The 125,064-nt window shown below is 42.0% G+C and overlaps 3 protein-coding genes across 3 annotated transcripts; all 3 read right to left on the bottom strand.

Annotated features, from left to right (window-relative positions):
* Nucleotides 1-3,466: 3,466 nt before the first annotated feature.
* On the bottom strand, nucleotides 3,467-62,997 carry prkd1 (protein kinase D1). Its single transcript, XM_085767706.1, has 21 exons — nucleotides 62,298-62,997; nucleotides 46,369-46,507; nucleotides 38,906-39,037; nucleotides 37,423-37,601; nucleotides 36,928-36,951; nucleotides 36,303-36,513; nucleotides 34,374-34,451; nucleotides 33,291-33,492; nucleotides 31,955-32,078; nucleotides 30,789-30,866; nucleotides 30,363-30,533; nucleotides 29,178-29,289; nucleotides 26,068-26,120; nucleotides 23,456-23,528; nucleotides 22,139-22,245; nucleotides 20,977-21,138; nucleotides 17,600-17,698; nucleotides 9,563-9,723; nucleotides 8,602-8,708; nucleotides 4,499-4,584; nucleotides 3,467-3,777 (listed from the first exon to the last, which is right to left on the bottom strand). The coding sequence occupies exons 1-21, from the start codon at nucleotides 62,553-62,555 to the stop codon at nucleotides 3,523-3,525; spliced, it is 2,811 nt and encodes a 936-aa protein (XP_085623832.1). The 5' UTR covers nucleotides 62,556-62,997; the 3' UTR covers nucleotides 3,467-3,522.
* Nucleotides 62,998-111,664: 48,667 nt separating this feature from the next.
* On the bottom strand, nucleotides 111,665-113,618 carry LOC146963219 (E3 ubiquitin/ISG15 ligase TRIM25-like). The gene has a single exon (XM_085767674.1). It carries the CDS (start codon nucleotides 113,457-113,459, stop codon nucleotides 111,789-111,791), a length of 1,671 nt encoding a protein of 556 aa, XP_085623800.1. The 5' UTR covers nucleotides 113,460-113,618; the 3' UTR covers nucleotides 111,665-111,788.
* A 2,232-nt stretch (nucleotides 113,619-115,850) lies between these two features.
* Nucleotides 115,851-117,878, bottom strand: LOC146963218 (tripartite motif-containing protein 16-like). The gene has a single exon (XM_085767676.1). The coding sequence runs from the start codon at nucleotides 117,679-117,681 to the stop codon at nucleotides 116,029-116,031; it is 1,653 nt and encodes a 550-aa protein (XP_085623802.1). The 5' UTR covers nucleotides 117,682-117,878; the 3' UTR covers nucleotides 115,851-116,028.
* Nucleotides 117,879-125,064: the final 7,186 nt, after the last annotated feature.

Below are 125,064 nucleotides of genomic sequence, written 5' to 3'. Positions count from 1 at the left end.
TTCGTTAACACCTGTGTAACTGCTGTACACACACACACACACACATTTGCACAAATACACAGTTCTAAACCAAGCAAACAAACGTTTGATAAAGAATAAATAAAATAAAATAAAACAGAACAGAGGACGTTTGATTTTCAGTCAGAGCTAAAATGAGACGAGAGAAGCAACGAGAGAGAGAGAGAGAGAGAGAGAGAAGTCAAGGCCACACTGCAAAAACTCAAAATCCCACCAAGAATATTTGTCTTATTTCTAGTCAAAATGTCATTTCTAGTCAAAATAAATCTAATTCTACTTAAAATAAGACTCATCACATTAAAAAAGTAGCTTGTTTTTAGACACTTTTTACTTTTTTCAAGCTAATTTTCCACTTTAAATAAGTAGAAAAATCTGATAGTGGAGCAAGTTTTTCTTCCTTATTACAAGCACAAAAAAAGTTGCTTTCACTGGCAGATTTTTCTACTTATTTCAAGTGAAACTTTGTTTGAAACAAATGAGAATTATCTAAAAACAAGTTCATTTTTAGGTGATGAGTCTTATTTTATGTGGATATATATTAGTCTTGACTAAAATTGAGACATATTGACAAGAAATAAGACAAATATTCTTGGAAAGATTTTGAGTTTTTGCAGTGCATGAAGGCGTCACAGAATCAGCCCTTAGTGTCCAGATGTGCGGCGCTGCCCTGAGACCGGCTGCACATCTGGATGGGAGGAGACACAACCTGAGACATGATGACATCACAACCTTTGGCTCCGCCCCTTTTATCACATTATCTGATGTTACTGATGAATAATTATGAAACCAAACTGTGATTTAGGATAAGAGTCAAAGGCTTCAGGCCTCAGATGAAGGTTTTTACTGTTTCAGGTCTGATGATGCGTTCGAGATACAACTCGGAACTCGGGATTTTCCGAACTCCTGCTTGAAAAAGTGCAACCGAACGCCACCACTCGGGAAAGTTAGACCCGACTTCTCCAGGAATCAGTTGTGTGACGTGACGTCGCATAACAAGAACCGCACCGTCGAAGGTAAAATGTCAATTAAAATGCATTTCAAATGCCAAAATGCATTAAAGCGTTATGAAATATACAATATTTACTTACGGTAAATTCATATTGTTATTTATTTTTGATTTTAAAGGGATAGTTCACCCAAAATTCAAATTTCACTCATTATCTCCTCCACCTCATGTGGACTAAGGGCTGGGAGAAGTTTCAGAGTCCTCCGTGGCTTCTCTGAGTTACAGAGTTGCAAATGGATACCAACTGTCTTCGTAACAAAAAGACACACCAAAAAACATCCAAATACCTCCATGCTGCTCGTATGTAATGTCCGTCTTGTATTGAAGCTATATTTCAAACTTGTTTTGTAGTGGAAGCTCCTCTTCCTGGTTTGTCCAAATTTGACGGACCAGGAAGAGGAACTTCGAGAAGCTTCCGCTACAAAACAAGCTTGAAATATAGACTTATTTAATTTTTTTCGGAACAATTTCTCATGTCGGGGCTTCAATACAAGAGGGACATTACGTACGAGCAGCATGGAGGTATTTGGATGTTTTTTGGTGTGTCTTTTTGTTACGAAGACAGTTGGTATCCATTTGCAACCGTTATATGGACATGCACTGCTACGCCGAGACCCCCTGTAACTCAGAGAAGCCACGGAGGACTCTGAAACTTCTCCCAGCCCTTAGTCCACATGAGGGGGATAGATAATGAGGGAAATTTGAATTTTGTGTGAACTATCCTTTTAAATAATCTTCTTTTTTTTTTATTGGATGACCATTGTAATGTTTTAGCTACGTGAAGCACTTTGAATGCAACGTTTGTCCCGGTCCAACATGTTTTTTCTCGAAATCTGAGTTTTCAACTGAGATTCCGAGTTCCCAGTCGTCTCGAACGCAGCACGAGCCTCGTTCGGTTGAACTCTGTGTCTCCTCCCACACGGAGCGGCGTCGGCGTGTATTCAGGAAAACAACAAAAGACGAAACTACGAAGCGTTTAGAGATGAACTTTCTGTCAAAGTGACGACAGACACACGACACTGTACGATTTTCATTTCAACACAAACATCCCCCCCCCTCATTTTTATTTTTTATTTTTTACATTTTTTAAATCTGTCTCAGTAACTATTTTCCCAAGAGAAAAGAAAGAAAAAATACAAATACACTTCGGAGGCCATAGTTCTTGTACAGTTAGCCACAGATGCAGCCTGAAACAACCTTTTCAAAATAAAAGCTCAAAGTTTAAAGAGTGTTTTAGAAAAATGAAAAAAATGAAATAGAAATAAATAAATAAATAAATAAAACTCGACACATTTAAATACTGACAAACAAACTCAAATATTCAGCTCGGGTAGTTTTTGGTTGTTGGTTTTTTTTTTGAGCCGTTTTTGAGGTTTTTCATTCATAAATGTTTCCACATCCAGACGCCTGTCGCCATGGTAACTTTTTTTGGATTTGAATATCAAAGTTTACATTCATTTAACCAAATATAGAGATTAAAATAATGAGACATTACAGCTCTTGTGGTCGGAGCTGAGGATGTTCTTCTCCTCTCTGTGGTTTTAACTATTGATCAACTTTATTGGTTAAGAACTGAGGCACAAACTGTCTGGGAGGTTTTGTGTTTTCCTGCTTTTCTTCATCTGATTGTCTGAATGAGGAACTTTCTCATTAACGAGGAAGGAAACGCAGCGCGAAGACTCAACATCACAGAAATAATATGAATCATAAAGGATCCAGATGTGCAAGTTATAAATCACAAGTCAATTTTTTAAGTTTTTGTAATTACAAGGTGCACAGATTATGTAAGAATGTTTCTTTAGAGTACTGACATTAAACTGTGGTATAGAATTAAATAAACTAGATGTTGTATTTATGTTATTGGCAATGTCATCATCATAAATCACAACATCAGTGCCTCACCATCACAATTTATCACAAAAAAAAACGTTTTTGTAACAACGAAGAAATGTGGACAAAACTGTTGTGAGATTCTTGAAACTAAAATCTTGTAAGAATGAGAAAAAATCCTTTAAAAAAAATATTAAAGAAGTTCTTACAAAATGAGAATCATATCACAAATGTATTATTTAAATTAAATTAAATAATTTATGTGATGATTTTAAAGCCAATTTTTCACAATTACTCAATAAAATTCTTAATTTTTAAAATACATATTTCATATTCATGAGAAATAATGAAACAATTCTTGTGACCTCAAAATTACACAATAAAATAACAAATGTAATGTGATTTAAAATAAAATAAAATAATGTATGTAATGATTTTGACGCCAATTTGAAGGTTAATTAATGTTTTTTGCATTTGAAGGTTAATTTATGTTTTATCAATCTGCTGTTGTCATTTGCAGTGCGTTTCCTTCCATAGCGGTCGTTGCGTTTACAGCGTTAGCTCCTCCCAGTGGGCGGGGCTTGTAGTTGGCGAGGGAAACTTTTTTTTTTTCAACTACCTGTTTTTCATTTTGTGCTTTTGTTCATTTTCCCGTCGTTTCCCCGCGGTCAGAGCTCGCTGACCCTCTCGCTGAGCGTCTCCAGCTCCTCGTCTCGCTCCGGGTATCGCTCCACGCCCGGGACGCCCACGGCGACGCCGATGCCGATGCCGTCGCCGCGGGGACCGTTGGCGAGGTGCGGCGGGTAGTCGAGGCCGCTGAGCTGCGCGTGGTGGTGCCAGCGCAGGTCGTCGCTCTCGTGCGTGATGTAGCGCTCGTTCATCCGCGACTCCAAGTTCCTCAGGTCCAACCACATCTGGTAGTCCTGGTGGAGAAAACAAACACACATTCAGCTTCTTCTTCTTGATTTTACAGGTTTTAAAGGGATAGTTCAACCTTTTGGCAAATTGGCCCATTGCCATAATAATCCCTATAGTCATAGCAGTAGGTTCGTTACCTTTAATTGTCGGTGCAAGCTGTTTTTAGAACGGCGGAGCAGAGCCGTGAGCTGCTCAGAGCTACGCTACGGAGGCTCATGGATTTCTTCACTGCAAAAACTCAAAATCTTTCCAAGAATATTTGTCTTATTTCTTGTCAAAATGTCTCATTTCTAGTCAAAACTAAACTCTTTCCACTTAAAATAAGACTCATCACCTAAAAATTAACTTGTTTTTAGATCATTTTCACTTGTTACAAACTAATTTTCACTTGAAATAAGTAGAAAAATCTGCCAGTGAAAGCTAGTTTTTTGTGCTTGTAATAAGAAAGAAAAACTTGCTCCACAATCAGATTTTTCTCCTTATTTCAAATGAAAATAGACTTGAAATAGGTCAAAAGTGTCTAAAAACAAGCTACTTTTTTATGTATAACTATGTATGTATATGTATAAATATACATATTTTAGGTATAATGAGATTTGTTTTGACTAGAAATAAGACAAATATTCTTGGTAAGATTTTGAGTTTTTGCAGTGTTGGTTTAAGGATTATGGCAATGGGCCAATTTGCCAAAATGTTGAACTATCATCAGTGATGAGTGAGTCTCACCTGTAACCAGGGGTGACTGAGCGTCTTGTCCACGCTGTATCTCTTCCTCATCTTCACCTGCAGCAGGTTGTTGATCAGGTCGATGGCTGCAGGAAGAAAAAGATGAAGAAAAAGAAAAAAGTAGAATTTGTAGACGATGAGGAATAAGAAAGAAATAGTAACAATGAAAAAGTCCAAGACTGTCCAAATGATGTCGTACACTTGGGAACAATGCAGTCACCATTGTAGGAGGCTCGTGTGTTTACTCGGCTTGAGCTACAGCGTCTTTTTATCAGTGCAGAAAACAGGGCTGATACACAGATATGAAGACATTTAATTTAAAAACCAGTCTGATGTTACAGTAAATTATAAAGTTTTCAAATGCAAGAAGAAGGTTGTGTTTTCTGTGGTGCCGTCTCATTGGTTTTTGATCCATAAGTTTTATTGCTTGCTTATATACTATATTGCTATTATCCACCTTTTTCCGAACGTCAAAAACGTAGCCTGTTTTGCCGGTTTTGCTCTTCCGGTGGAATTTTATGTTTATGTTTCCATGGTTTCGGTAGCCGCGGTAAATGCATGGATTTCTTTTTTTCTTTTTTTCAATGAAAATCTGTAAAACACATGGATCATCACACCAGCTTTTAACAATGGATATCACACAAACTGACATCCAGGTTAAAAGCCAGCGTTAATAGATCCATGCGTTTACCGCAACTATGACAACGACTGAAAACCATGGAAATGTAAACGTACAATTCCACCAAACCGGCCGGTTTTGACCATATAGATGACGTTCGGAAACTTGTGGAAAGGTTTCAAAGTGATTTGAGAAGCTTGTGACCATGACGACGTGATGCAATATGACAAGTGAGGAGGGAAGGAGGAAAAGAAGTAGAAGACGAAGAGGAAGGGGAAGCAGTGAAGGCCGGAGCGATGAGGGGGGAGCATGTGGAGCCTGGAGGAGGATGTGGAGGTGGTGGAGTGGTGTGTGGGGGTCTGTGGGGGGGTGTGGGGGGGGTCTGGGCCCCCGTGGTTCGGGGCCGGTCGGGGCTAATGAGCAAAGCTAACATGATGTTAACATTTCTTCAGGGGTCAGCGGTCTGAGCTGGAGGGGCCTCCACCGCTCCACCGCCATTATGCACATGAATGGACCAGAGCATGAATGGACAGAGACCCCCCCTCACCTAACCCCCCCACTTAAAATCTGTCTGTCTAACTCCCTTCTCCCTCCCCCTCTCTCCCCCCCTCCCTCACTCATTCCTCTCTCTGTGGGGAGGAGTCGTCACATGACACAACTTTACTCTGAAATATCCTGTTGTTTTGGGGTTTTTTTTGTTAAGTTTTGCTCTGACATCACTCCAACACGCCGGTTCCCATGACGACCACTCCTGTCTCTTCACCACTTCCTGTCCAGCTTCAGTTCTCTGTGTTTTCATCACTTGTTGTGTTTTGAAGTTTTACGTAAATAGAAGTTGATTTTGATGATGGTGAACTATTTTTTGTTTTATCCTAAATTGACAGTTTATAATAAAAAAACACATGATCTGTAACGGTGTCAGTGTCCGTTACTGATCCGGCCCGTCCTCTACTTCTACTTTTAAAGAGGAAGTCTTCAGGATTTTCCACCTTTATGGGATAGTAGCATTTTTTTTAAAGTGGGGTTGTATGATCTACAAATAGCCCCTAAGTACTTTAATTGCAGTAGAAGACTCTCTGCTCCTAACCAACTGCTGATCGTCGGGCGCTAACCCTGGGCGGAGGGATACGTGAGTTGGTTAGGTCCAAATAAAAACTGTGTTTTTCCTGCACTTTGAGGGGCTGGAAAAAATTATATTATACCGAAAAATGGAACTGTGTATTTTTTTTTCAGGTAAAACCTCTTTTAGGCCGTGAAAATAGGCCGTTTCTTTGGGTCTGTTCACAACACTGTATGTTGTAAATCTCTGGGCAGGGCTATTATGGGCTGGCGTTGCTAACGGGAGGAGTGCAGAGAGTCTTCTACTGCAATTAAAGTACTTAGGGGATATTTGTAGATCATACAACCCCAACTTTAAAAAAATGATACTGTCCGTTTAAAGTCTCAGAACTTTTAGCTTGATATTTGATTATTATTTTATTGTGGGTTTTCCTTTTTTTCCTGTTTCTTTTTTGTTTTCACCAAGTCCAACTCCGTCAGTGACCGTCTGTGATTTGAGAATGAGCTGTGATTGGCCGGTCAGGACCTGAGGAGGAGCAGCACTGTCTGATGTTCAGGAAAACTTGATGTTTGTCATCACATCCAGGGATTAAAAATATCTTTTCAAAACTTTATTCGTGTTTGTGCGTGGGCTGCAGACGGAGAGATAGAGAGACAGAGAGATAGAGAGATAGAGAGATAGAGAGAGAGAAAGAGAGAGGTCTTTTAAAGAGTTGGTCCTGAAGCTGTGTCTCTCTCTCTCTCTCTGGTTGGCGAGCTGAGAGTCGATCCTCCTGCGGCCGACACGAAGCGCTCGTCCGTCCGCGGCCGGATGAAGAGACGGAGAGAAGAGGAGGTGGAGGGAGGTGAAGAGCTCTTCAGGGATACGGCCGAGGAGCGAAGAAGCGAGTGAGTCAGACGGACGATGCATTTAGAGACGGTGACGGCAGCGTGAGTCAGACAGACAGCAGAGGACGGATCAGAGCTGCAGCACCTGGGCTGATGTTACAGACAGGAAGTCACCACGGAGCGCCGACCGCCTCACAGCTCACGACTCAACGCAACGACCTCCAGAAAAACCACAGAAACCAGATCAACCACATGTGTAAACTCACTGATCACCATGTGGACGATCGTTACCGCCACTAGGTTTCGCATCGGAGTAGCAGTGTGATAGCCTAGAAATCTAGCTGCACCCTAGCGGCAGCAAATCTATTTGCTCCGTAGGTGGGTCTAGAAACGAGCCATAGGAACTTTTTGAGTCTGGAACACCGTTTGTGTTGACCAATCACAGCGCTCTATCTGTTTAGAGAGTCGTTGGGCGGGCTTAACGCCATGACGACTGTTACGGCCGAAAGGGGTTCGGCCTTGTGCGTGTGTGTGTCTCTCCCTCCCATTGCTGGGCTTGCCTGCCTCCCAACTTGGCTTTTGGTTGTTTTAGTTTATGTCTACTTGTTTGTATCACTCGTATGTTTTAGTATTAAATCTCTTTAAGTTAATTTAGTGCCGTTGTGTTGGGTTTGGGTCATTGTTTGGGTCCATTGTTATGCTCCTCCGAGCCAACAAAGTTCTGGGGCGTAACAATTGGGGGCTCGTCCGGGATCTGAACAACCATGAGGTGAAGTAAAGGTTTGTAGCTGTTGAGTGATGTAGTAGTCTTCTTTTCAAGATGGTTTGTGATTTTATTGCCTGCCTGTGTTTGCTTGAGAGTTCCCTGTAAGGTAGTTGTCGGGCAGAGAGAGACTCTTGCCACTTTGTTATTTTGCCTTTCTTATTTTTGGTGGTGAAACCTGGGTGTGGGTACGTTTTCTGTGTGGCAGTGGACCTTGATTTGGTCCATTGTTCACTCGCAGAGTTCAACGTTTAAAGAAGCCTCCCGGGAAGCCACTGAAGACTAGATAGTTAACCAATATCACAGGGTGCCTCTCCACAACGTCACTCTTCTACAGAGTTGCACAGCAGCGTAATCACAATCTCTTGTGGGTTGACTCTACTTCTAGTTTTGTCTGGATTCTGTGTTAAATAGTAACAGTAGCTTTTGGTATGTGACTTATTTTTGTGGTACCTGCACAGTAATGTCTAGAAATAGCCTAGAAATAACCGTCAATTTCATAATAATGTAGAGAAATAACGATTGATTGCGTAGAAATAGTCCAGAAATATCGGTCAATTGCAAGGGCTTGGTGGAGAAAAATTCTGGCCCTTCCCAAAAAATTCAAAGCATGTGGAATATTTTGTCTTCATGAGTAACGTGACATTACTATGAAGTTGACCGTTATTTCTTGGCTATTTCTTGACATTGTAATGTAATTTGCGGCCTGTATATTAAAGGGTTATCGAATAATGTACTAATATATTTTTAATTCAACTAAATTAGGTTGAATGTGAGATTTAAAATGGCGTCCATGTTTCTCCTGGCTGCTTTCTCTGTGGTGTTGATACTCACCTTCCTGTGAGACCTTCTTCCAGGGGTGAGGAGGGTACATGAAGGCGGCGTTCTGGATCTGGTCGTTGATGTCCTCGTCCTCGTTGAAGGGAAACGTCCCGCTGAGGCTGAAGACACAGACACAGAAACATTATGGAAACAACAACAACGGGCTTTGGTGTACACTGCAAAAACTCAAAATCTTACCAAGAATATTTGTCTTATTTCTAGTCAAAACAAATCTCATTCTACTTAAAATAAGACTCATCACATTAAAAAGCAGCTTGTTTTTAGACACTTTTTACTTCTTTCAAGCTGATTTTCACTTGAAATAAGTAGAAAAATCTGAGAGTGGAGCAAGTTTTTCTTTCTTATTACAAACACAAAAAACTTGCTTTCACTGGCAGATTTTTCTACTTATTTCAAGTGAAAATTAGTTTGAAACAAGTGAAAATGATCTAAAAACAAGTTAAATTTTAGGTGATGAGTCTTATTTTAAGTGGAAAGAGATTAGTTTTGACTGGAAATGAGACATTTTGACAAGAAATAAGACAAATATTCTTGGAAAGATTTTGAGTTGGTTTATGAGCATGTTTGTGTTTTTTATTGAAATAAATAGTAAATTTTTTCAACTCGGATTTAACAATTTTTGTGTATTTTGGGCTCAATGTGTTAGGAAAATAAGGTTCAAGTGAAAAATGTATAATCAGATCAAATAGACGAAGTTGTGCTGAAAAAATGGTACCAAGCATTGACATGTTAAACATTTTTTTATGTGGTATATAAAGGCAAAATCAAAAGTATTCAAAAACGGCCAAAATAGGCTTAGACCCCTAAGGGTTAAGTGGAACGAGATTAGTTTTGACTAGAAATGAGACATTTTGACATTAAATAAGACAAATGTTCTTGGAAAGATTTTGGGTTTTTGCAGTGTGTCTCCTATAAAACATCATCCAGGTTGTAGTTGTAGTCGTGGTCCTACCTGACGTAGATGATGACGCCGACCGACCACATGTCCAGCGAGCGGTTGTAGCCTTTGTTCCTGAGGACTTCCGGGGCGAGGTAGGCCGGCGTGCCGACCACCGAGCGCCGGAACGACTTCTCACCGATGATCCGGGCGAAGCCGAAGTCACAGAGCTTCACCTGAGACAGAGAGGAGAGGAGGAGAAGAGGAGAAGATCCACCGTCATCTCTGCTTCTCTCTGGAGGTCTATTGTCAACAGGTCGGTGACAGCCAATCAGAAGAGAGGAGGAGGCTGATTGGCTGACTGACTTTCTTAAAGTGATCCAATAAAAACTGAGCAGATTTCAGAATAAAACACCCAACGAAACCAAATCCTGTAAAGTGACTGCTTTGTTGTGACATCACAAAGTCACAGGAAGTCCTGACGGCTGGTTTAAGGTTTTAATGGAGCTTCAAGGCAAGGCAAGGCAAGGCATCTTTATTTATATAGCGCATTTCATACCAAGGCAACTCAATGTGCTTTACATGAACACAAAACATTAAAAAAAAAAAAAAAGAAGCATAAGACAGAATAAAAACAAACAAAACACTGAAAACAGAGTTAAAAGCAAGAGCAAATAAAAGTAAAATAAAAGAAAATAGATAAAGTTTTAAGTTCTCAGCTATAAGCTCATGAAAAGAGAAATGTTTTTAACCTGGATTTAAAAGTGTTTACAGTTGGGGCTGATCTCAGTTCTGCTGGTAGTTTGTTCCAGTTGTGAGCAGCATAACAGCTAAATGCTGCTTCACCATGTCTGGTCTGAACTCTGAGCTCCACTATCTGACCTGAGTCAGTAGATCTCAGAGCTCTACTGGGTTTATACTCTGATAACATGTCATTCATGTATTCTGGACCTAAACCATTCAGTGATTTGTAAACCAGTAGCAGAACTTTAAAATCTATTCTGTAGCTGACTGGGAGCCAGTGTAAGGTCTTAAGAACTGGGGTGATGTGATCTGATCTCTTTGTTCTGGTTAAAACTGGAGCTGCAGCGTTCTGAATGAGCTGCAGCTGTTTGATCCAGTCAGAAGACCGTTACAGTAGTCTAGTCTACTGGAGATAAAAGCATGAACCAGCTTCTCCTGATCAGTTTGGGACATAAAACCCTTAATTCTGGATATGTTCTTAAGTTGATAAAAGGCTGATTTGGTGACTGATTTGATATGGCTGTTGAAGGTCAGATCTGAGTCTATCAGCACGCCGAGGTTTCGGACTTGGTCTTTAGTTTCTAAAGACAGTGACTCAAGGTGTTTACTGACAGCAACCCTCTTCTCTTTATTTCCAAAAACAATGGGCCTCATTCACCAATATCTTCTTAAGAACCTTCTTAGATTCTTTCTTAAGTTGTTCTTAAGAAGTTCCTTAAGAAAACCCTACGTCAGATTCATCAACGCATTCGTAAGCCTCAGAATTGTTGGCAGCTGTGTTCCTACTTGATGAATGCCATTTCCTCGTAAGTTGAGGGCGTGTGCCAGGTGAGTCTAATTAACATAGGATTAGCATAGGTAACAGCCCCATCAATGCCCGTAAAAGGGCATGAGACTGCAGGGCCGTGTGCACACAGCACCCACAGGCACTGAGCAGAGGAGGTGAAGTGAGAAAGAAAGTTGAAATGCTCAAATGAAAATCTGGGAGGGAGCACCAGACTCCAAACATAAAAAGAACTTAAGTAGTGAAGTGGCGCTACTGCGGCAGGAATGAAACTAAGAAACAAACAAAAGGCTTATATTTAGTTTATATTTTTATATTTATATTTAGGCTATATTTAGTAGCCAGCAGTGGATGCAGCTCTTCGGTTGTTATCAGAGAGACCACACTCTCACGTGTGCCATCATAAATATCATCATATTATCACATATTTAAAAAAAAACACAGTTGTGTGTAGTGTGAACACTTAAGTAAGTGCACTGTTGCAGCCCGCAATTAGGAAAAAAAATCATATCGGCAGCTGTATGTTGCGCACAACAACAACAAACAACACATTTAAAAAAGAGGAAAAAAAATTGATATGAATTAAGTGTCTATAATGTTTTTTTAAGAAACTGCAATGATTTGTCAATTATTATTATTAATATATGATTATTAAAAACATCATAAAAGATAAGAAAATAATTCTTATTCAAATCATATAATATCATACAACTGCAGAACAAAAGAAAACGCTATAATCGGTTATTTTTGCAGAAGTCTCAGCACCTAAAAGTGCGTAAGTATACTCCTGACTGTTCGTAGATTTTGTTCTTAGTTAAGAACAAATTCTGGATAAGAAAACATTCATGAATGCCACAATCTTCGTAAAAACTTCGTAAGTAGGACTTAAGAACAAATTTGTTCTTAAGAACAGTTCGTGAATGAGGCCCATTGACCTCAGTTTTTTCTTGATTTAACTGAAGGAAATTTTGGCTCATCCAATTTTTGACTTGCTCTAAACAGTGACATAATGACTCTATTGGACTGGTGTGAGATATATCTGTGTGTCATCTGCATAACTATGATAGTTGACATTAGAGTTCTGTAGAATTTGACCCAAAGGCAGCATATACAGGTTAAACAGAAGGGGTCCAAGGACTGACCCCTGAGGATAGAATATAGAAACATAGAAAAATCTACCTTTATTCTGAAGGAGCTTTGATAGAAACATCTACCTTTATTCTGAAGGAGCTCTAATAGAAACATCTACCTTTATTCTGAAGGAGCTCTAATAGAAACATCTACCTTTATTCTGAAGGAGCTCTAATAGAAACATCTACCTTTATTCTGAAGGAGCTCTAATAGAAACATCTACCTTTATTCCGAAGGAGCTCTAATAGAAACATCTACCTTTATTCTGAAGGAGCTTTGATAGAAACATCTACCTTTATTCTGAAGGAGCTCTAATAGAAACATCTACCTTTATTCTGAAGGAGCTCTAATAGAAACATCTACCTTTATTCTGAAGGAGCTCTAACAGAAACATCTACCTTTATTCCGAAGGAGCTCTAACAGAAACATCTACCTTTATTCCGAAGGAGCTCTAACAGAAACATCTACCTTTATTCCGAAGGAGCTCTAATAGAAACATCTACCTTTATTCTGAAGGAGCTTTAATAGAAACATCTACCTTTATTCTGAAGGAGCTCTAATACAAACATCTACCTTTATTCTGAAGGAGCTCTAATAGAAACATCTACCTTTATTCTGAAGGAGCTCTAATAGAAACATCTACCTTTATTCTGAAGGAGCTCTAATAGAAACATCTACCTTTATTCTGAAGGAGCTCTAATAGAAACATCTACCTTTATTCTGAAGGAGCTCTAATAGAAACATCTACCTTTATTCTGAAGGAGCTCTAATAGAAACATCTACCTTTATTCTGAAGGAGCTCTAATAGAAACATCTACCTTTATTCTGAAGGAGCTCTAATAGAAACATCTCCTTTCAGTCCACAGTGAGTGTTTTAATTCTTCCACTCGTCCTGTTTCCCTGTGTTCGGTGTTTGAGGAGAGGATGAGTGTAATGAAGCTGTCGACAGTGAAGAGCTGTTGGTTGCAGGATGACTCACACACACACACACACACACACAGACACACACACACACACACACACACACAGACACACACACACACACACACACACACACACAGACACACACACAGGGATACCTTGGCTCTAGTCACCGTCCTGTTGTGATGAATCACTTTGCTGCTGCACCACATCAGACTCGGTCTCCGTCCTGACTCTACATGTCGGACCGTGGGAGGAACGACTCTATTTATAAAACCGCTGGTGTCGAACCACCGGGAAAAAACCACCACTCACCCCCCCCGACCCCCGACCCCCCCCTCATCTCTCTGTGCTTCAGGTTTCTGATTGACAGCCGACGGTTGCAGCTCAGTGAGCAGCAAACAAACAAACAACCAGATTAAAAAAAACATCTCCTGCTCTGTGCTAACTTTAAAGGGATAGTTCATTACATTACATTTTGGCAAATTGGCCGATTGCCATAATCCCTATAGAATAGTCATAGTCATTAGTACGAAAAAAAAACCTTATTAAAATAAACTAAAACATTTGGTCTAGACCAGTGGTTCTCAACCTTTTGTGGCTCGTGACCCCATTTTGAGATCACAAATTTCTGGCGACCCCATGTGATCGTGGCCATCAATCAAGATGCTCACTTTATATTTGAGAGATTAAAAGTATAGAAAACAGTTGTTTAAGATTGTGTGTGGTTTAATCATCATTAAAAAAATAATAATAATAAGTTAAAACAATATTTTTTACCAGTCTTTTTTTTTTTTTATCAATTAGCTACTGGACATTTCAGGGGACCCCATTTGAATTCCAGGTGACCCCACATGAGGTCCCGACCCCAAGGTTGAGAAACACTGGTCTAGATGACAATTAATGACGTGAATATTTCAAACACTTCCCCTGGGGGATTAATAACTGGTCCTATAATAATAGATACTAAAATATTTTGTGTATAAAATAAGTAATGCAATTATATTTTGACTATATTTGATTTTATACATTCATACTGTTGTAAAATTGATTAATTCTCAACAATAATCATACTAAGAAAATCTATAATCGTCACACCCCTGAAAACAAGAGATGTGATTTCATCTTAAAGGGATAGTTCAACATTTTGGCAAATTGGCCCATTGCCATAATCCCTATAGTCATAGCAGTAGGTTCGTTACCTTTAATTGTCGGTGCAAGCTGTTTTTAGAACGGCGGAGCAGAGCCATGAGCTGCTCAGAGCTACGCTACGGAGGCTCATTATGGGATTTCTTGGTTTCCCTCATCAAACTCATCAAATACACAATCCAACAACTCCACAACGCTCTGGTGGACAAGTTGTGAGCTGCACATTCACCACGCTATGAGATAATAACACAACGTTACCACACAGAGTTGTTTTAGAGGGAAATACAGAGACTGATGATGAAAAACTGTCCCTGAAGGCAACGTGCATCAGAGGTTTTGCATGAATTTCCCTCTAAAACAACTCTGTGTGGTAACGTTGTGTTATTATCTCATAGCGTGGTGAATGTGCAGCTCACAACTTGTCCACCAGAGCGTTGTGGAGTTGTTGGATTGTGTATTTGATGAGTTTGATGAGGGAAACCAAGAAAGAAATCCCATAATGAGCCTCCGTAGCGTAGCTCTGAGCAGCTCACAGCTCTGCTCCACCGTTCTAAAAACAGCTTGCACCAACAATTAAAGGTAACGAACCTACTGCTATGACTATAGGGATTATGGCAATGGGCCAGTTTGCCAAAATGTTGAACTATCCCTTTAACTCCAGTCTCTAAAACTAAACTCAGACGTGCACTGACAGGTGATGCAAACAGAGACCAAAACAAAACACAGGAAAGAGACAGTCCATTAGCCGCCGCTGCAACTATTAGCAGCTTTCTACAGTTTTCAGTCTCCGCTCCAGAAATAGCTGCTTGTGTCAGACGAACTGTTTCTCTAATGATGCATCAGTCCTCACACACACACACAGACAGACACACACACACAGACACACACAGACACACACACAGCCTGCTGCTGCTGCTGCTGCCCAAATGTCAGGACACAAACAAACACAACGTCAGTGTGGTTGAGTTCGGTTCACAGATGAAATGTGAGCAGATGAGTGTGTTTCTGTCACAACAAGAGGAACTAGAGGTGTGTGTTTCCTCTGCACAAACACACACACAGTTGTCTCACTCACTAATAAGAGGCCGTGTCCAACAAACAAAGGTGTTTTTGATGCGTCAACTCTCTATACACATCCTATGAAGTTCAGCGTTCACAGCGCTCCGAGGAAAAAACGCTCTTGGCGGTGAGTCAAGTAGAAATCTGTTCAACTTTTAGAACAATGCAGCGCTCGTCAATAGACATGTTTACATGGACACAAATAATCAGAATGAAAAAAGAATAAATGCAGATCCAAATAAAACTGTGTCATGTAAACACGTCGATTGGAATTTTTAAAATCCAAACGGGCTCATTCAGAAAAGAAAACAATTTCAGATCAAATTGTATCGGGTGGTTTATGTATCAGAGTCGTCTCTGCTTCTGACCTTCATCCACTGGACAGTCCTTCCAGAAAAAAGCAAAAGGTTTTTTGTGATTGTTGCGGGCAAAAATCCTTGATTATGCAGCACGTTTTCTTAAAAAATGCGATGGAATATGCAGGACATTTATGCATTTCTATGCAAAAATTGCGGGAACTTGCAAAAATTGCTGTTTGATGAATAAAAAGGAAAATTAGTTATTCCCCCAACACTCTGTTTTGACGCTTTTCACTAGGCTCCTACCTTAATGTAAAGAGTCATTTCTAGTGACTTCCTGCATAAATGTGCAGACTTTGGCTGATTATTGAATTATGCGATCGCATAATCACGTTTTTCTGGAGGGACTGACTGGCTCCTGGTGTTTGGTGGTGGAAGGGAAACAAAATTTGTTGCAGAGCGCTACGAGTAGAAATCTGTTAAAATTTTAGAACAACGCAGTGCTCATCAATGTCCCTTTTCCCACTTTGACCAATCAAAACCCAACAATAACAACACAACCGGAGACATAGCTCGGTTTATATCCTGCACCTTGACTCCTTCTCAATAGAAAATAACTTTATTAATTTTTAACAGGAAATGATGTTGTCACAGCAGCTCCAATAGAATAGAATAAAAGATAAAAGACTATGAAAAGCATTTCCAAAAGGAAAATGCGTGTGAATGCAGAAAGCCATTGCTGAAGCCAAGCTGAATTAGTAAGGATGTGACATGCAACAGACATGACTCAGGCGGGAGTCGAACCTATGACCTCATGATCAGTAAACCGGTGCTCTAACCTCTCAGCCACAAAGAGCCTTAAACCAGGTGAGTTTCATACTGTGATGAGTCAAAGACAGGTGAATGATAACTGAGAGTCTTGAGAACATTTTACAAGTTGAATCAAGTCTGTAGCTTAAAGTATGTAAAAGTAGTTCAAGTTGAAAGAGGCTGAAGTTTTGAAGACGATTGCTAACAGGGTTGTTCAGGCATCACTAATCCCATGCTCTAACTACTCAGCCAAAGAACGATAAGATAACTAAGAAATAAAATAACTTAGGCTAGCAACAGTATTAAACTAAAAAATTGTTATAAAATCTATGTAAAATGATAAAGGAGACGTAAAACATATTTATAGTAACTCAGTTGGTGCAGGATGAACAATTGTGCAATAAACGTCGGCCGATCTCGGGGTCCATGTCGAACGCTGTTGTGCATTTCTTACGCTTCGTTGTCGTGCTTACGTAAGATGAATTTTATTTTATTATAAGGGACTAGTTCCTAGTACATTTACGTTAACACGACAGGAACATGGACGTGTCAGAGGACTCGTTTTGTAACATACGACCCCTAACGAAACAAAGGTCGAAAAGTCGCTCGAAAGTCGCACACACAACTTCCTGACTCTCACACCTCGTCCTGACATACAGCGAGCAAGCGAAACGGCAACGAAAACTCGCGCGAGGGTGTTCTGATCTGCAGCGTGAGGATTTTGTCGCGAGTATATTCTATTGGTTCAGAATCCAAACCAATCAAATTATCGAGGGACGTAGCTACACAAACTTGCAGCGCTATTCTGAGATTCCTGGCATTTCCTGGTTGCCGTTTTTCACATCTTGGAGTGTTTTTTCCTCTCATATTCTCCTCTCTCTGATAACTTTCTTGTCAACAGAAAGCAACGTGTAATTTTCAACCAATAAAAAGTGTTTAGGTGCGGGACACCGCCGCGAAATGTCGTCCAGATAGAGACAACGCAAGCGAGTTTTTCAGGGTTGAGCGACATCGCTGGACGGAGCGATATCGCTCGCGGTGTCAGGACAGGCTGATTGAAAAGTAACGCATTCTATTCACTTTTCCTCACTCGCTCGCGTCGCTGTCGCATCGCTGTATGTCAGGACGGGGTGTCACACTCAAAGCTGCAGCTGTTTGAAAAGTTCAGTCAATCAGCTACAAGACCAACTGACACACACACAGACACACACACACCTGGGGGAAGGCGTCTGCAGAAGCCAGCAGGACGTTCTCAGGCTTCAGGTCACAGTGGACGATGTTCTTGAAGTGGAGGTGACGTAGCGCCACCAGGATCTGAAACACAACCAACCAGCCGTCATCATGAGCACGAGGTTTGGTTTCCACTCAGAGTCAGAATGAACAGAGATACAGAGCTGAAACGTCTCTAGAGCAGCTGGAGGAGACTGAAGCTGAAGGTAAATCTGGAACTAGACAGGACCGAACAAACTAGTGAGCTCTACTAAGTTCCTCGGGGTCCACATTGAGGAGTCCTTAAATTTTAAACATCATATAGAGCATATAATATCCAATCTAGCTAAATATGTCAGGCTCTTCTTTAAAATAAGACATTATTTTCCTTTAACTACATTACTTACTTTATACACACATTAACTACTGTAATGTCATTTGGTGCAACACCTACCCTAGCTATTTGAAAAGATTAGAAAGCCTTCAAAAAAAGATCATTCGAGCTGTGTCGTGGTCCGAGTTCAATGCCCCCACAAGACCTCTATTTCATCGCTTCGGTCTCCTCCGGTTAACTGAAATTAATGTATTTCACAATGTCTGTGTGATGCATCAAATTATCCATAAAACCAACCACAGATTGTGTGAGCTTGTTCCGGTCTGCGGTCCTCGGCATGCGTATGATACCAGGAAATGTGTGTGTGTGTGTGTTTTCATACTGTTTCATGTGTATTATAGTCTTGTATATGCTGTATTGTTTTGTGTTATACAGTATGTATCCAGGCTCCCGCAATAAGCTTTTGGTAGCTTCAATGGGAGACCTGATTCACACTAAATATGTCTTGTATGTGTGAATAAACCTTTCAAACCTGAAAACTAGACCCTCCTCCTCCTCCTCGTGGGTGTATCCCTCCGCCACTCAAACTAGCTCCAGTTACTTCCTGTTTATCCGGAGGTGGCGAGTTTGAAGTTTTGTCACAACTGCTGAATAAACTCATGTGTTTTGTGTTTTGTGAGGTCACCAAAAGTCCAACTGATCATCTGTGTGTCACATTTAAAGAAGCTCATCGAAACATCGTGTCAATGACAACAAGATGGACGAGCTGGAAACAAGAAGCTCAAGCTGCACCTCAGTTCTTCTTGGTCTGAACTGTTTTTGATTTTTTTGAACCCCTTTGATTTTCTACTTGTTTCACTGTAAAAAAAAAAAAAAAAAAAAGAAGCTACTTCTGTAGAAATGTTAGTTACATAGGCCTATTGTTTGTTTACAGTTGATGTTGTCACCAGTGCTTCATTTGTGCCGGATCCTGCTGGAACAATATCCCGCACCTCGCTGGTCGGGAACCAGTACCTATTTGATTGGATCCTGGACCTCGATCATCAAAATATGTAAATTAGGGGTGTAACGGTATTTGTAACTGGCATCGAGTCTAAATTAACTTTGTAAACCAACATTGATGTTAGTTTCTTGTTTTTTTCCTCTAGAATTAATGAATGGTATTATAACACTCCTAATGCATTTGTTTAATTTTTCTATCTATTTTTTTTTTTACTTTTATAACAGAAGATGGTTTTTGGTTTTACATTCAACTAGGGTCTGCTGTACCGAACCCGTACTGAACCGTGACTAAACTACGTGTAAACTGCAGGTCTATCTCATTGTATCTGTGCTCTTTCTGTGTTTCATTTCTCTTTGAAGGTACTCTTAAATCGCCAGTTTGCCTACTTCGGATGCATTTTAATCTAAAAAAAAAGAAAAGAGGGGGGAAAAGGAAAAAAAAAAGATTGACAGACGTCAATCGCCAGGTTACGCAATGACACAACCGGAGAAATTTGGGCACAAACAAAGAGGAAAGCAGAAACAAAAGAAAAGAAAAAGACACAACTAAAGGACATAGAAAAGCACGAGCATAATCACTTCAATGAAAGTGTTTGGTTTTTTCTACTGCAGTAACTTCAGTATAATCACTTTATCTAAAGCATTTGACAATAATAATTTTGAAAGAATCTGTAAAATGACAAATTTTCACTGCACAAACAGGAGTAAATTCCCTATATTCAAAGAGTTTGCTCAAAACTAAATCTGAAAACATCTGTTAAATAACGGTTTCAATGTTTTTCCCTGTAGGAACTTGAGTAGATGCATTGTTTTGAAGGTGTTTAATTCTAATAATTTGGGTAAAAATGATAAAATAACAGGTTTTCTCTGTAGAAGTATAAATGAAAATTCCTGTAAATTTATTGTATTAACACATCATTTGAATTAGGATATTTTTACCTTAATTTGAAGGTTTTCGTTTGGCTGCCGCTGCTACCAGTACACTTTGACCGATTCTGGTTCATATGAGGGTTAGGGGGAAGTGGCTATCTGGCCCTTGAAAAGGAGATTTTTCAGGGGCACACTACAAAACGTGGGCTATGGCAAGTTTCCCAGAATGCATCTTGTGGCACCCGGCAGCTGTTTTATTTCTCACTGTAGCGCTGTTATTACGTAATTTTGTTAAGTTTTAATATTTTTTCATGCGAGAAAGTAGCTGTTTAGATCCCCAATGTGCGGTCGGTTTATCCACATGAGGCTGTTTAGATGTTTGCTCCGATGTTTTTGGGAGAAGTGAAGCTCCACCTGTGGAGCAGATCAACGGCTCGTCACGGAGACACCACCCGGCTGGAGAGCTTGTCAGCCGGCCAACCACCCGACCTCGTCCTGGTAGAAAAGACGACCGCTAATTAACTTACCCGCAGGGTTTTAAAGGTTTACCGCCGCGTAGTTACATTCTTTTTAGGAGATAAATGTTGGTCTCACTGATGAAATGTAACAATTGTGGCATTAATTTGTTTGAATTAAAAGTGAAGCTTCATGTGTTTTGGACACAGGAGCAGCGCTGCCTCGGGGCTCTGGAGCCAACGTACAGAAATCACCACATTTACATCAATAAATAAATGTTTTACAATGAACCGATCATTCTTCATTAAATTTTATTTTATTAAGTTAACGTGGTTCTGAATAGAGGATTTGTGGCAAAAGCTCGTCACGTCTGCTTATGTGAAAGCCAGCAGAGACGACTGATGACGTATGTGATTGTTGAAGTGGTGTCCCAGTTCGTAGGGGTTGACTTTCAACCCTACTCCTTGTAGCTCCGTTTCAACGGCAAGGGTTAAGGGCTAGGGGTAGGGGTAGGGATGAAAAATAGAATTGGAATTGGGCATAAGTCTCTGTAGATGGTTTGTGGGGAGTTTTCAACAAATAAACTGAAAGGAAAGCACATGTCTTGTATTGCTTTAGTCTCGCGTCGCCTGTTATTGATTAGGAGTGAAAGTGGCATTGTTATGTGGGCATGATATGACATGTGCATCAGTGCTTGTGTTGATGAGCGGGGCGTCCTCACCTGTGTGACGAGGAACTTGGTGATCCTCTCCGGCAGCCGGCCCTTCTCACTGGACAGGATCATCTCCAGCATGTCGCCATGGAGCTTCTCCATGACGACGAACACGCGCTCCGGCGTCTCGAACATACAGTCCAGGTTGACGACGCCCGGGTGGTGGAGACTCTGTGGGGAAAGGGGGCGGAGCCAGAGACGTAGATCACCTGCATCTCCTAGCGTTCGTTAAAGGGATAGTACAACATTTTGTCAAATTGGCCCATTGCCATAATCCCTATAGTCATAGCAGTAGGTTCGTTACCTTTAATTGTCGGTGCAAGCTGTTTTTAGAACGGCGGAGCAGAGCCGTGAGCTGCTCAGAGCTACGCTACGGAGGCTCATTATGGGATTTCTTGGTTTCCCTCATCAAACTCATCAAATACACAATCCAACAACTCCACAACGCTCTGGTGGACAAGTTGTGAGCTGCACATTCACCACGCTATGAGATAATAACACAACGTTACCACACAGAGTTGTTTTAGAGGGAAATTCATGCAAAACCACTGATGCGCGTTGCCTTCAGGGACAGTTTTTCATCAACAGTCTCTGTATTTCCCTCTAAAACAACTCTGTGTGGTAACGTTGTGTTATTATCTCATAGCGTGGTGAATGTGCAGCTCACAACTTGTCCACCAGAGCGTTGTGGAGTTGTTGGATTGTGTATTTGATGAGTTTGATGAGGGAAACCAAGAAATCCCATAATGAGCCTCCGTAGCGTAGCTCTGAGCAGCTCACGGCTCTGCTCCGCCGTTCTAAAAACAGTTTGCACCGACAATTAAAGGTAACGAACCTACTGCTATGACTATAGGGATTATGGCAATGGGCCAATTTGACAAAATGTTGTACTATCCCTTTAAAGGAATCAATGGATTATTGATTCTGAGGTGAATTCCTCCGACGTGCAGGTGTGTGTGTGTGTGTGTGTGTGTGTGTGTGTGTGTGCAGCAGCAGCTTCAGCTTCAGGTTGAGCAGCGCTGAAATATTACAGGATGTCACACCCCCACGGTGTTGCCACGGTAATGAAGTCGTTCACGACAGGAAGTCTCACTCACTGCCAACAGGCTCCTGAGCTGCACCGCTGTGTGTGTGTGTGTGTGTGTGTGTTAATGTGTGAGTGTGTGTGTACCTGCAGGATGGCCACCTCGTTGCGGAGCTGACTCTCCTGTTTCGTGGGGAAACGGAGTTTGTCGATGATCTTGATGGCGACGTCGCGGCCGGACTTCCTGTGTTTACCTGCGTGAAAACACACAAACACACAAACACACAAAACACACAGCAGCATGAACACGAACAACAGAAACTCAAAGGATTAAGTTAAAAAAAAAAATGCAATAAATAAGTCATAATAAATAATTACATCAAAATATTAAGACTTTTATTTTGACATTTTGAATTTTATTAAACACTTTGCCTTTTTTTCCTTCATACAAACTACTACTAATATAATTAACAACTAATATAAACACATTTTTCTTCATAATCAGGATCATGAGAAGACAATTTTCCGATCACATCTGTCTGCTCCAAATGCAAACATGCATTCATTTGTAATTCCTTTTACATTTTCTATTTTTCTTGATGATTCTTATTGTCCCAGTGTGTACAGAAGATGAACACAGAGGTTCAGAGTTTGTTTGTACAGACAATTCATTAAAGTTACGACTTTTGATTTCGACACAGACTTGATCGGATCATTTTCTCGTCCAAACGAGTCTCACCTGAAACATGCTGAAACAAAAAAAGGCTCTTTAAAGGCCCTGAGTGTGCAGACCTGGTTTTAAAGGGATAGTTCACCCAAAATTGAAATTGAAAAACTCATTATCTACTCCCCCTCATGTGGACTAAGGGCTGGGAGAAGTTTCAGAGTCCTCCGTGGCTTCTCTGAGTTACAGGGGGTCTCGGCGTAGCAGTGCATGTCCATATGACGGTTGCAAATGGATACCAACTGTCTTCGTAACAAAAAGACACACCAAAAAACATCCAGATACCTCCATGCTGCTCGTATGTAATGTCCGTCTTGTATTGAAGCCCCGAAATGCAAAATTGTCCTGAAAAAAAGCTGGAGCTTTGGAACAGGAGCTTCAAGAAGCTTCTGCTACAAACAAGCTTGAAATATAGACTTATTTAATTTTTTTCGGGACAATTTCGCATTTCGGGGCTTCAATACAAGACGGACATTACATACGAGCAGCATGGAGGTATTTGGATGTCTTTTGGTGTGTCTTTTTGTTACGAAGACAGTTGGTATCCATTTGCAACCGTCATATGGACATGCACTGCTACGCCGAGACCCCCTGTAACTCAGAGAAGCCACGGAGGACTCTGAAACTTCTCCCAGCCCTTAGTCCACATGAGGGGGAGGAGATGATGAGTGAAATTTCAATTTTGGGTGAACTATCCCTTTAAGTGTTTTAGTGTTAGAGACAGCAGCACCTGTCCTCACCTCCGTAGACGATACCAAACTGTCCTGAGCCCAGAACCTCGTCGGGGAAGATCTGGTAGACGGAGTTGATGTCCTGAGAAACACAAGGACAGAGCAGAACACTCAGAGATGGGATGGTGAGGGGGCGGGGCTTAGTTTGTGACATCACAAAGTGACAGGAAGTCCTGACGGCTGGTTTTAAGGCTCAGTTTCTGAATACAGGCTGTGTGCATTTCTCTGTGGACTGAGGCTTTGATACTTTCACAGTATTAATATAGAACCTAGAGCTGCTTTATAATCACACTACACATGGACATCTACCTTTATACTGTATGGAGCTTTAACACAAACATCTACCTTTATACTGTATGGAGCTTTAATACAAACATCTACCTTTATACTGTATGGAGCTTTAACACAAACATCTACCTTTATACTGTATGGAGCTTTAATACAAACATCTACCTTTATACTGTATGGAGCTTTAACACAAACATCTACCTTTATACTGTATGGAGCTTTAACACAAACATCTACCTTTATACTGTATGGAGCTTTAATACAAACATCTACCTTTATACTGTATGGAGCTTTAACACAAACATCTACCTTTATACTGTATGGAGCTTTAACACAAACATCTACCTTTATACTGTATGGAGCTTTAACACAAACATCTACCTTTATACTGTATGGAGCTTTAACACAAACATCTACCTTTATACCGTATGGAGCTTTAATTAATACAAACATCTACCTTTATACTGTATGGAGCTTTAATACAAACATCTACCTTTATTTTGAAGGAGCTTTAACACAAACATCTACCTTTATTGTGAAGGAGCTTTAACACAAACATCTACCTTTATACTGTATGGAGCTTTAATACAAACATCTACCTTTATTTTGAAGGAGCTTTAACACAAACATCTACCTTTATTGTGAAGGAGCGTTAACACAAACACATGGGTCTGTTCTAATAGCCCCTGTGTGAACCAGCTGCCTGTAGCTGCCTGTAGCTGCTGAGCTGTGATGATGATGGAGAGAGACTCTGCTCCAGCTGCAGCAGCAGAAAAGAGGCTGTGAATTGCGTGGATCCATCACCTGTTGTAAGGAGCTTAGAGGAGGAGGGTTTTGTGGAGCGGAGCGGCACTGTGCTGCCTCCCCTCAGTGTAACTACACGGCGTCAGTGTTCTGCCACAGCTTTGACACCAAAACTGCAAAATATTTTCTCCTTCATTTGTCTGCGATCACGTCTCCCTCCTCTCCCCCGTTAGCTGACAGCCTAATATCACACCTCAGGCAGAGAGGACAGAAATACAATATTATAAACCTCCTCCCCCCTTCCCCCGGAGCTCGCTGCCTAATTACCATCTGTCGCCATGGAAACCGTTTGGCTGAGTGAGTAATCACAGTAATCTCCATTTGAGGTGCTCGAGGACGTGCTCACCTTGGAGACGACGAGGTGAACGCGTCTGCATTGGAAATGGGACTCGATGTTCTCGCCACTTTCCCATTTGCATGAGGGGAGTTTGCAGACATTTGAGCTTTATGTAAATCTTTATCATGCAAATGCACAAGTGTTTGAAACACTGTCGGGGGGGGGTGATGATGAAGAGGAGGAGGATGAAGAGGAGGAGGAGGAGGTGGCGTCAGGTGGTAGAGGTTGAGGCGGGCGGAGTGAGCTGCAGAGTTATGATGCTAAATCGTGTTCGTGTTCATTTAAGAACATTTTTAAACGTCCGTGTTTAAAATTATTAGTTTTTATCTTAACGTCCTTTTTGCTTTTCACTGTTATGTTAATGACTTGGCCCCGCCCACCACAGGGGCCAGGGCAGCTCTGTAACTACTACCTGAGGGTGTGTGTGTGTGCGTGTGTGTGTGTGCAGGGCCGGCCCCTGGCATAAACCCTCTATGTGGTTGTTCAGGGCCACAGCCGTTAGGTGGGGGGCCACATGATCAGAAAGGTACCGGGGTTCATCAAGTCATTTAAACATCCTGAGGTCTGCACGTGCAGCTATGAGCTTTATATGTAATGTGAAGTCAATATTCAGCTTCTTTTATCTCACATTTGAGACATTTGGTGAAAACAGAACGGCAGAATGACAACGTTTGTGCTCAAAAAGCAATCTTATAAAATGTCATTTTAGACTTGTTTTCTACACTGATCTATTACTGTATTCATATCCTATTTCAAGCACCAAAACAGTTCATTCTCATGACTGAAGGAGTGTTTTCACAAGGGATTTGAATTTTTTTAAAAAGCAGACCTCAAATTTCCAGCATTTGTCCTAAATTATTTCTTTCTACAGTGTTCTAGGACAAACTGGCCTCAGTGTGCTTACAGCGGAGGTTCTAATATTTAGACATAAAACACTTGAGTATTGTTACATCTGCAAGTATCTTAAAAAGATACATTGAAGAAAATATGTTCAATTTGAGAAAATGGCCTCAAACCTCAGAGGGATAAACACGTCTGTATTCAGTTTTAACCAGTGATTTGGTGTTTGAGCTTAGAGTGCAGGGCCACAAACAAAAACCTTGTTTAGGGGGGCCACCAACATCCTAGAGCCGGCCCTGTGTGTGTGTGTGTGTGTGTGTGTGTGTGTGTGTGTGTGTGTGTGTGTGCTCACCACATTCTCCTGGATCTGGCAGTTGGACACTGAGATACTGATGGAAATTTCCTCTGTTGACGAGAAACATAAAAAAACAGTCAGAACTAGGGATGTCACAATTTACTTGTTTTCACAATTAATCGCGGTATTAAACGCCATAATTAATTGATCGCAAAGATTCCTAAATACCGTCACTTTCCAAAAAATTTTTATGTATGAACCGTGTCGGCAGATGAGCGCCAAAATAAAGGTAAATGCACAGATACTGGTCCATTTAACTAACATAGCATTGACTTGGTAGGAATTTAAATGTTAGAGTGTCATTTGTAATTTGTAAAAAAAAGATTAAAATGAACTTTTATTAACTATTTGGTATTGATGACAATTAATGACTTGAATATTTCCAACACTTCCCCTGGCGGATTAATAATTGGTCATATTTGAATAGTTATTTAAAATATTTTATAATTAGTAATGTATATTTGAACTATATTTTATTTTACACATTAATAGTGTTGTGAAATTGATTAATGCATAATAATCGTGATAATCGTAATACCGTGATTATTTCTTTGACAATAATCGCACCGAGAAAATCTATTATCGTGATATCGTGTGAGCAAAGCTGCAAACCTTTACCCACAATTCCTTGCAGCAAATCAATCAATCTGTGTGTTTAGTCCACTCTCTTTTCCTTCCTTTCTCTATTTCTTTTCTCTGTATTTAATAATAAACGTTGAAAAGTTGAAGTGTGTCGAGGTGCCGTCTTATTTTAGTGTCCTCGCTCTTCCTCCACAGGTGAACACAGAGTCAGAGCAGGTATACGACGACGGCCACGGTGCTCACAGTTAGTCATGATCCGTTTGACGTCAGCGAAAGGTCTGAAATATCTCTGATGGGCCCAGTGTGTGTGTATGTGTGTGTGTGTGGGCGTCGACAGTGCCTGAGGGGATGTGAGTGTCTGCAGGAGGATTCAGCAGCAACGGGAACATTAAAACCTGAGCTGTGTGAATGTATGAGGACGTTTACATCTGTCCAGTTTCCTGCAGGTTAATAATAATAGTAATAATCTTTATTTATAGAGCACTTTTCATGCATAGAAGCAGCCCGAAGTGCATCAACAAACAAAGCCAAGCAGTAACAGTGATAAAAAATAAAATCAATCCTGGTTAAAAGCCAAATTAAAAAGATTCGTTTTCAGTTTCTTTTTAAAAAATGGCCAACGAGTCTGCTATTCTCAAGTCCAAGGGTTGGGGCGTTCCAGAGTCTAGGACCATTACAACAGAAAGCTGCTTCGCCAGTTTTCTTGGACACCTTAGGAATAGTTAAAAGACAGGTAGTGGAGGATCTGAGCGTTCTTATTGGGGTATAAAAAGAAAGCAAATCGCCAATATAGGATGGTGCAAGGTTATCTAAAACTTTATAAATGAGTAAAAGAACTTTAAAATCAATCCTAAAAGAAACAGGCAACCAGTGCAATGTAGCAAGCTGGGGAGTAATGTGATCTCTCTTTAAGGTTAAGATGAAGATGGAGCTCGTTCCATGTTCATAATAAAGCATAAAGAGAAAAGACACTGCATGCTGCATTTACTTCCCTTTTATCCTTGTTCTATTTATTTCTCTTCAGCAGATCCAAGGCTGGGAAACAGCGTCAGTATCATAAACAGTTGGATCATCAGCAGTCTAAGTGCCTGTTAGGGGCCACGCTGCCACCAGAGGGCCCTCAAAACCACATGTAGATGTATCCTGTCAGTGGTTATCATAGAAAAGTGTCATATAGACCGAATCGCCTTGTTGTTTACAACTACTTCCGGGTAGAAAACCAGCACGTAATTTGAATGAGATCAATAGTAACGAACCAGAGTTTAGCTATATATCATATTTTTCACGCCCTATCACCGTTTAGACAAATCTGAAATGATTGAAGAAACATTACTATTTCTGTGTGTGTGTTTTGTGTTGCTATGTGTTGTATTTATTCAGTTTGGGGGAATCACAGTGTCTAGAAAGCATCAGTGGCTCAGCTGACAGGGACAGCTAACGGTAGCTAAGCTAACGGCGGTAGCTAAGCTAACGGTAGCTAAGCTAACGGCGGTAGCTAAGCTAACACCAGGACGTCAGCTGTTAAAACCCTCCCGTTGTGGGACACGACATGAAACTACTCCAGTTAGCTCAGTCATGTTGGAACTCAGATATCCGCTGGAGAAAATATTTTTTCATGGACCGTTTATTGAGTCACTGAGTTATTAAAGTTAAACAGGTAGCTAACCGTTAGCCCAGCTAATCTATGATAACCATGACTAATTACAAAAATATGCACACAGGAATAGTAATGTTTGTCCAATCATTGGTTTTATAGACTTTACAAACATCAGATTAGTCTAAACGGTGATATAGTGACATGAAAAATTAGATATATATAGCGAAACTCTCGTCCGTCACTATTGTTCTCATGCTGGTTTTCTACCCGGAAGTAGTTGTAAACAACAAGGAGATTCGTCCTATTATTATAACAGGTCTGCTGTGGTGGCTTCAGTTGCAGGTTGTCCACACCCGTTCCAACTGGAAGCAGGTGGATCAACCAGAATCTGAAATAAAGTTCTAATAAAGTCAAACTCAAATATCATGTTGGTGAGTTTGTAAATGTTCTTTTTATACTCAGGACTTTGTGATATGAAGGAAACATCCTCGCAAATGTGTGTTAAATGCAGATGTGAAGGTCAAGAGGTCATCGGGTCATCTACAGCTACAGTAATATAGAGTCAGGAGTTGTCTGCATAGCGAGGAATATTTAATGTTGCACGGTATGGCTGAAAAACAGTGGACTCAGCGTTGAGCCTTGTGGTGCTCCACACCCAATATCTGTCCTGACAGGTACGACTGAATCTAGGTCAGGGTTTGTCCTAAGACTTATTATATATTACATTTCAGGATAAACCAAATGTGTGAATGTTTCATGCAATGTAATCCAAGAAGTTTTGGTTTTGAATCGAACTTTGTGACAGTTTTATAACCTCAAGAGACTAAGAAAAGAAAAGAAATATAAAACTCAAAATCCACATAAAAAGACAAATATTATTAATATTAGAAACATTAGTTCAGGTTGTAACTCTGTCATCGTGTCTTACTGTGTCCAGTGCGGTGAGAACTGCGGGAAATTCCAGTGGAAACAGCCGGCATCAGCGCATGTTGGATCGCCATCTCCCACATCCGAGCCACATCCGGCCCCACGCCGCTGACCTGAAACCAGCCACGAAACATTTGGTTACCACACAGAAACCGGAGGCGCACCTGTCACTGCTTCATCTCACGTTCTGTTGCTAGGTGACATGTAGTGGCCGCATTGATTATGGCGGATGTGAGGGACCATATGTGGTATAAGGAGAAGTAAATCCTCATCAGAAGGAGGTTGTGATGGATGGACATGTTAACAAAAACACAGAACCTTTCATTCATTCACCACGCTATGAGATAATAACAGAACATTACCAGGCAGAGTTGTTTTAGAGGGAAATTCATGCAAAACCACTGATGCGCGTTCCCGTCGGGGGCAGTTTTTCCGTAAGCAGTCTCTGTATTTCCCTCTAAAACAACTCTGTGTGGTAACGTTGTGTTATTATCTCATAGCGTGGTGAATGTGCAGCTCACAACTTGTCCACCAGAGCGTTGTGGAGTTGTTGGATTGTGTATTTGATGAGTTTGATGATGAGGGAAACCAAGAAATCCTATGATCCTCCGTAGCGTAGCTCCGAGCAGCTCACGGCTCTCTGCCATCTTTCCTTACGTCATCACCCGGGGTGGGTAAACAATTACGTTAGCCGGCATCTTCATAAAAACAACATTTAAAAAAATATGTTAGCCGGCGTTAGCTGCAACTGCTAACGGTAATGTGAATGTTGCTAATGTAATGTAAGATAGGAAAGCAGTAAAACTGTGGATAGTCAACGCACACCCAAGATACATTTCACGTTATTCAAGCCTGAAGATGCTAACACGCTTGTATTTTTTATATCAGATGTTGTGGTGAACAGCAGAACGTTAGGCTAAATAGCTCAACGGTTGTTATGTGACGGCGTTGAGTCTTCCCACCCAGAGTGATGACGGTTAGCAAAGATGGTGACCAAGTTTATTCTGATATGTCTTGTTTTTGTTGACAAACATTTGCGACATTTCAATTAAAGCGAAGGTTCATTTGATCATCAGAGTCGTTAATCAGCACAGGAAGTTCGCTCAGTTGTCATGGAGACTGGTAAGTTGGACATATGGTCAGAGTTGTTATGATTTTGACGGCCGTTAGCTCAGCTTAGCCTCACCAGGATGCTGCTGCTGCTCTTCACAGACGACTCGACTCTCTGCAGGTTTTCGCCGACATAGTAAACCAGCGTCGCCGTGGCGATCTCGAAGCAGTGAGGATTGGCTCCGTCAGGAAGGAGAGAGAAGGTCTGAGCCGGTTCCAGGGACAACATCTCAGACAGAGGGATCTCCTGCAGACGGAGAACAGTCATGTAGATTACGCTGCAGTGACTTGGTATCGGAAAATGAGCAGGCTAGTTAGCATGCTAGCAGGCGCAATACAATATGGATGCTTTCTTGATGCTAGTGTTAGCTAACTAGCAAATGGTTCCTTTAACTTTAACTCCTTTTGATCAAATTATTTTCAAGGTTTAAATATTCAAGATCAGGTCTTAACCAACAAATAACAAAATGAATGGAGCCCCAGAGACACAGTGTCCTCTTACCTTGTAGTATTTACCTCCGGTGTCGTTCTGAAACAACGTGATGCATTTACTGTCCAACCGCCAGTAATGTCTTTTCCTCTGAAACACAGAAGAAGGAGAAGTGAAGTCAGGGAATAGAATCACAATCAACTGGTTTCAACCTTTATGTAGAACAGAAACATCTGGAACTGACACACTTCAGTCAGACATAGTTACTGCATAGCCTACGTAGTATAGGCATTGAGTATTCTGTCATGTATCTTCCTATATGTAGTAACCAGATAGTTATTACATAGTAACCAGATAGTTATAGTGATTTGTTTAATGAATCCCATTCCTTAATACTATGTATTGCTGATGCCCTATGATGTGAGCACTAAGAACTTATTATATTATAAGCACTAACTACCTTGTGCCACCGCAAATGTGTGTTATTGTCTTACATATGTATATTTATTAATGTGTACCGAATGTGTCTTTGGTATTTTACCTCATTGTTGCTCTTTTTTAAGGTTGCCCTTTATCATCAGGCAGAGGGACTGGCCATGAAAACTAGCTTTTTTTAGCTAACTCAGGTGCATTTACATTTGTTTTTGTTTTTTACAATGTTTTATTAATGTACATTGTCACTTGTCAAATAAATTAAACTGAAACTGAAACTGAAACAGAAACTGACAGACAGGTGAGCAGACAGACAGGTGAACAGTCAGACAGGTGAACAGACAGACAGGTGAACAGACAGACAGGTGATCAGACAGACAGGTGAACAGTCAGACAGGTGAACAGTCAGACAGGTGAACAGACAGACAGGTGAACAGACAGACAGGTGATCAGACAGACAGGTGAACAGACAGACAGGTGATCAGACAGACAGGTGAACAGACAGACAGGTGAACAGACAGACAGGTGATCAGACAGACAGGTGAACAGACAGACAGATGAACAGACAGACAGGTGAACAGACAGACAGGTGAACAGTCAGACAGGTGAGCAGACAGACAGGTGAACAGACAGACAGGTGAACAGTCAGACAGGTGAACAGACAGACAGGTGAACAGACAGACAGGTGAACAGTCAGACAGGTGAACAGACAGACAGGTGAACAGTCAGACAGGTGAACAGACAGACAGGTGAACAGACAGACAGGTGAACAGTCAGACAGGTGAGCAGACAGACAGGTGAGGTACCAGAGTGTCCTTGCTGGTGTAGTGGACCATCCATCCCTCCTTCATCACGTTGCTGCTCTTCCTCTTCGTGTGTTTGACGGACTGGACGACTCTCATCAGAGGGATGTTGCTACTGGTCGACGGGCTGAAAGGGGGCGGAGCCAAGCACAACCTCAGATCTCTCTGTGTGTAAGTGTGTTTATCCACCTTTTTCCGAACGTCAAAAACATAAGCCGGTTTTGCCGGTTTTCCTCTTCTGGTGGAATTTTATGTTTATGTTTCCGTGGTTTTGGTAGTCGCGGTAAATGCATGGATTTTTTTTTTTTTTTTTTTCAATGAAAATCTGTAAAACGCATGGATCATCACACCGGCTTTTAACAAAGGTTATCACACAAATTGACATCCGTGTTAAAAGCCAGCGTTAATCCACCACTTTATTTTCCCATGATCCATTGCGTCACACCACAACGGAAGTGGGTTTTAGTAGCATTCTAGCGAGCTAGCTAACTGGTAGCAAGCGGCTAACTGGTAGCGTTAGCCACCGGTGTAGGTACCAAATGTGGGGGCTCCGGGCTGCCAAAACCGTTGTGACTAAATCTGATGTTTGTTAAGTCTATAAAACGAATTATTGAACAAACATTACTATTTCTGTGTGCACATTTTTGTAATTAGTCATGGTTGTCGTAGTTGTTAGCTTTGCTGCTGCTGACAGCTAAGTTAACAGCAGTAGCTAAGCTAACACCAGGACGTCAGCTGTTAAAACCCTCCCGTTGTGGGACACGACATGAAACTACTCCAGTTAGCTCAGTCATGTTGGAACTAGGATATCCGCTGGAAAAAATATTTTTTTATTGACACTGCTAACGGCTAACAGCTAATGGTTAGCCCAGCTAATCTAAAATGTTTGTTCGACAATTCAATTGTAAAAACAATTGTATTCTGTGCCATTACACTCGACAAAGTCAAACCGGCCTATTGTGTTTGTTTGTTCACAGATATCTATGTGAACAAACGAACACAACAGACAAACTGATGTGATGTGTGTAGCCTATTGTTTTTTTGTAAATGTGACTTATGATGTATTGTCAAGTGTTTGGTTCAACCTGCTCTTGTTTAAGGAAAGAAAATCACAATAATTGAAATATAAAATCGCAATACTTGGTAAAATCGAATCGCAATACTTGTTTAATCAGAATCGCAATTTAAATCGAATCGGGACCTAAAAATCGTTAGAGAATCGAATCGGCACAAAAGCGTATCGGCCCAGCCCTAGTTTTGACCATAGTTGACATTCGGAAACTCGTGGACATGATGGTGTGTGTGTGTGTGTGTGTGTGTGTGTGTGTGTGTGTTGTACCTGATGGCCCGGTTGGACTCGTCCAGGTCGGGGTCGTGCAGGTCACAGAGGTCGCTGGGCCCCGCGTCCAGCATCAGCCCCCCCTCTGACGCCAGCGCCTCGTCCATGTCGTCCAACAGGCCGCCGCCTCGGTCCCCGTCGTGGTCGTCAAGGCAACCCTCCACCATGACCACGTCCGACTCCGCCCCCGGGCTCAGCAGCTCTGTGGAGGAGACGAGATGAGATGAGACATCGGTTCTGGTTGATGTTCATGTTCGTGTTGGTTATTGTGTGAAAGCCCTACAGGTAAAACACCATCTACTGGTCAAAGGTGGAAATTGCATCTGATCAAATCAGGACATGCCCAGCCCGTTAATATAGACCTTTTCAGAGAGTATAAACAAAGACAGGTGTGGCTCATTAGAAAACGCTCTGGTACACTAAATGGAATGGAGAATTAGTATCCTTGGTAACACCTGTATTTGTTTATACTCTCTGAAAAGGTCTATGAAATGTAAGTGTTCTTTACCTCTTAGTGACAGATATTTTGATTATTATTCCAGCTTGTGTTAAATGGAATAATATGTGTTAGCTTGAGTTAGCTTGAGTTAGCTTGATTTAGCTAAGTAGCCTGTAGCTCAAAGTTGTTAGCTCTGCCTCTGGCTAGCACTGCAGCTAACTTTGGATGCCTGTGATGGCCTAATAATGATGGATGTTTTGTTTGTAGCTTCATTATTGCAATTCAGTTTCTTCTTGTAACTGTAATAGAAGAGAATGTCGAATTATTTACTGTTCTATAACATTATTTCCTGTGGTTAACTTTGATATAGTAGACCCTAATGCTGTTACATGCATTTTATTGTCTTTTCTTTATGTTTCAGACCACACACACTCATACCAAAAACCACACACAAAGCTTGTTGTTGATGTGAAGTTCAACAATCTTCATTAAAGGAAGAAAAAAGGAATTTCTCTGTCCAAGTGCTTTGATTTGATTCTCTAACTGGAATCCTAGTCTGTGATCCACCGCCTCAACCAGCATCCTTCTTTCTGAGGCTCGCCCCCTCTAACAGCTATAAACAGAAAGTTGATGTAGAAACTTGCCTCCATTTTTAGAGACTTCTCCCAGACAGTTGTTGGGCACTTTGGGAGCACAGCGCTTGTGACAGTTGAACTTACAATCTGAGGGAAGAGGAGAAGAGACGTCATTGTGATGTGTCACACAGCTGGAAACATTCACCAAGTGAACAGCAAACAGACAGACAGGATGAACATACGGGTTCTATGACTTCCCTCTGTCTCTTACCAGATGTTCACAGCTGGACGTCTCATCAGCAGAGACATCACCTCGATCATTTATTTATTTACTTCAATTCTAAAATTTCAGTGTAACTTTACTATTTCTTTTTCTTTTCTTCTACTACAGCTGTGATTCTCAAACTTCTCCAACTCTTCAGAATCTCAGATTTCAGATTTATGTATATATTTTTTTAAATGGGACAAAAACGTAAATATGCATGACATTGTAGCCGAGGCTTATTTCCATCTCTAGTCCCACTGGCAGGTTGGTGTTCATAGAATAAAGGCAACAAAATAAATGTTGTATTTATTTTATTTTCCTTTTATTTATTTTCAAGTATTTTTCTTTTGCCCTTGTGGGGCTGATGGGGTATGGTGGGGTGGGCGGTAGGGATTTGGGAGCTGTTGTGCACACTTTAAGTGTATGTTTTGTGTTGTGTATATGTGATTGTATTGTACTGTCTGATTGTTTTGATGTATAGGACCCCTTGGAAGACGAGATGATGCATCTCAAGGGGTTATCCCTTAATAAAATTTGAAATTTAATGATACAATAAGATAAATGTTAATAAAGAAGGAGATAAAACAAACACACAAACAAACACAAAGGCAGTAAAACTATTGAATACAGCTCAGACATCTTCCATGTTGTTGAGTTAATAAAATGTTAAAGTGCAAGGTGCTTAAGTGCTACTAGTTAAAGTGATTGATATTATTGCACCGTGCCTGATTTCATTTGGTTTCAAAGTGCTTTGTGAATTATTGCACATACTGCCTGTTATTGCACGTTGCTCGCTCTCAAAGTTTATTAATGTGCTGGTTAAACTGCACAATGTGCCTGTTGCACAAGCGTACAAATCACAGGTCTGCTCTGTTTTCAATAATAATAACATAAAAATCAAGTATAATCAAGTATGAGTGCAAACTTGGTTGGTTGTCTTGCAGCCACGACTTCAGCTGCTTTGTGAATGAACTTAAAGGGATAGTTCAACATTTTGGCAAATTGGCCCATTGCCATAATCCCTATAGTCATAGCAGTAGGTTCGTTACCTTTAAATGTCGGTGCAAGCTATTTTTAGAACGGTGGAGCAGAGCCGTGAGCTGCTCAGAGCTACGCTACGGAGGCTAAGGGAATTTCTTGGTTTACCTCATCAAACTCATCAAATACACAATCCAACAACTCCACAACGCTCTGGTGGACAAGTTGTGAGCTGCACATTCACCACGCTATGAGATAATAACACAACGTTGCGAGACGGAGCCGTTTAAAAGGTAAATTCATGCAAAACCGCTGATGCGCGTTGCGTTCAGGGACAGTTTTTCATCAACAGTCTCTGTATTTCCCTCTAAAACAACTCTGTCTGGTAACGTTGTGTTATTGTCTCATAGCGTTGTGAATGTGCATTTCACAACTTGTCCACGAAAGCGTTTTGGAGTTTTGGGATTTTGTATTTGATGAGGGAAACCAAGAAATTCCTTTAGCCTCCATAGCGTAGCTCTGAGCAGCCTTTTGCTTCGCTCCGCCATTCTAAAAAGAAAGGTAACGAACCTACTGCTATGACTATAGCGATTATGGCAATGGGCCAATTTGCCAAAATGTTTAACTATCCCTTTAAAGTCGGCAGAGCATGTATACAGTGTGGTATTGTGTTTCATGTTTGGGTGGCACATCCATGGAAGATTTTAAACACCCGTGTTGAGCGAGCAGATGTGATGATGATAGTGAGTCCTCACCTTTACACTGCAGCCCCTGCCTGAACAGCCCCTTCAGCAGCTTCTTGCAGTGCTGGCACACGGTGGGCCGCGTGTACGAGTGGATGAGGAAGGTGTGCGGGACTTTGACCTTGGACAGGAGGATCTTGTCCAGCTCGATGGGACGGCCCACGTACGACTGGGAGCTGGAGCGCCGCTCTCTGCCGGGGAAGTAGTCCAGCTGGTTCTTCTGCTGCCGGGACAACCAGGACAACGTCAGGTTCATGAGCTCATCGGCCAACTGAGAGCTCAAAGAGAAACTAAAGACATCCTGGGGCCGGATGGATTCATATAATATAATATAATATAATATAATATAATACAATATAACAATTAGTTTTTTATGTTATAAAAAGTATGTTTTCACATTATTATGACATACAAACTTATCACATTGTAGCAATATAAGGTTTTCTACAGTAAAAAATAAGTTTCACGTCGTAAGATAAAACCAAATTATATTATTATACGTCAAAAAAAGAAAAGAAACTACTGCAGGAAATGACTGAATACACATTTATAGTTAAAGATCAGTTGTAGACTAAAATAACAGATGGATTAAAACAGATAATTGCACTGACTATAGTTTAATGATGGAGAGACTCACCTCCATACTGGGACTGACTGGAGACTGGACAGAGAGAGAACAGAGTCAAACACACTTTGAATGTCAACTGTATAACAATAATAATATTTTAATAATATAAAGTGTATAAAATAAACTGATTTTACAAGCCTCAAATTTACAAATTCTACAATTATGTCTTTTATTTCCTGTAGCTGCTCTTTGCACCCTGTGACCTCAGACACTAAGTGGCTCAATGCACAGCTCCACTACTTCCTGAACTTAAGGCAGCTCCTTTATTTCCTGTCTTACATTATTGGACAAACTGATTAATCCAGGTGTGTCTGAGTTGTCACAGTGGTCAGACACACCTGGATTAATCAGTTTGTCCAATAATGTAAGACAGGAAATAAAGGAGCAGCATTATCCAATCACAACATAGCAACAACAACAATGTATCAGTGTGATGTTCAGCTGTTGTAGCAACAGTAACTAAGGGGGGCGGAGCTTAGCAGGGCCGCCGTGTCCCCTACTGACCAGTAAAGCCTCGTCGGTGTAGAGGGGGGGCGAGGGCTCGGCGGAGAGCGGCCGGCCCAGGTTGACCAGCCCCCCCAGTCCCCCCGTCAGGGACACGTTGGACGGACGTCGTCGCCTCACGCCGCTGCAGTTGTTGGGGATCTTAAAGGCACAGCGCTTGTGGTAGTTGAGACCGCAGCCTGGGCAGGGCAGGACAGGACAGGACGAGACAACAGTGGCATCACAATGAAAAAAGCTGAAATGGCAGCACTCACAAATTCATCTTGAAACATTTATTAAACGCACAGCAGTGCCTGACGGATGCGTTTCAGCCCTGGGCTTTCTTCAGCCTGAGACTGACCCATATATATATATATATATAACCTCCCAGACCTCCCTCCAAAACACCAGTTGATCATCAATCAATCAAACACTTAGTCAAAACATAATAATAATCATCACGTGACACAGAAGTGTCCAATAGGTGTTCGGAAACTTACAACATACTTAATAAGATGGCCAAATACAGCATAAAGTCACGTACTGTATTCACTGGATCAAATACATCACATAGTGAACATCATAAACGTCAAACATCTTAGAATAATAATCAGATAAGAATAATCGATTAAAAACAGTATAGGACGAATCTCCTTGTTGTTTACAACTACTTCCGGGTAGAAAACCAGCATGAGAACAATAGTGACGGACGAGAGTTTCACTATATATCTCATTTTTCATGTCACTATTTCACCGTTTAGACTAATCTGATGTTTGTAAAGTCTATAAAACCAATGATTGGACAAACATTACTATTTACGTGTGCACATTTTTGTAATTAGTCATGGTTATCATAGATTAGCCGGGCTAACGGTTAGCTACCTGTTTAACTTTAATAACTCAGTGACTCAATAAACGCTCCATGAAAAAATATTTTCTCCAGCGGATATCTGAGTTCCAACATGACTGAGCTAACTGGAGTAGTTTCATGTCGTGTCCCACAACGGGAGGGTTTTAACAGCTGACGTCCTGCTGTTAGCTTAGCTGCTGCAGTTATCTTAGCTACCGCCGTTAGCTTAGCTACCGTTAGCTGTCCCTGTCAGCTGCAGCCACTGATGCTTTCTCTGTGATTCCCCCAAACTGAATACAACACATAGCAACACAAAATGCACACACAGAAATAATAATGTTTCTTCAGTCATTTCAGATTTGTCTAAACGGTGATAGGGCGTGAAAAATATGATATATAGCTAAACTCTCGTTCGTTACTATTGATCTCATTCAAATTAAGTGCTGGTTTTCTACCCGGAAGTAGAATGTAAACAACAAGGTGATTCGGTCTATACAAATATTAAAAAGAAACAAAAAAAATCGAAGAAATCGGATATATCCACCAGAGTCCTCTAAACAGGGATTCTTAGTGGTGACATCACAGCCAGACCTGCTCCCTCCTCCAATCAGCTGCAGGCAGCTCCACAGTGACATCATCATCATCATCCTGTACCTTCACATTTGAGTCCCTGTCGTACGAGTCCCCACAGCATCTCTCCACAGTGGTCGCAGAAGGCCGGCGCTCGGTACGAGTGGACGAACAGACAGTGAGGACGGATCTGGAAATCCTCCACCGTGGCCGAGGCTGCAGGGGACGAGAGGGGGGGGGGGGGACATCAGAGGGGACAGACAGAGGACACATCATAGAAGAAGTCTACTGACATGTTCAAACTCAACATGTCGATATAACCCAGCAGTGATATTATGGGATGTGTGGAGCAGCAGCTGATCTCAGTGTCTGGGCTTCAGGCCACAGACCATCTGAACCTCAGTGTCCTCCAGCTGCGTCCACAAAGACCCAGCGGGGGGGACGGAGGGGGGGGGCAACATGGCAGCAGGAGGAGGAGGCCTCACGCTGGGAGACCCACAACACGGAGGAGAGGGAGAGGGGCTACTCCGTATCCCTCCGCCGCTCAGACTAGTTCCATGAGTCCAATGTCATGTAGTTTACTATCTATGTACTTACTTCTGTAGTGTGTGAATTCCCACAGTTAGTGCAATTGATTAGCCCAGAAATCTCTCTGCCCCCCAGCAGCAGCAGCAGATCTCTTTGCTCCGTAGGTGGGTCTAGAAACGAGCCATAGGAACTTTTTGAGTCTCGAACACCGTTTGTGTTGACCAATCACAGCGCTCTATCTGTTTAGAGAGTCGTTGGGCGGCTTAACGCCATGACGACATACTTTTGACGGTGAAAAACATGACAAGAAGATAGATGGCTTTGGCAAAGGAATGGTTTGAATCGGCGTTGGCATCAACTTTGAAAGAATGAAACTTGTCATTTTCTTTAAAAGTTGAGCAAGAAACTGCACTGAAGTCGTTCATTTGAAGAAGGATGTATTTGGTGTTTTGCCGACGGGACATGGGAAAAGTTTAATCTACCGACGTCATCCTGCTCTTTGCTCTGATTGGTCGTAGCGCTTTCTCTCTCTTTCTCTCTGATTGGGACATTGTCTGTGTCCTGGTGGGTAGAGGTGAACTGGACTGTCTCCATCACTCTTTTATCTTCTCCTCCAGATGTCGACAGAGCGAAGGAGACATGGCACTTTACACCACAACTCACAACTCTCATAATGCACAACATGCAAAAGGTTTTGTAACAGTTGTAACTGAGGAAGAATGTAGTTCCCTGGCTGCATCACCGGCTGCTCAGTGGAGGGATACAAGGACAAGACTATAGATTTCTGTTCAGATGTTTCTGTTTCTGTTTGTTGTCATTTCTGGAAATAATTAATCACCTGGACACACCTATGAGATAATAACACAACGTTACCACACAGAGTTGTTTTAGAGGGAAATACAGAGACTGTTGATGAAAAACTGTCCCTGAAGGCAACGCGCATCAGCAGTTTTACATGAATTTCCCTCTAAAACAACTCTGTCTGGTAACGTTGTGTTATTATCTCATAGCGTGGTGAATGTGCAGCTCACAACTTGTCCACCAGAGCGTTGTGGAGTTGTTGGATTGTGTATTTGATGAGTTTGATGAGGGAAACCAAGAAATCCCATAATGAGCCTCCGTAGCGTAGCTCTGAGCAGCTCACGGCTCTGCTCCGCCGTTCTAAAAACAGCTTGCACCGACAATTAAAGGTAACAAACCTACTGCTATGACTATAGGGATTATTATGGCAATGGGCCAGTTTGACTAAATGTTGAACTATCCCTATTTCAGACACAAGTTGAGGATTCTTAACATCCTGTTCAACTGTTTTCAGTATTTGTCAGGGACTATTTTCAGCGGTGGAGGCAGATTAATCCAGCTCTGGCACAGCAGCAGCAGCAGGATGGTGTGTGTGTGTGTGTGTGTGAGTGTGTGTGAGTCACCTGGTGCATCATTTAATGGTTCCAGGAAACAATGGCGCCGTGCGGCTCAGAGCAGGAAGCTCCGTCAGGCTTTGACTCACAGACAATGACCGTTAATATGGAGCAGGTTCAGAAAAAACACAGAAGAGGAGGAGGAGGAGGAGGAAGAAGAGGAAGAGGAGGGGGAAGAGGAGGAGGAGTGGGGGGGGTAAACAGGCCGGCACAGAGGGGCAGTAATGAGCGGGTAGTTGTTGGTATTTTGTAAATGTTTGGAGCGATGAGAGGCTCTCAGCCGCCGCAGATGGACCCACTGTTTGTCTGTTGGCCGGCGCGCCTGGCAAAGCATCATGGGTAGTTTGGGGGGTTTATTTTGCCTCATTTTTCTCTTTCTCTCCCGCTCGCTCGCTCGTTTGCCGTGCGTTATTTCTGAATCACACACACACACACACACACACACACAGACACAGGAACGCTCGCCGTGCGGCCCGGTGCTGTGGTCCTCAGGCAGAATACGGCTCTGATTAGACGATTCTGCTGCAGGAAATTACCTCCATTTATTCAAATTATTGTTTATGCCTTTTGTTTGGAGGGCCAACATACGTTTGGAAGTGTGAACAAGCTCCCGAACTGTTATTATATGCTTCAGAAAATGACTTGTGTGTGTGTTGTGTGTGTGTGTGTGTGTGTGAGGGTTTCCTAGGTAGTCCTTGTCAGAGTCTAAATGCCTGTGTTTATGTGTGTGTTCTGTGTGGTGGAATTAGCAGCATTAAGAAGCACTCGCTGCTCGCTCGTTAACCCGCCGCCACAAAACAAACACCGCGGGTGGAGAAGGTGGAGAAGCAGCGGTCGGTCGCCGCGCGCTAATAAACCAACCACCACGCTCAGGTCGCAGCTGATTGGCTGTGTGTACCAGTGTGTGTGTGTGTGTGTGTGTGTGTATGTGTGTGTGAGACTAAACTTTTAATAACATCAGGTGAAGAGTCGTGAACTCCCATCGTTTTTTAATACAAACATCTACCTTTATTTTGAAGGAGCTTTAATACAAACATCTACCTTTATTTTGAAGGAGCTTTAATGCAAACATCTACCTTTATTTTGAAGGAGCTTTTAATACAAACATCTACCTTTATTTTGAAGGAGCTTTAATACAAACATCTACCTTTATTTTGAAGGAGCTTTAATGCAAACATCTACCTTTATTTTGAAGGAGCTTTAACACAAATGTCTACTTTTATTTTGAAGGAGCTTTAATACAAACGTCTAGTTTTATTATGAAGGAGCTTTAACACAAACATCTACCTTTATTTTGAAGGAGCTTTAATACAAACATCTACCTTTATTTTGAAGGAGCTTTAATACAAACATCTACCTTTATTTTGAAGGAGCTTTAATACAAATGTCTACCTTTATTTTGAAGGAGCTTTAATACAAACATATACCTTTATTTTGAAGGAGCTTTAATACAAACGTCTACCTTTATTTTGAAGGAGCTTTAATGCAAACATTGTTTAATTTGAAGGAGCTTTAATACAAACGTCGACCTTTATTTTGAAGGAGCTTTAATACAAACATCTAGGAGCTTTAGTACAAACTTCTACTTTTATTCTGAAGGAGCTTTAACATTTTTGTCATTAAGTGACAGGAACTTAAACCAGAACTGGTTCACAATAGACAGACAAAAGAAAGAAAAAAGTGTGAAAATGGGGAAAATGGAGAAGCAGCGGTCGGTCGCAGCGAGCTAATAAACCAACCAATCACCACGCTCAGGTTTCAGCTGATTGGCTGCCTCGGTCGGTGTGTGTGTACGAGTGTATGAGACTAAACTTTTAATAACATCAGAGTCGGTGAACTCCCATCATCCTCTGGGGTTTTACAACCTCCACAAAAAAGGAAATGAGAGAGTTTGTTAGCAGCTCCGAGTCAGAGCCAATAAAACCTGTGTGGACGAGTATTTCAGGAACCATCAGCATCTCGTTGTTGTTTTTTTTTTTGTTTTTTTTTAACAGGTCGTTTTGTGACCAATCAGCTCGCTTGGCTGGAGCTGCCTGTTACACCATACAAGGTTAATTTCCTGTTTGTTTCCTCCACACGTTGGAGCTGTCACTGGGACTGGCAGAGAGCCGCCGACATAGAAAGTGTTTGTAACCGAGTGTCAGCATCCTGATGGGGGAGGGAGGGGGAGTGAGGGATGATGGGAGATTGTAAATGATCTGGAAACTATAGCGACATGAAGAGTTTTAGGTATAAGGAAAAGAAGAAGAGGAAGAGGAAGAAGAAAGACTGAGAAGAGGAGGAAGTAAAAAAAAAACACAAAGATGGAGGGTGATAAAGGCGAAAAAGGTGAAACAAAAATCTTGTCAACACCGATGTTTAAACTCCTTTCAGTGTTTGGGGGGCGTGGCTGACATTGTGACATCACAAGGTTCAGGAAGTCCTGTGGGTCACTGTATAGAGCTTTAATACAATTAAACGTCTACCTCTATTTTGAAGGAGCTTTGATACAAACATCTACCTTTAATTTGAAGGAGCTTTGATACAAACGTCTACCTTTATTCTGAAGGAGCTTTAATACAAACATCTACCTTTAATTTGAAGGAGCTTTAATACAAACGTCTACCTTTATTCTGAAGGAGCTTTAATACAAACGTCTACCGTTATTTTGAAGGAGTTTTAACATTTTTATCATTAAGTGACAGGAACTTAAACCAGAACTGGTTCACAATAGACAGACGAAAGAAAAAAATGTGTGAAAATGTAAACATCACCACACACACACACACACACACACACACACACACGGTGGTGAGAGCGAGGCAGGAAATTGAGAGGCGTCAGTCGCGAGGCCGTTAGCGTTAGCGTTAGCGTCGCGCGGCGTCAACACCTGAGTCCTGAGCTGGACAGACGCCAGACAGACGGAGACAGGAAGGTGTCATCAGACACATCTGGAACGGATTACCCAGAATCCTCGGGTGTCTTGTTGTCAAGGTGACTGCTGTCTTGTCTCTTTTGTTGACGACAATTGGGAAAAAGAGTGATGAGGTCTGCGTGTGTTGTGGAGCTTTATTTTGAAGGGACAGCAGCTCACCTGACAGCTGTATGGAGTTTTATTTTGAAGGGGCAGCAGCTCACCTGACAGCTGTATGGAGCTTTATTTTGAAGGGGCAGCAGCTCACCTGACAGCTGTATGGAGCTTTATTTTGAAGGGGCAGCAGCTCACCTGACAGCTGTATGGAGCTTTATTTTGAAGGGGCAGCAACTCACTGTTTTGTGGAGCTTTATTTTAAAGGGGCACCTCACCTGACAGCTGTATGGAGCTTTATTTTGAAGGGGCAGCAGCTCACCTGACAGCTGTATGTGTGTGTTGTGGAGTTTTATTTTGAAGGGGCAGCAGCTCACTGTGTTGTGGAGCTTTATTTTGAAGGGGCAGCAGCTCACCTGACAGCTGTATGGAGCTTTATTTTGAAGGGGCAGCAGCTCACCTGACAGCTGTATGTGTGGAGTTTTATTTTGAAGGGACAGCAGCTCACTGTGTTGTGGAGTTTTATTTTGAAGGGGCAGCAGCTCACCTGACAGCTGTATGTGTGTGGGTGTGGAGCTTTATTTTGAAGGGGCAGCAGCTCACCTGACAGCTGTATGGAGTTTTATTTTGAAAGGGCAGCTCACCTGACAGCTGTATGGAGTTTTATTTTGAAGGGGCAGCAGCTCACCTGACAGCTGTATGTGTGTGTGTGGAGCTTTATTTTGAAGGGACACCTCACCTGACAGTTGTATGTTTGTGTGTGTGTAGCTTTATTTTGAAGGGACAGCAGCTCACCTGACAGCTGTATGGAGTTTTATTTTGAAGGGGCAGCAGCTCACCTGACAGCTGTATGGAGCTTTATTTTGAAGGGGCAGCAGCTCACCTGACAGCTGTATGGAGCTTTATTTTGAAGGGGCAGCAGCTCACCCGACAGCTGTATGTTTGTGGATGTGGAGCTTTATTTTGAAGGGGCAGCAGCTCACCTGACAGCTGTATGGAGCTTTATTTTGAAGGGGCAGCAATTCACTGTTTTGTGGAGCTTTATTTTGAAGGGGCACCTCACCTGACAGCTGTATGGAGCTTTATTTTGAAGGGGCAGCAGCTCACCTGTTAGCTGTATATGTGTGTTGTGGAGCTTTATTTTGAAGGGGCAGCAGCTCACTGTGTTGTGGAGCTTTATTTTGAAGGGGCAGCAGCTCACCTGACAGCTGTATGGATGGTGTGTGTAGTTTTATTTTGAAGGGGCAGCAGCTCACCTGACAGCTGTATGGAGCTTTATTTTGAAGGGGCAGCTCACCTGACTGCTGTATGTCTGTGGATGTGGAGTTTTATTTTGAAGGGGCAGCTCACCTGACAGCTGTATGTGTGTGTTGTGTAGTTTTATTTTGAAGGGGCAGCTCACCTGACAGCTGTATGGAGCTTTATTTTGAAGGGGCAGCTCACCTGACAGCTGTATGGAGCTTTATTTTGAAGGGGCAGCTCACCTGACAGCTGTATGGAGTTTTATTTTGAAGGGGCAGCTCACCTGACAGCTGTATGGAGCTTTATTTTGAAGGGACAGCTCACCTGACAGCTGTATGGAGCTTTATTTTGAAGGGACAGCTCACCTGACAGCTGTATGGAGTTTTATTTTGAAGGGGCAGCTCACCTGACAGCTGTATGGAGTTTTATTTTGAAGGGGCAGCAGCTCACCTGACAGCTGTATGGAGCTTTATTTTGAAGGGGCAGCTCACCTGACAGCTGTATGTGTGTGTTGTGTAGCTTTATTTTGAAGGGGCAGCTCACCTGACAGCTGTATGTGTGTGTTGTGGAGCTTTATTTTGAAGGGGCAGCTCACCTGACAGCTGTATGGAGCTTTATTTTGAAGGGGCAGCTCACCTGACAGCTGTGTGGAGTTTTATTTTGAAGGGGCAGCTCACCTGACAGCTGTATGGAGTTTTATTTTGAAGGGGCAGCTCACCTGACAGCTGTATGGAGCTTTATTTTGAAGGGGCAGCTCACCTGACAGCTGTATGGAGCTTTATTTTGAAGGGCAGCTCACCTGACAGCTGTATGTATGTGTTGTGTAGTTTTATTTTGAAGGGACAGCTCACCTGACAGCTGTATGGAGTTTTATTTTGAAGGGACAGCTCACCTGACAGCTGTATGGAGCTTTATTTTGAAGGGGCAGCTCACCTGACAGCTGTATGGAGCTTTATTTTGAAGGGGCAGCAGCTCACCTGACAGCTGTATGTGTGTGTGTATGGAGCTTTATTTTGAAGGGGCAGCTCACCTGACAGCTGTATGGAGCTTTATTTTGAAGGGGCAGCAGCTCACCTGACAGCTGTATGTGTGTGTGTATGGAGCTTTATTTTGAAGGGGCAGCTCACCTGACAGCTGCTTGGAGCTTTATTTTGAAGGGCAGCTCACCTGACAGCTGTATGGAGTTTTATTTTGAAGGGGCAGCTCACCTGACAGCTGTATGTATGTGTTGTGGAGCTTTATTTTGAAGGGGCAGCTCACCTGACAGCTGTATGGAGTTTTATTTTGAAGGGGCAGCTCACCTGACAGCTGTATGTATGTGTTGTGGAGCTTTATTTTGAAGGGCAGCAGCTCACCTGACAGCACGGCCTCCACCAGGTCTCCCTCCTGTATCTGCGCGGCCGAGCGAAGCAGCTGCAGAACGTTCTCCGACGTCTGGTCATGACGGAACAGCAGGATCTTCTCGTACATCCCATAGAAACCACACTCTGGTAACTATGGAGACACAGAGAGAGAGCAGAGGGAAGAAGACCAGGTGTGACCAGGTTAATCCAGTCTACAAACAGCAAAAACTCACAATCTTACCAAGAATATTTGTCTTATTTCTAGTCAAAGCTAATCTCTTTCCACTTAAAATAATTTTCAACACAAATGTCTACCTTTATTCTGAAGGAGCTTTAACACAAACATCTACCTTTATTTTGAAGGAACTTTAACACAAACGTCTACCTTTATTCTGAAGGAGCTTTAATACAAACGTCTACTTTTAATTTGAAGGAGCTTTAATACAAACATCTACTTTTAATTTGAAGGAGCTTTAATACAAACGTCTACCTTTATTCTGAAGGAGCTTTAACACAAACGTCTACCTTTATTCTGAAGGAGCTTTAATACAAACTTCTACCTTTATTTTGAAGGAGCTTTAACACAAACATCTACCTTTATTTTGAAGGAACTTTAACACAAACGTCTACTTTTAATTTGAAGGAGCTTTAATACAAACATCTACTTTTAATTTGAAGGAGCTTTAATACAAACATCTACTTTTAATTTGAAGGAGCTTTAATACAAACGTCTACCTTTATTCTGAAGGAGCTTTAAACATCTACCTTTAATTTGAAGGAGCTTTAATACAAACGTCTACCTTTATTCTGAAGGAGCTTTAACACAAACTTCTACCTTTATTTTGAAGGAACTTTAACACAAACGTCTACCTTTATTCTGAAGGAGCTTTAATACAAACGTCTACTTTTAATTTGAAGGAGCTTTAATACAAACATCAACTTCTAATTTGAAGGAGCTTCAATACAAACGTCTGCCTTTATTCTGAAGGAGCTTTAACACAAATGTCTACCTTTATTCTGAAGGAGCTTTAATACAAACGTCTACCTTTATTCTGAAGGAGCTTTAAACATCTACCTTTAATTTGAAGGAGCTTTAATACAAACGTCTACCTTTATTCTGAAGGAGCTTTAATACAAACGTCTACCTTTAATTTGAAGGAGCTTTAATACAAACATCTACCTTTATTCTGAAGGAGCTTTAACAAGTGACTCTTAATGATAAATAAGACTCATCACCTAAAAAATAACTTGTTTTTAGATCATTTTCACTTGTTTCAAACAAATTTTCAATTGAAATAAGTAGAAAAATCTGCCAGTGAAAGCAGGTTTTTTGTGCTTGTAATAAGAAAGAAAAACTTGCTCCACTATCAGATTTTTCTACTTATTTCAAGTGAAAATCTGCTTGAAAGAAGTAAAAAAAAGTGTCTAAACAAGTAAAATGATATTTGTTTTGACTAGAAACACTCATCACTGTGACCTGTATTCCAAAGTTGGATGGCCCTCATTATCTACCAGGCTGATCGACACTGGATTTTATTTATTTTTAAAGCTCTTACTGGTCTCTTACCATCCTATATTAACTCACTAGTATCTTTCAATGCAGGTCTCTATCGCACACGCTCAAAAGACTGGCTCACACTGCAGCTTCCCTCTGTTAACACCGAACTGGGAAAGACCAGCTTCTCTTCCTGTTGCACCTACAACCTGGAACACTCTGCAGAATCATTTGAAACTTACCTCACTTTTATCAATGGGACAATTTAAAGCCATAACTACATCTTATTTTACCTCTAACTGCTCGTGCCTTTAACTATGTTTCAACTTATATTCTGGTTTTCTGTTATGTTTTTGTATGTTTCAAATGTCTTGTCTTCTGTCCTTGTGTGTTTTGTGTTTTCATCTCGGCTATTCATTAGATTCACATGACGTCACTGTGTTTCTGCGCCACCATATTTGTGTCCGAATCAGGGCGACCTGGGCACAGATCACAGCGTCACGTTACCAGAACAAGTGGAGTAGTAGGAGGAAATCAGCAAGAGACCGAAAATTGAAAGATGTGCTGTTGACTGTGATAGCAGTCGCCAAAGAAACTCCGGACTGCAGTTTTATTCCATCCCAAAAGACGTAAAATATAGGCGGAATAAATGGTTGAATGGCCACAAACGTGTCCCGTAACCGTAATCTCTTATGACAGACAGGACGACATAAATGCGCACATCGTAACATTTACATGATAATTCATCAATCTACTGATTGATTATCAAAAGCTCGTTGAAAACAACTACACACGAGTCGACAGGAGGAGGGTGAGGAGCAAACAGCGGAGAAGTGACCGGACTAAGGACTTTGATCAACATTACGTCTCAAATTAATTAGTTAATTCATAAACTGTGTAATAAGTGGGATAATATAGACCGAATCGCCTTGTTGTTTACATTCTACTTCCTGGTAGAAAACCAGCACGTAATTTGAATGAGATAAATAGTAACGAACGAGAGTTTAGATATATATATATTCACGCCCTATCACCGTTTAGACAAATCTGAAATGATTGAAGAAACATTACTATATCTGTGTGTGTGTTTTGTGTTGCTATGTGTTGTATTTATTCAGTTTGGGGGAATCACAGTGTCTAGAAAGCATCAGTGGCTCAGCTGACAGGGACAGCTAACGGTAGCTAAGCTAACGGCGGCAGCTACGCTAACAGCAGGACGTCAGCTGTTAAAACCCTCCCGTTGTGGGACACGACATGAAACTACTCCAGTTAGCTCAGTCATGTTGGAACTCAGATATCCGCTGGAGAAAATATTTTTTCATGGAGCGTTTATTCATTGAGTCACTGAGTTATTAAAGTTAAACAGGTAGCTAACCGTTAGCCCGGTCAATCTCTGATAACCATGACTAATTACAAAAATGTGCACACTTAAATAGTAATGTTTGTCCAGTCATTGGTTTTATAGACTTAACAAACATCAGATTAGTCTAAACGGCGATATAGTGACATGAAAAATTATATAGCTATATATAGCGAAACTCTCGTCCGTCACTATTGTTCGAATGCTGGTTTTCTACCCGGAAGTAGTTGTAAACAACAAGGAGATTCGTCCTATAGAGTGTGTCTGTTGTTATAGAGATATAAACCCAGACAGGATGTATGAAACCCTGTCATTTTGTCAAGAAATGGTAATTTCCATCCTGCGCTTTGCATGCTGTCATATGAGGAGACCTGTCAAATCGGACACAAATATGGCGGCGGTCCCTTCAACGTGACGTCACTGCTCCCATGAATACTGTAAATGAGGTTACTCCTCAATATATCTCCGAGTTTAAATAAAGGTTATGAAATGAAATGAGTTTGTGCAGTGCAGCAGCGAGTCAAAGCGACAGTGGAGTCGTGTTTGAATGTTTGTTCTGGTCGTGAACCTTTAATTTGACGAGGCTGTTTGTAATTACGCGTAACGACACCGAGACAACGAGCTCTGATCTTCATCAGCGGAATAAATGACTTCATTAGTTCATTCATCATCATCAGACTTTACACTCTAACTCTGTTTAATTAATTAAGTGACGGCTCCTCATCAACCAATCAGGGTAAAGGGCTGATGATGATGTCACAGGTTCAATTCCATCCAACGTCCACACACACACACACACACACACACACACACACACACACACAGAGTCACACAACTGGACTGATGCTGGACTGGACTGTCGCCCATAGCAACACATACGTAAACATTATTTCCTCTGAAGTATCAATCCGAGCTTCTTGTTCTCCCTCTTTCTCTTTTTCCTGTTTGTTCTTTTTCTTCTCTTCATCTTTTTCTTCCTCTCCTTTTTCTTTTCCTCTTCTTCGTCTTCCCCTTTTTCTTTTTCCTCTTCTTTCTCTTATTTTGTTTCTTCTCTTTTCTCTTCATCTTCTTCTCCTTTTTATTTTCCTCTTCTTCCTGTTTCTTCTCCTTTCTCTTCTACTTTTTCTTTTTTTCTTCCCCTTTTTCTTTTCCTCCTCTTCTTCCTGTTTCTTCTTTTTCCCCTTTTCTTTTTCCTCTTCTTTCTCTTCTTCCTGTTTCTTCTTTTTCCGCTTTTCTTTTTCCTCTTCTTTCTCTTCTTCCTGTTTCTTCTTTTTCCCTCTTTTCTTTTTCCTCTTCTTTCTCTTCTTCCTGTTTCTTCTTTTCCCCCTTTTCTTTTTCCTCTTCTTTCTCTTCTTCCTGTTTCTTCTTTTTCCCCTTTTCTTTTTCCTCTTCTTTCTCTTCTTCCTGTTCCTTCTTTTCCCCCTTGTCTTTTTCCTCTTCTTTCTCTTCTTCCTGTTTCTTCTTTTCCCCCTTTTTCTTTTCCTCTTCTTTCTCTTCTTCCTGTTTCTTCTTTTTCCGCTTTTCTTTTTCCTCTTCTTTCTCTTCTTCCTGTTTCTTCTTTTTCCCCCTTTTATTTTTCCTCTTCTTTCTCTTCTTCCTGTTTCTTCTTTTTCCCCTTGTCTTTTTCCTCTTCTTTCTCTTCTTCCTGTTTCTTCTTTTTCCCCTTGTCTTTTTCCTCTTCTTTCTCTTCTTCCTGTTTCTTCTTTTTCCCCTTTTCTTTTCCTCTTCTTTCTCTTCTTCCTGTTTCTTCTTTTTCCCCTTTTCTTTTTCCTCTTCTTTCTCTTCTTCCTGTTTCTTCTTTTCCCCCTTTTCTTTTTCCTCTTCTTTCTCTTCTTCCTGTTTCTTCTTTTCCCCCTTTTTCTTTTCCTCTTCTTTCTCTTCTTCCTGTTTCTTCTTTTCCCCCTTTTTCTTTTCCTCTTCTTTCTCTTCTTCCTGTTCCTTCTTTTCCCCCTTTTTCTTTTTCCTCTTCTTTCTCTTCTTCCTGTTTCTTCTTTTTCTTTTCCTCTTCTTTCTCTTCTTCCTGTTTCTTCTTTTTTCTCTTCATTTTCTTTTTCTTCTCCTCTTCTTCTTCCCCTTTTTCTTCTTTTTTCTCTCCTTCCTCCTCCTCTTTTTCTTTTTTTTCCTCTTCGTCTTCTAATTAATTAATGGAAACAACTCTCGTCCAATCAGACGTCTCGATGTCATGTCAATAATAACAATAATAATAGAGCAGACCATAATAGTTCACTGTGGTCTGTGGTCTATGTCGGGGCCCCCCAGGCTCTTACTGTGCCCCCCCACCCCCCCCCACCCCACCTGCATCACCAGCATCACCTGGTTACCATGACGACGGGCTGAACCAGAAATATGAAAACCTGCTGCTGCTGCCTGTCAAATCCTCAACACTTCATAGGTACATTTTTATTTGTGTGTGTGTGTGTGTGTGTGTGTGTGTGTGTGTGTGTGTGTGTGTGTGTGTGTCAAGGAGTGGGGGGTTGGGGTGTCACCATAGCAGCAGCGGTGCCGCTCTTGTTGTCATGGCAGCAGGAACTCAAGGCTGATTCCTCTCCTCCATCCTCTTCAGCTTCTCTGGTCTTTTCTTCTCTGAGCCGTTTGATTGACAGCAGCTCCGAGGCCGCCGCCGCCGCGCTGCAAAGCATCATGGGTACTGGAGTCTTTGTAGCTACAGCAGCCGTCATCAAAGTTTGTCTCACTGTTTGTCTCAATTTATTGTTGTTGTTGAAAGCTCCAAAATAAAATAATGTGTCTGATCAAAGTGTGAACCGATCAATTCATCACAATCTCTCTGTAACACAACGACTCATGACATCACTTCCTGTCGACTCGTAGTTCCACATACTTAAAAAACATGGCACACTGCAAAAACTCAAAATCTTACCAAGAATATTTGTCTTATTTCTAGTCAAAATGTCATTTCTAGTCAAAACAAATCTCATTCTACTTAAAATAAGACTCATTACATTAAAAAGCAGCTTGTTTTTAGACACTTTTTACTTCTTTCAAGCAGATTTTCACTTGAAATAAGTAGAAAAATCTGATAGTGGAGCAAGTTTTTCTTTCTTATTACAAGCACAAAAAACTTGTTTTCACTGGCAGATTTTTCTACTTATTTCAAGTGAAAATTAGTTTGAAACAAGTGAAAATGATCTAAAAACAAGTTCATTTTTAGGTGATGAGTCTTATTTTAAGTGGAAAGAGATTAGTTTTGACTAGAAATGAGACATTTGGACAAGAAATAAGACAAATATTCTTGGAAAGATTTTGAGTTTTTGCAGTGCAGCTAAAAAAAAGTTGTAGGCTACGACTTTTCTGCTGCTTCTTTATTAGAAATACATTTTGATGTGGAAATATAACCACAATGACACACACACACACACACACACACACACACACACACTGAATCAAATCACTGGCTCCGCCCCCACGAAAAAACAGCGAGAATGAAAAAACAATGTCCTTCCCGGTCGAACCTATCCCATGGTTCATAGCGCAGGAAGTGTGAACCGATCAATTTATCACAATCTCTCTGTAACACAACGAATCATGACATCACTTCCTGTCGACTCGTAGTTCCACATACTTAAAAAACATGGAACACTGCAAAAACTCAAACTCTTACCAAGAATATTTGTCTTATTTCTAGTCAAAATGTCATTTCTAGTCTAAACAAATCTCATTATATTTAAAATAAGACTCATCACATTAAAAGTATCTTGTTTTTAGACACTTTTTACTTCTTTCAAGCAGATTTTCACTTGAAATAAGTAGAAGAATCTGATAGTGGAGCAAGTTTTTCTTTCTTATTACAAGCACAAAAAACTTGCTTTCACTGGCAGATTTTTCTACTTATTTCAAGTGAAAATTAGTTTGAAACAAGTGTAAATGATCTAAAAACAAGTTAATTTTTAGGTGATGAGTCTTATTTTAAGTGTAAAGAGATTAGTTCTGACTAGAAATGAGACATTTTGACAAGAAATAAGACAAATATTCTTGGAAAGATTTTGAGTTTTTGCAGTGCAGCTAAAAAAAAAAGTTGTACGACTTTTCTGCTGCTTCTTTATTAGAAATATATTTTAATGTGGAAATATAACCACAATGACACACACACACACACACACACACACACACACACACACACGAGAATCTATCCAACCTATCCCATGATTCATAGCGCAGGAAATAACATGTTCATCAGTCTCATTGTGTTGAGTTTTTTAGCTCAGTTACCGATTCGATTGTTAAAAACAACAAAAAACAACAAAAAAACACGTGGTTGCTAGGCGACAGGAGCCTGCAACACGACGATAACGACATAAAACAGGCCGGCGAATGAAAGCGGCGACGTGCTGCATCAGAAACACCTGAGAGAGGGATGAGAGAGGGATGTCACCATGACGACAAGACATGCCGCATGATGCCTTTCATAAAGGGTTAGTGTGTGTGCGTGTGTGCGTGTGTGTGTGTGTGTGTGTGTGTGAGATGAGCTTCTTCTTATGATGTATGAACCTGAGACTGGGCGAGAACTGAACAGAGTGAAAGAGAAAGAGAGAAAGAGCGAGGGAGGGAGGGAGGTTACTTGACAATAGGCTCTGATGAAAGGAGTCAAAGACCTGATGAATATTCACACACACACACACACACACACACACACACACACACACACACACACACACACACACACACACACAAACAGATGTACAGACTGATTGCTGTTGCTACTGTTCTGTTTGTTTCTATGTTGATCCACTCGTTCATTCATTGGAAATTTAAATGAATTACTTTGAATTTAAACACTACAGGTAGATGTTTGTGTTAAAGCTCCTTCAAAATAAAGGTAGATGTTTGTATTAAAGCTCCATACAGTATAAAGGTAGATGTTTGTGTTAAAGCTCCATACAGTATAAAGGTAGATGTTTGTGTTAAAGCTCCATACAGTATAAAGGTAGATGTTTGTGTTAAAGCTCCATACAGTATAAAGGTAGATGTTTGTATTAAAGCTCCATACAGTATAAAGGTAGATGTTTGTGTTAAAGCTCCATACAGTATAAAGGTAGATGTTTGTGTTAAAGCTCCATACAGTATAAAGGTAGATGTTTGTGTTAAAGCTCCTTCAAAATAAAGGTAGATGTTTGTGTTAAAGCTCCATACAGTATAAAGGTAGATGTTTGTGTTAAAGCTCCATACAGTATAAAGGTAGCTGTTTGTGTTAAAGCTCCATACAGTATAAAGGTAGCTGTTTGTGTTAAAGCTCCATACAGTATAAAGGTAGCTGTTTGTGTTAAAGCTCCATACAGTATAAAGGTAGATGTTTGTATTAAAGCTCCATACAGTATAAAGGTAGATGTTTGTGTTAAAGCTCCATACAGTATAAAGGTAGATGTTTGTGTTAAAGCTCCATACAGTATAAAGGTAGATGTCCATGTGTAGTGTGATTATAAAGCAGCTCTAGGTTCTATATTAATACTGTGAAAGTATCAAAGCCTCAGTCCACAGAGAAATGCACACAGCCTGTATTCAGAAACTGAGCCTTAAAACCAGCCGTCAGGACTTCCTGTCACTTTGTGATGTCACAACTAAGCCCCGCCCCCTCACCACCTGGACCCAAACATCCATCCAACAACAACTTAGAGTGTTTTATTCTTAAACCTGCTCTGTTTTTTTTTTAAAAATTGGATCACTTTAGAAAACAGTCAGCCAATCAGAAGAGAGAGAGCCTCCTCATCCTCTCTTCTGATTGGCTGACACCGACCTGTTGTTACTAGAGCTCCAGAGAGAAGAGATTAAAAAACATTACTCCTCTTTTTCTTCTTCTTCTTCTTCTGTCTGCTCTGAATTTAGGGTGAAACATGAAACAGAGTTTTCGAGATGTTCATGAACGTCACATGAGTGATTCTGTTATAAAAGAGGGAGAGGAAGACGAACAGAGACATGAATGGATGAGAAAAGTGAAGATGAAAGAGAGAGAACAATGAGGCGGAGAGAGAACACACACACACACACACACACACATCTGTTCTCTTCTGCTTCATTCAGTGTGTGTGTGTGTGTGTGTGTGTGTGTGTGTGTGTGTGTGTGTGTGTGTCTCATAATGGCCCTCAGAAGGACACTTCACAGTCGCAATCATCATCAGTTGCCAGGCAACAAGGAGAAACCGCTACTGACAGAAACACACAGCACACACGGCTTTATTATTACAGTGAGAGCAGCATAGGTGTGTGTGTGTGTGTGTGTCTTTGTGTGCGTGTGTGTGTGTGTGTGTGTGTTAGAGAGGGAAACAAGAGCTGGTAAAAAAAAAAAAAAAAAGAAACACACATCTTCATCATCAACTCAACAAACCGACTCTAATAAATCTTTCTTAACTCACACCGACCGACCGCGCTCACACTCTCAGTTTTACTCTGCAGAGTTTTACAACAGTTGTTGCGTCACGCTGCATCACGTCTCCATGGAAACGGGCCAGCATCAGCATCAACAGTAGATACGACGCCGCGGTAGCGACGGTTCAGAGTCAGACACACGTAGGCAACTAATGTGATGGACAAACAGAACACAAGTAGTTTCCATCATGACTCAGCGTTTTCATGTTTCCTCAGCCTGAACTCTGATTTGACGAACTGGTTCTTTTTCATCTGTATGAACTTTTTAAAAATGATTATTATTATTATCCATAAATGGTCGTGTTTTAATTACATATTCTGTGGCTCACCTATTTTGTTATGTCTGTTTGTTTATCTTTTAGCTTTTAAAGCTTCTACAACAGATCCTATTAGCTCTCATGGTTCTACTGATTATGTTTTTTGTATTTTTTTCTTTAACTGGTTTAAGTTCCTGTCACTTAATGATAAAAATGTTAAATCTCTCTTCAGTATAAAGGTAGATGTTTGTATTAAAGCTCCTTCAAAATAAAGGTAGATGACTTTAGATCTGAACCTGATTACTCTGGTAGTTTTCATATGGGCGTTATCTACTTAACTGTGCTTTATGATCTGAATTTTGTCACACTTTTTATTTTTTATATTCAGCATTATGCACTTTACCTACGTCACTGGGCTTTATGGCCTTTATTTTTCATACGCACTTTATTTACTTCGCTGTGCAATATGATTCATTCATTCATTCATTCATTTTCTATACCACTTATCCTGCACTAGGGTCACGGGTCAATATGATTTGATTTGTGTTTTGTTAATTTGTATACATTTGTGTAAATTTTAGCCTATTTTGAAAAGTTTTATTTTGAAAAGCGGAAAGTGATAATTAGCTGACAGTATTTAAACGTCAAGCATTTCCTGGATTTTTGTACTTTGCCGTTTGAGCCGAGCACCCATCGACTTCAACCTGTGAGTGTGCTGCTGATCCCCTTTCATCTGTATGAACCGACCTTTGACCTCTCTGAACTTGTTGATTGTGAACTGAAACACCTGAACTCTGTCCGATATAAATCAATACTGATCAGAGACTCAATGGCACCAATGAGATTGAGATTCTGGAGTCTCAGAATCTCAGCAGCGTTCACATCAGTCTATATGGAGCCACAGTGAGCGTACATTTTTGCTGTCTCAATTCTTTTTAGTTTATTAATTATTTTGTCTGGCGTTGGAGTGAACGCAGCCTTGAAGTTCAAAGATCAGAGTTACTTAACGTCATTAAGCCTCAAAGGGAACTGAGGAACCAGCTGAGGAGGTTCAGACGAAAACTCACTGGAGGGTCAGGATCCTTCAGGAGGGAAGGAAGGATGGATGGATGGATGGATGGAAGAATAGGGAAGGATGGATGGATGGAAGAATAGGGAAGGATGGATGGATGGACGGGCAGACAAAAGGATGGATGGATGGATGGATGGATGGAAGGATGGATGGATGGACTGAAGGATGGATGGATGGGTCGATGGATAAAAGGATGGATGGAAGGAAGGATGGATGGATGGATGGATGGATGGATGGAGGATAGATGGATGGATGGATGGATGGATGGATGGATGGATGGAAGGATGGATGGATGGATGGATGGATGGATGGATGGATGGAGGATAGATGGATGGATGGAGGATGGATGGATGGATGGATGGATGGAAGGATGGATGGATGGATGAAAGAAATGATGGATGGATGGATGGACTGAAGGATGGATGGATGGATGAAAGAAATGATGGATGGATGGATGGACAGACAGTCGGATAGAAGGATGGATGGACTGAAGGATGGATGGATGGATGGATGGATGGATGGATGGATGGATGGACAGACAGTCGGATAGAAGGATTGATGGACTGAAGGATGGATGGATGGATGGATGAAAGAAATGATGGATGGATGGATGGATGGATGGACGGGCGGGCGAGTGGACAAAAGGATGGATGAACGGATGGACTGAAGGATGGATGGATGAATGGATGGACAGACAGTCGGATAGAAGGATGGATGGATGGACAGATGGATGGATGGAAGAATATAAGGAAGGATGGATGGATGGATGGATGGATGGATGGATGGATGGATGGATGGATGGATGGATGGATGGACGGGCGGGCGGGCGGACAAAAGGATGGATGAAAGGATGGATGGATGGATGGACGGATGGATGGATGGAAGAATATAAGGCAAGGCAAGGCAATTTTATTTGTATAGCCCGTTTTTACAAACAGTTTGTCTCAAAGGGCTTCACATGGCATCGTAACAACATCCTCTGTCCTTAGACCCTCACATCCACTGAGGAAAAACTCCATGGAAAACCCTTTTAACAGGGAAAACCAGGAGAAAGCTCAGGGTGAGCAACAGAGGAGGGATCATCACCCAGGACGGACAGACGGGGTCACGTGACAGGAAGTAATCCAACATGAACCGTCTCCTTCCTCTAAAACACTCTGAAGCACCGACCAGCAACTCATCACACACACACACACACACACCGATCATCCCTCAGCGTCCTTCACAATCACCACAGCCTCTCTGAGCCCGCTCGTTACCACGGAGACGGATAGAAACCAAACACTGGCGTCAAACTTTGATCTTTGCAGAGTTTTAAGAGCGTTTATTAAAAAGATAGAAGCCAGATGAACCTGTTGTCACACACACACAACACACACACACACACACACACACACACACACCTTCTCCTGTTAATCAGTTCATTTGAAGTGTTAAGTGTCGCATGTTGCGAGCGATGTCACACAGGTGTGTGTGTGTGTGTGTGTGTGAACAGGTGTCGCTGCAGTGACCTGCTGCACTTCACTTCCCCCTGAAGACAAACAGCCTGTGTGTGTGTGTGTGTGTGTGTGTGTGTGAGTGCATGAGTGTGAGTGTGAGTGTCGCACACTGTCAACCCGTTAGCGTCCTGGCTCTCAGGTTTCAGTGTGTGTGTGTGTGTGTGTGTGTGTGTCACGTTCAGGTGTAACACCCTCACTGTGGGAAATGAGGTGATTTTCACCTGAAATGAGACGATTAGTGAATCTGAACAGAGATAATGGACACGTCACGGTGTGTGTGTGTGTGTGTGTGTGTGTGTGTGTGTGTGTTTGTGTGTGTGTGTGTGAGAGAGAGAGAGAGTCTATAATCACTTAATGTCGTCTAACTACTTGTTTTCTACTTCTCGTACGATTCGACGTCACATCATCGCTGCAACGGCCATGAACTGTACCTGTGAGGGGGCGGAGCTTCAGTTCTGTCTCATCTACTTTAAGCAGAAGAGACAGGACTGTCCTTCATGAAGGCAGAGGTACGGTGGCCCTGAGGGCTCACAATTACTTAATTGATTCATTCATTCATTGTTATTCTTTCTTTCTCCATTTTGTTATTTCGTTATTCCTACTATGTTATTTAATATTTCTATTCTGTTTGTTAAATTTATGGGGGTAGAGGTGGTATATGTGGGAGTGTGTGAGCAAGATGTCTGTATTTGTTGTATTGTCATGTTATGTATGTCTACAATGTAATGTAGTGTATTGTTATTGTTGTGTGTTCTATGTATATGTTTGTTCAGGGACCCCCTTGAAAATGAGATGCTACATCTCAAGGGGCTATCCTTTAATAAATTCTAATTCAAATCACTACAACCTCAAAAACACGCAAAGAAACAAACGTGCTACAACCTCAGCGACAACCCGACAAACCCGACCGGACCCGCGTGTTCGGGTCGAAAAACTATGAAAGGGACTCGGGTCGGGTCGGACCTCGGGCTTCCTTTTCCCCCTCAGAAAACACATTTCTGGTGTAAATTGTTGTTTGTTCACGTGTGAGTCTCAGACAAATGAAGCTAAGCGGAAGTTCAGACAGGAAGACTATCTCTTTAAGCACGCCTCAAAGCCCTTTGCCGCTATCCTCTCGCTCCACCCTCATTCTCATAATTCAACCAATCACAGTCTGCCATCCTCTTTCTCTTCCACCAATCAGTCATTAGAGTCAAATTTAAAAGTTCTCTCTCTCTCCTGTCATCCAGCCGTCATTCTTGCAAAACTCTCAGCCCACCTCCACCCCGGCACCACCTCCATCAAGATACAGACTGTCTTAACCTGGATCTTCAACCGAGGAGTTCCCTCATCAGGCGACTTCAAGCTTCCCACCACCACCAGTGTCTCGGCCCGGGGGGGATATAACTTCTTCAGATGCAAGCTTCTCATCCCCAGATCAGTTTACTCAGCTGGTCTACACCCCGTGGTCTAAGCGCCAAAGTCTATTTTGTGCACAATAAATGTAATTTCATCTTCATCCTCAAACCTGGCTCTCTTGTCGTAAATGGTCTGTCCTGATTGAAATATCCAACTCTGCATCTTGTGCTGCTGTGGCAGAACCACTGAAACATTACTGCCGGAAAATGGCAACGATAGATAGACTACTCCACCACCCGCTGCAAAGAAAGCACGCCACTTTTTTTTTTTTTCCAGGCCGGGCCGGGTTCAGGTAGATAGTTAAAGGGACAACGAGGAGTTTTGGAAAAGCGAAGTGTTTTCACACTACATTTATGAGCCTCCGCACCGTGAAATTCTTTGACCGGCGCAAGACAGACTCATGTTTTCATTCATCAAGAATTAAAGTCAGAGGTTGGAAGACGATCACATACCGTCGTAGTTCCCACCATAAACGGAGATTCGGCGGCGTTATTCTCATGACTCGCCACGAAACCGAAAGTAAAGAAACGCTGGTCGGCTCGCCCAGCATTTCCACCACCACTAATAATAACAAAATAACCATAGAGACAAAACCATAGATTTATCTAAAATGGACCATTAACAAGTGGTAACGTAGATTCATCCACATTAATATGAGACTTTTTTATTGTCGCGGAATTTTTCGTTCTGCCGACGGATAAACTCCTCGTTGTCCCTTTAATGCCGGTGTGTCGGGCTCCGTCGGGTCGGTTCAGGTTGTAATTTTCAGGCCCGTTGAGAAATCTACTCCCAACACAACAGGAACTCCTTGTCCTCATGAAGAGAAGCTAAAGAGCTGATGAGTTCTGTACGGTGGCCCGAAGCGTTCAAACCACTGCAGCTTAGGAAAACACATGCAAAGACACAAATGTGCAACAAAACTGAGCTGTTTCTGGAGACACGATAAAGCGAGGGACCGGTCTGAGGCCTTTAGTTGTTCTTGTCAGTGCTCGATCAGTACCCAGAACAACATCCGTTCCAGACACTTCTACACATGCGCATGTCTCCCTTCTTTTACTTTACGAAAGACGCCCGATGCACGAAAACAGAGACGTTCTTTGAGGAAAAACACAAGCACGTCTCAATGAGTTTCCCTCTGTTCTATTTCTGATTGAATTAAATTTAATGCAGACCGATCAGTTAAAGCAGTAGTAAGCGATCCGGTGGTTTTGGCTCTAACTTCCTGTCAGCAGATGGAGTTAGCAGTCCCCGTCCTCGTCCCTACGTCACCACATTCAGGCGCATCCCTTGGCTGCACACACAGAGAGGACTGCCCCTTTATGCCGTTCTCTCTCCTCATTGGATAAAGGTTGTAGGATACAAGGAAAGTTTTCTCCTGGGCTCAGAGCAGAGCAGAGTGACTGACAGACCCGTGTTTCAGACCAAACACTCTATAGAAGTGATTGCTGTCGGAAGATACAACTATTTAAGACTTATATTAACACAAACATTCAGCTTACTTCTGCTTTAATTGTAAAACATTTATTTATTGATGTAAATGTGGTGATTCTGTACGTACAGACAGCGCCGAGTCAGCGCTGCTCCTCTGACCAGCACACACCTGAAGCTTCACTTTTCTCCCCCGGGATGAGGACGCAGGCTGACCGGCCGATCACAGGTTCGATCACCTCAGTAGGCCGGCTGCTCCGGTCGCTACTCCAATGGCTCTACACTTCTCCCAAAACGTCGGAGCAAACTTCCAAACAGACGTAATTTGGATAAACTGACTGACTACAGATTGGGACTCTAAACAGTGACTTTCTCGCATAAAAAAATATTGAAAATTAATAAAAATGACGTTTTAACAGCGCTACAGCGACTTTTAGCTGCTTCAATGCTAATGTTGTTGTTTGGAGCAGGTCGCCTGAAGTGGATTTTGTTCCGGGTACCGATCGGGCTCTGACGGGACCTTTAGTTGTTCTTCTTGTTGACTTTAGAAGTTGTGCAGACAGCTTCCTGTTAGTGAAGCCTGTGCATATCCTCATTTGTCCAGGTCATAGTATCTCAAAGGAGTTTAAATCGAAAGCATCGAAAGCGAAAAATAACCAAATAAATCCAGTTGCTTTCGATTTAAACTCCTTCGAGGTTCCTGTTAGTGGGTTTGACAATCAGCTGAGTTTGTTTGGTTTATTAGAACTAAACGTCACTATCACATGATGATTCACATGGTAGCTATTGATCATCATGTTAGCTTAGCATTTAGCCACCGAGGCCTCCACACATACAGATGTGCTCTGTTATGTCTGTCCCTGAACATCTGGATGTGAGTTATAGTTTCCCTCTCTGTTCTGTCTCTGCTGAGCTCCACTCACACCTGCTGCTGCCACACACACACACACACACACACAGGAAAACTTCTCAACAGTGTGACAACTTGTGCTACAGGAGCTCAGAGCTTCTGATCATTGATCATTGATTATATTGATCATTGATGATTGTTTTACCTTCTGGTCCACGATGGAGCACGCCACCTCCCGGACCTGGCTCAGGCTCAGCTCGGCGGCGTCCAGCAGCACCGGCTCCCGGCTCAGACCGATCTGGATGTGGAAGGAGATCACACCTCCTCCACCTCCTCCTCCTCCTCCATCTCCTCCTCCTCCTCCTCCTCCTCCTCCCGCGGTAGAGGAGGTGCTGCTGCTGGTGCTGGTCCCCCCTGAGAACGGGAGCGGGCTGGGCGCTCGGATCAGCGGAGGCGCACTCATAAGATCTTCTGTTTTTTTTCTCTCTTCTCTCCCCGGAGGTTTAACAACAACCGCGCTGGGAAACAATTAAATGAGGAGTCTCAGCGGTGGAGAGAGTGAGTGACCGGAGAGAGAAGGAGAGAAAGAAGGAGAGAAGGAGAGAAGGAGAGAGCAGCAGCGGTGGCGCACGGAAAAAAAAGTCCGCGGTAATAATAATAAGAAAAGAAAAAAGAAAAGAGAAAGAAAGCGTGAGAGAGAAACAATAAGTTTCCGACAGAGAGGAGAGAGAGAACATGCAGCGCGGAGGAGGGAGGACGAGAAGAGAAGAGAAGGGAGGATGAAATATGAAATAAAAAGAGAGAGAGAGAGGAGCAGCCACAGTGACTACATGACTGGACCGGAGAGCAGCGGTGACTGAGCCGCGGACGTCAACACGGGAGGAGGAGGAGGAGAGAGGAGGAGGAGGAGGAGGAGGAGAGAGGAGGAGGAGGAGGAGGAGAGGAGGAGAGAGGAGGAGAGGAGGAGGAAGAGAGGAGGAGGAGGAGGAGGAGGAGAGGAGGAGAGGAGGAGAGGAGGAGGAGGAGGAGAGGAGGAGGAAGAGAGGAGGAGAGAGGAGAGGAGGAGGAGGAGGAGGAGAGAGGAGGAGGAGGAGGAGGAGGAGAGAGGAGGAAGAGGAGGAAGAGAGGAGGAGAGGAGGAGAGGAGGAGGAGGAGGAAGAGAGGAGGAGAGGAGGAGAGGAGGAGGAGGAGGAGGAGAGGAGGAGGAAGAGAGGAGAGAGGAGAGGAGGAGGAGGAGAGGAGGAGGAAGAGAGGAGAGAGGAGAGGAGGAGGAGGAGGAGGAGAGAGGAGAGGAGAGAGGAGGAGGAGAGGAGGAGGAGGAGGAGAGGAGGAGGAGGAGGAAGAGAGGAGAGGAGGAGGAGAGGAGAGGAGGAGGAAGAGAGGAGAGGAGGAGGAAGAGAGGAGAGGAGGAGGAGAGGAGAGGAGGAGGAGAGGAGGAGGAGGAGGAAGAGAGGAGAGGAGGAAGAGGAGGAGGAAGAGGAGGAGAGAAGAGGAGGAGGAGAGAGAGGAGGAGAAGAGAGGAGGAAGAGGAGGAAGAGGAGGAGGAGGAAGAGGAGGAGAGAGAGGAGGAGAAGAGAGGAGGAGAGAGGAGGAGGAGGAGAGAGGAGGAGGAAGAGGAGAGAGGAGGAGGAGAAAGGAGGAAGAGCAGGAGGAGGAGGAAGAGGAGAGAGGAGGAGGAGGAGAGAGGAGGAAGAGGAGAAAGGAGAGGAGGAAGAGGAGAGAGGAGGAGAGAGGAGGAGGAGGAAGAGGAGGAGGAGGAGGAGAGGAGGAGGTGTGGAGGAGGAGAGAGGAGGAAGAGGAGGAGGAGGAGAGAGGAGGAAGAGCAGAGGAGGAGGAGGAAGAGGAGGAGAGAGGAGAGAGGAGGAGAAGAAGGGAAACTCCTGGACCAAACCACACTCACTCAGCTGATCCCGGTTCAGTTCGGTTCATCAAGTCAAGTCCATTCAAAAAAAAGAAAAGAAAGAAAGAAAAAAAAGAAAAGTGTTCCTCCCCTTCAAAATAAAAGCTTTTCGGCCACAACAAGTTACTAAACCAGATCAGATTAGATCCAAATGCTTTTATTTTACAAAGCTCAGACTGAGCTTCACCAACGTTTGTGCTTCTCCAATTCTGATAATTGATTCTTTATTGATATTATAGCAGCCAATAACAGAGAGGAGCTGTCTGTATACAAGCTGCAGGCCTGTTGTTGTTGTTGTTGCTGCCATGGTAACCGTGACGTTTCTTCATCTTCTTCCTCTTCTGGGGATCAATAAAAAAACAGCTCATAGGGACAAAGACAGAATTTAAAGATAAAGATAGAAAAAAATAGAAACATCTTCAGTGACAATAAAGTTTTTAATGATCAACTTCACATCATCATCAGAGGACAAGATGACCTGCAGAGGAGCATCAATCAATCTATCTATCTATCTATCTATCTATCTATCTATCTATCTATCTATCTATCTATCTATCTATCTACTATCTATCTATCTATCTATCTATCTATCTATCTATCTATCTATCTATCGTTATATCTATCTATCTATCTATCTATCTATCTATCTATCTATCTATCTATCTATCTATCTATCTATCTATCTATCTATCTATCTATCTATCTATCCATCCATCCATCCATCTCACCTGTTGCATCAGATTCTTCACAGTGCTACGGCTCTATTGGCTCAACACACATGGACACACACACACACACACACAAAAGACTGAAGTGTGTTGGTTGCTAGGAGACACACACGCACATACACGTATAAAAAAAGACACACACAGATAAATATACACACACACACACACACACACACACAAAAGACACACTTCTGTCAGTTCGCCCACGCTTCAACCTTGTCTCCGTTTACTTCCATTTATTACACAGGGAGGCTGCCAACACCCACGGCATATGGTGTGTGTGTGTGTGTGTGTGTGTGTGTGTGTGTGTGTGTGTGTGCGTGCGTGTGTGTGTGTGTGGGTGGGTCAGGTCAGTGTGTCATGATGTTGACAGACCAGGAGAAAAGAACAAACAGCTGCTGATGAAGATCCAATAACTCATCATGATTATTATTATTATTATTATTGTTGCTATTTTGAACTTGTTAAAACTGAGTCACACTCACTTCCTGTTCCTTTACAACGCGTGTGTCATGACACATACACACACACATACACACACACAAACACACACTAGTGTTGTAAACTTCACGTCAGAGAGGCCGACGTCTTGTTTTAATTTCACAACGACACCTGAGACAAAGAATACAAACGTACGTATCAGTCAATCCAGAAAGATGAAATACAATAGGCTATAATTCACATTTTATATTGAAAAACTACAAATATGTAAATTTAATGTAAAATATGATGTATAATAATATTAATATGAAACTCAGTAACTCTGTTAATGTCCATCAGAGTTGACTCAGGCCAGGGCCGTTGCTAGGAATTCTGGGCCCCCTTAAAGAATACTAAAGTGGGCCCCTCCCCCTAACTTTTCCCTTTTTTTTTTCTTAGACTACGTATGTATTATCGTTTTTTATTTAGCCTTCTTTGTTTTGATGCTAATGCAGCATTACACTGCAAAAACTCAAGTGTCTTAGCAAGAATATTTGTCTTATTTCTGGTCAAAATGTCATTTCTAGTCAAAACAAATCTCATTATACTTAAAATAAGACTCATCATATTAAAAGTAGCTTGTTTTTAGACACTTTTTTTTACTTCTTTCAAGCAGATTTTCACTTGGAATAAGTAGAAAAATCTGATAGTGGAGCAAGTTTTTCTTCTATATTACAAGCACAAAAAACTTACTTTCACTGGCAGATTTTTCTATTTATTGTGAATTTAAGTGAAAATTATCTAAAAACAAGTGAATTTTTAGGTGATGAGTCTTATTTTAAGTGGAAAGAGATTAGTTTTGACTAGAAATGAGACATTTGGACAAGAAATAAGACAAATATTCTTGGAAAGATGTAGAGTTTTTACAGTGTACTGTGAGTATTAGTCAGGGTCTTACGCAGAATAAATCAGTCGTACAAAGATTAGACTACTGGGGTTTTTTTTGGGCCCCACTGGGCGCTGGGCCCCTAGAGTTATCATCACCTTTCTCCCCTAGACAACGGCCCTGGCTCAGGCTCCTGTTGAGAGCCAGGATGAGTCCAGCTCCTGTGGGACGACAGATTAAAAGATGCAGGAAGGGATTAAACCACATCCAGAAATAATCCCATCACAGATATATATATAACAATAATAATAACAAAATAATAATAATCCCTCCGTCTCTCACACACACACACACACACACACACCCTCAGACGGAGAGCAGCTCTCCGTGGGTCGGCCCGGCTCGGCTCAGAGCGACGCTGCGTATTTATAGAAGCGTTTGTTCAGACTGAGTCACAGCAGATGATGATGATGATGATGATGATGATGATGCTCTTCATCCGTCAGCAGCAGCAGCAGCAGGAGGAGGTGAGAGAGTCCACGCCGGAAACAGCCAATCAGAGACACAGAGGACCTGATCATTCTGTAGCCACAAAGGTCAAAGGTCAAAGGTCAAAGGTAAATCTGCGACGTCCAGCTGGAAAAGCTGTAACAGGTTCGACTCTATGCAGACGACGCCCTGCTGTGACATTTCGTTTGTTCCACTGAGGTCGACTTTACTTATATAGTGACGTCATTAGATATCAATTAAAAAAACATAATAAAACAGATAAATGTTATTTTATATTTGAGAAAATACCTGAAACTCATTTCAATGACTCATCAATGATATTAACTCATAGCAGCTTCTGCCCAGACTAGCCACAGTAACAGTGCCCTCTTCCTGATTTCTTAGTTTTTTTTGCATATTTGTCACACTTAAATATTAAAGCAGAAGTAAGCGATCCGGTCGTTTTCGCTAATGCTGCGTTCCAGGCAGGCTTTTGAAACCGTAAATTACAGCTTCAAGTCACAACTTTGTAGCGTTCCAGGCAACCCACTCGTGTTTTTCCGACCTGTTTTACCTGTGAAAGTCACTATAACGGCCACTCGTAACTTCTGACCCGTGAAGTCGTACCAGATCGAACTGGTACGACTTCACAGGTCGGAAAAACACGAGTTACGGGTTTCCTTGAACGCACCATAACAGTCCTCGTCCCTACGTCACCACATTCACGGCGTTCCTTGGCTGCACACACAGCCCTTTATGCCGTTCTCTCTCCTCATTGGATAAAAACTGTAGGATACGATAAATGTTTTCTCCTGGGCTCAGAGCAGAGCAGAGGGACTGACAGACCCGTGTTTCAGACCAAACACTCTATAGAAGTGATTGCTGTCGGAAGATATAACTATTTAAGACTTATATTAACACAAATATATCACTTACTTCTGCTTTAACAATCATCAAAAATAATTTTTATATTAGACAAAGATAACCCAAGTAAATATAAAATGCAGTTTTTAAATGATGATTTAATTTTTTTTTTTGATGATGCTCTTCATCCGTCAGCAGCAGCAGGAGGAGGAGGTGAGAGAGTCCACGCCGGAAACAAGACACAGAAGACCTGATCACTCTGTAGCCACAAAGGTCAAAGGTCAAAGGTCAAAGGTCAAAGGTCAAAGGTCGTCCTGCAACGTCCAGCTGGAAAAGCTGTAACAGGTTCGACTCTATGCAGACGACGCCCTGCTGTGACATTTAGTTTGATCCACTGAGGTCGACACTGACATTTTGTTTGGTTTATTTATAGTATATTTTTATTTATACAGTGACGTCATTAGATGTCAATAAAAAAAACAGAAATATGTCATTTTATATTTGAGAAAATACCTGAAACTCAAACATGACATCATATTCTCCATAAAGTGCTGAAAAAATAATAATTTTCATGAGAATTTGTCAGGCGAACAGTACTTTTTTTGGTCTTTTTTGGGATGTTGAGGGTGATAAAATAAAATTAAAATTTAGTTGCAACAAACCCCAGAATCTTTTTTTCATGCCTCCCCCTATGTGTCAAGATACTCTCTGCCAAATCTTATAGTTGTATGACTATTTATGCCATTGTAGTACCTAAATATTTGCATTTACATAATTTTGCCAGCAAAATGACCCCAGAAAGGGGCTTTGGCCCCTGTACAGTAGCTTTCCAGCAGCTAGTTGACCAGGTTGTCCACCCAGGTTTTAATCCTTCAAGTTGCTACATATCATTTCTGGTGTCAAACCTTTTACAACGCTCCATGTCCGTTTTTTTGCTTTGCCCCCTGGGTAACATCTCATTTTAATGACTCATCAATGATATTGACTTATAGCAGCTTCTGCCCAGACTAGTCACAGTAACAGTGCCCTCTTCATGACTTCTTATAGTTTTTTTTGCATATTTGTCACATTTATATATTAACAATCATCAAAAATATTTTTTATATTAGACAAAGATAACCCAAGTAAATATAAAATGCAGTTTTTAAATGATGATTTCTTTTTTTTTTAAGGGAAAAAAGCTATCCAAACCTACCTGGCCCTATGAAAAAGTAATTGCTCCACTTTGTTAAATCATGAACCAACTGTGATAAACCTCATTTTTTGGAAAACTCAGTTCAATGTCACTGTCTAAAAACCAAAACCATCTAAAGAGATTCAAGAAAAGATGAAAATTTAAAAAAAAATCACTAAAAATTATATTTCTAAAGCTTTGGTTTTCCTCCTCAGTCACATTATGACATCATGACCTCACAGTCCAGTTTGACCTTTGACCTCCAGGATGTTATCACTCTATTTGAGTTAAATTGTCATAATTAGTTTAAGAATGATCAAGTTATGGTCTGTTTTGTGATGTCACAGCGACCTCGACCTTTGACCTTTACCCAGTTCACCCTGGAGCCAAAGTGAACGTGTGATCCAACAACATGGCCGCCGCTCTGAGAGACGTTGTAACGAGGTGAAACTGTGTTATGTGACAACAACACACAACACAACACAACACACAAGTACAGTGTTCGCTCCTGCTCCCGTCTCCTAGCAACAGTGATCACAGTCCAACCGCTCCTTCACCCTGACCGGAGCGTTTCATTGGCTCAGAGGAGGACGACACGTGAAGGACGCTGGCGAACACGTGCACGGTGCTCGGCGCCGCGGGGCCACACGGCCGCCGCTGAGTCATGGTTTGGAGAGTGTGAGTCAGCAGAATGCTGCGAGGAAACCCGACCTGCTCACACACACACACACACACAGACACTGCAGCAGCTTCACACCAGACTAAAGGGACGACACGCATGATGGAAGTGCTTCAATCAATCAATCAATACAACATCTCTACAACTTCTCAAGCAATCTTTTGTTTATGACAGTTAAAGGGTTAGTTCAACATTTTGGGCAAATTGGCCCATTGCCATAATAATCCCTATAGTCATATACCCAGGGGGCAAAGCAAAAAAACGGACACGGAGCGTTGTAAAAGGTTTGACACCAGAAATGATCTCTAGGAACTTCAAGGATTAAAACCTGGGTGGACAACCCGGTCAACTAGCTGCTGGAAAGCTACAGGGGCCAAAACTCCTCTCTTGGGTCATTTTGCTGGCGAAATGATGTAAATGCAAATATTTAGGTACTACAATGGCATAAATAGTCATACAACTATAAAATTTGGCAGAGAGTATCTTGACACATAGGGGGAGGCATGAAAAAAAGATTCTGGGGTTTGTTGCAACTCGATTTTAAGATATCACCCTCAACATCCCAAAAAAGACCAAAAAAAGTACTGTTCGCCTGACAAATTCTCATGAAAATTATTATTTTTCAGCACTTTATGGAGAATATCTATGCCTAACATGTATATAGAAAATTTCCTTAATTCATAAGCTTCCATTTGAGTCCAAGATAACCTTTCTATCTCCAAAGCCCCACTTGCTGTGGCCAACGGTCTTCTCTATCTATCTGTTCACTTTGGGGAGACCAGAAATAGAATGGTTTCTGATCATGCTAGTTAACATGTAGTTTTTCACAATAGGTGTTGCATTGTTTGGAGACAGCCTGTAGCTTTCCAGTAGCTAGTAGAAAGGCTATCTTGGACTCAAATGGAAGCTTATGAATTAAGGGAATTTTCTATATACATGTTAAGCATAGATATTTTATATAAATAATAATTTTCATTAGAATTTGTCAGGCGAACAGTACTTTTTTTGGTCTTTTTTGGGATGTTGAGGGTGATATCTTAAAATCGAGTTGCAACAAACCCCAGAATCTTTTTTTCATGCCTCCCCCTATGTGTCAAGATACTCTCTGCCAAATGTTATAGTTGTATGACTATTTATGCCATTGTAGTACCTAAATATTTGCATTTACATCATTTCGCCAGCAAAATGACCCAAGAAAGGGGTTTTGGCCCCTGTAGCTTTCCAGCAGCTAGTTGAGCGGGTTGTCCACCCAGGTTTTAATCCTTGAAGTACCTAGATATCATTTCTGGTGTCAAACCTTTTACAACGCTCCGTGTCCGTTTTTCAAAAAACTGGGATTTTGCCCCCTGGGTAATAGCAGTAGGTTTGTTTACCTTTAATTGTTGGTGCAAGCCAGAGCCGGTTCAGACCTCCATGGGGCCCTAGGCAAAATTCTGCTAAGGGGCCCTCCTAACTGAACCCCAAAAATTTTCAACAGTCGCACCTGACACCCAGTGCTTCCACGCATCCCCCCTTTAAACGTATTGCAGTGTTGGCCTAACTAAGAATAAATTCAGAACAAATTAAATCAAACTAAATGTAACAATCATCAACATGTTAATGTTTGAAAAAACTCACCATTAAATAAATCTCTAGATAAAGCGACTATTAATTCAGCTCCATCAAATTGGCTGCACTTGTTTTACTTTCACTTCAAATGTAGGTAATTATGTTTATTATTATTTATTATATAATTATTATTATTTTTAGCACCATTGTCATAATATTTCACAAGTTTTGTTTGATTCTGCATCTATATTTGCATGTAGGCTATCCAAGCAAACAAAATTCAATCTTAGTCAATATTTATCCATTGCTTTCCATTTTGTATGTAGATGTAACTACACTACAACTAAAATTATAGAAGCCAGCAAGACGCACACGGAGACCGGGGTTCACCCAGGGCCCACCGCCCGGTTAAAGGGATAGTTCAACATTTTGGCAAATTGGCCCATTGCCATAATCGCTATAGTTATAGCAGTAGGTTCGTTACCTTTATTTGTCGGTGTAAGCTATTTTTAGAACGGAGGAGCGGAGCGGCAGGCTGCTCAGAGCTACACTATGGAGGCTAAAGGAATTTCTTGGTTTCCCTCATCAAACTCATCAAATACAAAATCCCAAAACTCCAAAACGCTTTTGTGGACAAGTTGTGAGCTGCACATTCACCACGCTATGAGATAATAATGGAACGTTACGAAATGGAGCCGTTTTCGAGGTAAATACAGGGTAAATACAGAGTCTGCTTGCTGAAAAACTGTCCCTGAACGCAACGCGCATCAGCGGTTTTGCATGAATTTCCCTCTAAAACGGCTCCGTTTCGTAACGTTCCATTATTATCTCATAGCGTGGTGAATGTGCAGCTCACAACTTGTCCACGACAGCCTTTTGGAGTTGTTGGGTTGTGTATTTGATGAGTTTGATGAGGAAAACCAAGAAATTCCCTTAGCCTCCATAGCGTAGCTCTGAGCAGCCTGTTGCTCCACTCCACCGTTCTAAAAACAGCTTACACCAACAATTAAAGGTAACGAACCTACTGCTATGACTATAGCGATTATGGCAATGGGCCAATTTGCCAAAATGTTGAACTATCCCTTTAATGCAGGTCAAACACGGACTAGTCCCTCCCTCCCTCCCACTCTCCCACCCGGAGAGGAGAGTTACCTGACTGCTGTTCCTGCAGGTCATTGTCAGCTGTTTCTTCCCCCTAATTCCCCGAGGGATAACTCCGCTTCATCGTGGCGTGCTAAACGCTGTCTTGCTAGGCTGTACTGGGAATCCGGTAGGCTACACGTGCGCGACGGACGGTCACGTCGTCAGTTTTTTTTTTTTTTAACGGGGCCTCTGCTATTTTGCGGGGCCCTACGCAACGTGCGTAGTGTGCGTATTGGGTTAACCGGTACTGGTGCAAGCTATTTTTAGAACGGCGGAGCAGAGCCGTGAGCTGCTCAGAGCTACGCTACGGAGACTCATTATGGGATTTCTTGGTTTCCCTCATCAAACTCATCAAATACACAATCCAACAACTCCCCAACGCTCTGGTGGACAAGTTGTGACCTGCACATTCACCACGCTATGAGATAATAACACAACGTTACCACACAGAGTTGTTTTAGAGGGAAATTCAGAGACTGATGATGAAAAACTGTCCCTGAAGGCAACGTGCATCAGTGGTTTTGCATGAATTTCCCTCTAAAACAACTCTGTGTGGTAACGTTGTGTTATTATCTCATAGCGTGGTGAATGTGCAGCTCACAACTTGTCCACCAGAGCGTTGTGGAGTTGTTGGATTGTGTATTTGATAAGTTTGATGAGAGAGGAAACCAAGAAATCCCATAATGAGCCTCCATAGCGTAGCTCTGAGCAGCTCACGGCTCAATTAAAGGTAACGAACCTACTGCTATGACTATAGGGATTATTATGGCAATGGGCCAATTTGCCAAAATGTTGAACTATCCCTTTTAATGTTCAGGCCTGTGGAGAACTGTAGCAGGAATGAAGCAGCTCAGAAACTGTAGTTTTGCACGTTTACAAGAACTTGCAGAAAACAGAAATAGAGCGACTTCTATTGAGACCTCGGGGCTTTTTTAAGATTTAAGATGAAGACGAACGGAGCCAATAAAGTTCGACGTCCTCTGTCACTCTGTTACAAACCAGATCCTCAACACAACAACAACACAATAACACGACATCACGTTACACAACCTGTTAAACAAATCATCTCATTAAAAAAAAACTGTTATTGAAGCGTCTGACTCTTCACACACACACACACACACACACACACACACACACACACTCCTCTCTCTCCTTCAACACGGACGCTGCACTGAGCATGCTCACTATCAGACTTCCTGCAGACACACACACACACACACACACACAGACACACACACACAGACACACACACACACACACAGACACACACACACACACACACACACACACACACAGACACACACACACACACACACACACACACACACACACACACACACACACAGACACACACCACTCGGTTGCTCTCAGTTGTTCACACCATTGTGGCAACATGAACACACACTGTTCATTCACACTCATGCATCACTAAAGCTGCTTCATTCACACACACACACGCACATGCACACACACTCTGACAGATTTGACACCCACCACCCGTCGATACATTTTTACAACCCTCCCCCCCCCTCCCCCTCCTCCCCCCTCCCTCTCTGGTGTTATTCCCGTCACCGTGGGGTGTGTGTGTGTGTGTGTGTGTGTGTGTGTGTGTGTGTGTGTGCCGTCTCTTCCCAGTAAAAACTTGCTGCTTTGGTTTGTTGTTTGTTTGTTTGTCGTCTGTTTGTTGTTGTTGCAAATGTTTTGGAGGAGTAAGTTTGCCGACGCCGGCGCACGGCGAGGTACAACAGTGGTGAGAGGGCAGCGGAGGGAGGGGGGGGGGGGGGGAGGAGGAGGAGGAGGAGGAGGAGGAGGCAGGAAAACTACAGGTGTCAGTCTGAGGGTCACAGGTCACAGCCTCTTAATGATACAGAAAAAATGTTGAACTATCCCTTTAATGATACAGAGTATTACAAACACATGAACAGGTGGTGTGTGTGTGTGTGTGTGTGTGTGTTCTCAGGCGCAGGAAGTGATCGGTTGGGATCAACTTTCCTGGTTCAATCGTCACAACAAAACATGACTTAAAGGAACAGTTCACCAAAAAAATGAAATTCAGTCATTAGTAGTCTCGCTAGCCAGACCCTCCTCCAGAGAAGCAGGGTCTGGCTGGTCCGCCTATTATTCTGCGATCAGAAAAAAAAATGCTCCGGCCGTTTGGAATTATTTTAACCCCAACGGTGCACTTGCAAAATATTGCCGGTTGGAAACTTTATTCTTTTGTTCGGTTTAATGGCGGTTGGCAACCACTGATGGATATTTCTTCTTCTGTTCAGTTCATGACATGGATGTATAATATAATAAAAGAAAAAATCCGCACACCAAAAAGAGCTCCCTTCAGAGGATTTAATAGCGTGACGTTTCGAGCAAAACAATGCTCTTTTTCAAACTGCTGTATAATGGTACAGACAGGAAACTGCTTAAATATACAAAGACCCCGCCCAGGTGAGCAATCAACCAAATTGGGGTAAACCATTTTGAAAAGAAAAAGGGGTGTGACTTCTACAGAATATCCAAAAGAAAAGAAAAAATAGTATAGGCAACAATACATATTCATGAGGTAAGTACATGGTGAAGAGAAACATTTTTTGTAATGGATCTATAGAGTACAAAAATTCATCGTTCTGTAGAGAATAAATAAATAGGCAGATTTGTAATATTATGTAGTAGGGACACAGCAACCTAACTACAGTAAAGAGGCGCCTCTGTCTATAAATTCGAGAAACACAAATGACCACCACAGGTGGATATACCGGTATACAGAAAAAATATACACATGGATGTATAATAGATCTATGGTTCGGTTCCTGTTGTTGTTTGTTGATGTTTCCCTTTACCGGGCGGACGGGGAAAGCTGCAGCACGGAGGCGGGACTTCCGCCGGGTGGCTCGCTCCGGCCAATCAGAGGCTAATCGCAGCAACGCACTTCCGTCAGGCCAGACTAGTCATTAGTGGCTCCCCCTCATGCTGATGGATACTCCGGAGTAGTTTTTTATTCCTAGTGCATCAAAGTACAAAGTACATTCCTCCACACTGCTCATCCACTGCAATCCAAGTGTCCTGAAGGGAGATAGTCCAGAGGCAAATTCAATTCAGGACTGTTTAGTCTGTAAAAATGTCCTAAATGAGGTAGTTTCCAGTAAACTCTGGACTATTTCCCTTCAGGACACTTGGATTGCAGTGGACGAGCAGTGTGGAGGAATATTAAACGGTTGTTGTGTAGTTTTATGGACGTTTTTGTGTCGGTCCCTATTATTACTCTCATATAAAGTTTTGGTTGGACTAGATAAACATCTGGGGCCAACCTGCTGTGTGGCCCTTCACGTGAGGCATTCAGGGAACCTCTGTAAATTGTAACGCCTGCAACGCTGGAAGCTGCAGCTTTGCTCCTGGTGAGTTCTTAAAGCAGAAGTAAGTGATTCGGTGGTTTTGTCTAACTTCCTGTCAGCAGATGGAGTTAGCAGTCCCCGCCCTCGTCCCTACGTCACCACATTCACGCGCATCCCTTGGCTGCACACACAGAGAGGACCGCCCCTTTATGCCGTTCTCTCTCCTCATTGGATAAAGGTTGTAGGATACAAGGAAAGTTTTCTCCTGGGCTCAGAGCAGAGCAGAGTGACTGACAGACCCGTGTTTCAGACCAAACACTCTATAGAAGTGATTGCTGTCGGAAGATACAACTATTTAAGACTTAGATTAACACAAACATTCACCTTACTTCTGCTTTAACTGGTGTAGAGATGAAAACACAGACGTCAAATGTAAATCAACAGAAACAACAGTTTAGGTCATGTTACATTGTTTTTCACAGTAGTTTGTATCTGTATGAAACAGGAAGTAGATAGATAGAGGAGGAAACATAAAATAGTAGATTTCTAAATGAGGTGAGCTCATCTGGAGCTGAAAAAAAATATCTGTGATGTGGCTAGACTCCTCCCACAACTCCCAGCCAATCCAAATATGGACAAAGATGGCGACTGAGAGACTCGCCCCCTAGTGGTCGGGAGAGGAACTGCGGCTGCTGCGAGTTTCTCAGTTGTATCAACAATAACTTCCTCGCACAGCTTCCTGCATGAACAAAACACACATTATTGTCACACTCAGGACAAAAGGTGCGACATACACCTGAGTTCTGTTTTAATCACCGCGTGTGTTCACAACAGAAAGTGTCTGGATCATAACTCAGAGGAGAAGTGAGTGATTATTTAGTGTCGGTTTCCTGCAGAGCGACTCACGCTGAGGTCAAAGGAAGAAAATACATCTATTTATTACAGTAGCTCGACATGAACGCTGTGAGAACAGAGAGGCGTGCAATTTATATCAACATGTAAAACAAACTGATTTTTAAACCCTGAAGTGTCACAGCACATGTCGTGTGTCTCTTTCAGCTGATTGGCGGCTGAACAGGAGCCACCGGTTATTTTTAAAATACATTAACGAGTCGGTAACAAAAGGCCTCCTCGGGAGAAACAGCGTTTTTCTCACGACATATGTTCCACCGCAACACTTTGGAATAAATTACCAAACAGTCTTTATTTAATCATCTCTGAGACTGTCGCCTCTCCGCGCCGCCGGTGACAGCATCACGTCTCCACGACGACGCTGTAAAAGGTGACGGGAAGTAAAAAAAAGTAACATCTGGAGAAACGTTCATCGCTGCCTCGGATTTAAACTGAAGAGTGAAGGTGTCACGGCTCGGGGTTTTTATTTTATTCATCAAAAAACAATAGATACATTAATGCTGAAAATATATAGATTAATCTGCAGCTGTTCACACGACGACAGGTGAGTTTCTACATGTGGCTCAGCTTGGAGCCTAAAGAACTTTACTGTGAAGGGACAAGGGACATTACAAGCTCAAAAAAAATCCTCTTCCTCTCCTTCTCCTTGTCTTAAAGGGATAGTTCACCCAAAATTGAAATTTCATCTACTACTACTACTACTACTCATCATCTCCTCCCCCTCATGTGGACTAAGGGCTGGGAGAAGTTTCAGAGTCCTCCGTGGCTTCTCTGAGTTACAGGGGGTCTCGGCGTAGCAGTGCATGTCAATATAACGGTTGCAAATGGATACCAACTGTCTTCGTAACAAAAAGACACACCAAAAAACATCCAAATACTTCCATGCTGCTCGAAGCTCCTCTTCCCGGTTCGTCAAATTTGGACGAACCGGGAAGAGGAGCTTCAAGAAGCTTCCGCTACAAAACAAGCTTAAAATATAGACTTATTTAATTTTTTTCGGGACAATTTCTCATATTGGGGCTTCAGTACAAGAGGGACATTATATACGAGCAGCATGGAGGTATTTGGATGTTTTTTGGTGTGTCTTTTTGTTACGAAGACAGTTGGTATCCATTTGCAACCGTCATATGGACATGCACTGCTACGCCGAGACCCCCTGTAACTCAGAGAAGCCACGGAGGACTCTGAAACTTCTCCCAGCCCTTAGTCCACATGAGGGGGAGGAGATAATGAGTGAAATTTAAATTTTGGGTGAACTATCCCTTTAATGAAGAGACATTAAAGAGCTGACCAGTTCTGTACGGTGGCCCAGAGGGCTCAAAGCACTGCAGCACAGGAAAACACATGCAAACACACAACTGTGCTACACAACTGAGCTGCGAGGGATCAGCCAATAAATCGAGGGACCAGTCACAATAAAGCGAGGGACCGGTCCGGGGACACAATAAAGTGAGGGACCAGTCAATAAAGTGAGGGACCGGTCTGGGGACACAATAAAGTGAGGGACCGGTCAATAAAGTGAGGGACCGGTCAATAAAGTGAGGGACCGGTCTGGGGACATAATAAAGTGAGGGACCGGTCAATAAAGTGAGGGACCGGTCAATAAAGTGAGGGACCGGTCAATAAAGTGAGGGACCGGTCAATAAAGTGAGGGACCGGTCTGGGGACACAATAAAGTGAGGGACCGGTCAATAAAGCGAGGGACCAGTCAATAAAACGAGGGACCAGTCAATAAAGTGAGGGACCGGTCAATAAAGTGAGGGACCGGTCTGGGGGACACAATAAAGTGAGGGACCGGTCAATAAAGCGAGGGACCGGTCAATGAAGCGAGGGACCAATCCGGGGACACAATAAAGCGAGGGACCGGTCTGGGGGACACAATAAAGTGAGGGACCGGTCAATAAAGCGAGGGACCGGTCAATGAAGCGAGGGACCAATCCGGGGACACAATAAAGCGAGGGACCGGCCAATAAAGCGAGGGACCGGTCAATAAAGCGAGGGACCGGTCAATAAAGCGAGGGACCGGCCAATAAAGCGAGGGACCGGCCAATAAAGCGAGGGACCGGTCAATAAAGCGAGGGACCGGTCAATAAAGCGAGGGACCGGTCAATAAAGCGAGGGACCGGTCAATAAAGCGAGGGACCGGTCAATAAAGCGAGGGACCAGTGTATTATTTCTTTATTGTGATTTCTGGAGTTGCGCTGCTGTGACCACTAATGAAAATGATACATGAAAAGACAAACACACGTTTAAATGTAAATATAAATTTCTATATAAATCTATATTTGACCATATATGGTCACAACATCTGGTACTAAAACATTTATCCTCTACATAACGATTCCACCGCTCCAAATGTGACCATTGGTATTTGTTCATATTTTCTTGATACAGGAGTGTGTGTATGTCACTCACATACTGCACATATCTCTTTACTGTATGGGCTGTTAACGGGTTGCTAGGCGACAGCAGCCACGCTTTGTGATGCATTACCATGAGGAGATACAGTATTGTCCATTATCCCCCATTACATTCACTTGACAGCATTAAGTACTAACAAGTGCTTTTATTTTGATAGTCCAAATGCCTGTTGTTTCATATATACAGTCCTATGTTTTGTTCATGATGAGTTTTATGATGATGCTGCTGCGTTTGAGTGTCCTCTCAGAAATCAGAGATTAACCCTTCACATGCAATTTTCACTTTTACATAGGAATTTGATTCTATATTCTATATTTTCATATCTATTATTATTATTATGAGTCTGGGTTTTTTCTGCTAAATGTTTTTCTTTTCGCCGCCACTGTTGCTTTCTCTCTCTAATAAGGTCAAACGTCGTGACCGCTGTGAAGAGCCATGTGATAATGTGCGATTACTATTTGGCAAAATACGGCTCATAAAACTGAATTATTTCAAGTTGAACTGTTTCTTTTTCTTCCTTACGATCGCAGGTTCGATGACAGGATAAAGTCAGGTTGCCGCGGCGTCACCTTTTGCAGCGCCGGCAGCAGCTCCACCTCGACCTTCATCAACATATGTGGAAGGAAATGAAAGATGAAAACTGACAGCTCCTTCTCCACGGCCGCGGGGGCGACAACGCTCGTCAATATTTACATAAGACTCACCAGGGAATCAAGTGTGTGTGTGTGTGTGTCAATGTGTGTGTGTGTGTGTGTGTGTGTGTGTGTGTGTGTGTGTGTGTGTGTGTGTGTGTGTGTGTGTGCGCATATGCCTTCAGGTAACATAATGAAGACAAACAGGAGCTCGCAGCAACCGACTGAAGCATCACAACATGAACTCTTATTCTCTGCTCATAATTAAAACGAGCACAATCAACAACGTGTCACTTCCTGTTTCATTTTCATCTTTGTTTGAGTATCTGTGTGTGTGTGTGTGTGTGAGTGTGTGTGTGTGTGTCACGTTCAAGCTGATACAGCGACTAAAGAGCAGATGTAAAACTAAAGACAAACAAACATCGTCAGACAGAAATAAGTTACACAACAATATGAGTAAGAATAAGTCAGTATTATAATCTTTATGACGACTCCAAACTATTTCCATGGTGAATTTTATCATCATGATGCAAAAACAGGATTAAAAACCTGCTCAAACACTAAAAACACAACATTTACCACCTGCAGTGATGACTTTAAAGACTTTACTAAATTAATTTAAGCCTTTGACACCAAAATAAGAGCACATACGACCTCCTTTTCTACAATTTGAATATATTTACATATAACTTTTACAAATCTTTCCAAGAATATTTGTCTTATTTCTCGTCAAAATGTCTCATTTCTAGTCAAAACTAAACTATTTCCACTTAAAATAAGACTCATCACCTAAAAATGAACTTGTTTTTAGATAATTTTCATTTGTTTCAAGCTAATTTTCACTTGAAATAAGTAGAAAAATCTGCCAGTGAAACAAGTTTTTTGTGCTTGTAATAAGGAAGAGAAACTTGATCCACTATCAGATTTTTCTACTTATTTCAAGTGAAAATCTGCTTGAAAGAAGTAAAAAGTGTCTAAAAACAAGCTACTTTTAATATGATGAGTCTTATTTTAAGTAGAATGAGATTTGTTTTGACTAGAAATGACATTTTGACTAGAAATAAGACAAATATTCTTGGTAAGACATCGAGTTTTTGCAGTGATATGCTGTAAATCCTCCACATATATCCAGATGTTTAACACCCTTAATATACAATAGGGTCATATTATATGTTTTGTTATTATATTTGTGTACGTTGATTTGAATAACAATCTCCCCGTGCACCGGCGCTTAAACGTTCACACACACACGGCGTGAAGACGTCAACAGTCGTACACACGGTGAAGCTGCTGATGATCCTGCTGAGAGCGCCGCCACCGACCTGCTGGGAAGCATTTATCAATTTACTGTCACACGCAGCCCCGAGGCTCCGACTGCTGCCTGTCTAACGCAGACAGACACACACAGACAGACAGACAGACAGACAGACAGACACAGACAGACAGACTGACACACAGACAGGAACGAGGGACTTTCAAAATAAGATGGAAGCTTAAGTTCAGGTGACAAAGTGTGAGTTACTTTCGACAGAGAGAGAAACTGTTTCCTGCTGTGATGGAAGAAAGTGTTTAAACAACAAACAGCAGCAGAGCGCACACAAACACAAACACACAAACACACAGACATACTACACCAGTACCAGCAGGAACGACAAAGATACTCTATATCAGCGCCGGTATTCAATTAAAATTCCTTGAGGTCCAATCACTACACTTTCATCCAAGTAAAAGGTCCGGATCTCATGAAGTCCAAATTAAAGGGACAACGAGGAGTTTCTATTTGGTTATAAAAAAATCTGATATTAATGTGGATGAATCTACGTTACCACTTGTTAATGGGCCCATTTTCGATAAATATATAGTTTTGTCTCTATTGTTATTTTGTTATTATTAGTGGTGGTGGAAATGCTGGGCGAGCCGACCAGCGTTTCTTTACTTTCGGTTTCGTGGCGAGTCATGAGAATAACGCCGCCGTATGAATCTCCGTTTATGGTGGGAACTACGACGGTATGTGATCGTCTTCCAACCTCTGACTTTAATTCTTGATGAATGAAAACATGAGTCTGTCTTGCGCCGGTCAAAGAATTTCACGGTGCGGAGGCTCATAAATGTAGTGAGGAAACACTTCGCTTTTCCAAAACTCCTTGTTGTCCCTTTAAGTACATTTCATATTTATTTCCAACGCAGGAAACATTTAACATATACACTTGTATGGCACTTTACCATGAATAAAAGCCCCAGCCAAATGAATTTAAGCTAAAGAGAACAAGACATGAACCTCAGAATAAAATAAAGAAGGGGTTTTCAATGTTTTTTTTGTTTTTTGTTTTTTAGACCAAGATGTCAAAGGCATATTGTGCCTTCGAGCTGTACTGTCAGGTATTGTCCCCCTCTATTAAATATGTAAGGAGGCTGAAAACCACAGGACATGTCTGTTCTGGTGATAAGTCAGCGTTCTCGAAATGTGTGTTTCTCTTCTATAACACACATTCTGCATCTCGGAAACAACGTTTTTCCACATACAGTACGGGCTTCCTCCTCCTTTAAAACGGGACAAAGCTCCGTGGGAAACAGTAGGAGAGATACAGACATGTCATCACTCCATCTCCTTTCTCTTTCTCTCTCTGATGGGCTAAATTGAGTGAAGCTATTGTCGTATTGACAATTAACATATAGCTGAGCCCGCTGTCCCGTCGGGGAAAAATACTCCAAGAAAATGATCTATTCTCGTTAATTTATTAGAGATTGGTCTCGGGCCCGGATTCAACCACCACTCGGTCCGGGTCGAGACCAAGGTCCGCCATTTCGTGATGCCTGATCTATATACTAACAAGACGGTCCATGAGTAGTCGCTCCAATGATATGAAATGGTTCAGCTACACTTCCTGTCTCCTAAAGTGGGCGTGGTCACCCGTCCCTCCACCTCGTGTTGTGAACCTGTGTGGATTTATAAAAGTTGTCGGTATAGAGGAAAGAGAGATATTTATATTTTATTATGATAACATAAAATATTCACACAGCTAACAATCATATTTAGCATGGCAAAAATTGGACCTTTTTTTTTAACTGCACCAAATCTCACGGGAATGTGTTGTTGAGTTCATTTTCTCCTGAAATTTCTGTCTGAAATTTGCCATTTCAGTGTCAAAATGTTCAGAAGAGATGTGTCTAGTGAAAAATGAGACCAGTATTTACTTAGGTTACTATTGGGGCAAAAGAATCAACCATAATCTGTGTTCACGTTCACTTCTCCCATTGGAGCCAAGAGACTCAAGACTGCTGCTATAGTCTCCTAAAGGGGGCGGAGTCATGGAGAAACCTATAGTGACATGTATACAGGAAGCTGGTGACGAGGCATCTTTAATTATTGAGCTTTTGTTATCAATTAAAAAAATATTAAGAATGTGCATCTATAACGTCAATAACAGAAGCTATGGTGCTTATATTATTAGCAAGCATCTACAATTACAATGAGATAAGTCATATTTTACAGAAGGAGTATACATAAGTGTATAAACTTATAGACACAGCACACCAGGATGATTTTTAAACATCAGATGAACAAAACAAAAAATGACATGAACTTTTCCCTATACATTCTATGTACATAAGGTTATACACCCATCTGTACACATTCATTTGCATATAAATCAACACACTACTCACCACAAACACATCAGTGAGGAAGTTGTACAAGAAGAACCCACATTGGGCTATTTTGAAGCCAATCCAGGAAGGCTCATGTCACCACAGTCAACCAAGTCCAGAGAAGGCAAAAGTATTGCTTTTCAATAAAAAAATATATTTACGGTAGTCTGAATTAATTAAAGAAATCTTGCCGGGTTCGACAGCCGCCATTGGGGCTCGCTGTTTTGCTAACCCTCCTCCCGGTTGTGTGCATTTGTTTTCAACCAAGCCTTTTCTATAATCAATCAGTGGATCGATGGATTATCACATACACTGCAGGAATTATTATTTTTCTGTTGTTGTTGTAATTCCCATCTCTGATCGATAGACGGTGGTATTCTGCTCTCATTCTCCATATTCGACCTTTAATGACTCAGCGATATCCCATGATGCCGAGCGGCAGCGATGAGAAAACATGTTTGTTTTGTAGGAAGCTGGTGTGAATGAAGAACGGCCTCATTTACTGTGTGGACGACACGTGTGTGTGTGTTTGATGTTGTGTGTTTTGTGATTGTTTACTCACCTCTGCTCATACACACACACACACACACACACACTAAGACACACAGACACAAACACACAACACGGGCATGTGGGCACAGAGGAGGATAATCAGAGCAAACACAAAGACGCTGGCAAGAACGAAAACATGTAGCATCACACGCAAACATGCTGCAATATGTAAACAATGTGTGTGTGTGTGTGTGTGCGTACGTACATGTGTGTGTGTGTGTGTGTGTGTGTGTGTGTGACCATCAGTCCACGGCCCAACACACACAATAATAGCGCCCGCTGGGACAAAGGCAAGTCTACAGTTGCTAGCTGTAAATTGACCTGTGTGTATGTGTGTGTGTGTCTATGTGTGTGTGTGTGTTAATAACAGTTATCTTTCCCAAAGGCCCTTATCATTTCACACTCACACACACATGCACATGCACACACACACCCCTTCATCCAGAGTAACGCAGCAGCAGTAGTAATTAGAGCGCTCACTTGTCCCGGGGTCAGTGAAGCAGACAGACAGAGTTGTGTTCACTGTCGTCGTAGTAAATAAAACGTCTGATCGCAGCCGAGCTCAGAGACGTTCAAGGAAACAGACGACGACCTGTCACCGTGGTAACGAGTTTAGAGTTTACTGTAAACTACGGTGGCTGACAAGGAAAAACATAGAAACACAACAAAAGATAATGATAAATACACCAATTTATTATGTATACATATTGAATTCCTCTAAGACATGTATAAAAACGTTCATATATATAATAAAAGTGGCATCAATTTCAAATAAAATTGTATACAAAAAAAATAGTCCTTCAGGGCAAATTTGTAAAAATGTGCCACTAATTTGCAATAAACCGTGACAAAATAATTGCACATGTACAAAAAGAAAAATATACGTAATATGTAAAACAAAAATCTATTACAAGTTGGAACAATTTCATATGTTGATCCATGTAAGAGAGAGATCTGTTGTTTTAATACAGCTGCATTTATGAGTTAAAGTGAGACACTACAGGTGATTTTTAATTGCAAATTTGTAAAATTTTATGTTTAAATAATGAGGCTATAGCTAATTAAATATGCGCTAATTTGCATACATTTCCAGAGCAGAAATCTGGATAATCAATGGATAAAGCCAATTTCAAGATTCCTGTTTTATTTTGTTGACATGTTAGAGTCAGACGTTTTTACAGAGGGGTTTTTGGATATCTCTTTTTATCAGCCCTAAAACAATCTAATTTGGCCCTGTTTTGTAGGAATAAAATGTTGTATAAATAAGGGTGTGAATGATATATCAACAAACCCCTCTGTAAAAACCTTCAGAATATAGAAAGGGGTCAAACTGGAAGTTTTGGTGGCTGCTGCTGAAGTGCAAGCAAAATAGGCCAAAATCTCAAAATTGATCAGTGCATGAAAAAACGGTGTTTTTGGCTGTAGTGTCTCGCCTTAAACAAGTATCATCATCATAAAAAATCATCATACAGCGGTGGGCCTGAAGACTCAATTCACTACAGCTCCAGAAAACACACAAAGACACAAACATGTTAGAAATTCAGAAAACAACTCAACACAACCTAAGAGTTTCCAGGGAAAAAATATAGTGACCGACCAGGCTAAAGGCTAATGCTAAGCTAACGGTACATGTGATCAATAACATGTGAATTATGTGATATTGACGTTCTAATAAAACAAATTCAGCCTCCTGACACCTCACCTTACAGTGTGTGTGTGTTTAATTGCAGCAGCTCTCCTTAGTGCACGTCTGCAGGTTGTTGTTTAATTGAGCTGGAGGTTCAGCTCGTTAACTCTGCTCTCATCTGCCTCCCAAACAAACCTCACACCAATTACTACTACTGCTCATTCACCCTCTCTCTCTCTCTCCGTCCATCTCTTCTTATCAGCCTTTTTTTTATATATATTGAAATGTGCTTCACTGCCACGACCATAATTACGTTTTCCAAAGCAGCTGCTGCAACGTCTTCTCTTTGATTCCATCATGATGTATCACGAAATAGAAATAAGAACCAGTGAGGAGTCAAAGAGAAATAAAAACTGTTTGTAATAATGAGGCAGCAGGAGGACAGGTGCAGTTTAACTCTGCTCCACTGTCACTGACACATTCATTGGCAACAGCTTCAATGGGTGAATATCACCAATATCAATATATGGAAACATCTTCTGAGTGAAAGTGTCTTTGAAGGTGTGTATGTGTGTGTTAGTATCAGGATCAGAGAACGACAGTTTTCCTCTGTTGAAGTCCAGATTCACTCTGATCCTCTGGAACTTCTTCTGCACTGGGAGAACAACGCCTGTGGCTGATGGTGAATGTTCTGAGTATTCACCTTCATTGAACCATATTCCCCATAATCCAGACAGTATCTTCTCTCCCTTCCTTTGCACTGACTCTTCTAACACACCCAGTATCCACTGTGTATTGTCTCCAACCTCAATATCCCAGCTGTGAGTCCCTGAGTTAAAACCCTCAGAGCCCAGGACAGAGAAGAAAGTAGAACTATACCTCTCTGGATTGTCAGGAAGCTGCTGTTGGTTTCCCAGTCTCGTACTGGTCAGATCTTCAGACAGGATGAGTCTTGGATGAGCAGTGTTTGGGTCCAGAACCACAGGACTGAAAGAGACCATGTCCTTCATCTTGTTCCAGATGTTGAAGTTCAGGTTGCCCAGGTGTTTGGCCTGGTCTATCAGAGCTCCTGAGTCCAGCTGTGGATCCTCCAGCAGGGGGCGCTGCTGGACTCTTTCCACTGCAGCCTTGTAGTTGAGCAGGAGTGAGATACCGTCAGCTCTCAGCTCGTCCTCTGTGGCTCTGACTGTGTGTGAAAGAGCTGCTATCTCTCTGCTCAGAGCCTCCATCTTCTCCTTCATCCTCTGACTCTTCTGCTCCTCTTCCTCCCTCAGTGCAGCCATCCTGGCTTCCTCTTCCTCTTCTAGAAACTGGTGAAGCTTCTTAAACTGCTCCTTAATCTGCCTCTCTGTGTGTCGGGCCTGGACCTTAATGTATTTTGCTGTTTGATCACACTTCACTTGAACTTCTTTAGAACTCTTTAACTTCTTCTTTAGGGACTCCAGAGTTTCCTTAAGTTCCTTCTTGAGTTGTGAAGCAGCTTCATCGATGGGTCTGATTCTGTGGTTGTTGTGTTTTTTGGAATCTCTGCAGATGAGACACACCGGCTGCTGATGGTCCAGACAGAAGAGTTTCAGTTTCTCAGAGTGCAGACTGCAGAGAGCCTCTGAAGATCTCAGCTGTAAGAAAGTGTCCGGATTTGTCAACATGAGACCAACAGGTGGTTCTTCGATTGAACATCTTCTCTTACAAACTGGACACAGTTGATCTTGTTTCTGTCTCCACCATCTCTTCACGCAGTCTTTACAGAAGCTGTGGCTGCAGGTCAGAACAACAGGATTTCTGAAGACCTCCGTACAGACCGGACAGCAGTGATCCTCCTCTGGTCTGGAAGCCATTTAGTCTGTGAGTGGAGCTGGAAACACAGCAGACAGGAAGTAGAGTCAGTCATGGCTCCCCTCCCTCCTCTACTAACTTAACTGAAGTTTACTATGACTCTGAGTCCAGGTTTTAGTCAAACTCACCTTCAGTGTGTGGAGTGTCAGCAGGTTGAAGCAGCAGTGTTGTAGCTGGACTCACTCACAGGAAGTTGTTAGTTTGGTCTGAAGCTGAATCTGATCGTCTCTTCTTCAGTCTGCGTCTCTGGGACTGACGAAGTCCAATAAAGTGGTTCCTCTGGGTTCGTCCTAAGTGTTAATAACTAACCTGGTTTATCTGGTGAGAGGCGGAGCTTAAGTTCCACAGTTCAGTTCATTGGTTTCTGGTTCAAATCAGTAAGTTGTTTTTTCACTTCATATGTGTGAAAACCTTAAAACACTTAAACTTTTACTGAGCTTCACACATGAGGAAACTTTTGAGCAGCTTTTGGCCACAAAAATGTGAGTAAGTTGGACCAAGAAGGAAAATGAGCAAACAAAAACAAATGTGTCACTAAACACTGTGGAGCTATGGCCTTAATGATAAGAATATATGACAAGAAGCTTGATTAGCTTATAAACCAAAGCTCAGAGTTTGTCAAGATCTACAATCATTTACACGCTGCTTATGACTGTAAGGCTTTACCTTTGACTTAAGGCTCTAAACTGGGCAAATAAAAAGTTATTGCAAGGGAGGTGGCTGGGTGGGTGCAGAACAGCGCAGTCTCCACCCAGAACTCAGAGGTGCATTGCAGAAGGAGAGCCCTGGGAAATGGCACAGGTTTTGTGATTTGGGCTAAAAACTTCATAGTGACAATTTAAAGACCACAGAGAATGCTTTAAAATAACTAAAAAGGAAGGTTGGAGGGGGACTTTAATGGGTTTGTTGTCATGCTGTTCCATTTCATCTGTCTTGCAATAACCCTGTAGGCTTTCAATGAACCTCATAAACTGCTTCTCAGTTGTGCTGCAGTTGGGCCAGCCTGTTTATTGCAGTACAATGTGGCCAGTCATGGATCCAGTAGACACCATCTCCATCCTAGACCACTGTGCAAGACCTTCCCAGGACAGAGCCCCTGGGAAGAAATATAGGGGGCATGGAAGTCAGTCTTCCGCAATCCCCAACTCTGCACTGCTTCAGTCTGGTAGTAAGCAAGTTCCCAGTGTCCTTTCTGGTGTCTTGTCTGTGCCAACTCCGTTTTTACCCAGTTCCCCAGTATCCAGCCACCCCAGTTACATTCTCCTGTGTCCTGTTGGCAAGGTCTCTGACTCCACGCCCCTGGACGAAACATCACTTAGTCCAGCATCTGGACCTGGGCAACTATCCTGGGAAACAAGCCTACCCCATGTCCCATGTCACCATCCCACTCGGGTTGTCCACTTGTTCCAGCAGTCCAACCCACCTCAGTTTCTGATCTTCAGTTGGAACACCTTTGACACTGTTCCAACTCAGTCCCTGACTTCCATTGGGCAATCCGGTCCACTTCAGTCTCTGATCTCCAGTAGGCATCTCACCCCCTTCCAGTTCCTGATCCCCAGTTGGCCATCCTGTTTCAATTTTGATGAATCTCAGGTCCGTGATCCCCAACCATTGGTCCACCTCTGTCATCGGTCCACCAGAATCTCTGATCTCCATCCCCATTCCATGCCTTCAGAGGGGGTTTGCCAGCAATGTCGCCTTCCAAGCTTCCTCCAGTTCCTGTCTCCACTGTCCAGTCAGTGGCATGCCGGGCCTCAGTCTCCTGTGTCCAGTCAGCAGGGTCTCTGGCCCCCTTTTCCTGAATCCAAGTCCATGGCTGGCATCAAGGGTCCTGGGTGACAATCTTGCCCCATCTCCCAAGTCACTATCCCAGTCAGGCGCTTCACCTATTCCCACAGTCTGACCCACTTCAGTTCCTGATCTCCATTTGGGGAACCACCTTGGACATTGGTCCAGTTTAGTCCTTGACCTCAATGGGTCAGCATGGTCTACCGTAGTCTCTGATCCCCGGTCAGCATCCTGCCCCCTCCAATTCATGATCCCCAGTTGGCGTTCCACTTCCAACATTGGTAGTCTCTAATCTCCAGTCATTGGTCCACCTCGCTACTCCTGGTCTCCAGTCACCTCCCTCCAGTTCTTGGTCTTCAGTTGGCAATCTGTTTGGGGCGTTGTCCTCCAGCCCTGCAATAGGAAGGGCCTTGCCAGCGACATTGCTCACCAGCCTGGCCACCCAACTGCCTGTGCCCTTCCTCCTTCCTTCCTTGTGGCTTCCCTTCCCGGTGGCTTTGGGTTACTTTGTTTCCCTGCTTGCCACGTCTATCATCACCCTGACCAGTCCTCAAGCTCAGCCATGCCATTGAGGAGTTCCCTGTCTGACATCTCCTCCATGCCCGTTTCCACTTATGTGAATCTGGTGTCAAAGTAGTTTTAGCCTCGCTTCAGTGTTGCCTGCCAAGTGAAACACCTCCGTGAGTGCTACTGGTCTGACTTCACCTGCTGATTCAACGATTCCCCCGCCTGTCCATGACCTTCTGTAGGCCTGCTTCACTTGGGTTTGTTTGCCCCGCTTCCTACCCTCCTGCTGCTGACTCTGTTCTATCCTTGACGACCAACCCAGCCAGCGCCTCTACATGCCGTCATCCCTGAACTTTAAGCCCATCAGTCACAGACTCCACACAAACCGTGACTGTTATCAACCACCCGAACCCTACCTGTAGGCTACCCACCTGTTTCCTGTCAACTACAGTGTCTGAATGTGTCACAGTCAATAAAAAAGATAGCTTGCCTTTTTGCAGTTATATTGATATTTTGACTTGTTGTGTTTTTCTTTCATTGCACAGTTGCTCTTTACAGTATTTACTCTGCCAGTAAAACTCAATATTATACAGATTAATTACTGTAGGTGTGAAGTAGGTTGAGTAAAGACAGCTCCTCATGGACAAAAACTCTTTAGGTTTTGGTTTGTCCATGTGGTGGTCCACAGCCTCACATCCATGGAGTTGTGTGTGTGTGTGTGTGTGTGTGTGGTGCATTCAGGTGCAGTCTGATCTTCATATGAATAAACAGGCGTCATGTGACTTTAGAGCGTTGACTCAAACATGTTTAGTGAGACGCTGAGTTTGAGGCGTTGCAAAAGAAAATCTGAAAACTGTTTGCAGACTAATGACATCCAGCATGTACGCACACGGACTCACTCTAATTGTTTTCTTTACCATCCTGTGTGTGTGTGTGTATGTGTGTGTGTGTCTTCAGCTGCCCTGTGAGAGAAGGTGTTTGCAGCAGCTCCCGGTAGACTCCACACATACAGCTACTGAAGCCTTGTTAGAGCTTATAATGAGCCATAAAAGTGCTCAGCTGTATCTAACATGCATGTGAATATCACCTGTCTACACACACACATACACACACAGACACACACACACACCCAGCACTCTCCCACAGGAACAAATAAAGCCATATTGTCCCTGGTCTGATTGCTGTGATAATTAATGTAGCATACGACAAGAAAAACACACTGAGACCAATTATACAGGAGCGATGGAGAGAAGAGCGAGAGGGAGAGAGTTGAAAATACAAACATACAAAAAAAATACTATAGATTTCTTGAGCAAAAGCGTTTCTCAAGTGAAACCAATAAAAACAAAAAAGAGTAGATCAAAATCTTTCATGTCAACCAAACCACCTGACCTGTGTGATGTCACTGACCAACACATATTTAAATAGACATGCGTAAGTCTTTGGATTTTAGATCAATATCAATATTGAAAATTTCATATATCCATCCTAAAGCCTGTCACTATATTGCATGAATAATATTGGTATTATTCAACAGTCGTTCACTTGTATTTCCTATTTTAAAGCAACAATTCTCTTTGCTTTTCATTGTTTGTTGTGTTTTCTGCATCAATCTGCTTCCCGTTGGACACATCTGGTCATGTGTGTGTGATGTGTGTCCAGGTGTGTTAATCTGGACACAGATGGTTTTTTGATGTAAAAAACAAACAAAAAAACAATTATCTGTATCTGTATCTATCTGTAAAAACATTATCTGTGTGGATGCAGTTCGGTTTGATCGTGAGCTACGAGGTTGTACCTGAACGTCTCACCAGGTGAACCTCAGCTCTGTGTATGGACATGTTTAGGTGACAGAGGTTAGCGTTCACTTCACTTTTATTTTCACTAAAGTCTCTCTCTTATCTGTCTCTCCACTGGTTACAGTGAGACTGCAGGAGTGACGTCCAGGTGTAATTAAAAGCAGCAGAGCCACTTTCACCTCACAGCCTGGAAACATGTGGCAACTTGTTAATTTACCTCCCCCTCCTCCTCCTCCTCCCCCCTCCATCTCCCTGTGGAGAGCAGACAGATGGACTGAGAGTCACCTGAGAGGAGGAGGAGGAGGAGGCACCTTATTAAGACATGGTTTAGTTTTCCATCAATGCATGAGCAGATATGATATTATCTATCTATCTATCTATCTATCTATCTATCTATCTATCTATCTATCTATCTATCTATCTATCTATCTATCTATCTATCTATCTATCTATCTATCTATCTATCTATCTATCTATCTATCTATCTAGTTAGCGCCATCAATGTTTTGTCTTCTATATTCTTCTTACATACTGTGTTTTCTACATTATAAAGTAAACGCCTAAAAGCCTAAAATAAAAGTCCTTAGGTAAATCTCAAAAATCCCTCAGGACAATTCCATATACTGACATTTAAAGTCCTGTTCATGCAAACATATTTGTTTACATTATCAATGTGTATATGAATACCGATCCTAAACCCTGTCAGTTACAGTAATGTATGTGGATAATATTATATCAGTAGTTCTATAATTAATATTATTCAAAGTCACTTTCTCAGAATGTGGAGATGACACGTTTCAAATTAATAAGAAAAACACACAAAACTACCTATATTTATATGTATCTCATTTTAATTAACTTGTGACATTTTAATATATTATGTTAAAACAGAAATAGTTTTATAACCATTATTATAAGTTATAATTTAGAATATAATTAGAGACGTGTGTATGTGTTTTTAATATCTGTGACACCATCAGTCTTTACATAGGATAATATATGTCTTATATTACCTTTCTGTATGAGTCTGTACTACACTGTATAGACATAATGATTATTTAAATTTAGTAATGAGGAACTTTTCTAAACCTTTGTTACAAAGTTCAACTCTTTAAACAAGAAATTATAGGGTTTTGTTGTCAATAAAAGTCATGGAACAAATTAAGTAAATTTCGAAGTTTTGAGAAAAAAGAAGAGAAAATATAGTATATAACATGGGAATTAACGTTGCCCTCTTATATGATTGTGGCGAAATAAAAGCAGCGAGACAAAGGTAGAAGTGCGGGAGAAGATCTAAAGTCTCAAAGAAATTATAACTTCCCACCTCCTACTGCAGAGGTCAAAGGTCAGAGGTCGCAGCGTATTCCTGTGAGCTGCCGCTGATCACGGACGACGAAACGTTACAGAACATTTGTTTCCCGTACTTCTGTGTAGAACACGTACGTTCTGTGAATTAGTCTATTTAAATGTTCATTATCAACGGCAGCAGTGCTGTGCGTCTTCCAGGGGTTAACTCACAGGTTAAATACATTTCACTGAGCCCATTAACAAGCGCAGTGTTACTGCTCCAGCTAAATATTAGGCGTCACTCATATAGTTATTGATTCAAAGTTTAATTTCCCCTTCAATTATGAGACATCTGTTTTTAAATGAAACACGACCTGTCACAGTTAAATATCAGAGTGGTATGGAAAGAAGGTATGAAATAATTACCTTGTGCTATTTTTACTTTGGTTTCTATGACAACAAGAGAATTTAAATTATCTGAATTGAAAAAAAAGAAGAAGAAGAAGAAGAAGAAGAAAACGACTTCTTAATGCAGACGTTGATAAAAAAAAAACGTTTAAATGGGTATTACGTGACACAAACATAAAGGTAAAAGCCTTTAATGAAAGCTCATGACACATGCAATCATCTGTTGTTAAAGTTGCTTTAGCAGATTGAAAACTATAAAATATGATATATAATTAAGAAGTAGAACATAAACATTTATTCTTAACATCTTTTTCTTGACTGTAATTTTTGTTTTTTGCCCTTAGCATGAACTCCCTGCTCCCTGCATCCCACTGCATTGTGGGAACAAAAGTAAACACAGGTCAGAGATCAGAGACGCAGCAGTGAGTGATGTATTCCAGGAAATGTAGAGTCACGTGTCGTCTGCATAGAGGCGGACATGGTGAATATGAAACAAAAAGTAAAGGACCCAGTGTTGAGCCCTGTGGGACACCACACAATCGCCCTCTGTTGTCCTGTTTGTCCTGACAAACAAGGTATGGATAAACTTAATCTGGAGTTAAGCCTGTGAATATTCTCATTCATCCAGGTCATAGTTATCTCAAGGAAATTTCAATTGAATGCAACTGGTCTTCATTATTTGTCTTAGAAGACGTTTACCACATAACAGCTAACCCCGGACTCAGAGGGGAATAGCACTAGCGTATCATAACAAAATAGCTTGGACACTATTTTGTGTAATTAGCCTTTTATAGATATTTAGGGCCCGAGCCTGTGTCAACGACCCAGGGAGGTCCCTATTGTAATCCGACATCCACACCAATCACCGACAAGCAACAAGTAACCAAGCAAGTAATCAAGTACTCAAGTGACCTGGCAGGAAAAAACGCTACCTTGAAATGCAAATGTTTATTATTATTATTATTATTATTATTATTATTATGCTTCTCCGCGTTTGAACGCGATTTCGACCCCTTTGCCATGCTCGAAAAGTCACCAAATTTTAGACGCAGGGGGGGAAGCCCGAAAATTGCGATTCTGTGGTGGTCTCGCATGTGGGCGTGGCCAAATGGCACCACAGCGCCCCCTAGACCGCGCATAGGGAATGAGGGTCTGCGACACCGATTTGTCCGAAACTTGGTAAACATATTCATCAACCCGAGATCTTCAAAAAATTTCATAAAATGACATACCCTAAAACCAACAGGAAGTCGGCCATTTTGCTTCAAAGTTGGTTTACGCAAAACGAACTCCTCCGAGGGGTTACGCCCGATCGGCTCCAAATTGGGTCCAGAACATCGCCAGACCTAGCTGAGCTTATCTTGTGCTCCGTAGGTCTGTAGCTCAAAGGGCTTGGCCTCTGGCGTGCCCCGAAGTTTGGCGACTGTTTCGGTGCTCGCCATGTAAATACGAATGGCTCTCATGCCCACATACTTGATCGTAGACGCTTCAAACTTGGTGCAAAAATCTATGGCGAGACCCTGAACGATCCGACATATTATTTGCCGACGTCGCTCATAGCGCCCCCGGTGGTAACAGGAAACGTACAAAAATTCGTTAAAAATACGTAGTTGACCAAATCGACTTCGTTACACTCCTAGTACATGCAGACCCGGATGGTGAAGCTACATCATGAACGCTTTGACCCTACGAGCAACGGCGTCCGTGTGCCGCCGCGGCGACTGCCGATTTTTTGTCGTAAAATTACGTTTCCCAATTACGCGCACATACTTTGTCGTAGCCACTTGAAATTCAAAGGACATGACGTTGGCTCCGCCCTGAACGTTTTGATATATCGACTTCCTGCCTGGCTCAGAGCGCCCCCCGGTGGTAACAGGAAGTACGCAAAAATTCGTTAAAAATCCATACTTCACCCGATCAACTTCATTCCACTTCTAATACATGCAGAACCAGTTGCTGAAACTACATTATGAAAGCTGTGAAGATACGACGAACGGCGTCCGTGTGCCGCCGCGGCGACTGACGATTTTTTATCGTACAATTACGTTTGCCTTTTTCGTGGCTTTAACGAAGTCGTGTCCTCACGAAATTTCATCCACAGGTCAAGAATGGCGAGCTCTTTCAGCGGATAGAGTCGTTTCCCATGGGCGTGGCTAAATGCCTCAATAGCGCCCCCTTGAAGTTTTTCCGAAATTCTCCATAGACAAATTTCGCTTACTTTGTCGTACACATACGAAACTCGACACACGCGTGTATCATACCCAAACATACCAAAAATTGAATTGGAGCCACGCCCTAAACCCAACAGGAAGTCGGCCATTTTGGTTAGCATTTCTTTGACGCAAAACGAACTCCTCCGAGGGAGTTCGCCCGATTGACTTCAAATTGGGTACGGAACATCTCCAGACTGAGCTGATTACGGCTTGTGCTCCGCAGGTGTGTAGGTCAAAGGGCGTGGCTGCTAGGGCACGGCCAAGTTCCCGAATTCAGCTAAGAAGGGTTAAATGCTATCACGCCCACAGATTTGATCGCAGCGGCTTCAAACTTGGTGCACATGATGATGGCGTGACCCTGAACGATCCGACATATTACTTTCCTACGTCACTCATAGCGCCCCCCGGTGGTAACAGGAAGTGCGCTAAAATTCATTAAAAATACATAGTTGCCCCCATCAACTTCATTCCACTTCTAAAACATGCCGAACAAGTTGGTGAAGGTATTTCGTGAACGCTATGACGCTACGGCTAATGGCCCCCTTGTGGCGGCGACAGGAATAGCGCTCCATCGTGAACTGCCACCTCCCACGGATTTTGCCCGATTGACTTCATATTCGCTACAGATCATCAGGAGACCGAGCTGGTCAAACACTATTAAAAGCTTTTCTCTACGTCAAACGGCGTGGCTGCTAGGGGACGACAAAGTTGGTCAACTGCTCGTTTAGTCGCCATGCTATTACGTTTGCCTTCCACGCCCACATACTTGGTCGTAGTCACTTCAAAATTTCAGTACATGATCAGGGGCTGGCCCTCTACGCCTCCATTTGATCGTACGCTAGCTCGCTCAAGACGCCCCCTTGTGGACACAGGAAATGTCGCGTTTTGCATCGACATTGTCCGATCGGCTCGAAACTTCACATGTGTGATGAGGTCACGACCCCGAACGCAACGGCCCACATCCCGTTACCGCCCCCTGGTGGACGAACCGTAAACCTGCCGTAACTCCATCGTACGTTGTCCGTTTTGCTCGAAACGTCACGTGTTCGACGAGGGGACCGCCCTCGACGCGGCCGCCCACGTCCGGTTGCGCGCGGGGGTTTTCGAAGAGCGGCCCGGGGGTAGCGGGGACGCCGAGTGGCGTGGAGCGAGGGCCCGTCATAGCCGCTTGCGGCTTTAATTGTCATTGGTGTTACACACCAATTGCTGTTACACACCACTGACAGAAAAATATTCTAGTTGTCCATTATAGTTGGTAACATGGTCAACATGCTAATAAACAGCTCTCACTAAATTCAATTTGTGAAAACTGAATTGAAATGTTTAACTTTTTTGACTCGGAAAATCACCGTATTTTGATAATGACCCAAATATTGGTGAAATGAAGGAGTTTTGCGGCAGATAATGTGTTATTTAGAGGCTGCATTCTGCTGCCCTGTAGACTCCATTATATGGATATACGCGGCTCTCGGCTGGAGCTAATTTCGTCGCAAGGACTCGTAATGACACCAAAGTTATCTGGGTGAGTAAATGATCGTATTTTATGTTAGAAATAAGGTCAAAAAAATGCTTCACTAACAGTATTGGCTCTTCTTATCTTTCTTAATATTGATTGGTAACTTTCTTAGTTTAATTGAAACTTTCTTCACTTCTTATAATTCTGTATCTGTGTATCCTTTATTAGGGCCCGAGCCTGTGTCAACGACCCAGGGAGGTCCCTATTGTAATTCGACATCCACACCGATCACCGACAAGCAACAAGTAACCAAGCAAGTAATCAAGTAATCAAGTACTCAAGTGACCTGGCAGGAAAAAACGCTACCTTGAAATGCAAATGTTTATTATTAGGGCCCGAGCGGCGACTGCAAGTCGCCCAGCGAAAGCCCTATTGTAATTGCTCTGTTTATTATTATTCTTTCTTTCTTTCATTCTTTTTCTCTCAAAAGGATCGCATTTTTGGAGGCTTCAACATGCCCCAAAACGCGTAAATTTTGGCATGCACATTAGGACTGGCGAAAAATTTGATATTTTAAAGTCGTTGGAAATGGGCGTGGCCAAATGGCTAAATAGCGCCCCCTAGAAAATTTCAAAACATCAGCCCCGCCTTTGTGTGTCACCTAGACGAATGAAATTTAATGGGTTTATAGAACATGGCAAGACACACAAAAAAGCCTCTTAATGTCATGGTGAAATCACAACAGGAAGTCGGCCATTTTGATTTGAATTTTTGACCTGTTTGATCTAACTTCTCCTACAGATTTTGTCCGATTGACTTCAAATTGGCTAGAGACCACCGAGATGCCACTCTGATCAAAAGTTGTGCTCCGCAGGTCTCTAGGTCAAAGGGCGTGGCTTCTGGGGCCTTGAGGATTTTGGCGACTTTTCGTTTGCTCGCCATTTCACCTTCGAACAGCTCTAACGCCCACATACTTTATCCGATCAACTTCAAACTTGCTGGACATAATGTTGGCTCCGCCCTGAACGTCCCGATATATTAATTTCCTACGTCACTCATAGCGCCCCCTGGTGGTAACAGGAAGTGGCCAGGTTTTACCTTAACGTGTACTGATGCCACATAGTTGACCCCATCAACTTCATTCCACTTCTAAAACATGCAGACTAAGGTGGTGAAGCTACATCATGAACGCTGTGAAGCTACGAGTAATGGCGTCCGTGTGGCGACGCGGCGACCATTCCTCGCCATTAAAATACGTTTGCCTTTATGATGGCTTTAATGAACTCGTATCAACATGAAAATTGGTACACAGGTCCAGGGTCACGACCTAAACGTCTCCATATGCTCATAGGCGATCTCACTCATGTTGCCCCCTAGTGGAAACAGGAAGTGGCATATTTTACATCAACATTGTCCGATTTCCTCCAAACTTCACATGTGTGATGAGAGACTGACCCTGAACACACCTGCACGCATCCCATTACTGCCCCCTAGTGGATGAACCATTAACTGCTCATAACTCCCTCATGCTTTGTCCGATTCACTCCAAACTTCACAAGAGTGATGAGGGGCCGCCCCTGAACGCACCCACCTACAACTGCTTAGCGCCACCTGGTGGATGAACAAAACATTGCAGCCCCGACATGCCTCAGGCCCCGCGGTTGCATGTGTGAGCGAGGGCCCGTCATCGCCGCTTGCGGCTTTAATTATTATTATTATTATTATGCTTCTCCGCGTTTGAACGCGATTTCGACCCCTTTGCCATGCTCGAAAAGTCACCAAATTTTAGTCGCAGGGGGGGAAGCCCGAAAATTTCGATTCTGTGGTGGTCTCGCATGTGGGCGTGGCCAAATGGCACCACAGCGCCCCCTAGACCGCGCATAGGGAATGAGGGTCTGCGACACCGATTTGTCCGAAACTTGGTAAACATATTCATCAACCCGAGATCTTCAAAAAATTTCATAAAATGACATACCCTAAAACCAACAGGAAGTCGGCCATTTTGCTTCAAAGTTGGTTTACGCAAAACGAACTCCTCCGAGGGGTTACGCCCGATCGGCTCCAAATTAGGTCCAGAACAACGCCAGACCTAGCTGAGCTTATCTTGTGCTCCGCAGGTCTGTAGCTCAAAGCGCTTGGCCTCTGGCGTGCCCCGAAGTTTGGCGACTGTTTCGGTGCTCGCCATGTAAATACGAACGGCTCTCATGCCCTCATACTTGATCGTAGACGCTTCAAACTTGGTGCAAAAATCTATGGAGAGACTCTGAACGATCCGACATATTATTTGCGTACGTCGCTCATAGCGCCCCCCGGTGGTAACAGGAAACGTACAAAAATTTGTTAAAAATACGTAGTTGACCAAATCGACTTCGTTACACTTCTAGTACATGCAGACCCGGATGGTGAAGCTACATCATGAACGCTTTGACCCTACGAGCAACGGCGTCCGTGTGCCGCCGCGGCGACTGACGATTTTTTGTCGTAAAACTACGTTTCCCAATTACACGCACATACTTCGTCGTAGCCACTTGAAATTCAAAGGACATGACGTTGGCTCCGCCCTGAACGTTTTGATGTATCGACTTCCTGCCTGGCTCATAGCGCCCCCCGGTGGTAACAGGAAGTACGCAAAAATTCGTTAAAAATCCATACTTCACCCGATCAACTTCATTCCACTTCTAATACATGCAGAACCAGTTGCTGAAGCTACATTATGAACGCTGTGAAGATACGACGAACGGCGTCCGTGTGCCGCCGCGGCGACTGACGATTTTTTATCGTACAATTACGTTTGCCTTTTTCGTGGCTTTAACGAAGTCGTGTCCTCACGAAATTTCATCCACAGGTCAAGAATGGCGAGCTCTTTCAGCGGATAGAGTCGTTTCCCATGGGCGTGGCTAAATGCCTCAATAGCGCCCCCTTGAAGTTTTTCCCAAATTCTCCATAGACAAATTTCGCTTACTTTGTCGTACACATACGAAACTCGACACACACGTGTATCATACCCAAACATACCAAAAATTGAATTGGAGCCACGCCCTAAACCCAACAGGAAGTCGGCCATTTTGGTTAGCATTTCTTTGACGCAAAACGAACTCCTCCGAGGGAGTTCGCCCGATTGACTTCAAATTGGGTAGAGAACATCTCCAGACCAAGCTGATTACGGCTTGTGCTCCGCAGGTGTGTAGGTCAAAGGGCGTGGCTGCTATGGCACGGCCAAGTTCCCGAATTCAGCTAAGAAGGGTTAAATGCTATCACGCCCACAGATTTGATCGCAGCGGCTTCAAACTTGGTGCACATGATGATGGCGTGACCCTGAACGATCCGACATATTATTTTCCTACGTCACACATAGCGCCCCCCGGTGGTAACAGGAAGTGCGCTAAAATTAATTAAAAATACATAGTTGCCCCCATCAACTTCATTCCACTTCTAAAACATGCCGAACAAGTTGGTGAAGGTATTTCGTGAACGCTATGACGCTACGGCTAATGGCCCCCTTGTGGCGGCGACAGGAATAGCGCTCCATCGTGAACTGCCACCTCCCACGGATTTTGCCCGATTGACTTCATATTCGCTACAGATCATCAGGAGACCGAGCTGGTCAAACACTATAAAAAGCTTTTCTCTACGTGAAACGGCGTGGCTGCTAGGGGGCGACAAAGTTGGTCAACTGCTCGTTTAGTCGCCATGCTATTACGTTTGCCTTCCACGCCCACATACTTGGTCGTAGTCACTTCAAAATTTCAGTACATGATCAGGGGCCCGCCCTCTACGCCTCCATTTGATCGTACGCTAGCTCGCTCAATACGCCCCCTTGTGGACACAGGAAATGTCGCGTTTTGCATCGACATTGTCCGATCAGCTCGAAACTTCACATGTGTGATGAGGTCACGACCCCGTACGCAACGGCCCACATCCCGTTACCGCCCCCTGGTGGACGAACCGTAAACCTGCCGTAACTCCATCGTACGTTGTCCGTTTTGCTCGAAACGTCACGTGTTCGACGAGGGGACCGCCCTCGACGCAGCCGCCCGCGTCCGGTTGCGCGCGGGGGTTTTCGAAGAGCGGCCCGGGGGTAGCGGACGCCGAGTGGCGTGGAGCGAGGGCCCGTCATAGCCGCTTGCGGCTTTAATTATTGTTGTTACGCCTACTGTTGATGTTGTCGGTAGTTATTTGTATGTTGTACCGTGTTAATGCTGTTGTTGTAAGGTTTGTTTATATGTCTTAGCCTTTTTGTTTCTACACACCGACAAACGCTCAGATGTTTGATTACCTCTGAACGTATCAAATATAAAGCAGTGACATTACAAACCCACGTGTGTCAGTGTTTGTGCTGCGACATGTTTCTATGTTGGTGATTTCCTCTGTTTATTTATGCAAAATATACATTTATTTACATGCGTGCAGTATTTCTTTTAATTGACATGCATATGAAGCTGTGATCCAACAACCATCAGTGTGTGTGTGAGAGTATGAGCATGTTAGCTTAACTGTCAAAACTCACTCTAATCTTCTCTGACCTCTGCACACACAAACTCTGTGTACATGAGCTCCCCTTGTTGCCGAGGCAACGGCAGTGTTAGTGGATGGTGGCTGAACATGTTTAACCACGGTGTCTCATCACTGTGTGTTTTATTTTTGTTTTGTTTTTAATGTTTCCATTTTTACAGTGACTGGTGTTTAACATGCAGTTCCACTGATGGCCACTAGTGGTCACTTCTACACATTATATATATACATAATATATGTTTCTAAATATCTATTCTAAAATCCATATAACTACATATATCAAAATGTATATATGATGATTTTTGTTTGACTTTATATATGGACGTTTATTAAAACTATGTCATAATTCTTCATTTAAAAAACATACTTTTTTAAAATAGTGACAGACTTTTGGATGTTTGAATGCATGTACAGTATTAATGTAATAGATATTTTATATCTAAACATTTATATCAGTATATATATATAAGAGACATGTGTGCCATTATATTAAATTCTTTCAACTTGTAATATACAGTCATCACACATACTTTCTTTCTTATGTGTACATATGTTATATCTGAAAATTCAATCCAATTATGTCAATGTGTCGGGTTTATTAGATTGTGTTAGCCTCAACTGCTAATCCATAGCGTGTCTGCAGGTGTGTTTATGAACTTTACTGATTGAGAAAAACAACATATTATTCTATCTTTCATTAATTACTGATTGATTAATTGACTTCATTGTTCACCTCAGTGGAAATTAGTTTTCAGCTCTTCTCATATTGAGTACAATAAATAGGCTAAATGCATATGAATTATAAAAGACACTATTAATATCAAACATACAGTAGCCTACAATAGTGCAAATGAAAAAGCAGCAGCAGATACAGCTCGGTAGCTAGCTTTGAAGGAGAGTGACATCATCTTTCTTAAACACGCCTACTAAACTCTGATTGGCTGACAGCAGGTGAAACATTTGTGACCAACATTGTGAACAGGTCCTGTAATATTAATACGCTGTTTCATAATATGTGTTTTACAGTTTGTATTTTGTTGAAATCAGTTTGATTAACGAGCGTTTTTTTTTTTTACAGTGTATTCTGTAGTATATTTGACAGTTTGTTTTACAGTGTGTGTGTGTATATGTGTGTGTGTTGGATTTGTTGAATCTCTCTCTCTCGCTCTGTGTCAGTAGTTATTATAAATACACTGACATGTTGGCTGGTTAATTAAGGTGTATAATTCTTGTTGTTCAGTGCCGTCACATAAAGAGAGATGATAATAGACTGTGTGTGTGTGTGTGTGTGTGTGTGTGTGTGTGTGCGTGTGTGTGTGTGTAAGTGTGTGTAAGTGTGTGTGTGTTGGGTAATAATTGGATGAAGGTTGGTGCTGTGTAATAATTGGACGTCTGAACTACAAACACAGTGACAGCGGCGGCGGGTGCTGCAGCCCGTGGGCTCGGTTGTTTGTTGTAAAAGTAAAAGGGAACAAACAGCGGCGGTGTTTACTCCGACTGACTGTAAACACACCAAATAAACGACGGAGGAGGACGACAACACGGAGACAAACAACACACAGCTTCCCTCCTCTGCCGGAGCAAACATTTGTAACCCTGTTTGTTCATGTTATATATATTTATATTGTACTATACATGTGTATGTTATGTGATGTGTGTTCACGTGCTGCGAAAACAAACCTGTAATTAAACTGGAAAACAATCTAGCCTGTGGAAAAACACACAAATATAGCTACTTCTATACATTTGTAACATGTGACATCTATATATGTATAATAAAAACAAATTATACACAAAAAAACACACCTGCTTCTACATTATAATTAGATTTCCATTCAATCATTATTCCAATCTATAATAACATTTACTTCAATATTCATTTCTTAGATGTTTAAATGAATAATATAGCATAGTAATTATAATTATTAATAATAATAATACATTTTATTTATAAGCGTTTTTCCAGAAGCTCAAAGACACTTTACATACAATAAATTCAGTTAAGAACACAGGACATATAAATTCAGTTAAAAGCAGCAAAGACAGTAACATAGAAAACAATATAAAACACACACAAATGATGTATTAAAAGCTGATTTAAAAAGGTGTGTTTTTAACATGGTCTTGAATGTTGGGAGGTGAGTGCAGGTGCGGATGGGTTTGGGGAATGAGTTCCAGAGGGAGGAGGCAGTGATGGAGAAGGCTCCATTATAGTACAATACATATATTATTTCAAATATGTTCCTTTGAATTACATATTCTTAAAATCTTATTTAAATGAGGAGAATTTTATATAAATGTATATAACGTTTATGTTATTGACATTTTGCATTTTATTTCCTAAATTTGTACCTGGATCATTTTTTTCTGCTTTAACATAATTTTTCATACGAATAAGTAATTTTTTAATGAACCGAACCTCATTGTGACTGATTTTACATATGATTAAATATGGAAATGACACTACAATAATAATAATTATATATATATATGAAAATGAAACTGAATATGGTTTCTACAAGATTTGAATGTTTTTAACTAAAGTAGAATTTACTGTAAATGTAAATACAGAGATGTGACGCTCAGCCTGTGGTTCATTCACTGTTCTCTGCTGCCATCTACAGGCCAGTGCTGCTACTACACACACACACACACACACACACACACACACACACACAGAGAGTGTGTTTTGTTTAGTCCTGTGTTTAAGCAGAGGGAGTGAGGAGTCGTTTATGTTATATTATGAATAACAGATTTCTTATTTCTACCAGTGACAAACACTAATATTAGGCTATAACAGTTGCATGCATGTTATATGAATATACAATGAAGTAACATTTATTCATATACATTTAAATATATAAACATGTCTATAACATAAATATAAATATAGATCATTGCTAATGTATATTACATTTATGGTCATATTTCAATGAATAACATCTTATAATTCAAAATTTGATTAATTATTTAAACAACTTCATAAAAAAAAATCAGAGGTTGTCCACTGACTCTTGACAATGAAATATGTGTAATATATTTTATCATATTTTCAATTCATATTAAAGGATATAAATATGTTTATATTATACATATATAAATCAATGTGAATGTACATTATGAAAATCATTTATAGTATTCTAGCTTTAAATAACTGAACAAAAACTCTAAAATTAGAATAACTATATCATGTAAACTTATTGGAAACATTCAATTTTATGATTTTTGTGTAATTTTTTTCTATTTTTAAATAATTGTTGTGTTTCTTTAACATTCATCTGCATTGTTCTTTGATTACTTGAGTTAAAGGGTCGTTCCACCACTTTTATACTAAAGCAGAACTGCCAATTGTTAATTACCTTGGTTTAGGTGTGACCCTTCAAATGCATCTTGGGAGATGTATTCTTTGTCTCTGCTGCTGCTGCATCGTTATAATTAAATCAGTTTAAATCTTTGTGTAGGAGGCGGTGGCAGCGGCAGCAGCAGCTCTGGTGGCTGCTGATGCTGCTGCCTTCAGGTGCAAACAGTGACACAATGTTTAATTTGAATCCCTGTGTCTGTGTGATTGAAAGTGTCAAGCCTCTGAGGTCTGCACATTAATTTTAACCACGACCACGCGTGGGAATAATCTTTACCAACCCGTCACGACTCGACAACACTACTCCTGCCACCGCCGCCTTCGTCTATATGTCGGCGTCGCCGGGGGAGACGAGATGAGGCGTGTTGGCTGGAGGCAGAAGTCGTTTCTGTGGCGCCTCCGTTGACAACATCAGCAGCTCTGTCACGTTATTGTTCTGACAGGAAAACACAGATCTGCCTTTTTAATGCTCATATGTAAAGTAAACATCGACATAGATACCTACAGTAGCCTATATAAACATGTATATATTATATATTATATGTGTGTGCAGGGCAGGGCAGTTGTATAGGGGAGAAAGCTGGTGATAATTCTAGGGGCCCAGCGCCCAGTGGGGCCCATAAAAAACCCCAGTAGTCTAATCTTTGTATGACTGATTTATTCTGCGTAAGACCCTGACTAATACTCATAGTACACTGTAAAAACTCAACATCTTTCCAAGAATATTTGTCTTATTTCTTGTCCAAATGTCTCATTTCTAGTCAAAACTAATCTCTTTCCACTTAAAATAAGACTCATCACCTAAAAATTAACTTGTTTTTAGATAATTTTCACTTAAATTCACAATAAATAGAAAAATCTGCCAGTGAAAGTAAGTTTTTTGTGCTTGTAATAAGGAAGAAAAACTTGCTACACTATCAGATTTTTTCTACTTATTCCAAGTGAAAATATGCTTGAAAGAAGTAAAAAGTGTCTAAAAACAAGCTACTTTTAATGTGATGAGTCTTATTTTAAGTAGAATGAGATTTGTTTTGACTAGAAATAAGACAAATATTCTTGCTCTGATACTTGAGTTTTTGCAGTGTAATGCTGCATTAGCATCAAAACAAAGAAGGCTAAATAAAAAACGATAATACATACGTAGTCTAAGAAAAAAAAAAAGGGAAAAGTTAGGGGGAGGGGCCCACTTTAGTATTCTTTAAGGGGGCCCAGAATTCCTAGCAACGGCCCTGTGTGTGTGTGTGTGTAGTCTCCTTTTGTTGCAGATGTCTGGTTTCCACTTGTCATTGAATGTGTCATCCATATGATTATGTGCCTTTCTCCATACGGTCGAAGGTGTCATGTCAGGTGGGAATTGAACTGGCGGTACCTGGAGGTACAGATCTGATTAAAGGCGTCGTCACCGTGTCATACCTATGATTATATCTGCTGTCAGCGTGTGTGTGTGTGTGTGTGTGACAGGTCAGTGAATACCACAGGGAGGCTCTGCAGTAATGTGACTAATACATTGTGCATCTCAGAGCAGTGGAGCTTGACAACATTAATAATAGCTTCATCAGACTGGAGACAAATTACCTGCCTCGGTGTCGCAGCCCTCGGGAGGCTTCGCACCTCGCGCACAACCCGGTACGACGTACGTCCACCTGAGACTTAACGACACGGAAACATCGGAACGTCTTAAATACAAGAAAAAAAAAGAAAATCAAAGATAAAGGAAAAAAGTCGAGCATGTGCAAGTCGACGACGTTTGCACTGCAGTCAGTTCAGTTCATCCACTCGTGGAGAAGCAGCCACCGCACGGTTCGTAACGTCTGTGGAGTTTTGATCGAGTACGGTGTAACTAGAGTACGGTGGCCCTGAAGGGTCAAACCACTGCAGCTCCAGGAAAAAACACACAAACATGCTACACACTCAGAAAACAAGTTCATCAGACAGTAAACAGTTCATATGATCAATAACATTTAAACCATTGACGTATTTAGGTTTGTCACGATACCAGATGTTCAGTATCGTACTTTTCGGACTATAAGGCGCTACTTTTTTTCAGCTCTCGCCTCTGCACACCGTGACACAAAGACGCTCCGTAACCCATAATCTTTAGCTTATGATGGTTAAGACAACACAAACACACACGCCATAACATCGTATATGTCGATTTTTCACCGGTTTTGTTGTAAACAAATGCACACACCTTTATTATAGGTCTCATTGCCATGCTCCATCCGGCAGGGGGACTGCCAACGGAAATTAGCCTATTGGCTATAATTGGGTGCATTTACATTTTATCTTTTTAAAATGTTCATTAGTGTACACTGTCCCTCTCGAACAAATAAAGGAAAATGAAAATGAAATGAAATGGAAGAGAGGAGCGTAACCAAAACAGCAGAAAAGCGAGCGGACTTGCACAGTTCCCTATTGTCTTTCTGTGTAAATATCTCCTGTTAGAACATGAAAACCTGCGGCTTATATTCAAGTGCGGCCTATATATATGTACAAAAATTATTTTCTTTTAAAATTTAGCTTGTGCGGCTTATACTCAGGTAGTAGTAGGTAATAGTCAGAGAATTATGGTAGTCGATTAGAAACAACAAAAAACAAAAACAGAACCCATGTGCTTCTAAATTCATGAAGCTACTTTATGAAGAAAAAAAACCTGTTTCAGATAAAACTGTCTTGTATTTGAGCTCCACTGAGCTTCAACAACTTCTCAGGCAGAAACATGAAGTGAGAGTTAAAATGGTAAATATGGCTCAACACAAACAGAAAGTCATGTGGTCGTTACTTTGATCTTTCAAGTTCATTCACTTTCAGGCCGTTTTCATACAGACTGGTGCAGAAATTATACATTGTCTCATTTTTCAGCTTGTAAGTTTTTCGTTTTCTCTGGTATAAACCTTCATGGATGTATTACTGTACTGTATGGTCCGAATGCTGCACCGCTGTCAAACTGACGGGAGAAAGACACATGGTACGTCATGTCTGCATGAGCTCAGACTGTGGCGACGCCGAGCAGTTGGAGCGGCTCGAGGTCTGGACGCGTTCACATGAACTGACCAAGAGCTCGACTGTAGTGAAACTGGTTCACACACCAACAACTGCACTTAGGATCTCCTCTCCTCCTTCTTCACTTCCCTCTGTGACCTTTGACCTTTCTTCTCTCGCCACTTTATTAAGAAGCTGTCACCCCGCAGCTCGCCTCTGTCACGGCCGCCGCGCCCCCGCCTCCCCCGCACCGCACCGACATGACAAGTCTGTTATTATTATTTGTATTATTATCGTCATTGTTATTAATATTATTATTATTATTACCCAGCAGCCTCGGGGGTCGTTTCCCTGTGACAGTTAAACATGTTCAGATTCACATGTGGACGTAGTTGAAGAGAAACTGTCCATACAGTATAAAGGTAGATGTTTGTGTTAAAGCTCCATACAGTATAAAGGTAGATGTTTGTGTTAAAGCTCCATACAGTATAAAGGTAGATGTTTGTATTAAAGCTCCATACAGTATAAAGGTAGATGTTTGTGTTAAAGCTCCATACAGTATAAAGGTAGATGTCCATGTGTAGTGTGATTATAAAGCAGCTCTAGGTTCTATATTAATACTGTGAAAGTATCAAAGCCTCAGTCCACAGAGAAATGCACACAGCCTGTATTCAGAAACTGAGCCTTAAAACCAGCCGTCAGGACTTCCTGTCACTTTGTGATGTCACAACTAAGCCCCGCCCCCTCACCACCACCTGGACCCACCATCCAACCAACAACAACTTGCAGGATTTGGTTTCTTTGAGTGTTTTAATCTGAAATCTGCTCTAATTTCCATTGGATCACTTTAGAATAGTGAGCCAATCGGATGAGAGGTTCAGAGCCTCCTCCTCTCTTCTGATTGGCTGACACCGACCTGTTGTTACTAAAGCTGGTTACTAGAGATGTTTTTTTTTCTTTTTAGATCTTTCTCATGGATCAACCCTTCAAAATAAAAGTCAGGAGAAGTAGAAGAACAAAATATGAAGCTTTTTAAAACTTCCTTTATTTAAACAGAGGCTAAAACTCCTATTAGCAAAACCGCTGTTGCCTAGCGACCTTGACAACTCTTTCTTTCACAAAAAAAAAAACACGAGGTTTTCGCTGTAGTCTGCCGAGTTGAACCACATTTACAGTAGCCTAACCACATGATCCCCCGGGTGAAACAATGAATCTTGGGTAAATAGTGGAGGAGGACGACGCCTTGGAAACTACGGTGGCCTGGTGGGTCAAACACAGCAGCGTCTCAAACTTCACACTCAGTTATTCCTGTTTTTAAAATGTCTGAACGGATGAATGGATGGATGGGTGGATGGATGGATGGATGGATGGATGGATGGATGGATGGATGGATGGAGCTCGGCGTGCCGCTGTGCCCCGCTCTGAACCCTCCTTTGTACCAAATTAGGGAGAGCGTGAAAAGACAGAGAGAGAGAAAGTGGCTGCTCTCTCCTTCTGCTTCTTGTTGTGCGGTTTAATTTCCCCCAGCGCCGGTGCTTCAGCCGAAATCTAATTTGAGTGAAAAATGGCAATCCAGCTGTTCGGTTGACAGAGCCCAACCAAAACATGGTTTTCTTTCAGCGCAAAAACACGCGGCGGCCATCTTCATCTGCACATCAATGGCTGCTGAGCGGAGGCTGAGCGCCGCGCAGGGTAGTAATTACAGCGCTTCTGCCATGTGTGTGCGTGCACGTGTTTGTGTGTTAGTGTGCATGTGTGCATGTGTGTGTGTGTGTGTGTGTGTGTTAATGTGTGTGTGTGTTAATGTGTGTGTGTGATGCGTTCGGGGTAATTTGCAGACCTGCTCCTCCTCTTTCTCTCGATGACGAGTGAACAAACACAGACACAGAATGAAGGTATTGACGCTGCCATGATTGCGAAGAGAGGGAGTGTTATCTCTCTCTTTCTCTCTCTGTCTCTCTCTCTCTCTCCTCGTTTTGCTTTGTGTCATCAGGCAGGATGAGATGAACCGGGAGTTAAATACCCCCCCACCCCTCCCTCTCCTCCCTCCCTCACCCCTCCTTCCCTCCTTCCCCAAATCTATTATGCAAACAGAAGTGGTTAATTGTCCACATATTTTGCATGCAGCGGGTAAATGAATTATACAAGGGGCTCCGTCGCCTAGCAACTGCCCAGGGTGAGAGAGGAGGGGGGGTGGAGGGGGAGGAGCGAGGGAGGTGATTGGAGGATAAGGCGGGGATGACATGACATCAAGTTGTCACAAAGACAAAAGGTGAGAAGAGGAAGTCAGAAACTACACCTGAGAGTGTGTGTGTGTGTGTGTGCTGAGCTGAATGGGTAAAGTTAAAGGGATAGTTCAACATTTTGGAAAATTGGCCCATTGCCATAATCCCTATAGTCATAGCAGTAGGTTTGTTACCTTTAATTGTCGGTGCAAGCTATTTTTAGAACGGCGGAGCAGAGCCGTGAGCTGCTCAGAGCTACGCTACGGAGGCTCATTATGGGATTTCTTGGTTTCTCTCATCAAACTCATCAAATACACAATCCAACAACTCCACAACGCTCTGGTGGACAAGTTGTGACCTGCACATTCACCACGCTATGAGATAATAACACAACGTTACCACACAGAGTTGTTTTAGAGAGAAATTCATGCAAAACTGCTGATGCACGTTGCCTTCAGGGACAGTTTTTCATCAAGTCTCTGCATTTACCTCTAAAACAACTCTATGTTGTCACAACTTGTCCACCAGAGCATTTTGGAGTTGTTGGATTGTGTATTTGATGAGTTTGATGAGGGAAACCAAGAAATCCCATGAGCCTCCGTAGCGTAGCTCTGAGCAGCTAACAACTCTGCTCCGCCGTTCTAAAAATAGCTTGCACCGACAATTAAAGGTAACGAACCTACTGCTACAGTATGACTGTAGCGATTATGGCAATGGGCCGATTTGACAAAATGTTGAACTAGCCCTTTAAAGCAAATGATTTTTGAGATTGATTTTTAAAAAGAATGAGACGTTTGCTGTTCAAATGGTGACTGTAAGATGATTTATTTATTTGTATAATGTTGTAGGCTACAATAAGTTTACACACATGTTCCCTAAAAGATCATATTTTTAAATTTTACAGTCTTATATTTCATATTTTTTCATTGACGATGTTGATAATCTTTAGATAATTATAATTTTTTTTATATAATTCTCCATACATAAGAGTAAAGTGATTTAGATAACATGATTACAATAAAAGAGTAAATATTAAACCATCCAAGTTATATTCATAGTGACACAAACATCTAGCAGATGATTAATAATCTTTGATAGACATTTTGCTGATATTTTCCACATCCATAATATAATCCACATGTTGAAGCAGAAGTAAGCGATCCGGTGGTTTTGGCTAACTTCCTGTCAGCAGATGGAGTTAGCAGTCCCCGCCCTCGTCCCTACGTCACCACATTCAGGCGCATCCCTTGGCTGCACACACAGAGAGGACCGCCCCTTTATCTCTCCTCATTGGATAAAGGTTGTAGGATACAAGGAAAGTTTTCTCCTGGGCTCAGAGCAGAGCAGAGTGACTGACAGACCCGTGTTTCAGACCAAACACTCTATAGAAGTGATTGCTGTCGGAAGATACAACTATTTAAGACTTATATTAACACAAACATTCCGCTTACTTCTGCTTTAAGTGTCAATAACAATAAAGTAATAAAGTTTGAATGAATGAATTGAATGATCAAGCTTATATAACCGAAAGGGTGTAGGTTGAAGCCAAAGCTTATATACCCCTACCCCTTTTACCTTAAAAAATTAAAATAAAATAAAATAATATACATGCGCATTAATACAATAGGATCAGATCACAGACATTTGAAATTAATCAGTACACTTACATTTCTGATCACAAAAAAATAAAGAATTGTACACAGCGCATAACCCAAAATAGTACAAAATCATTGAACTTAATTTTCCATACTGTAACGAGAAATTATGTTGTTCTTATAAAGTTTTTTAAAGCTGACTAGAGTACAGCAGAATTTAATATTTTCAGGACAACTGTTCCAGATGTTAACCCCTCTAACAGAAAGACAGTGATTTTTACAGTAGTTCGAGTCTTTGGTTTCTCAAATAATAGTGGTCTTCTCAGGTTAGAACTGGAATCCTTCATTTTAAACAGATTCTGGATATCTTGAGGAAGAAGTTTATTTTTTGCTTTGTACATGGTTTGTATTGTAATGTAATCAACTAAGTCCCTGAATTTCAAAATGTTCAGGCGACTAAATAGTGAGTTGGTCGGCTCACAGAAAGGTTTATTACTGATGATTCTTATAGCCTTTTTTGCAATAAAAAAATAGAATTTGTATTTGTTCTGTATGTGTTTCCCCAGACCTCAATGCAATATGTCATATAAGGGGCAATTAATGAATAATATAATGTGACTAGTATCATCAAACAAAATAATCTAATCCAGAAGTAGAAAATTAACCAACAAAACCAGAGAAAACCCAAGAAAAACCATCACAGCCTGTATCAGTGCAGACAAACCTACACATACAGTCGACTGCAGCATCATGGATGAATCACACTAAACACTCCTGTTTACTTGAGCTCACACAACTCAGCTGAACCTCCAGAAGACCAAAACCTGAGTCCAGGATGTAGAGGCTGAGTGAAGGTGGTCTGGACTCTGTGGAGGAGAGTCATGGTTTCAGTGACGCTGTAGAAAGACAGAGTACCTGCCCTGTGATCCAGGTACACTCCTATTCTGGAGGACTGAGGGCCTGAGATGGAGGTAGCTTTATTGTTATGTCTGAATGTATAACTACCACTGGAGCACTCTAATGCCCAGGATTTGTCATTGAATCCAAATGCAGATTCATCACTGGCCCCTGTTCTCTTGATGTTCTTGTAGGAAACTGCTATAGAAACGTAACCACTCCACTTCACCTCCCAGTAACAACGTCCTGTCAGACCCTCTAGACTCAGGACCTGATCCCAGTAAGTGAATCTGTCTGGATGACTTGGATATGACTGTTCCTCACTCATCAAAGTTACTTTTCTGTTTCTGTCACTCAATGACAAACGTTTGTATGCTGTGTTTAAATCCAAAAGGATTTGTTTTGAATATCTCAAGAACTCAGCTCTGGTCTGAGGTTCTCTCTGCAGTGGCAAAACTTCTACTTGAGTCACTGACCATGAAACCTTCGACCCCTCCTCACTGAGAACAGCCTGCAGTTTATCTCTGGCCTCTAACACTGCTGCTGTCACTTCCTTAAAATACGTCTGAGATTGCTGAGTGATGCTGAGTAAATCTGTTGCTTCTCCCAGATGTGACAGAGAGGGGTAGTTGTTTAGGAAATGGAGGTGGTCCTCTGTGATTGACAGCTGCTCCAGACCAGAGTCTTTCCTCCTCAGCTCAGTGATCTCCTGCTGCAGCTTCTCCTCCAGCTCTTTGACTCGACTCACTTCAGTTTCCTGTTGAGATCTGATCTGCTGCTTCACCTCAGACCTTCTCTTCTCAATGAGTTGGATCAAGTGGGTGAAGGTCTTCTCACTGTTACTAACAGCTTCATCAGCAGAGAGGTTGATGGCCTCCGCCTCCTGTTGAAGCACCTTCACATCTTTCTCTCTGTCCTGGATTCTCTGTTGGATCTTTTGACGACTCAGCCCGAGCTCCTTCTGTTTCTCAGCCCTTTCTGCTACAGCTGAGACTGTGTCGTGGCCTTTGTGTTCATCCATGGAGCAGAGAGAACAGATACACTGCTGATCGGTGCGGCAGAAAATCTTTATCACCTCATTATGGCGAGGGCAGATGTTCTCCAGAAGTTTTGAAGAGGCTTGGACCAGCGTGTGTTTCTTCAATGGAGCTACGTCGTAGTGAGGCTGAAGGTGCTGCTCACAGTAAGAGGCCATACACATGAGACAGGACTTGACGGCTTTCAGCTTCCTCCCAGTGCAGAAGTCACAGGCCACGTCTCCAGGTCCAGCGTAGGAGTGATCAGGTGAAGCAGCTTTCAGTCCTACCTTCTTCAGTTCCTCCACTAAGTCTGCTAACATGGTGTTTTTCACCAGGGCTGGCCTCGGTGTGAAGCTCTGTCTGCACTGAGGGCAGCTGCATGTGTTCTTCTGATCATCTTCACCCCAGTAGTTTTTAATACAGCTCATACAGTAGCTGTGTCCACAGGGAATAGTCACCGGCTCCTTTAGAAGATCCAGACAGATGGAACAGCTCAGTTTGTCTCGATCCAGCTGAAACATTTGCTGCGCCATTTCTCCTCTACAGCCGTCGTCAGTCAAGTCGATAAGTTTCACTTCTTGTTTCCAGAGAAAAGCTGTTCTCTGAGCCACACAAGCTCTGACACGTCACTGGTTTCCACCCCTGTGTAAAGAGGAGGGTGTGTGAGAGGGGAGGGAACAGTGAACAGGCTGAACTCTGATAGCAGGAGGAGGGGGGAGAGGTCGACAGGCTGGTTTGTGAGTTAGAATATTTACTTTATTAGTTTATTTGGATAGGACAGTGCACATTAATGGACAAAAACATGTAAATGTGCCAGATTATAACAGGATGTCCCATAGACATAAAAACAATTCAATCACAGTACACATTACACATAATAATGTTGACAACACAAAAAGACAAAAAGGCAACTATGACAATGAAGAACATATTGACAAACACATTCCACAGGTAGGGGGACCATAAGAGTTTTGTTCTGGGAGATAAAGTGCATAAGTGCTGGTTTAAAGTGACAAGTGCTAAAGTGCAAGAGTGCATAGGTACCAGGTTGTATTGCACAATGCCCTATAAGAGTATAAGTGCTAGATAGTATTGCACAAGGCCCTAAAGTGCACATCAGTTTAAAGTGCCAGGTTAAATTGCACGATGCCCATTACACCCAGTTACACAAGCAGAAGTGTGTAGATATTGCACAAAATGTAATCCATAATCGTATTATGTCAGTACTACTAAAACCAAAATGACATACACAAAAATATTGTGTACAGTTAACTGAAAAATAAAAACTCAAATGGTGCCCCGGCAGTTGATATAGGTTACAGGTGGTCACATGTCTGGTTTAATACAGTCTCTACACATGGAGCCTGTGTAACTGTCATAAAGCAGCTGGTGATTGACTCAAACTCAGGGATCAGACAGGAAACCAAGTCAAAGTCTTTAGTTCTTCAACACAGTTGTTGCAGAACATTACACACAGTCTCCTACATTAGACACTTCACTCACAAATGAAATATCTTGTTATCATTTGGGAAACACTTTTATTTATGATGTAAAACACATCTGGTAATTGGAAACCCTTCTGCACACACCTGAAAACACTATCACAGAAAACTCAACACCGATCAGTCTGACCTTTAGCACTACAAACAGAGCTCAGGTCAGACGTTTTTGTCAACGTGAGACCCAGAGGAAGAGGAAGTTGTGGAATATCTACATCATGTAGTTGTACAGAACGGACCTGAGCATCCGAGGTTTGTTGTCATCTGGGATAATGTTACTGTAACTTCATCTGCATTCATGAACTCTAGGTTGCCTTCGATTAAGTTCTCTTTTATTTGGAGTTCAGTCTTGATTCTGTGTCATTTTTGGATGTGTTGGTTTCTAAAAAGGAACATTTATCTACAAGTGTGTTCAGGAAGAAAATGGACACTAACAATTTTTTCGATTTTTCTAGTTATCACCAGGGTTCTAAATTAACACCCGCCAAATGCGGGTTAAAAACCATTTTGGCGGGTGTTAATAAAGACTTACTAGCCAGTTTGGCCGGTGATGCATGAGGCAATCATGGCGGTCAGAGCCGCTATGTTCTCGGTCATTTGTCCCCCTGGCAGGACTTACTACATTTCCCATGAACACTGCCGTAATGCTACGTGATGACGTATCAGACGCCCATTGGCTGCGCACAGGCCGGTATTTGACGCTACAGCAGAGACGGTTTTAGATGAAAAATCTCAACTTTTTGGGAGGCAAGCGCACTGCATGTCATGTGATAAGAATCGACTCAGAATCGATCAGCTGCACGGACCTGCTTCTCCTGCAGCGACATGCTACCTGGCTCTCAGTGCTTGTCGACGGTGCTGTGTCAAATCCCGGTTCCCTGTCCAGCTGTTCCTCCCCCACTGTTTCCCACAGAGCTCTGCCCCCAGACGTGGAATGTGTTTTATAGAAGAGAAACACACATTTCAGGACCGCTGACTTGTATCATCAGAACAGACATTTCTGTGATTTTCAGCCTCCTTTCATATTTACTGTAAAGCAAATGATTTTTGAGATTGATTTTTAAAAAGAATGAGACGTTTGCTGTTCGAATGGTGACTGTGAGATGATTTATTTATTTGTATAATGTTGTACAGTAAGTTTACACACCTGTTCCCTAAAACTGTGACCAAGTAACAACACTTCAACCCACTTTAAAAGATCATATTTTTAAATTTTACAATCTTATATTTTTCATTGACAACGTGGATAATCTTTAGATTTTTATAGTTTTTATATATTTCTCCATACATACAAGTGAAGTGATTTAGATAACATGATTACAACAACAGAGTAAACATTAAATCATTCAAGTTATATTCATAATGACACAAACACCTGGCAGATGATTAATATGATCACCTTTGATAGACATTTTCCACATATTTTCGACATCCATAATATAATCCACATGGTAAGTGCCAATAACAATAAAGTAATAAAGTTTCATCATCAAACAAAAAAATCGAGTCCAAAGAAAAACTATCAGTGTCTGTATCAGTGCAGACAAACCTACACATACAGTCGACTGCAGCATCATGGATGAATCACACTAAACACTCCTGTTTACTTGAGCTCACACAACTCAGCTGTGCTTCCTGGGGACCAAAACCTGAGTCCAGCATGTAGAGGCTGAGTGAAGGTGGTCTGGACTCTGTGGAGGAGAGTCATGGTTTCAGTGACGCTGTAGAAAGACAGAGTACCTGCCCTGTGATCCAGGTACACTCCTATTCTGGAGGACTCAGGGCCTGAGACGGAGGTAGCTTTACTGTTATGTATGAATTGATAACTACCACTGGAGCACTCTAATGCCCAGGATTTGTCATTGAATCCAAATCCAGATTCATCATCGGTCCCTGTTCTCTGGATGTTCTTGTAGGAAACTGCTATAGAAACGTCACCACTCCACTTCACCTCCCAGTAACAACGTCCTGTCAGACCCTCTGGACTCAGGACCTGGGCATATACAGTGAATCTGTCTGGATGACTTGGATATGACTGGTCCACACTCATCCAAGTTACTTTTCTGTTCCTGTCACTCAATGACAAACCTTTGTATGCTGTGTTTGAATCCAAAATGATTTGTTTTGAATATCTCAAGAACTCAGGTCTGGTCTGAGGTTCTCTCTGCAGCAGTAAAACATCCACTATGAGACAACATTCCTCATTGAGAACAGCCTGCAGTTTATCTCTGGCCTCTGACACTGCTGCTGTCACTTCCTTAAAATACGTCGGAGATTGTTGAGTGATGCTGAGTGAATCTGTTGCTTCACCCAGATGTGGCAGAGAGGGGTAGTTGTTTAGGAAATGGAGGTGGTCCTCTGTGATTGACAGCTGCTCCAGACCAGAGTCTTTCCTCCTCAGCTCAGTGATCTCCTGCTGCAGCTTCTCCTCCAGCTCTTTGACTCGACTCACTTCAGTTTCCTGTTGAGATCTGATCTGCTGCTTCACCTCAGACCTTCTCTTCTCAACGAGTTGGATTAAGTGGGTGAAGGTCTTCTCACTGTTACTAACAGCTTCATCAGCAGAGAGGTTGATGGCCTCCGCCTCCTGTTGAAGCACCTTCACATCTTTCTCTCTGTCCTGGATTCTCTGTTGGATCTTTTGACGACTCAGCCCGAGCTCCTTCTGTTTCTCGGCCCTTTCTGCTACAGCTGAGACTGTGTCGTGGCCTCTGTGTTCTTCCACAGAGCAGAGAGAACAGATACACTGCTGATCAGTGCGGCAGAAAATCTTCATCACGTCATTATGGCGAGGGCAGATGTTCTCCAGAAGTGTTGAAGAGGCTTGGACCAGCGTGTGTTTCTTCAGTGGAGCTACGTCGTAGTGAGGCTGGAGGTGCTGCTCACAGTAAGAGGCCATACACATGAGACAGGACTTGACGGCTTTCAGCTTCCTCCCAGTGCAGAAGTCACAGACCACGTCTCCAGGTCCAGCGTAGGAGTGATCAGGTGAAGCAGCTTTCAGTCCTACCTTCTTCAGTTCCTCCACTAAGTCTGCAAACATGGTGTTTTTCACCAGGGCTGGCCTCGGTGTGAAGCTCTGTCTGCACTGAGGGCAGCTGCATGTGTTCTTCTGATCATCTTCACCCCAGTAGTTTTTAATACAGCTCATACAGTAGCTGTGTCCACAGGGAATAGTCACCGGCTCCTTTAGAAGATCCAGACAGATGGAACAGCTCAGTTTGTCTCGATCCAGCTGAAACATTTGCTGCGCCATCTCTCCTCTACAGCCGTCGTCAGTCAAGTCAGTAAGTTTCACTTTCTGTTTCCAGGAATAGAGCTGTTCTCTGAGCCACACAAGCTCTGACACGTCACTGGTTTCCACCCCTGTGTAAAGAGGAGGGTGTGTGAGAGGGGAGGGAACAGTGAACAGGCTGAACTCTGATAGCAGGAGGAGGAGGGAGAGGAGCAGTGAGTCAGAATATTTACTTTACTAATTTCCGTCCAGAGTCCCATAGACATAAAAACAGTTCAATAACAGTACACATTACACATAATAATGTAGACAACACAAAAAGACAAAAAGGCAACTATGACAATGAAGAACATATTGACAAACACATTCCACAGGTAGGGGGACCATAAGAGTTTTGTTCTGGGAGATAAAGTGCATAAGTGCTGGTTTAAAGTGAGAAGTGCTAAAGTGCAAGAGTGCATAGGTAGCAGGTTGTATTGCATGAGGCCCTATAAAAGTATTAAGTGCCAGATAGTATTGCACAAGGCCCTAAAGTGCACATCAGTTTAAAGTGCCAGGTTGTTTTGCACGATGCCCATTACACCCAGTTGCACAAGCAGAAGTGTGTAGATATTGCACAAAATGTAATACATAATCGTATTATGTCAGTACTACTAAAACCAAAATGACATACACAAAAATATTGTGTACAATTGACTGAAAAATAAAAACTCAAATGGTGCCCCGGCAGTTGTTATATACAGGTTACAGGTGGTTGCATGTCTGGTTTAATATTGTCTCTACACATGGAGCCTGTGTAACTGTCATAAAGCAGCTGGTGATTGACTCAAACTCAGGGATCAGACAGGAAACCAAGTCAAAGTCTTTAGTTCTTCAACACAGTTGTTGCAGAACATTACACACAGTCTCCAACATTAGACACTTCACTCACAAATGAAATATCTTGTGTAACCCCATGTAGCTGTATTGACTGACAAATAATTGGGGTGTTGTAGTACAGTGGGAATGGGCCTGAGTTCATCTGGAAATGGCGCTACCTGTCATAACTGTGATAGTTATATAAAATAACGTTTAAGAAGTAAACACAAAATTTGGTACTTTCCCTTTAAAATAAAAGTTGATTTTAACCTATTTTATATTTATCCAAAAAGTATCACCCTTGTAATTACAACACAGGATTTGGTTGAAACAACAAAAATGATTTATTACAAAGTTACGAATTGGATTTGCAAATTAGTTAACTAGTTCACTGTTTACCTTTAAGTATGCATTGATAACAGTATTCAAAACTCTCATATAATTCTCTGAAAGGTTTGACACACAAATGACCCCTGGTGAACCCAATGAGAGAATGTAAAATCAAAATGAACAGGGAAACTCAAATGTCCACAGCCCACACTCACACACACATTCACGCAGGGCTATTAAATGTAGCCTAAATAAAAACCGTTGCAAGCCTGGTCGAAGCTTGTGAGCGCGGAGGTCAGAAACGAATGGCGACTGGGTTTTAACCAGCATAAACAAAAGAACATGCCAAGTGTAAATGGTGTACTCACGAGTCCAGCAACAGTTAAAGATGAAGATGGGAAAAGGGGCAAAAGGCAAGGTGCAGTTTCAGCAGCAAGGGAACGGACGCTCACACTGCAAAAACTCAAATATCTTACCATGAATATTTGTCTTATTTCTCGTCAAAATGTAATTTCTAGTCAAAACAAATCTCATTATAGGCCTACTTAAAATAAGAAACATCACAGTAAAAAATAACTTGTTTTTAGACAGTTTTTACTTATTTAAAGCAACATTGCGGAGTTTCAGCGCAGTGCTTCCACCATCTGGTTGAGAAGCGCTATCGTCTGGGGGGAAAAACGAAAACGAAACTTATCAGCGAGCGCATCCAGCGTTTATTCCCATTAATAAACTACAGTATTTCCCACATGTTTGCAAGGAGACTGTGTGGTGGGTGGTCGGGGGAGGGGGGGAGGGGGTGTGTAGGGTGGGGGGGGCAGCGGCGGCGGCAACAACGGCGAGGACGAGCGGAGGAGAACCGTAGTTTCGCTTTTACCCACCACGTCTCCCCCTCGACGCAGAGGGGAGGGGGGAGGAGGGGGGGGCGGTGTTTCGTACCCGTGCAGGGAAGTTACATAGTGCAGTTTCAGCCGACGCGACCCTGCTCAGGCTGCAGCGGCAGCACCATTCATCCTATTAACCATTTTTCTACCATTGCAGTGAGTCTGGAAACATTATTTTAAGGCCGATAAACTCCGCAATGTTACTTTAAAATAATGTTTTAATAATGTTTTAATAATGTGATTCGTACCCTGCACGGGTACGAATCACCGCCCCCCTTCCTCCCCCCTCCCCTCTGCGTCGGAGAGAGACGTAGTGGGTAAAAGTGAAACTTACGGTTCCCCTCCGGTCGTCGTCGTCGTCGTCGCAGCCGCCGCCGCCCCCCCACCCCCCTCACCCCCTCCCCCGACCACCTGCCACACAGTCTCCTTGCAAACATGTGGGAAATACTGTCGTTTATTAATGGAAATAAACGCTGGATGCGCTGGCTGATAAGTTTCGTTTTCGTTAAATTTCGTTTTTCCCACCAGATGGTGGAAGCACTGAGCTGAAACTCCGCAATGTTGCTTTAAGGCCGAAAAACTCCGCAATGTTACTTTAAAGCATATTTTCATTTGAAATAAGTAGAAAAATCTGATAGTGGAGCAAGTTTTTCTTCCATATTACAAGCTCAAAAAACTTGCTTTCACTGGGAGATTATTCTACTTATTTCAAGTGAATATTTGTTTGAAACAAGTGAAAGATATCTAAAAACAAGTAGGCTACATTTTTAGGTGATGAGTCTTATTTTAAGTGGAAAGAGATTAGTTTTGACTAAAAATTAGACATTTTGACAAGAAAAAGGATATTCTTGGAAAGATTTTGAGTTTTTTGCAGTGCAAGTACAGCAGCTACAGTCTCCCTCCAGTGGTCCAGGCTCTCCCGGTCCTCTTTCTCTCTCCCTCTTATGGCAAACGTCCGGTCCTGAATCACATAATTCCTCTCAGTAACTAAGCTACAGGCTTATTCATGGCGAAAAACCCACAGTACTATGTCTTAAACAAATTAGCAATTGCTAACTGCAATGCAGAATTAACCATGTGAAAGCCTATGAGCAGGCTAAGCTAAAGGCTAGCAGCGATTAGCAATTCAGCTCGTCTTTAACACATTACAATTCCACAACAGCACCGAGTACATTAAAAAAACACATGAATTTACCTCTGGCAGCTTCTCGGAGTTCCCACACATCAACCACAGGACGACTCTCCGTCAGTCTTGGGAGTTAGGAGTGTTTTTTAGAAAAAATCAAAGCAGGAAGAGAGATCATCAGCCCAGGAGAGAGTTCAGCAGAGAAAGTTGCTGAGAAGAGAAAGGTAAACGGTGCACAACGGTTTGAAGTTGATGTGTGTTGCTACGTTACCATGACGAAGCCTGACGAGTGTTTAATTACCGTGGAAACTCCGGTGAGTGAGGACGTTGTTGACGTTTAGCTGCTGTCGGCTAGCGAGTTGTAGGCTAGCAATTAGCATGATAAAGCAAGTTAAAAACCAGTCAGAGTTTTTTCCAGAAGCTTTACATGTTGAATTTATGATGTTAGTTGCTTAAAATGTGTTATTTCAGTCAGTTATTTCATGTAAAAGTGCAGCTAAAGATGTGTGCAAGTTAAAAAACAAAGAAAAAATATGTTAGCATACCATTGAGTTATCTAAAAACCTCCTAATTTAATATAGAGAGTGGATGTGAAGAAAGTCATGTCTGTGGTAAACTGATAAATTGTAATTGTTTGATTAAGAATACTGTTTTAAAAAAAATTAGAGATTAGGCTATCTGTTAAAAAGTTAAGTGTAAAGCTTAATGCAAAGATTGAATCTGACATGACTTTATTTATGATGATGAGTGAATGTGATTTGTTTTGCATTATAGGCTATGTGCAGACTGGTTTTTGGTGACCTCGGATCAGCTGAGTGAAGTCTGAGATGGATGGCGAGCAAGACCCACCAGATGTTTTGGAACGCACAGGATATCCCAAGCACACAACTATATCTACCCAGGTAGTGTAACTATAAAACACGAGAAAAACAACACAAGAACCACACGGGACACTAAACAGTACAACAAGAACTGAACAAGAGAAACTGAGAATTAGACAATTTATTCTCTGACCTTTTATCTTATTTTATTCTGAATGAAACAGCTCTATATAATTAATTTTTTTATTTTATTTTGCGTCATTTTAGTCACTCTAAATGTGATATTTCTGTGTTACCCTGCTATAAAACTGTCAGATGTTTCATAACAGAAACTATAATCTCTTACTTACTCAGGGCCTAGGTTTTAGTTTGAAAATAATCCTGATTTTTTGGATCAAAGTTTCCCTGGTTCTTTATAAAAGAGGAGGAGAAAGAGGCAGACGAGTGCTTCCTGCTTCCACCACCACCAACACCCAGTTGTTCAAAGGTAATCTGATCAGATTTTAGTTAAAGCTTCAGTTGGTAACAATTATTCAGTCATATTTGCTGGAATTGTCACTATATTCTGATGGTCAGACATTAAATGAGTAATTTAGGACAAAATCCAACTCCTCTGGCTCCACCTACAGCCTGTAATCGTATTTGCCAAAATCCACCGCGCCCGACGATTCTCCACCAGTCAGGTAGAGGGAGCAGGAGGAGCAGCCAATCGCCGCTCCTACACGTCGTGCTATGGATACGGTACATCTTTTTTTTTTTTTTTTTTTTCTCTGTGGGTGCGTTCATGGCTACTTTGTGTGTGTCTGTGTGTGTGTGGGGCGCTTGGCAGAGGTTCATAAAGGGACCTGACGGAGTATTGTCTTGAAATTTCCGACCAAGTCGCGGAGTTTACTTTCACTTTCGTCAACTTACCAACTGGAGCTTTAATGGTTTGAGGTTCAAATCTTGAAAATGGGTTGTTTCAAAACTAAAAACGGATTCTGAGATCGGATTAGATCACGTGATCCAGTCTTGGTTTTAATCTGGATCAAACCCTCAATTTGTGTTGTTCAGAACTTTTAAGTAGGATAATAATAACTTTGATCCAAAAAAATCTGGATTTTTGTGGTCCCAGCAGCTTGGTGGATTCAAGGTGGATTTAAATGAAATTCAAACAATATTTATCAGAGTCAGAGTCAGTCAGAGTCAGTTTATTTGCCATTTGTGGAAGGAGACCACACTGGAAAATAATTTTGCAAGAGCTCAAACAGGAACACTTAGGACAATAAGACAATAGACAACATTTTGTTGATAAGACAACCAATTAAAAAAAAATCAATAAATGTAGTATAATGTAGTACATAAACATATTATTGATATTTTGCAACTGATTTTTAAACCATAACAGTGATAAGTAAATAAGGTTAACTTTTGATCATTCAACAAATTAATAACTTTTCCCCAACTACTGGATAATTAAATGACATTTGAATTTTGAAGTTTGAATTTGAAACACATATAATACTGAAAATTTGCTCTTTTTTCCTTTCTTTTTTTCAATGTATTAGACCAGATGGGGTCTGCCTGTTAAAAAGACATGGAAGAAACAACAAAGAGCACAGAAAACAACACATACCCAATTTTCAGATGAATCCACTGTGAGTCTCTCCATGCTGCTGTTTTACCTGTTGTTTATCTACCAATCAGTCTTCAGTCTGATACACAGTCACATTTAACACTCATTATCTGGTAATCTAGAAAAGTTTGTATCTGGATCAGACTGATTCGATCCAACTGAGTTTTGAACAACTGGGATCAAATTAAAGACGGATTACACGATCCTGGATAGCAAAAAAAAAAAGGGGGTTTCAATATCCAGATAATTTTGATCCAGATTAAACCTTTTGAACAAATGGGCCCTGACAGGTAGGTAGAAAACAGGACGAGCGCCTTCTCGCTGGCTCCGCCCCTTTTCCCCCCGTCACCTCTCAGGTTTGCAGTGCAGCGGCTCAGACTGTGTCTCTGCAGGTCTGCCAGGTTTATGAGCCTCATCACCTTTAATGCCGTCAGTCTAATTGGCTCTGCACTTCCAATTAGCTCTGGCTGTTAGCACCTGCACACACACACACACTCTCACACACAGAAAGACGAACGGCGCTGAGTGTAAGACCCGACAATTAATCATTATCAGGGAGGAGCGACGGCGACATTGTGGGACTTTTTAGTTTGAGGTGTAAAATTTTCGTCATTGTGGTTTCAGGTGTCAAACAGTGTTGAGACGTGAGTCATTTAGCAGCGTGAAATATGAATTATGAAGCCGTAACTCGCTGTAATCACTTCACCGCCGACAAAAAGGCACTTAGTGATGAATCTGACAGAACCAGCGGCTGTGTGAACAAAGCTGCAGCGGGTTGAGAGGTGAACGCAGCGGCTCGTCACACGGACGGACGGACGCCTTTTTAATTAGCGACGTCTGGACGAGCTGATTAACCAGCGACGAACGAACAAAACCTGGATCTGCTCGGCTCAGGTTTCTGAAGAGGCTTCGACAACGAACATGGTCGACATCACAGGAACATCAAGGTAGCTTCTCTTATTTACTTTATCTTTAATCATACATTTTTAAAAAAAGACAGGAAACATAATAGTAAACATTTCATCCTGTGAATATCAAAACAATTAATGTTCAAACATAAAAATTCAAAGTGCTTTTGTATTTAAAAAAAAAAAAGAAAATTACAGGTAATTTAAAACAAATCTAACTTAAAGGGATAGTTCAATCATGTAACGTTGCGAGACAGAGTTGTCTTTGAGGCAATGCAGCCGGAACTACATTGGACGGAGGGATTTTAAAAAGTGCAAGTAGTTCAGATTATTTGCTTCATGTGTCATAATGTTACATAATTATGCGTTATTATCTCATAGCGTGGTGAATGTGCAGGTCACAACTTGTCCACCAGAGCGTTGTGGAGTTGTGTATTTGAGTCTGATGAGGGACAGGGGACCTGCACCGTTCACCTCCATTGTGTTCACTGAGCAGCTCACGTCTCTGCCCCGCCGATCTCAAAACAACATGCGCCGATAATTAAAGGTGATGAACCTATTACTGCTGTGACTATAGGGATTATGGTGAGAGGAGGATCTGACTAAATGTTGAACTGTCCCTTTTAACATCTTGTGCATCTACACAGCTCCTCCTGGAGGATCCCAAGGCGTTCCCAGACCAGATTAGATGCTGTAATTCTGCCAACAAGTTCTGGGTCTCACCCGAGGGCTCATCCCAGTTGGAAGACCTGAAGGTCATGGAGGCCAATCACAGTGGATACGACAGGTGGACAGATCGGAGCGCCAGGTGAAGGATGAGGGTTGAACTGGTACGAAACTTTACAAACAATGGAAATACTCATTG

The sequence above is a fragment of the Trachurus japonicus genome, chromosome 22 (genome assembly GCF_045865225.1).
Source record: "Trachurus japonicus isolate A0001 chromosome 22, Traja_1.0".
In the NCBI taxonomy this organism is placed as follows: Eukaryota; Metazoa; Chordata; class Actinopteri; order Carangiformes; family Carangidae; genus Trachurus; species Trachurus japonicus.
The sequence above is the reverse complement of the archived record's forward strand: the minus strand, read 5'-3'. Positions and strand labels throughout refer to the sequence as shown.

Excerpts from the sequence above, each read along its gene's own strand:
- prkd1 (XM_085767706.1), bottom strand. The coding sequence starts at position 62,555 with ATGAGTGCGCCTCCGCTGATCCGAGCGCCCAGCCCGCTCCCGTTCTCA. Across the intron at positions 26,121-29,177 it reads TTCTCACCGCACTGGACACA|AGGAAATTTCCATCAGTATC; the intron begins GTAAGACACGAT and ends TCTCGTCAACAG. Across the intron at positions 8,709-9,562 it reads GGCGTCATCATCTACGTCAG|CCTCAGCGGGACGTTTCCCT; the intron begins GTAGGACCACGA and ends CTGTGTCTTCAG.
- LOC146963218 (XM_085767676.1), bottom strand. The coding sequence starts at position 117,681 with ATGGCGCAGCAAATGTTTCAGCTGGATCGAGACAAACTGAGCTGTTCC.
- LOC146963219 (XM_085767674.1), bottom strand. The coding sequence starts at position 113,459 with ATGGCGCAGCAAATGTTTCAGCTGGATCGAGACAAACTGAGCTGTTCC.